Source organism: Bos javanicus, chromosome 19 (genome assembly GCF_032452875.1).
Source record: "Bos javanicus breed banteng chromosome 19, ARS-OSU_banteng_1.0, whole genome shotgun sequence".
Classification (NCBI taxonomy): Eukaryota; Metazoa; Chordata; class Mammalia; order Artiodactyla; family Bovidae; genus Bos; species Bos javanicus.
The window spans coordinates 56940858-57050506 of NC_083886.1; the positions used below are offsets into that span (position 1 = coordinate 56940858).

General features: G+C 49.1%; 2 protein-coding genes and 1 long non-coding RNA gene across 5 annotated transcripts; all 3 read left to right on the top strand.

Moving 5' to 3' along the window:
- The first annotated feature begins 16154 nt into the window (after window positions 1-16154).
- Window positions 16155-91125, top strand: RNF157 (ring finger protein 157). Of its 2 annotated transcripts, XM_061392783.1 has the most exons (20): window positions 16155-16452; window positions 33810-33928; window positions 64222-64310; window positions 66241-66387; window positions 67461-67578; window positions 68137-68203; window positions 68491-68534; window positions 68955-69002; window positions 71460-71531; window positions 72395-72554; window positions 72680-72792; window positions 74869-75128; window positions 76079-76187; window positions 77561-77672; window positions 78273-78460; window positions 78768-78833; window positions 79661-79709; window positions 81992-82102; window positions 86081-86121; window positions 88136-88197. In XM_061392783.1, exons 1-19 carry the CDS (start codon window positions 16365-16367, stop codon window positions 86119-86121), a joined length of 2001 nt encoding a protein of 666 aa, XP_061248767.1. In that variant the 5' UTR covers window positions 16155-16364; the 3' UTR covers window positions 88136-88197. The 2 variants fall into 2 exon arrangements, with proteins under 2 accessions (XP_061248767.1, XP_061248766.1); XM_061392782.1 differs by lacking the exon at window positions 86081-86121 and having other exon boundaries at window positions 16156-16452; window positions 88136-91125.
- A 1033-nt stretch (window positions 91126-92158) lies between these two features.
- On the top strand, window positions 92159-97089 carry FOXJ1 (forkhead box J1). Its single transcript, XM_061392785.1, has 3 exons — window positions 92159-92444; window positions 92967-93632; window positions 95316-97089. The coding sequence occupies exons 2-3, from the start codon at window positions 93135-93137 to the stop codon at window positions 96081-96083; spliced, it is 1266 nt and encodes a 421-aa protein (XP_061248769.1). The 5' UTR covers window positions 92159-92444; window positions 92967-93134; the 3' UTR covers window positions 96084-97089.
- A 1555-nt stretch (window positions 97090-98644) lies between these two features.
- LOC133232853 (uncharacterized) lies at window positions 98645-105560 on the top strand. Of its 2 annotated transcripts, none has more exons than XR_009731492.1 (2): window positions 98645-100516; window positions 101377-105560. It is a non-coding gene; the product is annotated as an uncharacterized LOC133232853 (long non-coding RNA). The 2 variants fall into 2 exon arrangements; XR_009731493.1 differs by lacking the exon at window positions 98645-100516 and adding an exon at window positions 100550-100848.
- The last annotated feature ends 4089 nt before the right edge of the window (window positions 105561-109649 follow it).

Sequence of the window (109649 nt, forward strand, 5' to 3'; positions counted from 1 at the left end):
GCCTCCTTCCAGTCCAACCCACCCCAAAAGCCCAACAGCCTTTCCCTACGTTTTTAGGCCAAAAACTTGGCTTTCTGAAGATGTAAACTAATGTTAATGTACATTAAATATAATCGAAAGGAGAAAATGAGACTTTCTCAGACACCAATATTGAAAACTAAAAAAAAAAAAAAATGTTTTTCCATAAATTGATTGACCTAACTGAAACTTTGTTTCTATACAGGTACTGGCTCTCAACTCTAGATATTTAAAAACAAAGTTTATTTATATACACTGAGCTTCCATCTTCTGAATTAGATTTAACCTTCAAGTTTTGTGCTTGGGAATTGTCAGGATGGGAGAAGAACTAGGAGTTTAAGCAGACTGAAGACAGGCCAGAGAATTTAGAACGGTAAATAAACATTGCTAGGAATTCACTGTGAGAATTTCTGTTTCTGAAAAACTTTGTAAGTTCTGGATCTAAAATACCAATCAAAGAGAACATTATAATTAATTATGAGTCTTCAGAACAGGAGGCTAAAAGAAAGGAAGCCATGATTCTATTTTGACTTTGCCTGAAGTGGATTTAACTCTCCATCTAAGAAAACCTAACCATATTAAAAAAAAAAAAAGAATATAAATAAGGAAAAAGTTACACCCAATGTTTATGTACTGATGAAAACCAGCTTCAGGCACTATAATGAGTTTGTCCCATTTAGTTAGTCCCTTTGTTTGTTTGTTTGTTTTGAAGGAGCAGGAGTCAGCTTTTTGCCTGCCCAGACCCATTTCTGTTGCCGTAATTGTACTTCGCTCCCTCCAAGTTTGCATGGGCTGAGACCTGGAGTGTGGCTGAAGAGTCAAGTACAGCTTGCAGCCCTTCCCTTCCAGTAATTGCAAGGTGAAAACAAAAGTGAGCAGCCAGCAGTTACGATTTGCCAGGGAGCCTGGGCCACAAGCAGCCTCAGAACAAGGAAGTACTGTGACTGTGCGGCTCCAGTTTTCGCAAGTACATACAGGTGTCCAGCATGCCAGGGCCATGAGTAGTAGGACCGAACTGGGCAGAGGCATTGCAGGCTGCAGGAACCCTTATGTCTGTTTGTTTGTTTTGACTACGCCTTGCAGCATGTGGGACCTTAGTTCCCCGACCAGGGATCAAACCTGTGCCCCTTGCAGTGGAAACGCAGAGTCTTAACCACTGGACCACCAGGGAAATTCCAGGAGCCCTTTTGTTTTGTTCTGTTTAGTACCTAAGTTGTGTCTGACTCTTTGTGACCCCATGGACTGTAGCCCTCTAGGTTCTTCTGTCCATGGGATTTTCCAGGCTAGAATACTGGAGTCGGTTGCCATTTCCAGGAAGACACAGGTCCTGAAAACACCAAAATTGCCAAAGCTATTTTTTCTTGGGTATCAATGTGGTCTGTTCTGAAGCTTTCTTTAATGTTTACCATTTGCAGGGCACAGCTGTAGACGCCCAGCAGAGGCATGGAAGACCAGGCCCCCGAGCCGTTCTGGTTATCTGCTGTGGACATAAAGTCAACTTGGGCAGAGAAAGCAACAGAATTCTGCCTCTGATTTGTAGCTGTGAGTAGTGGAGATGCTTAATCAATACTTTGGCTTCTGAGAATCTGTTTGGCAATGAATAGGAGTAGGGCTTCCCCTTCTCAGGCTGGGAAACAGGAGTGCCCCCCTCCTGGGAGCACAGGGAAAATGAATGAGGTCATGTTTGTAGAGGGCTTTGAGCTGTTGGGACGAAAGCAGCTCCCCAAGTGCAAGGTGTTATTAACCGAAGGTATTATTATTTTCATCCGAGAGGACAGAGCGCAGCAGGCAAAACAGAGCAATAAAAGCATGCCCATTAATAGCGAATAAAGTACAGTAGTAGTCTCGGAAGGAACAAAATCCTTGTTACATCAATGGTCTAGGCTACAGAAAGAGCCAAGATACAACAACTAGGAGAAACAGTCTTAGCTAGTATTTCCTCGGGGGCAGGGGAGGTGGGACGGGGGTCCAGATAACAAGGATGTTGGGAATGCAAGTCCTGAATTGGTGGAGAGACAGGCAACAATAAATCGCTGGATCGTCACCAACAGTTGCAATTAACCAAGCATTTCTGGTGAGCCAGGCATCTCTTGAAGAGTTTATTGTTGTTTAGTCGCTCAGTGGTGTGCGACTCTTTGCAACCCAGTGGACTAGCCCACCATATTCCTCGATCCATGGGATTTCCCAGGCTAGAATAGTGGAGCGAGTTGCCATTTCCTTTTCCAGGAGATCTTCCTGACCCAGGGATCAAACCCAAGTCTCCTGCCTGGCAGGCAGATTCTTTACCGCTGAGCCACCAAGGAAGTCTTTCAAAGAGTTTACTGTCTGTTAACTCATTTCAATCCACGACAATCCAGAATTCCATTTCACAAGCGAAGCAATTAAGGCACAGAGGAGGGGAGGAGCTTACCTAAGGTCACAGTAGTAAATGCTGGAGTGAAGCATCAGCCGGTGTAGTTCCAGAACCTTGTGGTTAACCATTACACCACACTACCTTCCTTAATGCTGTACTGTCACCTCAGTGGGGCTCACAAAGAGCCATCAAGGGCACTGGGACTTGCACAGGGGTTGCTTGGAAAGAAATGAGCCGCAGATGAGGAAAAGGAGGCATCTGCTCTCTTGGGCAATCATGGGGGAGGGGTGGAGAACTGACATTCCCAGGCATCTCTGATGTACATTCCATTCCTATTTCTTTCTTCTTCCTCTCTACTTCTTATTCTCTGACCCAAACAGATCCAACAGAACTGAGAGAAGGACTTCCTTGGCGGTCCAGTGGTTAAAACTCTACACTTGCAATGCAGTGGGGCGCGGGTTTGACCCCTGGTCAGAGAACTGAGATCCCACATGCTGTGTAGAACAGCCAAAAAGTTAAAAAACAAAACAACAACCGAGAGGGGGAACTTGAGGACTCTTGGTATGTAAGACCCACCATATGCAGTCCCCTTGCTGAAATTTTGTACCCCCTGAACATCTTCTATGGTTTGAAACTTCCAATAGGCTTTGAGGCTCAGAGAGGGTGAGGAACTTATTCAAAGTCACTGCTTGACTTATGGGAACACTAGGATTAGATCTTTCCTTCTTTCCTTCCTTCCCTCCCTCCTCAAATTCTTATTTCTTGTTTCCCTACTGTTGCTTCAAGATACCGAGACAATAGGACAAGGTGGCCGGGAGAAGCAGAAAGATGTTGAGAGGAAAGAATCATGGGAGGGGATGTAGTGTCAGGGAAGGGGGTCGAATGCAGACAGAGTTCGAGGGGCAGCTGGATTAGGCTGGAGGTTAGGCCTGCCTCTCCTTTTATGGACTTCTAAAGCAATTGCCAACTCTTGCTTGTTTGACACAACCTATTTTTTTTTAACTTTTTTTTTCTGTTGCGGTGGGTCTCAGTTGCAGTGTTTGGGCTTCTCTCTAGCTGCAGCCCGTGGGCTCTAGAGCGCTCAGCAGTTGCGACACAGGGGCTCAGTAGCCCTGTGGCATGTGGGGTCTTATTTCCCTGACCAGGGATCGAACCCGAGTTCCCTGTATTGCAAGGCTATTTCTACTATATGATGGTTAAGGTAAACTTGGCCCCTTGTTTTTCTAGTCTTTTTCCTTAAAGAAAGGGCTTCTGTAATGGCTCAGATGGCAAAAAATCTGTCTACAATGCAGGAGACCCAAGTTTCATCCCTGGGTCGGGAAGATCTCCTGGAGAAGGAAATGGCAACCCACTCACTCCAGTATTCTTGCCTGGAGAATTCAATGGACAGAGGAGTCCATGGAGTTGCAAAGAGTTGGACACAACTGAGCGACTAACTTTCCTTAATGGAGATGGGGGCTTGGTGCAGTAACACGTCTACTCCAGGCAAATCCCAGTCCCCCTCTGTGGTCACTGAGATTTACGTCTGTCGAGAATGTTCCCTGAACCCAGCTCTGTGCTATTCTTTATTTGGATTACCTTTTTTAATACAACAACCCAGTGAGGTGAGGCCTGTGCTTATCCCCAATTAACAAAGAAGAAAAGCGGGGTCAGAGAGGTAATAATTGGCCAAGTCACCAGTTCGCTCAGGGTGCAGTTGAGGTCTGAACCCAGGTCCACGTGTTTGCTCCCAGAGCTTATGCTCTTCAATATCGCCGGCTCCTTTCTAGCTCTGTCCACCCGCTGGAATCCACCTTCAGTGATACAAAAACTGGTCTGTATTGTTGGAAGTAGTGGGAAGGTCAAAGCCAGACCTCAGGGATGAGTTCATACTGGTTTATACCAGATTACGTTTTCACTAGATGTCACATGTCCACAAGGGACAAAGTTCATACCACTCCCAGCAGAGTTAATGGCATTTCCCAGAAGCACCACTGGTGGTCTGTACTCTGAGTCCTGCACCTGCCAGCCCCGTGACAAGCCGGCCCCACCTCCCGTTGCCAGGTGTGTCTTATGGTAGGTAGGTCTCTGGCAACCCTTTCGAAGGGACAACATCAGAGGGGGGCCTTGGCCAGAGGGCAGGAGACAGCCTTCTTAGGAAGGTCTTCCTTCTCTGGGGTCCTCAGCTGTCCTCTTGGACTCGGGCACCAGCCTCTTTCTATGGGACAGAAATCGATGAGCCTGGCACTGGGCCTTTCTAGCCCCACCCATGCTTCTAAAACACAGGAGGAGGCCGGTTGTTATGACTGCCACTGACTTTAAGGTTTGAGACAGGCTTCCAACCTGGCACACCTTTTTTTTTTTTTTTGAGAACTATATCCTGCATTAGGTTTGTGTGTAACCTATGCACAGTTTGAAGCAGAATGAACTATCACCCACGCACCCAGCACAGAACTCAAGACTACTACCTCTGCAAGCCATGCCTCTCCTCAAATGCATATTCCTTTCCTCCCCAGACACATAATCCTCAAACTTGCATTACGCATTCCCTTGTTTGGTTATTTTTTGTCATTTAATTTTATGTGTATGTATTTCCAGACAAAGGTGATTATGAGTCTAAGAGATTGATTCCAGGGCACAAATGACTCACCTTTGCCCGGGCCCAGTCCCTCTCTCCCCTAACTCTGTTGGGTGAGCCCAACGGAGCCCCCGAGCAATACAAATCCCTGGCTCTTTTTCGTGACCTCAGACAGAGACACTGATCCAAACTAGCAATCATAGGAGATAGTCCAAGAGAGTTCCTTGGAGGAGGGAAATCTAAGTTGGGAAGGATTTGGGTAGATAGAAAGGAGAAAGAAGAGAATTTTGGTTTTGTGGGTTTTTGGCTGTGCTTGGTCTTTGTTGCTGTGCGAGGGCTTTCTCTAGTTGTGGTGAATAGGGGGGCTACTCTGTAGTTGCAGGGCTCTAGGCATGAGGGTTTCAGTAGTTGCAGCCCACAGGCCCAGTTGCCCCTTGGCATGTGAAATCTTCCCAGACCAGGGATCGAACCCCATGTCCCCCGCACTAGCAGTGGATTCTTAACCACTGGACTACCAGGGAAGTCCAGAAAGGGACTTGAAGAGTTACCTTGAAAGCAAGTTCATAGCAAGACCCATTGGAGCTTCTGTTGGGAAGCTCCAGCTTCTGCTGGGAAGTGGAGGGGGGAATGTTAAGTTTGGAGAGGCAAGGGTTGGAGTGGATCTGTGCTGGGCAGCGGGGGAGAAGGGGGCTAAAGTATCACTTCCTTTATCCATGAAAAATGGTACATCCTTCCTCAAGTTGCTGCCAAGACTCTTCAAATTAGGTTAAGCTAAGCTATGCTGGGGTAACTACAATCCTTACTTGTCACCCATGCGAAGTTCGCTGTGGTTTGGTGACTTTCAAGAAAAACTGACCTCTGGGCAGTGATATAACGATCCAGCCTATGGGAGCTTCCACTGTCTTGTAAACTACAGCCCTTAGGCTGCCTCCTGTTTTTGTAAATAAAGTTTTATTGGAACACAGCTACACTTATTTGCTTATGATTCATCTATGAGTACTTTTGAACTATAGTGGTTGCCGAATGAACAACAAAGCCTACAACGTTTCCTGTCTGACCCTGTGCGCCAGCCAGAACTTGGCAATGAGAGGGCTGGAGGGTGGCAAGTAAGTGCTTTAGCGCAGAAGTAGTACACCTCTGCTCAAGGTTCATTGTCCAGAAAAGTCACATGGCTACTCCTAACTTCCAGGGAGCAGCCAAGTCCATCCACCACACACCCAGAAGTAGAGAAGGAGGGACTGGTGAACATCAACAGTGTCTAAACGACCTCTGTGAGGCCCTTCCACAGGTACCAGGCTGTCAGGCAGTGAGGATGGATTTATTTTTCCTTGCTTTTCTGTAAATCACAGAGTCATAGAGGGAATATAAATGGACCAGGGCTCAGCAAAATGGAGAGAAATATTGGAGTGGTCTGGAGTTTATAAGGAGATGCTACTTGAGGTTGCAGAAATTTTCAGAAACACAGGAAGCCAGGGTATGTTGAGGAAGGAGAAAAAAAAGGGAAAGCAAGTCCTGGAGGGGAAGTGTTTGTTTAAAGTCCCTGGTTGGTTTTGTTTTGTTTTTTGTTTTTTGTCTCAAGTTTTGTGGTAACAGGTACCTTCTCCTTTGGGAACACAGGGCACCTTGGGGCAGATGATGGACATTTGCTATTTCCTGACCCCAAGAGCTCACGCCACATAGATCACTCTCTGGACCAAGCAGGGTACTGTTAATAAACACAGGGCAGCTTTCCACATAAAGAGGAAGGAAGTTTCTACCGAGAACGAGAACTCTGGGTTGTACACAACAACTGGGAAACTACCAGAACGCGCCTTTGTCACCAGCAATACCCATGTCCATCAAGCCTTGAGAGCAGCCAGAGGAAATCCTATGACCTGTCCTTGGGGAGCTGCCAGACCAGAGCCGTGCTACTGACCAGGCTGTGCACAGAGCCCAGTCATCAAACAGGATTGTGCAAGGAGTCAGGATTTCTGTCTAGACCTGAAGGCTCTTAAAGAGCACAGGCGTCACCAAAGTGTCTATAGGAGAGAAGTTCAAGGCCAAGAAAGACCTAGGAGGGGTATCAAAGGGCTTGTTGAAAACGGTCCTAATTCAGATAAGGAGAAGAGGTAGAAGGAAGTGGGATGAGGAAGGTAGGTTAAACTTACAGGGACTTCCCTGGTGGTCCAGTGGCTAAGACTCCATGCTCCCAATGCAGGGGGCACCGGTTCAGCCCCTGGTCAGGAAGCTAGATCCGACATGCTGTGACTAAAGATCCCACGTGCCACAATTATGACCTGGCACAGCCAAATCAATCAATAAATATTAAAAAAAACCGTGGAGAGGCGTTGCCCTTTTCACTGGTGGCCCTACAGAAAGAACTACTCTGCTGGCTGGGTGACCAGCAGGCCTGGCCGAGGGACAGGTTTTCCTCATGGAAGCTGGTAGGACTGGTAATCTGTGGGTAAGACCTGGGGCTTTAGGCTCGGGTGAACCTCAGGCAGGTTCCTGCTCCCTCACCTGGTTGAGTGAGTTTCAGGTTCTTCATCTGGGAAATGGGAACAATAACCATACGTATCGCTTCAGGGTTGTTTTGAAGATTAAATGAGATAACGCATTCAAAACTGCTTGGATGGCGTCATTGTTCAAAATCGATTATTCTTTGTAAGTATTTAGCAAGTCATTTATTGAATGACTCACATACAGGAAACAGGCTTCCCAGGTGGCTCAGTAGTATAGAATCTGCCTGCCAATGCAGGAGAAGCAAGAGATTCAGATTCAATCCTTGAGTCTGGAAGATACCTTTGAGTAGGAATTGGCAACTCACTCCAGTATTCTTGCTTAGAAAATTCCATGGATAGAGGAGCCTGGCGGGCTACAGTCCGTGGGGTTGCAGAGTCAGACACGACTGAGCAGGAACGCACATATGGGAAACAATGCGCCCAGTCCTTCTGAGGGATTCAAAGAAATCTAAGACTGGGGTTGTGCTGGCAAACCAGCTCTGGGGTGTGGGGCAAGCCCTGGTTTGCAGCTTTTGGTGGTTTCTGTGGTTTAAATAGTTCCATCACGGCCAATTTCAAGCTACTGGCAGTTTAGCAATTGGCTGGCAAAATCCCAAATAATCTGCTCTAGAAAGCAGGCCCCCAACCCAATGGGCTTTCTCTGTACTTAGCCGATGACACACCAGTGAGAAATTAACAGTAGTGGCCGACAGATACACAGCCCAGTCCATAGACGGCCAATCTAGAGGGCCTTTGAGGGCCCTGTTTTCAGGGTACAAGCAGGGATTACTGAGATGCAGAGGGAGAAAAGGGCTCAGGGATAAAATATCCATCTTGTGTACGGTAACAGGGAGCCACTGGAGGTACGTGGGCAAGAGTATATGATGATGATGGCTGATATCAGGCAAGTTAAGCTGGGAGTGCTTTTTAGAATGGATGAGAAGAGAGAGGATTGAGAGGCAGGAAAACCAGAGGGGAAGCTAATGAAATCGCTAGATCTCTTTTCATACACAGATTGCATCTTGGACTAGGAAAGGTAACAGTACACAACGAAGCAATATAACAAACATACACTTCGTGGAACATAATAGCAATCTGAGGCTTCCAGCAGTTTACCCTGAGAACCACGGTGGTGAGTAGCATCTCTGTTTATTACTCTGTCAGGCTCAACACACAATCTTTGAAGAACCCCTGGTGAAGATAGTAGGTGTCACTTAAATGAATAAGCAATTAGCTCAGGAGTAAATGTGTCTTGTAAATGGAGTCAGGCTTCCCAGGTGGCTCGTTGGTAAAGAAGCCACCTGCCAGTGAAGGAGATGGGGGTTCAATCCAAAGTTGAGAAGATCCCCTGGAGAAGGAAATGGCAACCCACTCCAGTATTCTTACCTGGGAAACTCCATGGACAGAGGAGCCTGGTGGGCTACAATTCAGGGCGCTGCAAAGAGTCAGACATGACTGAGCATACACACACACACACACAAAGTCACGGAACTGGTCGGTGATCAAACTTTAGCGAAGAGCTGACTCACTGGAAAAGACCCTGATGCTGGGAAAGATTGAGGGCAAAAGGAGAAGGGGGCGACAGAGTATGAGATGGTTGGATGGTATCACCGATTCAATGGACATGAGTTTGAGCAAACTCCAGGAGATAGTGAAGAACAGGGAAGCCTGGTGTGCTGCAGTTCATGAGGTTGCAAGGGGTCAGAATGACTTAGCACCTGAACAGCAGCAACAGACTTTAGCAGGGAAGCACCTTGAATGTGTATGTGACACTTTTAACCTATTTGCTTAGAATCTGATCTAGCCCTCAGGGGTGATCCTCAACCCTCTTTTCTCATCTGCCCTTTGGTTTCCATGCCTGGGAGGAGATGAATGACCCATCTGACCTCAGCTCCAGTTTCAGGGGGATAGAGGGAGGGTGTAGGAAGACTGCTGCTCCCTGCTTGAGCTCGAGCTCAGTACTGGGTAACTTCCGTGGGAGGGTGGTGTACAGTGTGTGGGGCCTGGCATCCCAACAGGTGAACATGTATTCACGCTGCTTTGTCCTCTTCTCCTGGCACTAGAAGTCAACCTACCCTGTAAATAAACACACCAAACCAGCAATTCGGGTTTCCCACAGCGAGGCCCGGAGCACGGAGCCTGGGATCCCTGAGTTCTGAGCCAGGCAGCCACTGGCCTGACCTTGGGCAAGTCCCTTGCCTTCCCCAGGCTAGAGCTATGTCCAACCTGTCAGGTGAGGGGCCCTGGATTACATATCCTTCCGCCTTCTTCTAGACCTGACGCTCCAGCCAGCACTCGGTGTTGTCAAGAAACCCCGGGAGAAGGAAGAGAATTTGTTCTCAGCTTCTTCCTTTGATTTTCTAAGTAACCGCAGTTGAGCATAGAGGTGTGGAGGCTGTCGGCTCTGCCTCTTCCACATTCTGGTTTATCTGGCTAGCAGGTGACAGATGCTGGGCTTTTTGCCTGCCTGGAGTGTTTCCCCCGGAGGAGGCATAGCGGGCAGCGGATCCAAAGTGGGCTGAAACGTTAGTGGCACCTCCTTTAGCACAGATTTCATCACGTAGCATGTGCAGCCCCAGATGGGGCTGAGCTCAAAACCAAAAGAAGGACACGGAAGTGAAGGCAGAAGCGAATGTACCGAAATGAGCTTAAGGGCTCTAGTGTTTGACAGAAACAATCTGGGACTAAACTAAAGCAAAATAGAAGGAACTCTCCTGATTTCTTTAAATGAGTGCTTAAATGGGATTAATGTCCCAGGTCTCTCCTTTCTCCAGAGGCCCCGGGGAAGCAGGGCTGGAGGCAGGGTGAGGTGCCTTGTGGGACACTGAGTGCCAACTTCAAGGTCACACCCCAGGCACCTCACTCTCCCCACCCAAGCCACACTGGGCAAGTGTAAACATTGTCTTTCATTTCAATCTTAACTTGAAAAATAGATTAAGAAGCTACAAACCCAACTGGAGTCTAAACAGTTGCCCTTTGTTAGAGGCACGCAGCTGAGCAGGAAATTAACAATGAGGAATTCACACTTGGCAAGACGCAAAAATATGAAAGGCCAATGGCTGATTTCCTAGTGGGCAAGGTTATTTTCCTCAACAGAGAGCTTTCGGTTGTCGGAGGAACAGTTTGCTGGGTCCCAAAACATTTAGGATCAGGCCCCTGTGTCCGCCATCAGCCTAGCGTGCCCATCTGGAGCAGGATGTGAAATTCTCTGCTTGTGGTTTTAGCTTGAATCCACTGAAGCCAAGGGCCAAGGACTGAGAGAGAGAGATGAGGGGCTATGCATTGAGACTGGGGCCCTTGTGTGTTTGTTTTTTAATTTGGCTGCTCTAGAACTTCATTTCGGCACACAGGATCTTCCATCTTCGCTGTGGTACAGGTTCGGGGCGGGGGACGGGGGGCAGGGGTCTTTGCTTTAGTTGTTGCATGAGAACCCTTTAGTTGTGACATGTGAGATCTTAGCCCCCTGACGATGGAACCCGAGCCCCCTGCTTTGGGAGCATGGAGTCTTAGCCACTGGACCACCAGGGTAGTCCCTGGGGCCCATGTTTTGGATACTCAGGATAGCCAGAGTTCTAACTTTCCTGTCACCCAGCCCAGGCAGAAGGGTAAGGCAAACAGGCAAGAAGGAGCCTGTCATAGCTCCTTCAGGTCCCTGAGGCATGCCCCCGACACCCCGGCTCTGCTGCCTTGGGAACTCTGTGCTACCATTAGGACAGCATCTATGAGCTCTTCACCGGCAAGTTCTCTCTCCCCCTCCTGATACGGGCATCTGTGCGAATCTTTGAAATTAGTGGATGTGTCACAAAAGGTGGAAAATGCACGACGGGGCTGAAACCAGGACAGCCAAAACGAATAAAATTAAAGGCTCAAGGGGACTAGCTGACCTAGAAATTCCTCATCCCTCTGTTCTCCTCCCCGCAGGCTTCTCCTTTCTCCCTTAGACCCAAGGTGGAGAAGAAGGGCTAAGACCTGATAAAAATACACAGGCTTGTTACCTCCCTGCCTTCCTTGGATGATTAGAGGGAACCCCTGAGACCCTTAAGCGCTGGCTTCTCTCCTAGGGTTCTCCCAAGGGCTGCATCCTAGGCTTGGAAATGGTTAGAATGCCTTGAGGCTATTTATACAAAGGATGTGTGGTATTTGCATGTAATTTCCCTCTGCGACCTGCGCCTTCTCTCCCCAGACCATTTGTTCAAGTTAAAAGTATTTTTATGACTCTCTTGATGGCTCTCGCTTCTGGATTTTTCCTTTTGTCTGTGCCATCTTTTCCCTCAGGACCTCTCCTTGGCCCACATCTCTGGCAAGGGGAGTCCGGAGGCACCAAGGAAGGACCCGGGAGGAATGCAGTGACGGCTCTTTCAAGGGTTTGCTTATCTCGCCTGCACCCTGAGCACCGGGGGAGGTTCTTTCTTCCAAAACGGTAACACTGTGTGATTGCACTGTAGACCGTGGGACTCTAACCTAATTCACAGAAAAATCTCTTTGATCTGGAACTTTCTCTGAACTACTGGCATCCCTTTCTCTTCTGCCTCCTGACCCTAGTCAGCCCCTTCCCATTATCACTTCTTCTTCTTTTTTTTTTTTTTAAGTCTTAACTCTTTTTTTTTTCGGTTCTGCTGGGTCTTGGTTGCTTTGAACGTGCTTTCTCTGATTGCGGTGGGGGGGGGGGTGGCTACTCTCTAGTTGAGATGCTTGGGCTTCTCATTGCAGTGGCTTCTCTTACTGTGGAACATAGGCTCTAGGCGTATAGGTTTCAGTAGCTGTGGCATATAGGCTCAGTGGTCGTGGCTTGGGGGTGGACTTAGTTGCTCTGGGATCTGCCCAGACTAGGGATCAAACCCACGTCCCCTGCATTGGCAGGCGGATTCTTATTCACTGTACCACCAGGGAAGTCCCGATCACTTCTTTTTTTAAACTGAGTCTTGATTCACTAATGGCTTCTTTGTAATAGCCAGTAAGGACTGGAGGAAGAACAAAGTTATAGGCTTGGGGAGTGTTATCCAAGATAGGGAACAGGGCTTCCCTGGGGGCTCAGTGGTAAAAAAAAAAAAAATCTGCTTGCCAATGCAGGAGACATGGTTTCCATCCCCGATCCAGGAAGATCCCACATGCCTCAGAACATCTAAGCCCATGCGCCAGTTATTCAGCCTGTGCTCTAGAGCCAGGGAGCTGCAACCACTGAGCCCACGTGCCCTAATGAACCACGTGCCCTAAAGCCTGTGCTCCACAGCAAGAAAAGCCGGGCCTCGCCGGCTGGGTGCGCACTGCTGCAGCAGCCCGAGGCGGGCCCCTGGGGACGTGGGGGCGACTATTGTCGTGGCCGTCTCCCCCGCCTCCCTCTCCCGGGCGCTGAAGGCCCCCGCCCTCCACTAGTCGCTAAGGCGGGGGCCGGGGGAAATCCAGTTTGCGAACGACCCTCTCGGCCTCTGCTGGGTCGCTGGAAAAGCAGCCTCCATCCCTCCATCCTCAGGCCTCCTCTCTCGGCCTTCAGCCAAGCGCATCCTCCCTTGTGCCCAGCGCAGAAATGAGTGACAAGAAACCCAAGCATGGCGACCCGTCTTTATTTTATTTGGAAGAAAACCACGAGCACCCCGGGGCTCCTGCCGGGTACTCCCGACAGGAACAGGTCCCAAACCCCGTGATCACACCCAGCCCACCTGCCATGGAGGTCCCTTCCTTCTTAGGCCAAAGGAATAAACCCCAGTGTACGCCTTATTGTTAGCACATCACCAAAAAATAAAACAATAACGCCAGCTAAGCGGGACAGACAAATAGTACTTCCACACTCCCCCCAAACTCAGGGAATGGAACAGCTCCTGGCTGCTACAAGGAACCCCATAGAGCCTGGGAAGGGAGGACTGGCTACACAAAAGCACTATCAACAGCAAGGAGCAAAAGTGGAGAAATGAGAATAAATAAGGAGAAGCGGGGTGGATTTTGTAGAACTAACGGCCCCTACCTTTATAATGATCAAGCCTGGGAGATCTGTCTACTGTCTATGCAGAAATATATACACCTTGTGGAGAGAGATGTGGTGGGGAGTGGACAGCCCAGGGAAGACCCTCGGCAGGCTGAACAGGTAGCCTGACAAGCTAGGGGGAGCCAGGGAAAAAAAAAAAAAAAAAAAAAGAAAAGCCACTGCGCCTTGAGAGCCCATGCACTGCAACGAGAGAGTAGCCCCTGCTTGCCGCAACTAGAAAAAAGCCTTATGCAGCAGTGAAGACCCAGCACAGCCAAAAATAAATAAAAAAAAATAATAAAATTATATTTACATATAAAAAGAGAGGGAACAAACCCACTTCCCAAGATCAGAGGCTGAGATGGGAGAAAAACAGATCGTTGCAAAAAACAGGAACAGAGCCGCCTGACTGAGCTACATCCTGCCTGATTCTGGCCGCAGATGTGGGTAAATCCACTCAGGGATGGTGCCCCCTTTACCAATGGCCAAAGGCAGGAAGGACAAAGACTTCTTTGATAATAAGATTATAAGGCATTTTACTCTGTGATGTGCTAAAGGCTTTCTGCTTTGAGGCCATACTGATTCTTCATGACTTGTATTTTATCTTTACCCAGTAATTACAAGGTAGGCCCTGTGTGTGATGAAAAGGGTAGCTGGTAGTCATTGGTTCCCTTCCAAAGATACGTCTAAAAGCCTTCTAGTGGTGAGGGTCAAGGGTTGGAGGGAGGGCTCTGAACTCTGCCACGGAGCCCTGGTGCTTGGGAGAAGCTTCCATCTGCTGGCCTGGGCCAGGGACTTGCCTGCTCCTCAGCATCAGTCAAAAAAAAAAAAAGACAAGTATGTGTTCCTGCCATCCTGGGGACCCTGAAGACAACCAAGGCAATTGAGTGATGGTATCTTTGTCACCAGGTCTGCAACTGAGAAGAAGACAATTAAAAGTACAAAAGAGGAAACTCCCTGGCAGTCCAGTGGTTGGGAATCCACCTTCCAGTGTTGGGGGATGCTGGATTCTATCCCTCATCAGGGAACTAGGATCCCACGTGCCCACCAGTCAACTTAAGTCCCCTCTAGGCAACTGCTGAGCCCGTGCACAGCACAACTGAGACTCCAGACAGCCAAGTAAATAAATAAATGGATAAAAAAAACTAGTATAAAAGGTAATCAGGACAGAGACTTTGTGAAATGGCTTTTACAAATCTAATCAAGGGAACCCAAGGGCCCAACAGTACACTGGATGTTGTTGAAACACTGCTGACATCGTGTTCTAGCAGTTGAAGTTTTTGCTAATCAGTCTACCCTCTCACCAGACCCACACAATAAAGAAAAGGTTTAAAACACACGTCTGTAATTAAGCTCTAGAGTGGTGTCTTCTGTCTGTCCCAGTGACCCACTGTGGGTGTATGTTCTCATTCAGAGAAGCCTTCTCCACCTGTCATCCCGCCTTGACTCTCCTTGCTCCCAAAGTTTCCAAAAGGCATGATCTGAGCTTCACTGTCTTGATCTACTCTGAGTTGAGGGTCTCCTAACTTCAGGGCTACATGAGCTGCAGAAGGGACCCATAAACAGAGAATTGTGTATAGAATTCTGCTCTTTGAAAGGAGCTAAATGAGAGGGTTAGAAGTAGGAGTGGAAGTAGTGTCAGATTTTGTTTTCTTGGGCTCCAAAATCGCTGCAGATGGTGACTGCAGCCATGAAATTAAAAAGATGCTTGCTCCTTGGAAGGAAAGCTATGACTAACCCAGACAGTGTCTTAAAAAGCAGAGACATCACTTGGCAGACAAAGGTCTGTCTAGGCAAAGCTATGGTTTTTCCCGTAGTTAGGTATGGATGTGATAGTTGGGCCATAAAGAAGGCTGAGCGCAGAAGAATGGATGCTTTTGCACTGTGGTGTTGGAGAAGACTCTTGAGAGTCCCTTGGACTGCAAGGAGATCAAACCAGTCAATCCCAAAGGAAATCAACCCTGAATATTCATTGGAAGGACTGTTGCTAAAGCTGAAGCTCCAACACTTTGGCCACCTGATGCGAAGAGCCGACTCATCAGAAAAGACCCTGGTCCTGGGAAAGATAGAAGGCAAAAGGAAGAACGGGCGATAGAGAATGGGATGGTTGGATGGCATCACCAACTCAATGGACATGAGTCTGAGCAAACTCTGGGAGATAGTGGAGGACAGAGGATCCGGGTGTGCTGCAGTCCATGGGGTCGGACACGACTTAGAGACTGAGGAACAAAGTGAGACGGATGTCGGCGGTGACGTCTTCTGAGCAGGTCACCAGCACTGATCAATCTCCCTGACCCCGGGGAGTCCCTTTGAGGCTACGGCGCTGGGGTTGGGGGGAACCCACACGAAGTTCCTCGGCTGGGGCGGGAGGGCTAGGGGCACCCCTCTGCAGGGTTTCTGACCATTGGCTTTGGGATGCTGAGGGGTGGGGCTGGAGAAGGCATCCTCCCCGCCGGGAAGCCGGGTGCGCCCTTCGGATGCTGGGGATAATGGTGAGCGAACTCCTGGGCCTCGACCTGGCGCGCGCGGCGGGACGGCGGCTCCCGCGCAGTCACCTGAGCGGGGTCAGCTGGCTCCACGGGGGCGACGCGTCCCCGGCCCCTCCAGCCGGCGCTGGGCCGCGAGCCCGGAGCCGGCAGGGCGCGCCCGGCGGCCGCTCCGCCGAGTGCCGCCGCCCATTGGCTGGCACCGCGCGGCCCGCTCCCGCCCCGCCCCGCCATTGGCCGCGGCCGCCGCGGGCCCCGCGCGCTAGCCGCGGCTGACATCACGAGGCCTGAGGCGGCGGCGGCGCCCCCGGCCCAGCCCGCAGCCCCCCTCGGCACAGGCGCCGCCGCGGGGCCCGGCGGAGGATGGTGCGCGGCGCGCCCGGGGCTCCCCGCCGCCGAAGCCGCAGCGCCGAGGCAGGAGCGGGCCGCGGCGCGCAGCCGACCCCCGCACCGGACGCGGGGCGAGCGGCCGCCGCGGTGAGGCGCCCAGGGCGGCGCGGGCGCAGCGGCCATGGGGGCCCTGACCAGCCGGCAGCACGCGGGCGTGGAGGAGGTGGACATCCCGTCCAATTCCGTGTACCGCTACCCGCCCAAGTCCGGTGAGCGCGACCCGGGGCTGCGAGGAGGTCGCGATGCCCCCGCGCGGGGGGTTCCCCGGTGGCTCAGGGGACCCAGAGGCCGACGGCGCTGCAGAGCCATCTCGGAGGGTGGGAGGTGTTGGACCAGGTCTGGGAGGGGCTGCTTTAGGGCCCTTGGCGGGGGTCGCCGGGGTGGGCAGCCCCTCCGCCGGGGGCTGGGAGCGGCCTGCGCGCCATCGGGTCCTGTGACGGAGACGTGCGCTCTGGGGACTGCGGCTCCGAGGGGCGGGGTGTCCACGGCGCAGGCCGGGTCCCTTCTTCCCGCCCGATGCCCGGGCCCCCTCAGGAGCTGAGGGTGAGGTGGAACGGGTTGGCATCCGAAGCGGGCACCTGTGCTAGGTGCTGGCCCTGGTGGCCTCCGGAGAGGGAGGCACAGGTTTGAATTAGGTTCTCCTGGTTGCGGGGTTGGGGGGCGAGGGGGAAGCTGCTGGAGGATGGCGGCCGAAAATGCGTTTGCTGTTGCGGGTGCTTTTTCGAGAGGCTGTCAGAAGAAAGGAGTTTAACAGAAATGTATCAGAGTCATTCGGGTTGTCGCTTTGCCAGAGTAGTGGCAAGCCTGGCATTTGGAATGAGAATAGCCCTGGGATAGGGCACAGGTATTGACAGTGTCTAGAAGTATTATGTTTGTTTTCAGAATCATTAAAACGATAAATGTCTCCAGCCTCTGGCTTGTAGCATAAATATTGGAAGTGGAGGAGAATTTTGACAGCACAGAGAGGCTTACAAGTGGATTGAGCACCAGCCAATTCAAAACTGCTGGCCCAAGACCTAACTCCTGGCTCTTTGTTTTTCAATACTTTTCTCAAGACTTGTGGGGACCCATGGCTACCATCTTCCCTTCGCTTTGGACCTGATGAGGATTTTCATGATCTTGGAGAGATGTCAGAATTACAGCAGTAGAATAAAGACATGCTAATGAGATGAGCTGGTTTCTCAGCAGTCGATCCAGTTTGTGCCAGGTGAAGGCTGGGACCAGACAATGAACCTGCCCCCTGCCGTGTGTCTGCCAGGGCCGTGTCGCACACTGCTTTTGTGCCAAAGAATGAATCGTCGCAGACATGAATATGCTTTTGAGCTGCTTTAGTACAGTCTGAGATCAAGGGAGGCATCATTAGTGTTTTAATAAAGCTCTGGCTAATTACGACGTATGAACCCAGTGCTAAAGGAGGCATGCATTTTCCTTTTTAGTCGACAAAAATATACACAATTATTTGTGGACTTTTCTGAAATCACTTAGCTTTTATTGATTCGCATATGGAGCGTGTTTTGCTGAAGTTGGAGTTCACTGCCTCAGAAGAGTATTCATCCATCCTTCACTTATCAGAATAAGCATAGGTCGATCAAAGTCCCCAAAGGATACTGATGCAACTGTGGATCTTGGATGATGATAATAAAAGGGTAATGGACCAAAATGAAACTTTCCCTAACCATCACCCTCCATACTTACAGTCTTCAATCATCATCTCTGCTCTACCAATCTTTTTTAAAAGTTTCACCTAATGGTAACTCATTTTTAATCAGAGCTTTCGCACGAGAGAAATCTTTGTAGCAGGTGGACCAAATTTTGTATGTTGAACATAAAACACAGAAAATAGGAATCAGAACATTCATGTCCCAGTCAGCAGACCTCTGTGTACTTGAAACTTTATGTACTTGGCGTATATGTGCTAGTCTAGAGGCATCTGCTATCTTTCACGTGATCTTTATCAGTATTATTGTTTTATTTATTTGGCTGTGTCGCCTCTTTTCGGCACACAGGGATCTTTCTCTGCAGAGAACGGACTCTCTCTAAGACTCTCTAGTTGTGGCTCGAGGGTTCAGTAGTTATAGCACAGAGGCTTAGTTGTTCCATGGCATGTGGGATCTTGGTTCCCTGACCAGGGATCGAATCTTCGTCCCTTGCATTGCAAGGCAGATACAAGTCCCTCATGTGGTCTTTAAATTTACCTGACTATTGGATTATAATATTTTTTGTTTCTTTGGCCGGGCAGTGCAGCATACAGAGTCCCTACCAGAAATCGGACTGATGCCCCCTGCATTGGAAGCTTGGAGTCTTAACTGCTGGACCATCAGGGCAGTCCCTGGATTATAGTATTTGAGCCCCAAAGGAACCTTGCAGAGAATCTGGCCCCTGATCCATTCGTTTGGCGGGTAAGAAAATGGAGACTCAGAGAAGTGAGTTGGTAAAGGCCAAGGTTACCCAGCAAGTTAGTGCTCTTCTTACTAAACCGTCAGCCTCTGCCTTTCTTAAGGAATTGGATTTTGAACTCATCCTTGACGATTTGTGGAATGGAGGCTATTCTGCATCAGTATTGGTACAAAACTCAGAGGCCTGTCTCCCTGTTGAAGGATCAGACTGGGTTGATCTTGAGGTCTCCCTATCTTTGGTACCGAGAGTGAAACAAAGCAAACAGCAGAATCAGCTTTCTCCAGGTGACCAACCTGGCTGAGCTGGGACCGCCCTCTGGCTCACCAGGAAGTCTCTATAACTCCACAGCAAGCACAAGGTCATCTGTCCCTGTAATGATGGTCACAGAGCCCAGCAGAGATTGGTTTTTCTGCTTTTTGTATTTTTAAAGGAACCCCTTAATTTGGGGTTCCTTTAAAAGGTGTCTTTGTCCTTTAAAAGGTGTCTCCATATTGATAAGAAAGGCAGAGGCATGTTGACCTGGAAACATTTAAAAGATATTGAGAACAGCTGATTTCATGTTGGCACTTGGGTTTATAGCTTTTTTTTTTTTCTTCACTAGAGATAGGCGAAAATAAAATAGCCTAAAATTGTTTAGAATTAATTATTTGTTCGAGTTAGTCATATAGTCACATAGTTCAAAGTTGAAAAGAATGAAAAGGCATACAGTGAGAGTCTAGTTTGCACAGTGCTGTTCATCCACCCAGTTCCTCCCTGTATGCCGCCCTTACCTACGTAACCACTTTCTGGAATTCTTCCAGAGTTTCTTGTGTAAATACAAGTGTAACTACTTAGACTGCTCTGCACCTTGTTTTGTTTTGTTTTTTTTACTTGCAAAGATACTGGAGATCTTTTTCTATTATCTCCATATTAGGGTTTTTTTGTTGTTGTTGCTGTTATTGTTGTTCTTTTAAAAAATAAAACAACTATATAACATTCCTTGGTGTGTACACGCTATTGGGTTTTCGCAGTCTCCTGCTGGTGAACATTTGGAAGTGTCTTCCCGCCCCAGCCTTTTACTGTTACACACAATGCAGCAATGATTAACCTTATGCATATGTTCTCAGGCAGTTTTTAGCTTTGTTAATAAATACACAAATATTAATCATTTAAATAACAGGAGGTATGATGGGAATTTGTTGCTGTAGAGTGTTTCTACATTAGCATAGAAAGCTGTTTTTAACACTCTTCTGCACAGTGCTAAAAGGCACAGGGTTGTGCCTTTGTAATTTTTGAGTTGGAAGCCATTCTGTGCTTTTAAATCCTCCTCTGAGATCTTTGTTTCTTTCAAAGCCCACGATCATTTGTTCAGCAAAGGTATGGTTTTGCTGACGTGTTGTTTTTATGCGCGCAGGCCCAACTTTTGAAAGGTGTCTCCATATTGATAAGAGTCATTGGTTCTGTTTTTCTCTGTCCAGGAAGAAATAGCATACCGTAAAGACATTCATTTTAATTCAGTACCTGATAAATCAAGTTCATTTCCCTCTTACATATTTGAGCAAATTGGAAAATAGGAGTAATTCATTTTGCTCAGGTGTTAAGAGGGAAACCTCTTATTATAAAAATTTAAGATGGGGAAGGGATAGTTAGGGGGTTTGGGATGGACATGTATACACGGCTGTATTTAAAATGGATAACCAACAGGGATGTACTCTGTAGCACATGGAATTCTGCTCGATGTCACTGGGCAGCCTGGATGGAAGGGGAGTTGGGGGAGAATGGTTACGTGTATATGTGTGGCTGAGTCCCTTCGCTGTTCACCTGAAACTCTTCACAGCATTGTTAATTGGCTATACTTCAATACAAAATGTTAAAAACATAAAATTAAAAAATTAAAAATGGTGAAACTTCCCTAGTGGTCCAGTGGGTAAGAACATGCTTTGCAATGCAGGGGATTAGATCCCTGGTCGGGAAACTAAGATCCCACATGCCCCGGGGCAGCTAAACCCCCAGCCAAACACCGCAACCACTGAGCACCACAACTGGAGATCCCACGTGAGGGGACAAAGATCCTGCGTGCTGCATCTCAGGCCTGATGCAGCCAAATAAGTAAATAATTTTTTAAAAAGTAAATAAAATTCAGAATGGTAATCAGAGTCCTGGGCAGCTAACATCATCATTCTCCAAATTTTTTGTTGTATTGGAGTACGTATATGCTTGTCAAGTGGGTCTGTCCTAGGGCAAGAGCAGTTTCTAAAGTGTGGGTACTAAGTCTTTGCTGGTCATACAGTTATAAAAGTTTCTCTTAGCTTTGTTGTTGTTCAGTTGATAAGTCATGTCTGGCTCTTTTGCAACCCTGTGGACTGTAGCCCGCCAGGCTCCTCTGTCCATGGGATCTCCCAGGCAAGAATACTGGAGTGGGTTGCCATTTCCTTCTCCAGGGGTCTTCCCAACCCAGGGATTGAACCCTCATCTCCTGCATTGGCAGGTGGATTCTTTACCACTGAGCCACCAGGGAAACCTACTGCACAGTAAAGAAGTATTTGGTTTTGTCAAATTTTGACTGATGCATTAACCAAAATTAAGCAGGTCTCTTGGGACTTCCCTGGTAGTCCAAAGTTTAAGACTTAGCCTTCTCAGGAAGGGGGTGCAGGTTCAATCCATGGTCAGGGGGCTGGGATCCCACATGCCTTGAGGTCGAAAAAACCAAAACATAAAACAGAAACAATGTTGCAACAAATTCAATAAAAACTTTAAAAATAGTCCACACATAAAAAAATATTTTAAAAACATAAAAAATAAAATTAAGTAGGTTTCTAAAAATTTTAGTATGTACATTTAATACCGTAATAAGGCTAATGGCTGTTCTATTTAATGATGGAGTCATAAAGATCAAGAGTTCAAATGCTGGTATTATTTTTGAATGCTTAAAAGGTGGTAATTCTACTTTCGAAACCTCCAGTATTGTTGCTTTACTTGTACCTTACTTCATTGAGAGCAGACTGACTTCTTTCACTTTTCGATGCTGTCTTATGATTGAGGGCCTTTGATTTCCTTATATGATGGTGGTTATGTGCTTTGTTTCCTAGCAACCCTTTTCTCATTCTGTTTATTACCGTCAGTGCACATTATCGGGCACTGATGCACTGAGCTGTGTGCTAGTGTGTAGATTCTGATCCTGGGATTTTGATGCCTATGGCAAGCATCAGGACAGAAGCCCTCAAATCAGCTTTGTAGTTCATGATGAGGGTCACAGAAGGGAGGATTAACAATACAGGCTCTATGGTGGCTGTATCACCAGGGTTCTCCAGAGAAAGAGAACCCATGGGAGACGGACACATATAATTGGCTTCCATTATTGTGAGGCTGGCAAGTCTGAAAGTTGTAGGGCTGGCCGGCAAGCTGGATTCTCAGGAACTGATGTTGTATTCGTCAGTCTGAAATCTGTAGGAGAGGCTGCCAGACGAGAAGCTCAGGCAGGATTTCTGTGTTACTTTTTTTTTCCCCCCATACTTTAAACTGTTTATTTTGCATTGGGGTATAGCCACTTATAAAGAAATGGCAACCCACTCCAGTGTTCTTGCCTGGAGAATCCCAGGGACGGGGAGCCCGGTGGGCTGCCGTCTGTGGGCTCACACAGAGTCGGACACGACTGAGCAACTTAGCAGCATAGCCAGTTAACAATGTTGTGGTAGTTTCAGGTGAACAGCAAGGGGACTCAGCTGTACATTTGTATGTAAGTCTTACAGCGGAATTCTTTTTCCTCTGAGAAACCTCAGTTTTGGCTTTTAAAGCCTTCAACTGATTGGATGAAGCCCATCCACATTCAGTTCAGTTCAGTTCAGTTCAGTTCAGTCGCTCAGTCGTGTCTGACTCTTTGCGACCCCATGAATCGCAGCATGCCAGGCCTCCCTGTCCATCACCAACTCCCGGAGTTCACTCAAACTCATGTCCATCGAGTCCGTGATGCCATCCAGCCATCTCATCCTCTGTCGTCCCCTTCTCCTCCTGCCCCCAATCCCTCCCAGCATCAGGGTCTTTTCCAATGAGTCAACTCTTCGCATGAGGTGGCCAAAGTACTGGAGTTTCAGCTTCAGCATCATTCCCTCCAAAGAACACCCAGGGCTGATCTCCTTCAGAATGGACTGGTTGGATCTCCTTGCAGTCCAGGGAACTGTCAAGAGTCTTCTCCAACACCACAGTTGAAAAGCATCAATTCTTTGGAGCTCAGCTTTCTTCACAGTCCAACTCTCACATCCATACATGACCACTGGAAAAACCATAGCCTTGACTAGACGGACCTTTGTTGGCAAAGTAATGTCTCTGCTTTTGAATATGCTATCTAGGTTGGTCATAACTTTCCTATTGGCCTTTAGGGGAATGCAAATCAAAACTACAGGTAGATTACCACTTCACAGCCACTAGGATGGCAATAATTTTTAAAAACAAATAGTAAGAGCTGGTGAGAATGTGGAGAAACTGAAATCCTGGTCTGCCACTGATAGGAATGTAAAAAGGCACAGCTGCTATGGAAAACAGTTTAACAGTTCCTCAAATGCTTTGTTACTTTATAACTCAGCAGTTACAGTCCTAGGGGTGTGTGTGTATGTGTATGTGTGCCCAAGAAAAATGAAAATAAAAATATTCCATACCAAAACATGTACATGAATGTTCATAGCAGCGTTAGTCATAGTAGCTAAGAGGTGGGAATAACCCTAATGTTCAACAACTGGTGACTGGAACATCTGATAAAATGTGGTAAATCCGTGCAGCAGAGTGTTATTCGTCAATGAAAAGGAATGACATATTGATATGTGCTATAGCTTAGCTGAAACCGGAGAGACACTACATGAAGTGAAAGAAGCCAGAGGCAAAAGGCCATATACTGTATAATCCCGTTTATATGACATGTCCAGAAGAGGCAAATCCATAGAGACAGAAAGGAGATTAGTGACTGCCAGTGGCTGGGGGAGGGGGAGATGAGAAGTGATTGCTAACAGGGTTTCTTTCTGGGATTATGAAAATATTCTAAAATTAGATAATGAATAGTTGCATAACTTGTGAATATACTAAAAAACCATCTAACTGTATGTTTTAAATAGATGGCTTGTATGGTATGTGAATTATCTCTCAATAAAGCTGTTTTTAAAAGGGACCTAGGACTTCCCCAGGGCTTCCTTGGTGCCTCAGATGTGAAGAATCTGCCTGCAAGTGCAGGAGACTCAGGTTCTATCCTTGGGTCAGAAAGATCCCCTGGAGAAGGAAATGGCAACCTTCTCCTGTGTTCTTATCTGGAAAATTCCATGGACAGAGAAGCCTGGTGAGCTATAGCCCATGGGGGTCACAAAAAAAGTCGGACACGTCTTAGTGACTAAATGACAGCAAAGAGGACTTCCCTGGTGGTCCAGTGGTTAACACTCTGTCTTCCAATGCAGGGGGTGAGAGTTCAAACCCTGGTTGAGGATCCCACATGCTCTGTGATGGGGCCAAAAATTAAAAAAAAAAAAAAAAAGGACTTAGATTCAAGAGTTAGAACTATAAAACCCCTAAAAGAAGACATAGGAGAAGCTATGTATTTGTTTCAGATTGGGCAGAGTTCTTTGATACAATGCCAAAAGCTAAATCCATAAGGGAAAAAACTGATAAATTGGATTTCTTCCAAATTAAAAATGTTTTTACTTCAACCAACATTAAGGAGATGAAAAGACAAGCCACCTTCTGAATGAAAATATTTGCAAAACACATAGAAGATTTACATCCAGAATATTTTGACAACTCTTACAATTCAATATTAAGACGACAACTCAATTTAAAAATGGACAAAAGAGTTGAATAGACATTTCACCAAAGAAGATACAGGAATAGCCAATAAACACATGGAAAGATGCTCAGCATCAGTAGTTATTAGGGAAATACAATTAAAACCACAATGAGATAGCACTTCAAAACTGCTAGGAAAGCAACGGTAAAAAAGACAACATCAGGTGTTGGTGAGAATGCAGAGAAATTGGGATCCTTGTAACTTATGGATGGGAATGCAAAATGGTAATGGCCAATTTGGAAAAGAGTTTGAGAGTATCTTAAAAAGTTAAACATAAGTTTACCTTATGATCTAGCGTTGCACTCCTCTTGTTGTTCAGTGGCTCAGTCGTGTCTGACTCTTTGCGACCCCATGAACTGCAGCACACCAGGTCCCTGTCCTTCACCATCTCCTGGAGCCTGCTCAAACTCATGTCCATCGAGACAATAATGGCATCCAACCATCTCATCCTCTGTCGTCCCCTTCTCCTCCTGCCTTCAGTCTTTCCCAGCATCAAGGTCTTTTCCAATGAGTAAATCTATTCAAAAGAAATGAAGACATAGATACCCACCAAGACATGTGTTCAATTGTTCATAACAGCATTGCTCATAATGATCAAAAAACTGAAAGTAATCCAAATGTCCATCAACTGGTGAATGGATTAACAAAATAAGGTATATTCATACATTACAATACTATTCAGCAATTTAAAGAAAACAGCTATTGATATATGCTACACAATGCAGATTAACCCCGAAAGCATTGTGGTAAGTGAAAGTAGCCAGAAACAAGATGATGTACTATTGTAAGTGTCCATTTATGTGGACTAGAAACATCAAATACAAAGAAATAGAAAGCAGAGCAGGGTTTGCTTAAGGCTGGGGGTGGGAGGGGAGTTAGTTGTAAATGGACATGAGGGAGCAGTTTGTGGTGGTGATGTTTTCAACTGGATTGTGGTGATACTTGCCAAAGTCATTGAATTGTAACAGGGATGAATTTTATGCTGTGTATGTTATACCTCAATAAAAACTGTTTTTAAAAATAACAGTAAAGAGACTTCCCTGGTGGTCCAGTGGTTAAGACTCTGAGCTCCCAATGCAGGGGGCTCGGGTTCGATCCCTGGTCAGGGAACTAGATCCCACACGCAGCAAAGATGGACGATCCCGAATGCTGCATCTAATTTCCGGCACAGCCAAATACATAAATAAATATGAACAAAGGCAGTACCGAGTGTTTTATGCCAGTTGAATAAAATCAAGAGAAGAGCTTGAGGACACCCCTGGTGGTCCGTGGTTAAGAATCCGTTGGCCAGTGTGGGGGACACAGGTTTGATCCCTGGTCGGGGAAGATTCCACATGCCTCAGGACAACTAAGCCCGCACACCACAGCTACTGAGCTCGTGCTGTAGAGCCAGCGAGCTGCAACCACTGAGCCCAAGGGCAGCAGCTCCTGAAGCCCTCAAGCTCTAGAGCCCTTGCTCCGAGACAGGGGAATCCACCACGGTGAAAAGCCCCCTCGCTGCAACGAGCAAGCAGCTCCTGCTCACCACCACTAGAGGAAGCCCGCCCCGTGCCACAACTAAGGCCCAGAGCAGTCAAATAAAGAAGTAAATGCTGAAAAGAATGACATAGTGTTGAAGTCTTCTGAGCGTTCATGAGGTGAATGAAGAGTGAGAAAAGACAGTTGGCCTGGTTGGTGTTCCAGAGAAGAGCTTCAGTGCAGTGGTAGAAACTGCTGTAAAGATTGGAGGGGGTGTTGGATGTGGGGGTGGGAGCAGACAGAGGATGGAGGAATGGATGGATGGAGGAATGGGTTGGTGGATGGATGGGCTGGTGGGTGGATGGGTTGGTGGGTGGATGGGTTGGTGGGTGGATGAGTGGGTGGGTGGATGGATGGGTGAGTGGTTGGGTCTTAAGGCATTTGTTTTTGTATTTGTTTTTAAGCCAGGGAGAGAATATGTTTGTAGAGGCAAACAAAAAGCCAGTGGAGAATGAGGAATGGAAGTCTTGAGTAAGAAGGATGGTTGCTGGTGAGGTCTGGAGGAGGTAGAGTTAGTTGGGAATGAGAACCTAGGTGAAAAATAATGCTTGCGATGGGGAAAATAGGAACATCTTCTTGAGATGGGAAGAAAGTATGAATACAAATATAGGGAAGTTGAAGGTATTGAAACTTTGGTAACTGAAAAGCGTTTTTAAGGAGTGCCACAAAGTAGAAGGAAAACAGGTAGAAGGGTCAAGGCTGGGGACTTGAGAAGGTTGGAAAGGTTTGGGTCCGTTGACTGTGCCTTGCTGTATATACTGTGAAGCTACAGTTGTTAAAACCATATTGTGGGACTTCCCTGGTGGTCTAGTGGCTAAGACAACCACACTTCCAGTGCAGGGGCCCTGGGTTTGATCCCAGGTCAGGGAACTAGATCCCACATGCTGCAACTAAGGGTTCACATGGCACAGCTAAAAGCTCCTGCACAGCACAGCTGAGACCCTGGGGCGTGCCCCCCCCCCAAAAAAAAACCCTATATTATACTTGTTCAGAATAGAATAGGACCCAGATCTAGATTATATATATATATATAGCATGATAAAAATCAAATTTCAATTAGTGGAGGAACCCATGGGCCACAACTTTTGAGCCTGTGCTCACAGTTAAGGAAGCCTAGACATCTAGAGCCTGACTGAGCAACAAGAGAAGCCACTGCAATGAGAGGCCCAGGCCCCGCAAGTAGAGAAGAAGCCCCACTTGCCGCAACTGGAGAAAGCCCAGCAGCAATGAAGACCCAGCACAACCATAAATAAATAAGAAAGTAAAATAATTAGTGGGGGAAATGGAATAGTCAAGAAATTATGTTAGTGATGTTTCCGATTTGGAAAAAAAAAAAATTAAACCCTTATCTCACACAGTTCACAAGGACAAATTCCAGATGTAAAAACAATTAAAAAAAAAAAAACAAAACAGGCAAGCAACATAAACTAGAAGTAGAGAGCGTTTATCAGGAGGGAAACAGTTAATTCAATCTGGACACTCAATGGGATTACAGTATAATAATAGTTAAGAGCACACACAGGCTCTGGAATAAAAATAGCTGGATTTGGGGCATGGCACTGCCTCTTCTTAACTGTGTGACCTTGGACAAAGTCCTTAACCTCTCTGGGCATTCAATTCCTCTTTGGTAAAATAAGGAAAAAAAAATAGTTAACACCCACCTTATAGGGTTGTAAGGAATAACCTATGTAATATTTGTTAGTATAGCACTGGTATATAGAGTAAGCTTTCAAAAAGGGGTAATTATTAGATAGTCATTAAGAACAATGAGGTTGGGAATTCCCTGGTGGTTCAATGGTTAGGACCTGGCTGGGTCTGGGTTCAATCCCCTAAGGAACTAAGATTTTGTAAGCTAATTGGAGTGGGCCAGAAAAAAAAGAACAATGAAGTCAATCCATAAGTCCATAAGTACAGACATGGAAAGATGCCAGTGTTACATTAGAGAAAAAAAAGCTACATGCAGATCAATATGAGTAATATTTTAAGTAGGTTAAAAAACAAAGTAAAGCAAAACCGAAAACTTGAATGTGCTTGTATATGTATAGGAAAACCTAGAAGGCTGCAAACTGGTTTTTGTTGTTTGGGGGGAGAATCATTATCTTTTTTAAGTTAATTAATTTTGTGTTCGGCTGCTCTGGGTCTTCACGGCCGTGCACAAGCTTCCTCCGGTTGCCGCGAGCAGGGGCTACTGTTCGTGAGGGTGCGCAGGCTTCTCACTGCAGTGAGTTGCTACAGAGCACCGGTTCTAGGCACGTGGGCTCAGTAGTTGCTACGAGGTGTGTGGAACCTTCCCAGACAGGATCTAACCTGTGTCCCCTGCACGGGCAGGCAGATTCTTAACCACTGGACCGCCGGGGAAGTCCCCCCAAATTAAGAGTTTTTGTTTGTTAACATTTAGGGTATCCATTAAATACAGAGTTGAGGAAAAATGAGAAGTGTCAACTGCCCTTTATTGTGTGATGTAATAGTTCATAGTGGTTTGGTGGCAAATGTCAGAATATCTCACTGGGGCAGACATAAATTCTGGAATCCACTGGGTAACATTTACTTTCGTTATGATGTTAGGAGTATACCCCAGGAGTGTGGTTCATTGGGTAAACGATTTTAGATTGTTAATTTCGAGATATTTCTTTTTCACATGGTGACTAACAAAGAGCTGTATTCTTCTCAGCAGATAGTCGAAAAAAGAGTGTGACTAGCACCTGAAAATGTTTTTATATTGATTACATGTTGAAGTAATATTTCAGATATATTGGGTTGTTAGAATATCCAACATTGGGTTAAATAAAATATATTCAAATTAATTTTGATTATTTTTACTTAAAGATATGGCTCTTAGATAATTTAAAATTACATATGCGGCTTGCTTTTTTTTTTGATCATGCCTCAAGACATGTGAGATCTTAGTTCCCTGACCAGGGATTGAACCCTTGACTCTACAGTGGAAGACCAGAGTCAACCACTGCACCTCCAGGGAAGTCCTGTCATGGTGTATTATTACTGAACAGTGCTGATCTGGAAGAACAGTAGTAGTGTAATTTTCTTCCCTTGTAAGTAATTTTTTTTTTTAATCTGGATGCCTTTTTTTCCTCTAATACTAAAAAAAATATATATATATATATATACTGAATTGTACTAGTACTGATCATTCTGGGCCATACTTTATGGGGTTTTCCCCCTTGATGTTTTATTTTTATTGTGGTTAAAAATGCATAACATTAAACTTACCACCTTAACCATTTTCAAGTGTTAACAGTTCATTAGTGTTAAGATCTCTAGAACTTTTTCTTCTTGCAAAACTGAAACTATACCCATTAATCACTGACTCCCCCTTTTCCCTCCCACACACGCCTTGTTTTAACTACAATTTGGGGGGTGAGTGATAAGTTAGGAGTTTAGGACTAAAATGTCTGCACTACTATATGTGAAGTAGATGCCAACGAGGACCTGCTGTATAGCACAATCAGGCATACTCTTTACTCAGTATCTTGTAATAACTTGTAATGGAAAAGCATATCTATAACCGAATCACTTTGCTATACTCCTGAAACTAACACACCATTGTAAATCAACTATATTTCATAAAAACCTTTCTTAAAAGTATATAATTTTTGTGTATGATGTGGCTTCTTTTTTCCAGTTCTACTGAGATATAATTGACAACATTCTGTAAGTTTAAGGGGTACAACATGATCATTTGATCTGTGTGTATCTTGCAAAATGATTACCACAAGATACGTCTTTTTAAAAATAAGGTTTAGATTTTTTTTAATTGAATTTATTGTTGGCTGCACTGGGTCTTCATTGCTTTGCGAGGGCTTTTCTCCAGTTGCGGCGAGCTGGGGCTGCTCTCTAGGTGCACTGACTTCTCTTGTTGCAAAACATGGGCTCTGGGCACTTGAGCTCAGTAGTTGGGGCTCTTGGGCTTCGTTGTTCTTGGCATGTGGAATCTTCCCGGACCAGCGATCAAACCAACATCCTCTACATTGGCAGGTGGATTCTTAACCCTTGGACCGGGGACGTCCCAAGGTGTAGCTTCTTAAAGCCTACAAAGAATTCCAGTTATGATTTGGTTAATAAATTACAGCCAACTATGGGACTTCCCTGGAGGTCCAGTGATTAGGATTCCATACTTTCTATGCGAGGACTGCAGGTTTGATCCCTGGTCGGAGAACTAAGATCCCACATGCTACATAGGTGGCCTACAAAGTAAAATAAAAACTATAAAATAAGTAAAAATTATAGCCAATTAATAAAAACTTGCAGGTAATCTACTAGTCATGTGTGTTGTTTCCTACCCACACATAGGCAAAGACATGTTTTCGTGTAGTTCTTTTTTCCATAGCATTTCTGATCTTAGTGCACAGTTGTCACTAAGAAGCAAAAATGTGCACGAACTGTCCACGAGGCACTTTTTTTTCAGGGACTGTTGGTGTGTTTGGTGTTCCCATCTGTGGATGTGGCCGCACCGTCTAGGTCACTGCGCCCTGATCCCCACGTCTGGGCAGCCTGAGCAAACGGAATGTTTTTCTTTTATCTGATGAGGCATTCGTATTTTAAGTGTGTCAAGGGAGATCAGTGTGGCATTGACACTTCTCTCAAAATGAAAAAATCCTCCTTTTCACCTGTGGATTATTGACCTTCCTTTTAGGTCTTTGTATATGTGTGCTCTTGATTTTTAATGCCAAGCAAGGCTGGATTTCCCTGGCACTCCAGTGGTTAAGACTCTGAGTTTCCAATGCAGAGGATGTGGGTTCGATCCCTGGTTGGGGAACTAAGATCCCACATGCTGTGCAGTGCAGCCAAAAAAAATTTTTTTTTTAATAGTCATAAAATAAAATAGAGACTTCCCTGGTGGCCCAGAGGCTAAGACAGCAAGCTTCTATTCCAGGGGGCCCAAGTATGATCCCTGATCAGGAAACTAGATCCCATATTCGGCAACTGAGTTCACATGCCTCAACCAAGACCCTGTGCAGCTGAATAGATTTATTTAAAAATTAAAAATTAAAAGTTAAAAAATAAAATTAAATGCCAGACAAGGCTACAGTTAGCTCTATAAACTGCTTTCTGGGTAATTTCATTTATTATCATGGCTGTCCCCAAAAGGGCATTTCCAGTAGAACCCTGCCATCTTTAATGCTTTAACCCCGAAGCCTTTAACCCTGAAGCCATTAGTGCTTTTCTCCTGCCAGAATCAATCACTACCATGTGTAAGCTGATTATCCGTTGATTTCATTGTCCCCACATCCCTCACCTGATGGCTCCCAGGTCCTGGAACCTCAGCGTGGCCCAGATTGAACTCAGCCCTTACCACTCCAGACACCGCACCTGCTTCTCCCGATTCTTTCTTCATGATCTGGGCAAGCCACCCATTAATGTCAACATCTTTCCTAATTTCACCTAATGTATAGTAAATGTATAATGTCTAATGTGTAAAAATATATTTTCCTAATGTTCAACAGTAAATGACAAATTCTTTGAGATGGCTGCTTCTGTTTGTGACAGCTAGGCACCTCCTTCTCTATAAATTATGCACGTGGAAAATAGGGCTAGTAAGTGCTAGACATAAATAATTTATAACTAAGCTCCTAAATGATGAATCGCACTGTGTATCACTGCGGATGGCTGCCCCTGTGTGTTTTCATGTTGATGGGTAACTTTCAAGGGTTCCTCCTTGATTGCTTTGGTTTCGGCTGCTCTTACCCTCAAACAAAGGGCTTTCCAGGTGGCTCAGTAGTAAGAGAATCCACCTGCTAATGCAGAAGATGCAGGTTCAATCCTTGGGTCAGGAAGATTCCCTGGAGAGGAAAATAGCAACCCACTCCAGTATCCTTGCCTGAAAAATCCAATGGACAGAGGAGCCTGGCAGGCTACGGTCCCTGGGGTTCCAAAGAGTCAGACACCACTTAGGAATTAAAAGAACAACGACGACTCTCAATGTTTTCCTGCTTGCTGGTTAATTAAAGAATTGCCTCACTTTGTGGCAAGGGATTTTATCCATGTTGTTTGGTTTAATGTGTTTCTAGACCAAAGCAACTCCATGAGTAGAAAATCCAAAAAAATGAATGTTTGATTCCGTTTTCCTGTTAGAGCTTTCTTCTCTGCCTTTGTTGCTGCAGCTTCTTCACAGGCTGAAAGTGCTGAATCTCATTTTTTAGAGTTTTCTGTAAGCCTAAAAAATTGAAACATTTATGCTAGCCATATAACACATAAAGAAGACTTTTGCTGATTCGTAAGTTCTTTGTATTAATCCAAGAACTGGGGTATATGAGAGATTGATGAAATGTGATATGGCCGAGTCACTCACTTTTGAACCATTCACCTTTATGGGAGAGTTAGATTATAGAAATGTGAGCTAAGAAGCATGCGGGGTTTGTTGTTGTTACTGTTTTGCTTTTATTGACGTATAGTTGATTTACAGTGTGTTAATTTCTGCTGTACAGCTAAATGATTCTGTTTGTATATATACATTCTTTTTTATACTCTTTTCCATTGTGGTTTATCACAGAATGTTGAACACAGTTCCCTGTGTTATGCGGTAGGACCTGTTGTTGACCCAGTCTGTGAGAAGCATGCGTTTAATCAGATTTGGAAAGTGTTCCCAGATGGAACGGGCAGTGTTACCTAAGCCTCCCCTGGTTACTTCGTGCCATCATGTCCTGGCTCGCGTCCTCCATCTGTCTGGATAAGGCAGTTGGGGATCCTGACCCTGCCTGCAGATTGCCTCTGGTTAGTGGAGAGTTGAAAATATTCCTGCCTCCTGGCTGGTCAAGGTGGGGCCTGACTGATGTCCCTGTAACCTTGGCCATGAAGACTGCCAGTGAATTTGGGACTAGGGTGTATATGCGTGTCTGTGTCTTTCAAAATCACTAAACTTGTCCAGTTAAGCAATATAATCTGTGGTATGTGAGTGCCCAGTCGCTTAGTTGTGTCTGACTCTTTGAGACCCAGTGGACTCCGGCCCGCCAGGCTCCTCTGTCCATGGAATTTTCCAGGCAAGAGTCTGTGTGGTAGTTGATTGGTAAAGCCTGGGGCAGTATTACTTAATTTGTATTCTCCTATTAAACCATCATTTTGAAGCAAATATGGAACACAAGGAGGCTTCATTGTTGGGGGTGATGGAAGTATACACGGAACTGGCAAGGAAATGCTGAGACTACTGTGTCTGGGTATGAGCCAGCGTATGAAAAGTCCAGGCAAAGGAACGTATGTGCGTGTGTGCATGCTGCTACCTGCAGTTAAGATTCATGAGTACATGCAGAATAAGGAATAACCATTTCAAGTGTAAGGGAAAAAATTCAGGAACAAAATACATATATATATATATATATTCATTAATGTGCGTTGTGGGGCCTTCTGGTCTTTTGCTTCTTGGTGTGATAGGCAGATCATGGTAAAGATTCAATTAAGAATGTCAAAAGGGACTTCCCCAGTGATCAGGTGGTTAAGAATCTGACTGCCAATGAGGGGGATGGGGGATTCCATCCCTAGTCTGGGAAGATCCCACATCCCACAGGGCAACTAAGCCTGTGTGCTGAGACCACTGAGCCAGTATACCACCACAAGAGAGGCCCTCAGTCACCGTAACTAGAGAAACACCACGTGAAGTACAGCCAAAAAAAAGAATGTCAAAAGGAAAACAGTGATCTATTTTATATTTGATAATCTTGGGTTCTCACTGCTAGGATTTTGCGTATTTGGTGCCATTATCCCCAGTCAAGAGAAGAAAATTTCCCTAGGGTTAGAAATGGCTCTAATTGTTTGTTGAAGGGTTAACATTTTTTTTCTTTCCCCCTGAATCGGCTTGTTCACTTGGCTTAGTTTGACTGGTTTCTGTCTCTCGCCCTCTAGGAAGCTATTTTGCCAGCCACTTCATTATGGGAGGAGAGAAGTTTGATTCAACTCATCCCGAAGGCTACTTGTTTGGAGAAAACAGCGATCTGAACTTTCTGGGGAACAGACCAGTGGCGGTATGGCTATCATCCGTTTACTTCCACTCGGGGCTAAGTGGCTGAGTCAAATGGTCTTGTCAAAATAAGTTTGTAATTGCTGGTTCAGCAGTGTCTGCGGCTTGGTCTGAGTTGAGAGGAGCCAGACTGCAGCCTCTTTGGTGGGTCTCCTGGCACCAGAGGCTGCCCCGTGGAAAAGTACCCAGTCTGCCTGAGGGTGAGGACAGCTCACAAAACCCAGATCTGCCCCTCTGAAGCTCTGCCTGAACGCCGCCTCTGCAGACATCCCTTGCCCAGTCCCTAGCTTGTCCTCACCTTGCTTTTCATTCCTCTTCATAGCAACTATTTACCACGTTGCTGTTTTTCAGTCGATAAATCATGTCTAACTCTTTGCAGCCCCGTGGACTGCAGCATGCCAGGCTTCCCTGTCTTTCACTATCCTCCAGAGTTTGCTCAGATTCATGTCTGTTGAGTCAGTGATGCTATCTAACCATCTCATCCTCTGCCACCCCCTTTTCCTCCTGCCCTCAATCTTTCCCAGCATCAGGGTCTTTTCCAATGAGTCAGCTCTTTACATCAGGTGGTCAAAGTAATGGAGCTTCAGCATCAGTCCTTCCAATGAATATTCAGGGTTGATTTCCTTTAGGTGGTTTGATCTCCTTGCAGTCCGAGGGACTCTCAAGAGTCTTCTCCAGCACCACAGTTCAAAAGCATCAATTCTTCCTAATACCACATAAGCTGCTGTTGCCTTGTCACCTCTATTATCTGCCTTTTGCATCAGAATGTACATTTCCCAGGGCAAGGGGGCTGTGCCACTGTCGAAAGCCAGCACCCAGAACAAAGCCTGGAACATTGTGATAAGCCTTTCATAAAGATCTGTTGAATGAATGACTGACAAATTTCCCCTCCATATCTGAGTTGATATCAGACTGTCTCTCTCTCCATTCATTCAACTCATTCCATAAATGTTTATGGGGCATTTTCTCTGCACCCAGCATGAAGCTTTGCAAAAATAGCTGCCATGTGGCTACTGATTGGCCACTTTGTGCTAAGGAAGGCCCTAGAGATTTTTCAGACATTATTTCTAATCTTCATAAAGACCCACTTTAGGACTTCCGTGGTGAACCAGTGGTTAAGACTCCGTACTTCCAACACAGGGGCCAGGGTTCAGTCCCTAATCCAGGTACTAAGATCCCACATGACACATGGCAAGGCCCATAAATAAATAAATAAAAACAAAACTATATTTTTTTAAAAAACCCTATCAGAGAATTTGTTATCAGTATTATTTTGTAAGTGAGAGAACTGAGGTTCCGAGAGCTGAACAGTGGTAATAGCTTTTGTTGTTTAGTTGCTAAGTCGTGTCCAACTCTTTTGTGACCCCATGGACTATAGCCCGCCAGGCTCCTCTGTCCATGGGATTTTCCAGGCTAGAATACCGGAGTGGGTTTCTATTTCTTGTCCAGAGGATCTTCCCAAGCCAGGGGCTGAACGCACATCTCCTGCAATGCAGGCGAATTCTTTACCACCAAGCCACCAGAGAAGCCCAGTAGCCTTTATGAAGTGCACACCGTGTTCCAGGCCCTGTTCAAAATGCTTTCAGAAAATTTTTCCCAAAGCCACATAACTAGATCTGCCTAGCTGCAGATCAATAACCTTTCCACTGCTTCCCTCTGCTTCACAATATCCTGCCGTTCTCCAGAAACTCCGATTTTAGTGGGGCAGGCCAAACACAGGAACAAGAGATACTTCAATAGCAATCAAAGTCTGAAAGGGCTGGGATTCTGTAGGTATAGGGAGTGGGGGAGGGGAATCGCAAGGGCCGGTGCTTTGGTGCTGGTTTTGAGAAGGAGGCCTTGGAGGATGGCCGAGTCTTCATGAGGCGAGTGGGCGAGAGGCTTCCCAGGAGGGAGGCACAGGGCACAGGCATGAACACATTCACATTTCTGTCGAATCAGCAACCATTTACTGAGAAACTGCTATGTGCCAGGCACTGTGGGAGGCGCTGGGGACACAAAGCTGAAATGAGCATGGTTTGTTCCTCCCCTGGAACAAATAAGGAAGCCAGTCTGGCAGGAGTGGACCTTTTCTGGTGGAGAAGCAAGGTTGGAAAGGTAGGTGGGGGCTCCGTTCCCTCAAGATGTGTTCCACCCTCTCCCATAGGCTCTGGGGAAATACTGAAGTGTTTTAGGCAGATGAACACCCCAGAGAAATCATTTGTTTTTTGGTCTTTAAGAAGGTTAATCTGATGACAATTTTCCATCTGGAGCTTTAACTAAAAAGCATTTTGGTTGTTGTTGATGGTTTTTATTGTTTTCTTCCTTTCCATCTGGGCATGGCTCAGAAGGTAAAGAATCCGTCTGCAATGCAGGAGACCTGAGTTCGATCTCCTGGAGGCGGGAATGGCAACACAGTCCAGTATTCTTGCCTGGAAAATTCCATGGACGGAAAAGCTTAGAGGGGCAGTAGTACATGGGGTCACAAAGAGTCAGAAACAACTGAGCGACTAACAACACTTTTCTATCTGGAGTGACAACCCCCCCCACCACACCCCGGTGCTGTGTGCTCAGTCATGTCCAACTCTTTGTGATCCCATGAACTATAGCGTGCCCCCCCCACTCCAGGCTCCTCTGTCCATGGAATTTTCCAGGCAAGAATACTGGAGTGGGAAGCCATTTCCTTCTCCAGGGGATCTTCCCTACTCAGGGATCAAACCTGCATCTCCTGCATTGGTAGATGGATTTTTCACTGTGCCATCTCAGAAACCAATTCTTAGTTGAACAGTACTTTCAAAATACCAAGTACTTTCTGCTTCACAGTCAATTATGACAACTCATACTTATCAAATGACTACTATCTGATTTTTCTACTGTTACCTTAGCCGTTAGAGTGGAATGATCTTTTTTTCTGCTTGAGCCAGATAAGAACTCCCTTACTTCCTGGAAGTGGGCTCATGCTTGAAAAATACCCTTTCTTCTCACAGGGACTTGGCCATTTGCATCCGCTTCTTCCTCCCTTTTTTCTTTCCTCTGGTGTCAGAATCGTTTATATACTTTTTTAAAGTGTAGGTTTTTTTAAAAAAACTTTTTCAGGCCATAAAGGTGATTTAAAAGCAAGGGAACACTTCTTTAGGCTAATTTTGAGGTTTATGCTGGCCGACAAACCTCCCCAAAGTGTAACCGTCTTGTTTACACTTCTGTGAGCCCGGGAATGACCGAGCTCTTCCAGGAGCCCCAGACAGCAGCGTTGACCTTCACTTTCAGGCTTTCTCCCAAAGGAGCATCAACATTGGCCTTTTTGTTGTTTTTGTGGACTAATCGTTAAACATGCTTCATGTTGCACAGAGCAAATGTTTTCAAAGGAGATCATCATTTCACGTTAAGAAAGCAGATCGGGGTAACTTCAAAGAGGGAGGTGGAAGTAGAGAATGCAACACGTTTCCCTTTGCTGTTTCCCTTTCTTAGTTAATAATAGCTAACATTTAGTGAACGCTTACCATTTGCCAGGCCCGGTTGTTCCAAGTTCTCTGTATGTGTTGACTCTTTGTGCCCTTGTTGATGGAAGTTCAAGGGGGATGCACAGTGAGGCGGAACTGAAACGTCAGAGTTTGGAGCAGAGAAAGGTTTATTGCAGGATCGCGCAAGGAGATGGGTGGCTCATGCTGTAAAAAGCCTCAACTCTACAAAGAGTTTCAGCACAGCACTTTGAAATGGCAGGCGAGGCAGGTGGGTGGTGTTGTGAGGTATGTGATCACCTTGTGCACAGTTCTCTGACTGGCTGATAAGGAGGGAGCAGGGGGTGTCACAGGGGTTCACTTTATCAGTCCTCAGGCTCCAGGAGGCCTGGGGCTGTGTGCTCGTGGTCATCAAGTAGTTCTTCTATTTGGTGGGAGTTTTTTCAGATCTGCAAAACAACTCAGGAAATTTGCATCACATACTATTATCTAGGTTCTTCAAGAGGAGCTGAAGTAGAGGATATGGGGGAAGGCCTGTCCAGGGAAGGCCCCATAGGGTCCTGCTCGGTTATATCCTCACACCCTAACAAGGAGGGTCCTGATTTGACGGATGAAAAGCAAGAGACACAAAGAATTGAAGCAAAGATTGCAAAGCCTGGAAGTGACTGACTCAGGATTTGAACCCAGCAGTCCAGCTCTAGAGCCTGGGGGTCCTCTGCCCTTTCCTGCTGGTCAGGTTGGGGGTACTCAGGACCCCTGCCCACATCTTGTATGTGAGTGTGAGTAGATCCTCGAGGGCAGTTTGTGAAATGTGGAGAGAGTAGCCAGCATGGCCGTGACACGTTCTCACAAGTGTCTCTTGAGAGAGTTTGTATTTGGTGTGTAATTCCACCGGCTGACCTGACCTTGGCCGCCTGCTGTTACCGCACGTCAGCTTGTTTAGGGGAAGGCCCAGCGGCTGAAGGCTGACTGGTCACTTGAGTTCTCCAGAGCTGACCTCTACTCTCTGCTAACATATCTCAGTGTCGGTAGACGGGCATTGGGTTGCAGAGGAAAGAAAACAGCCTTATAAAGCCATCCAGCAGCCCCAGGCAGAAATGGCTCCTCTTTCCAAAGAGATGGGGGCAGAATATGTTGAAATAAATGGTTAGATTAAGTTATAAAGGCCATAGACTTCATGGCTTCTGGGACTTGTCGTTTTTCCTGTCATCTTTTGACTGATCAGACTCAGATGAGTACCATTCAGCTATGGCTCGGCCTGTAGTTTTTACGGAAGCTCGTCTCCCACTTAGGATAATCCATCCATTAAAGTCAGATGTATTATCAAGCCTTCAGGTCAGATATAAAGAAGCAGAGTGTGTGTGTATATGGAAGGACGGTTGAAAGAGAGGTCGGAATCAAGATTGCAAATTTTACATACATATTGCAACCCTGGCAGTGAAGATTGCAACCCAAACTCTTTGCAACCCTGGCAAGGGTCCATCACTCAGGCTCTCAAATTACCCGCTTATAACAGGGAGGCTGTTCTGACTTTGTAGGAATGTCATGCTTGAAAAATGCGTTGGAATTGCTGGAGGAAGAGAAGTATGCAACAATGTTAGCTGCACTCGCTAGCCTTTCAGGTTGGTTATTTCTGCAATTACAGTTCTGGGTGGAGCACGTACTCACTTTTTTTTTTTAAGTTAATTGTGAGTTTTTTATTATTTTATTTCAATTTTTTATTTTCTTGGCCAAGCCACGTGGCAGGTGGGATCTTAGTTCCCAGACTAGGGATCAAACTCATGCCCCTTGCATTGGAAGCACAGAGTCTTAACCACTGGACCACCAGACAAATCCCCTCACTGGTTGTTAACTATCTTAAGTAGTGAACAGGGCTTCTACAGGTCCTTCTGCTCTGGTCTCTGTATAGAGGAGGTGAGATGGTGGTGTTTGTACATCACAGTTGAGGCCTCCCCTTCCCTAGGTGGCAGAGAACTGATGCTGGTTTTTTGGTCCTTTATTGCATTAGATCTTTTTTTTTTCTCTAAGAGTTTTTTCCTTTTCTTTTTTTACGGCTGCACTGGATCTTGTTTGCTTTGCTTGGGCTTTCTCTAATTGCCACGAGCAGGGGACTGCTCTTCCTTGTGGTGCGTGGGTTTCTCATTGTGGAGGCTTCTCTTATGGTGGAGATCTAGGCACACAGTCTCTGTAATTGTGGCTCCCAGGCTCCAGAGCTCAGGCTTCAGTAGTTGTGGCACACAGGCTGAGTATGCTCCATGGCATGTGGAATCCTTCCTGACCAGGGATTGAACCCGTGTCCCCTGCATTGGCAGGTGGATTCCTATCCACTGCAGCAAACTGGGAAGATCTGGGAAGTCCTAGATCTTTTTTTATTGCACTACATTACTGCTAAAACTCTAAATCATTTGGAGGTTTAGTGACCTTAGGATTGTCAGTTATGGAGAGAGATCTTGATTCCAGAGGCATTTAAAAAAATATCCATCTTGCTGGAATATTTTAAGAATTCGAACAGTGACAACTATCGTGCTTTGATTTCCATTTTAGAAAGTTAATTCTTTAAATCAACTCAGAGTATAGAGTGAATCAGAAAGAGAGGAAGAGACCAGTTAGGAAGTCATAGTTTATCTGACTTTTCAGATAAAAAGTGCATTTATCTCGAGAGAAACACTCCATAGACAGAGTGTGGGCCATCTCAGAAGGCAAAATGGCCCAGAAGTCATAGTTTATGTTAGTTAAGAATGAAAAGTACCTGAACTAGGATATCGACATAAAAAAAAAAAAAAAAAAAAAAGAGGATCCAAGAGTTCTGGGCAGTTCAAGTTGAGGGAAGGGGAAAAGTCAAGACAGAGGACACGGAGGAGCAGAGCCCCTGGGGGCAGCTACCATTTAAACAGGGCACTCTGCAGGTGTTTAGTCTGAAGGTTGGTTTGTGCCCGGGCCCCAGTGTAACCAGGCAGGTTGGTCACAGGTACAGTGATACCTACGGCCTTAGAGCCTCTATTCATCTGCACAGGCTGCCATAACAAAATACCATAGACTGGGTGGCTTAAACGACAGATACTCATTTTTCATGGTTCTGGAGGCTGAGAAGTCCAGGATCAAGGTGCCAGCAGACCAGGCTGCCAGTAAAGGCCCTCTCTCTTCTTTACTTGCCATGACTGCCTTTTACTGGGTCTTCACACGGCAGAAAGAGCCTGGGAGTTCCCTGGTTAGGATTCTGGGCTTTCACTGCCAAGCGTCGGGTTTCAGTCCCTGGTTGGGGAATTGAGGTTCTGCAAGCCTCTCAGTGCAGCCAAAAAGGAAAGAGAGAGAGAATGATAGCTCTTTTTCTGTCCCCATCTTGAGGGGCCCACCCTTATGACTTTATCTAACCGTATGTTGTTGTTTAGTCACTAAGTTGTGTCCGACTCTGTGCGACCCTATGGGCTGTAGCCCCCCAGGCTCCTCTGTCCATGGAATTTCCCAGGAAAGAACACTGGAGTGGGTTGCCATTTCCTTCTCCAATGCATGAAAGTGAAAAGTGAAAGGGAAGTTGCTCAGCCATGTCCAACTCTTAGCGACCCCATGGACTGCAGCCCACCAGGCTCCTCTGCCCATGGGATTCTCCAGGCAAGAGTACTGGAGTGGGGTTGCCATCACCTTCTCTGAAGGAAACCCTGTCTAACCTAATTACCTTTCAAAAGCCCCATCTCCAAATACAGTCACTTTGGAAGTTGGGCTTCAACGTAGGAACGGGGGCGGGGGCATAGTTGAGTCCATTGTTGTTCAGTCGCTACGTCCTGTCTGACTGTCTGCGACCCCATGAACTGAGCGTGTCAATCCTCCCTGTTCTTCACTATCTCCTGGAGTTTGCTCAAACTCATGTCCACTGAGTCAGTGATGCCATGAGTTCATGGCACAATGTAAAGTCCATGGAAGGAGTGTGTGGGTGTGTGTTTGAATTAAATTGGATTTTTTGCCGTTTGTCTATCTTCTTTCCCTCTTCCTTCCTTTTACTACAGCTGTTTTTTATTTTTTTGGACATTCAGTTTGCAGTACATATTTAATTTTCATCTATGGCCCAGCTATTTCTCATCTCCAAATGTCCATGTAAAGGAAGAACATACTTCCGTGTGTCTCCTCTGCTCTCAGTATTCTCCTGCAGCCCTGATTCCCTTTGACACCAGATACGTGTGAGTTTTCCACACATTAGGCAGGAATCATCAGGTAAATTATAGCGTGTCTATACTATGAACTAGTATTCAGCCAAAGATAAGGTAGAGCTGTATTTACTGAGATGAAAATGTATCCATGACCACGTCATTTATCAAGAAAAGCAAGTTGCTGTATATAATGTAGAGTCTGGCTTGACTTCTGATAAAAGTATTAGTAACAGTGTATAAAATATTTGTGCATACATTTATGTTGATATTTACAGGTGCATAAAAATACATGAGCACACAGCATTTGAACCTGTGACAGGGGTAACTCTTGGGGCTACATCAGTGACAGGAGGTACTTTCTTCATATCCTTCTGTGTTGTTTGAATTTTCCCCAGTGGACATGTTTTTATTTTTTAATTGAAAGCATTTATATTTTCTCTAAAAATAGAAAAAGGATTATCGCTAAGCACAGGAAGGAAATAGGCCTAGGAGAGTATATAAAAGTAGGAAAATGAAGGAAGTTCATAGAATAATACTTTTTTTTAGTGAACTGCAGGAAGGGTGTGGTCTGCTGAGTGGGGTTGCATGCTGAATCAATCAGTCCTGTCTGACTTTTTGTGACCCCACGGACTGTAGTCCACTAGGCTCCTCTGTCTATGGGATTCCCAGGCAAGAGTACTGGACAGGGTTACCATTTTCTCCTCCAGGGAATCTTCCTGACCCAGGGCTTGAACCTGCATCTCCCAGGTCTCCTGCTCTGCAGGTCCATTCTTTACCACCGAGCACCAGGTTGCGATGTGCTAAGAAGTGGTTGCGGGCTTGTAGAGAAAGACAAAGACATCAGAATCAGCATGGGGAGGAGTGGAGCTGGGAGCTTCAGCCTCTGGGTGTCAAGGTGCAATGATTCACCTTTAGAAATGTCAGATTCAGTGTGACTGGGTCCTGTTTTTAACAACCTGAGAGTCCGAGAAAATCCAGACTATGAAAAAGCTAAACTATGAATATTTATACTTTTAAAATGCGAATAGGGCTTTACAGACCTTTATGTAAGGGTTTTTTTAAAAACAACACTTTTATAATACCTGTCTCCCTACTCCTGGACTCTCCCCAGAGGTGACTACCCTGCCCAGTTCAATATGTTATCTTCTCAATCTTACTTTCATTTTTTAAAACTGTGACAAAACACGCATAACATAAAAGGTATCATCTTAGCGACTTTAAGTATGCCAATGTCAGTACATTCACACTGTTTTACACCCAAGCTCCAGAACTCTTTTCATCTTGCAAAACTGAAACTCTGTCCCCATTAAATACGAACTCGCCCTTTTCCTTTTCTAAGAATTTGACTTCTAGAGAAGTCTGTATCATGGAGTCTTACAGTATTTGTCTTTTTGTGACTTATTTCATTGAGCATAATGTTTTCAAGGTTCATCCAGGTTGTAGCCTATATCAGAATTTCCTTCTTTTTTTTAAAAAAAAAGTATCAATGGCTGTACCAGATGGTAGTTGTGGCATTAAGGAAATTTTAGTTGAGGCATGTGGGAGTCTTGTCTTGCAAACTCTTAGTTGCAGCATATGAGATCTAGTTCCCTGACTAGGGATCGAACCCAGGCCCCATTTTTTGGGAGCTTGGAGTCTTGGCCACTGGGCTACCAGAATTCTGGCAGTCCCAGAATCTCCTTCCTTTTTAAGGCTGAGCAATATTCCAGTATATAGATAGACCACATTTTGTTTATCCTTTCATCTGTCAATAGACACTTGGGTTGCTTCCTCCTCTTGGCTGTTGTGAATAATACTGCTAAGAACACGAGTGTTACATTCCATCTTTAAAGCACACATGCCAGTACTGGCCTAGGGAAGAGGACCATTCACTTTTAGAAATTAGTAAATAAAATTATTGTATGTCCTCAGTTTTGAAATGTAACTCCTTTTTTGTCGTTACCCCTTGGCTTTGGGTTAAGATGTGTGCTAGTCACTCAGTCGTGTTGGGCTCTCTGCGAAGCCATGGACTGTATAGCCTGCCAGTCTCTGTCCACAGGATTTCCCAGGCAAGAATACTGGAGTGGGTAGCCTTTCCTTTCTCCAGGGGATTTTTCCAACCTAGGGATTGAACCCAGGTCTCCTGCATTGCAGGCAGATTCTTTACCATCTGAGTGACCTATTCTATTTATGTTAGCTTGTAATTCTTAATAAAGATGAAGAAATCATTTCAATTGCATTCTTTTAGGAAAAGTTGCTTCCTACCGCTTTAGTTCAGTTCAATTCAGTCGCTCAGTCGTGTCCGACTCTTTGCGACCCCATGAATCGCAGCATGCCAGGCCTCCCTGTCCATCACCAACTCCCGGAGTTCACTCAGACTCACATCCATCAAGTCCGTGATGCCATCCAGCCATCTCATCCTCTGTTGTCCCCTTTTCCTCCTGCCCCCAATCCCTTCCAGCATCAGGGTCTTTTCCAATGAGTCAGCTCTTCGCATGAGGTGGCCAAAGTACTGGAGTTTCAGCTTTAGCATCATTCCTTCCAAAGAACACCCAGGACTGATCTCCTTTAGGATGGACTGGTTAGATCTGCTTGCAGTCCAGGGGACTCTCAAGAGTCTTCTCCAACACCACAGTTCAAAAGCATCAATTCTTCGGTGCTCAGCTTTCTTCACAGTCCAACTCTCACATCCATACATGACCACAGGAAAAACCATAGCCTTGACTAGACGAACCTTTGTTGGCAAAGTAATGTCTCTGCTTTTGACTATGCTATCTAGGTGGGTCATAACTTTCCTTCCAAGGAGTAAGCATCTTTTAGTTTCATGGCTGCAATCCTACCACTTAGTGAATAAATATTGAATGTGTAAACAAAGACTGTTTTGCAGTGTGCAGATGCCATCCTATCGTATTTCCAAATACTGAAGGACTATAACCAAACTGTAGATTTTATTCAAGAGTTAGCTTCAACTGTCTCTTGATTCCAGAGATAACATTAAAAACCTGGTACTTTTATTTTAAAATGTATTTATTTATTTGATGGTATTGGGTCTTAGTTGAGACACACGGGATCTTCATTACATCGTACAGGATCTTGCATTGCTGTGCACAAGCTCTCTAGTTGTGGCACTCAGGCTCAGTAGCTGTGGCCTGTGGCTTAGTTGCTCCACTGCATGTGGGGTTTTAGTTCCCTACTCAGGGATCAAACCTGTGCCCCCGGCTTTGAAAGGTGAATTCTTAACCACTGGACCCCCAGGGAAGTCCCATGCTGGTTACTTTTACATACAGTGTAGGATAGATTATGTTTTAGGTAAATAAAAGCATAAAAAATAAGAGTGCGTGTAATGTTAGCTCCACCTTAGGAAAATAAATTATAACATAAAAAAGACAGCTTTGAAAGCTAATCGGTTGAGTCCAAGCGTTTGCTATAATACTTGGCACTAAGAAGGGATTTTTAATGTGACTTCTGTGCTGGTTTTCCACCCTGAGACCTCTGTTTTATGGAGCTGAGTTTCTGTAGGTGACGGGTCGTGGGATGGGAAAGCATTCACTGGTGTGACAGGGCAGGAGAGTGGCGGGGGCCCTGAGCCACCCTGTCAGGTTCACTGTGAGGTCCCAGTGATGAGGAGGAGCGTCCCAAAGATGTCAGGTCAGCTGATAATGACTGTTCCTGCCACCTGCTCCTTTTTTTTTTTTTTAAGCTTTCTTTTCTGGAAACAAAAACCATCTGCTTTTAATTTACTTTCTTTTTTTTTTTTATTTTAACTTTTGTATTGGGAGTTGTGAAATATTTGTATGAAAGTATATAAACCACATATCTACTGTTAAAGAAACTATAAACAAACACCCTTGGATTCGCCACCCAGATCAAGAAATGAAGCATTACCAGCACCTTTGCAGTCCGCCCTGTGCCGGACCCTGGTCACAGCTTTATCGAGATATAATTCACTGTGGATTTCTCCTCAGAAGCATTACCATCTTTCCCATGGTAGTTAATAAGTATCTTGGGGAAGTTAGTTGGAAACTACTGTCTAGATGTCTTCTCTTTTTAATGCGAAAACCACTCACCAGGTTTACTCCTTTCTTCACATAAAGGTGCTGCACTGGCTGAGGTTAGTGAACTAGGCCTTTGCTTATATTAGATCTAGTGCCTTGCTGAAAGATTCAAGACAGAGACTGTGATTCTATCTGTCTGGTATGTCGGGTTCAAGGTATAGTCTTATGGAATTAGAGGTGTAGAAAGGAGTGGCAAGGTAACCTGAAATTACGAGAAAAAGGAAAAAAGAAAATTCCCTAGAGAAGAAACGTTGCTGGAGATGAACAAGGAACAGGAACAGTGTTTAGGGACTTTCCTGGTGGGCCAGTGGCTAAGACTCCGCACTCCTAGTGCAGAGGAGCCTGAGTTGGATCCCTGATCAGGGAACTAGATCCCACATGCCACAACTCAGAGTTCGCATGCTGCAACTAAGACCTGGTGCAGCCAAATAAATAAATAAGTAAATAAAAAAAAAAAGCGGGGGGTGGGGGTGCTTCCCTGGTGGCTCAGTGTAACGAATCTGCCTGCCAATGCAGGAGATACAGATTTGATCCCTGGTCTGGGAAGATCCCACATGCCATGGAACAAGTCAGCCCCTGTGCCCCAACTACTGAGCTTGTGCTCTGGAGCTGGAGAGCCGCAACCACTGAGCCCTCGTGTGGCAGTTACTAAAGCCCTTGCACCCTAGAGCCCGCGCTCCACTGCAAGAGCAGCTATCACAGTGAGAAGCCCGTGCATCACGACTAGAGAGTAGCCCCCACTCACCGCAACTAGAGAAAAAGCCCGAGCAGCAGGGAAGAGCCAGCGTGGCCCAAACTAAAATCTAAAAAAGAAGAAGAAGAGGGCTGGATCTGTGAGGCAGAATCAGTGTAGTCTCTAGGCTTTGGTACTCAGACTGTGTGTCCCCGGCCCTCTCAAAGGACACAGCTGGCTCATGGCTTTTCCTGCTGTATGTGGCAGACCCTTTCTAGTATGCCAGCTCCTCTAGGTCCCATGCCGGTTACTTTTATATGCAGTGTAGGATAGATTATGTTTTAGGTAAGTAAAAGCCTAAAATAAAGAGACTTAACAGTATGTGTAATGTTAGCTCCACCTTTGGAAAATAAAAAGACAGCTTTGAAAGCTAGTTGGTTGAGTCCAAGCGTTTGCTACAGTACTTGGCACTAAGAAGGGATTTTTAATGTGACTTCTGTGCTGGTTTTCCACCCTGAGACCTCTGTTTTATGGAGCTGAGTTTCTGTAGGTGATGGGTTGTGGGATGGGAAAGGGTTCCACTGGTGTGACAGGGCAGGAGAGTGGCGGGGGCCCTGAGCCACACCGTTGGGTTCACTCTGAGGTCCCAGTGACCTCAAGGTCTGTTTTTCCAAAGACTGCTGTGCCAGTTCTGGAATCATTTAGTGTGGTCCGTTGCTCTTCCGGGGTTCCCTGGTGGCTCAGAGGGAAAAGAATCTGCCTGCAGTGCAGGAGACCTGGGTTCAATCCCTGGGTTGGGAAGATCCTCTGGAGAAGGGAACGGCTACCCACTCCAGTATTTTGTTTGGCCTGGAGGATTCCATGGACAGAGGAGCCTGGCAGGCTGTAGTCCATGGGGTCGCAAAGAGTCGGACACGACTGAGTGACCTTCACTTTCACTTCACTGTTGCTCTTCCAGGCTCCTAAGAGGGCCCCCACCCCAGCACATGAGACCCTGACATTTGCCAGGGTGTTCATGGGAGGATATCCTCAGCGGCTCTTCCCCATCCTGCTTTATATTCCGCACCCCTGACTGATACCACAGGACCCACGCATCCTTTCAGCTCCTGCCTCTGTGCACGTTAGCCCGATCCCCTGGGGTGTTTGGAATGATGATCCCAGAAACCCCATTGGGTGATGCTGAGATTTCACCCTCATTATGGTCTAGTGGCCAGGAGGGAGGTGGGGGCAGTCCTGAGTAGGGCAGGCACTGTCTTGTAAGAGGCTTGTCTTATTTGAGACTGCCACTGTAGTCTTCAAGCAAAGGGGATTCCTCTGTTTTCCAAGGAGAGGGAGTCAGCCGCTTTGCGGGCCCAGGTAATCTGGGGTTTGAGGTTCTCAAGTAAATAGACACAGACACCCCCATCGTGAGGCTTCCCAGGTGACTCAGTGGTAAAACAACCTACCTGCCAATGCAGGGGATGCAAGGAGAAGGAAATGGTAACCCACCCCAGTATTCTTGCCTGGAAAATTTCATGGACAGAGGAGCCTGGCAGGCTACAGTCCATGGGGTCGCAAAGAGTCAAACACAATTGAGTGACCGAGCACGACACACATCCCCATCTCAAGCCTTAGAGTTCACGTCTTTCCATCAGGGCCTTGACTTTGATGTAACAGACTTGCCTGGACTGAGTTCACCCTTCTTAGTTTTGGGTTTTTTTTTGGGGTCTACGTTGCCTTGCAGGCTTTCTCTAGTTGCAGGGAGCGGGGGCTACTCTCTAGTTGCAGTGCTTGGCCTTCTCATTGCAGTGGCTTCTCTTGTGGAGCTTAGGCTTTAGGGTGCGCAGGCTCAGTAGTTGTGGAGCACCGGCTTAGTGCTCCAGGGCAACCTACTGGACCAGGGATTGAACCCGTGTCCCCTGCATTGGCAGGCAGACTCTCAGTCACTGGACCGCCAGGGAAGTTCTTCTTCTTGGTTCTGCCACTCCTTAATATAAGGTGCTGTGCCTGCGGGGGGTGAGTGCTTTTAGGCCGTCTGTCACACTTGGCTTCACATCGTCATATCTGAGATTGTCTTTTTCCGTTTTCATTGGACAGATGATTTTTAATATCACCACCCAGTCCCACGGTCCTTCTTGTGGCTGTTTCTTCTGCATCTCCTGTACCAGAGACATGAAACTGGTCAGTGTGCGCCCCCCACCCCCGCCACAGGTCATAGGACCTCAGGGACCTTCACCCCACTGATGGGTCCACGTCACCATCTGGCAGGTGAACGACCCACCACCCCCAGAATCCCACCTGCCGAGTCCACTTCCGTAGGCAACTTCTGATGCCACCTGTTCTAAGGCAGACTCTCTGGAAGCAAACCTGCATTGGAGATCTTTATGAAAACTGTTTATTGAAGGAATGCTCTTTGGAGAAGAGAGAAAACGGAAGCCAGATGGTGCAAGGGAGCAAAATCAGCAACAGTGTGGTCTTGGCAGAGACTTGCTCCAGCCTGGTCCCTCGGAAAAGCTCTGGAGTGCAGCTTGCACCACAGAATCCCCCCATCTCGAGGACAGGGGGCTGGCCTTTTGTACCCCCTGCCATGCTGCTGTGAACCTTCTATTGTATGAATTTTGTTCAGCATGAAAGTGAAAGTGTTAGTTGCTTAGTCACAGGACTCTTTTGCAGCCCCATGGACTGTAGCCCACCAGGTTCCTCTGTCCCTGGGATTCTCCACGCAAGAATACTAGAGTAGGTGGCCATTCCCTTCTTCAGGCAATCCGCCCGACCCAGGGATTGAACTCAGGTCTCCAGCATTGCAGGCAGATTCTTTACCATCTGAGGCACCAGGGAAGCCTTTGTTCAACATATGCATGTATATTTGTTAGGTATATGCTCATGGTTGGCATTGCTGGGGCACCCAGCATGCTGTAGAAGACTCTGCCAGACAGTTTTCCAAAGCAACTCTGCCAATTTTACTCCTACCAGGAGTGTTTGGGGTCCCTGGCACCTCGTTATTTTCTATCTTTTTCATCTTAGCTATTCTGGTGGGAATGCACAATTAATTTCCATTATGCACAATTAATTTCCATTTTCTGGATGACGCAAGAGGTTGAGTACTTTTTTTTTTTCTTAGTTTTTTTTTTTTTTGAAGTGAACCATTTTTAAAGTCTTTTCTTGAATTTGTTACAATATTGCTTCTGCTTTATTTTTATTTTTTTGGCCATGAAGCATGTGGGACCTTAGTCCCCCAACCAGGGATCCAGCCCACAGCCCCATCATTGGGAGGTGAAGTCTTAACCGCTGAACCACCAGGGAAGTCCCACTGAGGCTGAGCCCCTTTACATGTGTTCAGTGGCCATTTGGATCCATCCTTGGAAAAGTGTCAGTTTCAAACCTTTTCTCTTAGCGCAGCTGCTTTTTCTTCCTTAGTAAGGAAATAACAGGGCGGCATGAGTGTTTGCTCAGATAAATACATTGCAAATATCTTCTAGTCTCTGCTTGCTTTTAATACTCTCTCTTTTAAAAAATTATTTATGAGAGTTTCCTGGTAGCCTGGTGGTTAGGATTTGGTGCTTTCACTGCTGTGGCCCAGATTCAATCCCTGGTCAGGGAACCAAGATCCCACAAGCCATGCAGCCAAAAATAAAATAAACAAATACACTTTATTGAGACACAACTGACAGGTAACTATTGTGTTAGTGTGAGGTGAACAACCTGTTGACTTGGCACATTTTTATATTGCAATATGATTACCACCAAACGTGCTTGCTAATACCCACCTGAGGGCATGCCGTTTTTATTTCTTTTCTGTGGTGAGAAAACGTTTAAGACCGAGTCTCTTAGCAGCTTTGAAGTTCAATGCCTTTTTCATTCTTTTCATGGTATTTTTAGTTGAACAGAAGTTCTAAAGGTTAATGTAGTCCAGTTTATCCATTTTTTTCTCATATGGTAGAACGTTTTTGTATCCTATTTAAGAAATGTTTCAAATACCAAAATCATGAAGATGTTTTGGTTTTCCTCTAACAACTTTGTTTGACCTTTCACATTTAGGCCTGTCATCCACCTGGAATTGACCTGGGGGTGTGCTGTGAAGTAGGGGCCAAGGTTCTTTTTTGGGTTTTTTTTTGGTACTTATTTATTTGGCTACTCTGGTCTTAGTTGTGGCAAGCAGGATCTTAGTTGCAGCATAGTTACCTGCTGCTGCTGCTGCTAAGTCGCTTCAGTCGTGTCCGACTCTGTGCGACCCCATGGACGGCAGCCCACCAGGCTCCCCCGTTCCTGGGATTCTCCAGGCAAGAACACTGGAGTGGGTTGCCATTTCCTTCTCCAATGCATGAAAGTGAAAAGTGAAAGTGAAGTCGCTCAGTCGTGTCCGACTCTTAGCCACCCCATGGACTGTAGCCCACCAGGCTCCTCTATCCATGGGATTTTCCAGGCAAGAGTACTGGAGTGGGGTGCCAGGGATCAAACCCGGGCCCCCTGCACTGGGAGCTTGGGAGCTCAGAGTCAGCCACTGGACCACCAGGGAAGTCCCAGGGCCTACCTTCTTTTCCTTTTTTTTTTTTTTGTTTAAATTGACCCAACACCGACTGTGGAACAGGCTGTCCATCCGTTTCTCATGGCGCTGCAAATCAGGTGACCGTATCCAGTTTCTGCAGTGAAGAATCCACTCACGTCCAGCCTGAGGGCAGCAGGGGTGGAGAGGGGAGCGAGCCTGGTGGCCAGTTTCTGGGAGATCCTCGGGGAAGGGGCTGACTGGTCTCAGCAAGCTTCCTTTCGAAGCCCTTTGATTTAGCTGTCAGTTTTCACAGAGCTCCCTCGCCTCAGCCGTACCCCATGTCCCCGGGTCCCCGGGACTGTCAGATCCTCTGATGTATTCTCTGAGAAACCTGACTTTAAGAAAAAGCAGGAATGTCTTAAAAAGGAGGAGGAGTTCACAGACGTGCCAGCGCTCTCTGCAGCCTGGCCTCCACGTGGTCCGGGAGCCCCTGTGTGTGGATGTGTAACAAGGAGTCCCCCAGACACCGCGTGCACGCGCTGGTGGGAGCAGGGACAGGTCGGCTCCGCTGCTCCATGAGCAGCCCTCAGCCAGAGGGGTTGGGCCCAGCTCCCCACCAGCGGGTGCCTGGGTCTCCCTGCAGAATGCAAGCAGATTGTCTCAGACCTGAGCTTTGTGTTCTCCACTGGTTCATGGTTGCTTTGAATCGAGTGCAGAGGTCACGCTTGTGCGCTAGACCACCAGGGTCACAGCAGACAAGAGACAAGTTTGCTCAGCTCTCATTTTACCTTAGACCGTGTCTCCCATGTCCTTCTAATCATAAACTGAGGATCTCAGAGAGCCTTCCAGTCACTGTGGTAAGAATTTTTATGCCTACGAGGGGAGGGTGGGTGCTGTTCCCAGGAGGTTCAGTTCCAATAGCCTATGTGGAAGATATGCAGTCATTCTCCCAGGTAAAAGTGAGATGTGTCCTTAACTGTATTTACTCCAAGTGTTTTGGGATTCATGGATAAGAGATACTTATCTAATTGCTGATAATTTGTGCATTCTTTTTTCCAAGAATTCAAAATGGCATTAACAGGTAGAATTTTTTTTTAAAGAAAATAATATTGTCACAAATAATCATCACTAATGATCACTTCAGTTCAGTTCAGTTCAGTTGCTCAGTCCTGTCCGACTCTTTGCAATCCCGTGAATCGCAGCACGCCAGGCCTCCCTGTCCATCACCAACTCCCGGAGTTCACTCAAACTCATGTGCATCAAGTCGGTGATGCTATCCAGCTATCTCATCCTCGGTCGTCCCCTTCTCCTCCTGCCCCCAATCCCTCCCAGCATCAGGGTCTTTTCCAATAAGTCAACTCTTCGCATGAGGTGGCCATAGTATTGGAGTTTCAGCCTCAGCATCAGTCCTTCCAATGAACACCCAGGACCGATCTCCTTTAGGATGGACTGGTTGGACCTCCTTGCAGTCCAAGGGACTCTATATTTTCATAGCACGGTGTGATTTTTAGAACATTTTCTATTTGCTCTTAATCTAGTATTCTGGCCTGGAGAATTCCATGGACTGTTATGGGGTCCATAACATGGGGTCGCAGATAGTCAGGCACCACTGAGTGACTTTCATTATCTTCTTACTACTTACCCCACCTGATTGACAAGGGCTGTAAATCCCATTTTATAGATAAGGAAACTGATGCCATAGATGTTAAATTTCTCACCCAAGAATAGAAGCAAGAACTTGGATCTTCACTCCTAGTGTCGTATCAAACCGTTTCACTTGTATTCTTTCGTTTCGTGCTTGCGCACAGCTCACTGGCTGGACCAGAGGATCCTAGCTCCTGGTTGAACTTAAAAAATATTGTTCCATAAAGCCTGTATTAAAAAGCACGTGGCAGGAACTTCCCGGGCAATCTAATGGTTAAGATTCCATACTTTCAATGCAGGGGACGTGGGTTTGATCCTTGGCTGGGACACTAAGATGCCACATGCCACGTGGTGCCGGCAAAACCAAAACACAAAAAGCACGTGGCAAGGAATTCCCTCATCGCCTGGTGGTTAGGGCTTGGTGCTTTTACTGCTCTGCCCTGGGTTCAGTCCCTGCTCCAGGAACTGAGATCCTTCAAGCCAAGCAGTGCTGCCAAAAAGAAAATAAAAGAATGTGGTGGGAGCGGGGTTCAGGATGGGGAACACATGTACACCCATGGTTGATTCATGTGAATGTATGGCAAAAACCACCACAATATTGTAAAGTAATTAGCCTCCAATTAAAAAAAAAAAAAGTGTGTATATAGGTAACTGAATCACTTTGCCATACAGCAGAGACTGGCACAACATTGCAAATCAACTATACTTCAATTAAGAGTAAATAAAATAAAAAACACGGCAGTCTGTTTTTTAGGTATTTTGTGAGTATTAATTGTGTCAACCTGCTATTTAGGGCAAATATTCAAACTCCAGGTGCTCACCATGGGCACACTGCTTCTCTGAAGACTTTATTCGTGTCTTCATTCTACAGATACCCATTTTAATCATTTACGTGTGCTGGTCTGGTCACTCTGGGTGATACAACAATGTCTCTAGCATAGACTTTGCCCTTGAGTTTATCATCTTGCAGGAAGCTCAGACGCATACACACAAAAGGGGAAGTGATAAATGAAGTGTAGACTGAGCTTCCAGAAGTTCTAAGAAACTTTACTTTGTGACATAAGTTTTGCTGACTTGGAAAGTGCTGCTAAACGTGGGAGCTTTGGGTTTGTTGTTTAAGGCTGTGTCTCTTAACAAACCAGGGCACAGAACTGCTGCGGTTTTCAGCAGTGAAACTAAATCTTCTGTGTTGTAGGAATTTCCTCGAAATTTCTTTGAAACATACTGAAACCAAGTACACACTCTCACCTCTTGCTTCCTGTTGTCAGGGTCCACCCCAGCTTACGGGAAACTACAGGTATCCGTGTTACATTTCAAAGAAAAATTTGGTTAATTTTTTTCAGCTTTTAAAGAGATCCAAAATGACCTTATATTGTAAGAAAAGTTTTTTTTTTTTTTTTTTTTACAAAAGTCTATAAAAGTCAAAGACTTCTGGGTCAAATAATGTGGTTATATGTAGATAGCATCCCTGAATGGCACACTTATTTCACTCAACTAAAATAGTAGCTCTGATTATTACAGAAATGAATCAGACATGTGCTTTATCTTTAGAAGACAGCTCTGACAAAGCAGGCTTTGCAGTAAAGGTTGCTATAATTATAGAATAGAATGTAGTCCCATAGTTTCCATTTATTAAAAATGTAAATGCTTTTAATACCAAAGGTGCATGTCCTCTGCTAACCCAGACTGTTAAATGGTTTCTTAAAGAACGAGAGGGAGATGACTTCCCTGTCAGTCCAGTGGTTAAGACTCTGAGCTTCTACCGCAGGGAGCAGGGGGTTCCTCCCCTGGTGAGGAACTGAGATCCCACAGCCGTGAGGTACAGCCAAAAAAAAAGTTAGCCCAGGCATTTAATAGAAATGATGATAGTAATAGGTGCGTGCCATTTACAGTCTACACAGTTATTTCACTGTTAACAGTCCAGCTGTTTTCTCCCAGCCCCAAATCACCCTCTAAGGTGAGCAGGGATAATGTTGGGGAAGTCTTCTCCCAGGTCTCTCCACTTCCAGGCTCTGCCAAGAGAGTCTGCAGGCCTGGAGGAGGAGGAAGGGTGGTACCCAGAGGTGCCAGCTTCTGGGAGCCTCTAAGATCTGATAGCCCCAACCTCTCCCTCTGGTCCCCTCAGCACTGGGGACTCCCCGAGGTGACTGTGTCAGCTCAGTGTCCCCTTTTTTGTGTTTGGGTTCTCCAGTGCCCGTTTAACCAGTTCCTTCTATTAAATTCTCTGTTAAAATACCTGGTGTGGTTTGTTTTCCTGACTGGACCTTGATTAATATAACCTTTACTCTCTCAAATTATAAGGCAGCTATTATCAGGCATGTTTTACTGATGAGGAAGTGGAGACTTAGGGTACAGCGGTTTGTGTAAAGTTGCACAGCTGCTAGTACAAGAGCCAAGACAGGTCCACCTTCCATTTTGAGATCCTCTGCTTTCCATTCCTTTTCGTCCTTTCTCTTGCTTAACTTCCTCCCTTCCTTTTTTTTTTTTTTAAATAATTTTATACCAAAAGGAAAAGGACTTCTCTGGCAGTCCAGTGGTTAAGACTTTGCACTTCCACTGTAGAAGATATAGGTTCAACCCCTGGTCGGGGGACTAAGATCCCACATGCCCCTCTGCACAGCCCAAATAATAACAATAATAATTTTATCCTTAACAGAAGAACTGCAAAGGTAGTGGGAAATTCTGGTATACCCTTCACCCAGCTTTCTCTGATGTTAACGTCTTATACAACCATGAAGCATTTATCCAAACTAAAAATTAGCATAGGAACATTACTATTTTTCAAAGCTACAGATTTTATTAGGACTACACCAGTGTTTCCATTACTGTCTTTTTTTTAGTTCCAGATTACCTTTGGTTGTTATGTCTCCTTTATCTCGTCCAATGTTTCTGTTTTTCCTTGTTTTTCATGACTGTGACAATTTTGAGATGCACTAGTTAGATATTTTGTAGATCTCCCATCAGTTTGGGTTTTCTTGTGATTAGATTAGAATTACGGTTTTGGAGGAAGAACACCACAGAGCTAAGCGCCCTTCTTATTACATCAGGTCAGAGGCACACAATAGTTCACGCTACTCCCAGTGACGGCAACCTTGATCGCTTAGTCAAGGTGGGTGTCAGGCTTACCCACTGTAAGTCTTTCCTTTTCCGTAATTTATTTGTTTAGAAGCTAGTTACTAAATCCTCTTGCTGAACTTTTGACTTCCCACTTAATCCTCGGGCTCTGCTTTCTTGGCAGATTATTAACTAGTGCTTAAAGAATCTTTGTATTAATTGACTAGGCTGAGAATTATAAGCCTAGGAGCCAGACTAACCATGCTAAGATTTATGGCTGTGTATTACTTCTTGGAAAATTATTAGCTGTTGCACCATTTTTGCCTTGCACTATGTTTAAACATGGAACTTGGCTATTTTTAGTCTCAGAAAGCTTATGGTTAATGCTAGGACACCTTCTTTTACTTGATGAACTGGAAACACCTCTGACAAGCCCAGAAAGATGATCAGAAGCCCAGGGTCTTAATAGCATGCAGGAAATCAGTAAAAAGCATAAGAGACAGAGAAGTGGTTGCTGAGAAAATTGGAAGGGCTGAAGGATGCGGTTCAAGGAGTGGAGATTTACAAGGATGAATGAGAGGTGACAGGTAACAGATGGATGGACACAGAGATCTCAGGTAGGAGGTCAAAGAAAGGTTAAGGATGGAACACAGGATGAGAGAAAAGCCTGTGACGTGAATCAGCCTTGAGGCTGGACTCTAGACTTGATATATTATAAATATTTGTAGTTTATCCTGAGATTCACCATCTAGGATATAAGATTTATACTTCTAGCTCTAGATTTCATTATGGACAGACTTTAAGTGACCTTAGGCCTCAATATCAGAGAAGGCAATGGCACCCCACTCCAGTACTCTTGCCTGGAAAATCCCATGGACAGAGGAGCCTGGTAGTCTGCAGTCCATGGGGTCACTAAGAATCGGACACGACTGAGAGACTTCCCTTTCACTTTTCACTTTCATGCATTGGAGAAGGAAATGGCAACCCACTCCAGTATTCTTGCTTGGAGAATCCCAGGGACAGGGGAGCCTGGTGGGCTGCCGTCTATGGGGTTGCACAGAGTCGGACACGACTAAAGTGACTTAGCAGCAGCAGCAGCAGCAGGCCTCAATATAATATATTTAATATATAAACCAGAGAAAGTAGTTCAGTTGGTTTATATAGCGTTGGCTAATCACTGTTATTAAGGAGTGACTGAAGAATAATCAGAGGTCTCAAAACTTTTGGAGGCTTAGCAAGACAAAATGAAGCAGATGGTGCCTTGTTAAATTAGCTACAAATTACAGATCTTAATATTAACAATTTAGAAATGAAAACTATCAGACATATGCTATAGGTTTTTATTTTATGCTATTTTTGTTCTAATTATATGGGATTTCCATATCTCATGATTGACTAAACAAAATAAAATCTCATTAGAGATTTTGAGTCACTAATGGCCTTCTTCCTAAGCCTGAGGCTGTATCTGCAAATATGTAGTTTAGCCAAGATAACAGACCTCACCTGGGCTTAGAATTCTGTATTTGATTGGCTTGGTAGTGATTTAGTCACTAAGTCTGACTCTTGCAACCCCATGGACTGCAGCCCACCAGGCTCCTCTGTCCATGGGATTCTCCAGGCAAGAATATTGGAGTGGGTTGCCATTTCCTTCTCCAGAGGATCTTCCCAACCCAGGGATCAAACCTGGACTCCTGCATTGCAAGCAGAATCTTTACTGACTGAGCTACCAGGGAATTGGCTTAGAAATCTGTATAAACTTAACTGTTTCTATATTTCATACTATTATTCTTCTTCTGAAGCCAAGATTCCTTTTTTTTTTTTTTTCAAGATTTTTAAAAATGTGGACCATTCTTTTTAAAGTCTTTTGAATTGGTTGCAATATTGCTTCTGTTTCATGTTTTGGTTTTTTGGCCACGAGGCATGTGGGATCTTAGCTTCCTGACAAGGGATCAAACCCCCACCTCCTGCAATGGAAGGCCAAGTCTTAACTGCTGGACCACCAGGGAAGTCCCTGAAAAGCTGAGATTTCTAACACAGCAGACTTCAGATGTGATCAAGTGCATTCAGGGTGGTATGGCCGTACACAATAGCAGACCTCAGAGCATATTTCCCTTCTAGCAAATTGAGAGATGGAGACTTGAAACTTTTGTAATTGATCTTAAATCTTACATAGGTCATTTACAGTCAGTATACTTCAGGAGGGGCACAGGTGGGCAGCTTGGAGTTTTTCAACTTGAACATCAACTTAGTTTTTAGTTTAGGTTTTTAAATATTTATTTACTTGTCTGTAAGTTGGCTTAAAGCTCAACATTCAGAAAACGAAGATCATGGCATCCGGTCCCACCACTTCATGGGAAACAGATGGGGAAACAGTGGAAACAGTGTCAGACTTTATTTTTCTGGGCTCCAAAATCACTACAGATGGTGACTGCAGCCATGAAATTAAAAGACGCTTACTCTTTGGAAGGAAAGTTATGACCAACCTAGATAGCATATTGAAAAGCAGAGACATTACTTTGCCAACAGAGGTTCGTCTAGTCAAGGCTATGGTTTTTCCTGTGGTCGTGTGTGGATGTGAGAGTTGGACTGTGAAGAAGGCTGAGCGCCGAAGAATTGATGCTTTTGAACTGTGGTGCTGGAGAAGACTCTTGAGAGTCCCTTGGACTGCAAGGAGATCCAACCAGGCCATTCTGAAGGAGATCAGCCCTGGGATTTCTTTGGAAGGAATGATGCTAAAGCTGAAACTCCAGTCCTTTGGCCACCTCATGCGAAGAGTTGACTCATTGGAAAAGACTGATGCTGGGAGGGATTGGGGGCAGGAGGAGAAGGGGACGACAGAGGATGAGATGGCTGGATGGCATCACTGACTCGATGGACGTGAGTCTGAGTGAACTCCGGGAGTTGGTGAGCAACAGGGAGGCCTGGTGTGCTGCGATTCATGGGGTTGCAAGGAGTTGGACACGACTGAGCGACTGATCTGATCTGATCTGATCTGACCAGGTCTTAGTTGCAGCATGTGGGATCTTCTATCTTCATTGCAGCATGTGGGATGTAGTTCCCTGACTAGGGATTGAACCCAGGCCCCCTGCATTGGGAATGCGGAGTCTTAGCCACTGGACCCCTAGGGAAGTCCCAGTTTTTAGTTTTGAAATATAGACTGGGGAAGACTTTAGTCCACTTGGCCTTCTTAATAATTGGCCTGTTGAAAATGCCTCTGTGTTAGGAAAAAAAAAAAAAAGACTGGAAAACTAACGCTTGGTGGCATTAGAACATTCATGTAAAAAAAAATTCATATGCTTCTTTGGGAAAAAAATATGTTGTGTATTTTAAAATGCCTATTTTGGCTGATGCTGGTGCTTATCCTTCTGGGCACATTTTTTACATACAGGATTAGGCATCTTGAAATCTCTTACTTAAAAGTGAATTCTTATTTGTAGGCTAGGTTACCAGTCTCCTGACCAGATGAAATCTGAAAGTCAGGCATCTAGAATAGAATGATGGTCTGAAGGGAGTCATTTCTCTGATGATTAGTCATTATTTACCAACTTAACTGGAGGGAAAAGATGATGGTGTCTGCTTTACTAAAAGCCCTTTTTTTCCCCTTTTAATGCTCCTTAAAATTAGCTGGTGTTAGGCAGAACCCTCTGTATCTAAAAGTCAGGAACCGGAAGTCAAGTAGGTTTCACTTGTGATCAAAACCATGTATTTGATGCACTTGATGTCAGAGTGCACAGAACGAATTGCCTGGTCTGAGTACTCCTGAGCAATGTGAGTCAAGACCAAAATCATCATAGAGGGAGAAAATGGGTCCGTGATGGTTGTTAATGGAGACCTGGGCGATTTTGTGATGGGTGCTTTTCTCTGCAGTGGATCTTTCATGCTCTGTCATCACCTGTCAAGAGAGAACTAGGTTATTGGGCATACCCATAGAAGGGCCTAAGTATTTTGGAAAGGTCAACCTGAGAGGCGATATCATGTAGCCAGGACATTGGTCCTGTGTGCCCCTTGCCAGGGGGCCTGGCTGAAGAGTTAACAGATTATAAATAGATTGCCCTCTTGGAGGGATTCCTTTGGTAACCAGACCTGAACACAGAGCATCTTTGAGTCAAGGTCATCTTGTGACCCCCTCTCGGTGTCTCCCTCACATCTTCAATTTGAGTGGAAAGGATGTCTTTTCACATCTTGTCAGCTTTGTGGTTACCAGTTTCTACACAAGTGATTGATTCCTCACGAGGATTGGATGGAAAATAAATGTAAAGGGGTTTTACTGCTGTAAATATAGCTCATTGACGTTTTGGTGGACAGCAGGCACAATACAGCCTGTCCCAGGGCTACAGCTAGTTAAATAGGGAAATTTGTATTCATTTCACAGCTTTCAACCAGAGTAAACTGTTCTCCCCAATGCGGATCTTAAGAAAATGTTCTGAAATATCACCAGTCTAAAAATACCCACTGGTAAAGTTTTAGACACACTGTGTAACTGAGAAGAGGGGAAGTAGAGAAGGCTGAGAAAATAACCAAACATCAAATAAAAAGGAACTGAAATTTAAATAGAAAAGCCCTACAATCTATAAAAGCAAGCACTTATGTAAAAGAGTGCTCTAAATGAGCTATTCATATGACCCCAGATGTTGATTTCCATATTAACTATTATTTGTTTCTCTGACACAAGCGTTACATGTCTGCTATGTATAAAATCAGTACTTTTCTATTTTCATCATAGTTTGTCTAAAAATAATTTCCTTTCTCTTCAGAAGCAGATTTTTGGCATTCGGGGCTTTTTGCTTCGTAAATAAAAAACTGCGTTAGGTTGTATTCATTTGTTTTTCTTTTATGTCCCTCTCCCTTTTTTCCTATTAAGTTTCCTTTCAGGGAATGTGTATTGCATGATTGTTTGTAAGAGTGAAAACTGGAGATAGAGCAGGTGTTCCATCAATAAAAGATTAGTGAATGCATGATGGTCTGAGATAGACTTCTCTAGAAAGGAACCAGGGCTCCTTGGAGACATGATGGGTTCGAGGAAGGGGACAGAAAAGCAGAAGGTGAACCTGGAGCGTCTTTCTGTGCCAGAAAGTAAGCAAGTGCTTCAACAAGTGATTGGGGCGGGTACCCCCCGGTGGTCCTGTGGTTAAGACCCCGCTTGCCAATGGAAGGGATTCAGGTTCGATCCCTGGTCTGGGAACTAAGATCCCACATGCCACAGGGCAACTAAGCCCATGCACCAAAACTCCTAGGGGCTGCAACGAAGACCCAGCGCAGCCAAAAATAAATTAATAGGCAGTTTTTTAAAAGTGATGGGGGCAAGTCTAAAGGACCCAGGAGCCACTGAGTGAGCTCCTGCAGGCCATATCCAGGCTGCTCTGTGGGCGTGTGGTCAGGCCCGAAGTTAATGGCAAATGTCAGCAAATTGTGTACCTTTGAAAACCCTTTTAATTGAAATTAATTATTCATTTTTATGACTGGATTATAGTCCCTTTTACAGACCACTGGGAATCACCCAATAATTTACAACTGAAGTAAAGATGTTCTGTAATCTCATATGCACTGGGACCATATTTTTTTACAAGAAAAATGTGCAAAAGTAGGGGGTAGTTTAACAAAATATTTGAAATTAGGATGGCTAGAAAATTTAGGATACATGGCTGGTACACACATACACATATGTGTGTATAAATATATACATATGTGTTGTTGTTGTTCAGTTGCTTAGTCGTGTCTGACTCTCTGTGACCCCATGAACTGCAGCACACACCAGGCTTCCGTGTCCTTCACTGTCTCCCTGAGGTTGCTCAAATTCATGTCTATTGAGTCGGTGATGCCATCTAACCATCTCATTCCCTGTCACCCCCTTCTCCTCCTTCCCTGTCTTTCCCAGCATCAGGGTCTTTTCCAAAGAGTCAGCTCTTGGCATCAGGTGGCCACAGTATTGGAGCCTCAGCTTCAGCATCAGTCCTTCCAGTGAATATTCAGGGATGAACATCATATCCATATCAGATCTCTGTAAACTGGCAATTCCACATTTGGTCACCAGGTGGCGCCTGGCTGGTGTAAGAAAAATGTACAAGGAAACTGAACACCAGGATAAAAGGCCAATGAGGTTTGTGCTCACACAAAGTCATCTTCAGCAACCCCTGGGAACTCATTGAAAGAGTTCCTGTGGCTGAGTGCTATACCACCTCCTCCGTGAAGCCTTCCAGATTACCTCAGCCAGAAACAGTCACTTCCTTATAGTTGCCCTTTGGTTTGGCTTTTTTCTGCTTAATGTTCCGTTTTTTGTGTGTAGCAGTATCATCTTCCTTATAATGCTGCTTCCTGAAAGAGCAGGACGTTGTCTTTTCCACTTGAAGTCTCTCTTTACACCCAGCACTGAGGGTTGTGGATAAGACTCTGATTGGGTTAATGAAAGGCTGCTAAGGCAGAAGCTTTGGTAGGTAGGAGCCTACAAACCAGGTTAGTTTCTCCTAAAGAGATTTTCAATGGTTTTCTTTTGTGGTGGGGGAGAGAGGTAAAGAGCTAAAATGTAAGCATGGATTTAATTATACTATAAAGGCTGTATGCTTAGTCACTTAGTCATGTCCAACTCCTTGCGACCCCATGGGCTTTTGCCTGCCAGGCTCCTCTGTCCATGGGATTCTTCAGGCAAGAATGTTGGATTGGATAGCCATTCCCTTCTCTAGGGAATCTTCCCGACTCAGGGATTGAACCTGAGTCTCCTGCATCGGCAAGCAGGTTCTTTACCACTGAGCTACCAGGGAAGCCCACTACAAAGGATAGTTTTGTCTATATAAACAGTTGATCCCGGGATGTATTTCCTTGAACGCTGAATAATTTACATCCCATTGCCAGTTATCATCAAAAGTTATATTCTAAGTGGGAGATGAGGAACACTAGCTTTCCCCCGACCCTTTCCTTTTGTTTTTCTTCTTTGCGGGGAGGATGTGGAGAAGGGGCAAAGAGTGAAGGGAGAACCTCTATTTTTTTTTTTTTAATTCAGGTAGAAGTTATGGATAACTCTCAAATACCCGTGCAAATAAATATGATTAACTTCGCTACTCCAGAAAAAAATTTTAATCCCAAAGTCATTTATTTTGGCTTTAGAATAGACAAGCATTTGTGTCGGGATTTCCTGCCTAATTACTTTTTGCTTAAGCTTATTTAAGAATTGTTTTAAATTCCTTTAGTGTGACAGCCCAGCAAAATGGTCGGGGGTGGGGTGGAGAAATGGGCCACAGATGGGGTCTGAACCAGGATTTCAGCTTTCCTATATAAAAGCCTCCTGATACACTGCATGCAGGAGAGCAATGTTGAAATTAGCTTTCTGGAGAACAATTTGGCAACGTAGTTTTAAGAGTCTTAAAAATATGCTTACTCTTTGATCCAGTAATTCCACTTCTAGGAATTTGTCCTAAGGAAATAATCAAGCAGGCACGCAGAAATGTAGGGACAAGGCATTCACCGTGACATTTAAGGGGAAAAAAAGTAAAACCCCAACTGGAAACATTGAATAATGTGGAATTGATTAAAGTAGGCCCCGTCTTCATTTTGGCATGCTGGATCTTTAGTTGCGGTATGTGGGATATAGTTCCGTGACCAGGGATCGAACTGCAGTGGGAGCATGGAGTCTTAGCCAGTAGACCACCAGAAAGTGTTAGTTGCTCAGTCATGTCCAACTCTTTGCAACCCCATGGACTGGGGCCCGCCAGGATCCTCTGTCCATGGGATTCTTCAGGCAAGAATACTGGAGTGGGTAGCCATTCCCTTCTCCAGGGGATCTTCCCGACCCAGGGATCGAACCCGGGTCTCCTGGATTGTAGGCAGATTCTTTACCATCTGAGCCACCAGGGAGGCCCAGACCACCAGGGAAGTCCCTCAATGTATTCTCTTAAGGGTCACATTCATATACATGAAGTATCAGCGATCACACTGAATACACAAAATCAGATGTATAATACCATAGATTCAATTATATTTCCCAAGTAAAACAGTTATAGTCAGCAAAAATCCATGAAAGCATAGAGTTTCATGTGGATGTTCAGTTTTCTGAAAGCAGCAGAAGGGACCAGACTCTTCAGAGCTAGGAGGACCACGTTTTTGCAAAGCTTCAAACACTAGTAGGTTTTCGGGAAACTGTATGTAAAAAATGTTTACTGCCCAAGTGGCATTATAAGAATACCAGGAGCATTGTAGATCACCCTGATTGATCTTCTCCAAGCAATTCCCAATTAAATGTTTTACCGTGTCCCCCTTTTCTTATTTCCTCATTGTCATCACCTCACAACTCCAAACCCAGATGTCTAAACGGGGGGAGAGCGTGAAAGTGTAAGGTAAACGATGGACAATTGAAAACCTTTGATGACCCTAGAAGAGCTCTTGGCTCATGGTTTTTTTTGTTTGTTTGTTTGTTTTCTAAAAACCCTCTGCTTTATATGATCAGCTGTGGAGGAAATTTGTTTTTCACTGTTTGTGGGCCTTCAGTGTACACACGTTGGGGTTCTCTTGTGTTTGCAGTTCCTAAATTCTTCAGACACCGTGCGGCTTCGCCAAAGGACCTTGCAGGTCCGGCTCCGCGTGGTGTAAGGTCAGGCGGAAAAGCCTTTTGTGATTAACTCGGCCACCGTGTGTTGCATGGTATTTGGAGCTGCACCGGGAGCTTTTATTAGTTGTCCACATTTTGAATGCTGACTCACATAAGCTTCATCTAATGGGAAAGGCAGATAAATGTAGCATTCTGGACGCCAGAACGCTCCCACCCTGCCCTCCCAGCAGCTGTGACCTTGAGCAGGTTCACTTACTATGGTGATCGGTCTATCTAAACACACTGTCTTCTCCCACTTTGTCTCTGACACAGTTTCCTTATGCAGCCCCTCCTCCCCAAGAACCAGTGAAGACTCTGAGGAGCCTGATCAACATCCGAAAGGACACACTGAGACTCGTCAAGTAAGTTCAGGTTCCCAGCTGGGGCCAGGTTCCAGGGGCCCCTCTTCAGGCAGGGGCAGCCGACTCCCCAGGGGACCCACAGAACTGTTTCTGCCAGACCCAGAGCCCGGCCTCCAGGCCGTGGACTGCTTGCATGAGATGCGCCTGGATCGTTCAGAACTTTCTGAGACAGTCAGTGTTGGTAAGGAGGCTTCTCTTTTCTGAAAGCCATCGTGGTTATCCCAACCTGATGAACTGTCCAAGACAAAGAGTTGTTGGGGGAGAAAGTGAATTATGCAGATACCTGGACAAACCTGTGTGAAAATGGGATATTTGAACTTGGCACAGGAAGTCCTTATTTTCCTGCTTATATTTACTTTTTGGTTTATTCTTAATCTCGTGTGCCTTTCCTCTGGCACCCTGGGTTTGCTGTTTAATCACCATTGTCAGCATTAGTTATCATCATCTGCCTTCTTTGTGCTATCTCTGAGATAGTGTGTGTGTGTGTGTTTGGCTGTGCTATGTGGCTTGTGGGATCTTAGTTCCCCTACCAGGAATTGAACTTACACCCCCTGCAGCGGAAGCTCAGAGTCTTACTGCTGTACCACCAGTGAAGTCCCGGAGATCATATGATTTTTAAACCGATGCTGCCCTCCAGATAGCAAGTCTGTCTACCAAGAGTTTGGGTTCGAATTAGTGGTTAATGCATAGAGAACTAAGCAGCTGGGGGAGAAAAAAAAAGAGCACAAACTCTAATAAAAGCTTATGCAGGAAAAGGAAAATGATTAGAGATTACTCTGTGGCTGAACTGTGAGTAATGTTGATAGACTCACATTAGTATAGAGGAAGATGTACTGAGCTAACAAAATCATGATGCACTTTGTTAGGGAGCACCCCTGTGTGGAGCAGAGGGAAGGAAGGGAAAGAATGTCTTGGGACTTCCCTGGTGGCTCAGTGTTAAGAATCTGCCTGCCAACACAGGGGACACTGGTTCAGTCCCTGGTCCAGAAAGATCCCGCCTGCCACAGGGCGACTAAGCCCGTGCGCCACAAGTACCGAGTCCACGCTCTAGAGCCTGGGCTCTGCAGCAAGAGAAGTCACCGCGACTGGAAGAACCCGCACGCAGCACGGATGTGAATAAATAATAATTTTTAAAGAACTTTAAAAAGAAAGCCTTGTTCCCATAGGAGAAAGTCAATAGACAACGCCTAAAGCTGAAAAAGTAACCTGAGCCTGTTATTTCAAAACATGCAGGTAAATGCCAAAAACAGTCAGCTGCGGAGGGAAAGGCGGTTTTCTGTGAAGAAGCGGAAAACGGGCAGAAAGAGACCTGCTGCGTTTTTGTCACAAGCCTTGTGGAAACTATTTAAACAATGGCATGAGTAACTTTGATTAAAGTAAAAGCTATTTTTTTAAAAAGTCTGGCAAACGCACAAGGCGCTTAATGGTGGCACCATGAAGTATCAGAAATTGCCTAAATCCCCCCCATAGGACCAACAGGGTGCTCTGCCGTCATTCAAAATGAGGGTAGAGGCCTAAGTGTGTGATCACGGAGGGTAGCCCACAGTAGATTCAATTAAAAAAAGAAGAGAAGGGACTTCCTTGGTGCTCCAGTGGGTAAGACTCAGGTATCCAACGGAGGGGGCCCGAGTTCCATCCCTGCTCAGGGAACTAGATCCCATATGCCAAAACTCAGAGTCTGCATGCTGCAACTAGATTCAGCACAGCCATTAAAATAAACAAACAAATAAATAAATTTGTATAACATAGAAAAAGAAGGGAATTCCCTGGCGGTTCAGTGGTTAGGACTCCTTGCTTCCACTGCAGGGGCCGTGGGTTCAATCTCTGATCAGGGAGCTAGGATCCCACCAAAAGAAAAGGAAAAGAAAAAAGATCACCATAAACATGTTAACGGGCTACCCCCGAATGCCGAGTCTTTGTGGTTTTCTAGATGTGCCGAGGAAGTGAAGACCCCCGGGGAAGAGGCGGGCAGAGCCAAAGTCCACTACAACGTGGAGTTCACCTTCGACACGGACGCTCGGGTGGCCATCACCATCTATTATCAGGCCACCGAAGAGTTCCAGAATGGCATCGCCAGGTAAGAAAAAGGGGCCAGGGGAGCCACGTCCTTCCCACACAGGCCAGGGTCCATGCCTGATGCGCTCCCCTGCAGAGGAAAACATTCTTTTTCTACACTCAGGTTGAGAACTGTTCCTGAATTCGGATTTTCTTACTCACGCAGTCTTGTTCACTTTTTCTCTTCAAACTATGCTGTCTTGGTACAGTGACAAGTACCAGCATATTCCTTCAGGTCATCACGATGCTGTTAGAAATCAATTAGGCTGGGTCGACTTCCTGGTCTAGTGGCTAAGACTCCACATTCTCAATGCAGGGGGCCTGGGGTTCAATCCCTGGGCAGGGAATCTAGATCTCACATACCCCAATTAAGACATAGCACAGCCAAATAAATAAATATTTAAAAAAATCTTTTAAGCTACATTTCTGTGGATATGTGGGTTGAATAGATACCTTTTAAAAATTACTTATTTACTTATTTATTTTTGGCTGTGTTAGGTCTTAGCTGTGGCAGGATCTTCACTGCAACATACAGGATCTTTTCATTGCAGCAGGAGGATTCATTTTCCCAAAGCAGGTGGGATCTTTGTTCCCTGACCAGGGATCAAACCTGCGTCTCCTGCATTGGAAGGTGGATTCTTAATCACTGAACCACCAACGCTCAGTCACTCGTTCATGTTCGACTCTTTGCGGCCTCATGGACTGTAGCCCACCAGGCTCCTCTATCCACGGGATTCTCCAGGCAAGAATGCTGGAGTGGGTTGCCATTTCCTCCTCCAGGGGATCTTCCTGACCTGGAGATCAAACCCTGGGATCAAACCCAAGTCTCTTGCATCACCTGCATTGGCAGGCAGATTCTTTACCACTAGCGCCACCTGGGAAGCCCTCATAGGGAAGTCCCTAAATAGGTAACTTCAATAGCATCACCAAGCAAGGGCAAAGAAAAGAAATTATAAGGAGATCTTTTTTCTTTTTTCTGTTCCACTCTATACTGAGAGCCTGTTGATAATTGACAGCAGACACAGAACAGAGGAAACCATCAGATCTTCTGGGCCAGACGGTAACTTGTGCTTTGCTTCCCACTTTGACCAACAGCTACATCCCCAAAGACAACAGCCTGCAGTCGGAGACGGTGCACTACAAGCGTGGGGTATGCCAGCAGTTCTGCCTGCCCTCGCACACCGTGGACCCCTCCGAGTGGGCGGAAGAGGAGGTGAGCAGCCGGCGGCCGCCAGGAGAAAGCACAGGGCAGGTTCCACGCACAGACCCGCAGGGCGCGGGAGCTCCTCGGGACCCCGGCCGGCAGCACAGGACCGGCCCCGGTGCTCAAAGGCGTGCTCCCCTTCAGCCTTCTAATGCCTTCGTGCCCTGGGAAGGACACATCTAATTTTTCTATCCCAGAGCAGCCCCATTAACCTAGGATATTTTGAGGAAGCCGTGCCCAAAGGAAAGACCTATAGGTTAGCAACCTTTACATCTATGAGGTTTCTTAGAGACTGGTAGCCTTCAACTCAATGGACTTGGGTAGTTGGAAATGGCAACCCACTCCAGGATGCTTGCCTGGAAAATCCCAGGGACAGAGGAGCCTGGTGGGCTAAAGTCCATGCTGTTGCAAGAGTGGGACACGATGTAGAGGCTAAACTACCAGGTAGTCACCAGGTTGACCGGTGAGGAGCTACGACGAAGTTAAGGCCTCCCTGTCTGGTGGATAACTGTGCCCTTTGGATGTAAGGCCCCCTCCTCCCTCGCTTTTTCTTTTCTTTCCCTTCAGCTTGGCTTCGACCTAGACAGAGAGGTTTACCCGTTGGTGGTCCACGCCGTGGTGGATGAAGGCGATGGTACGGTGCTTCCCGTCTTCTGGGCTGCACGTGGGCCTGTTTGTGGCAGGCAGGCTGGCAGCAACTGCGGCCTCAGATCCACAAGGCTCCTCCGTGGGCATCAGTTTCCACATCCCAGCACATCCCTCCTGCTCCCAGCCTCCTCGGGCACCGACAGTCCTACTGGGTGACTTAACCTGCCCCTTGCTGTGAAGCCAGAGGGTCACAGGGGCTCGGGGAAGGTGGGTGGGGTCAAGCTGTATCATTAGCAGTCTTCTTCCCCATCCGTGTGCCTTTCTTTCTTTCAGAGTATTTTGGCCATTGCCACGTCCTGCTGGGCACTTTTGAAAAGGTCAGTGGGTGACGTTATGGGCCTTGCTTTGGTACACACTGCTCTGTCTCTCCTCCGAGAACACGTGGAGGCCCCTTCTCTGGCTGCCTGGGCTTGGCAGAGCGGGTCTGACTGGGAGGCTGTGGGAAGCCGGGGGGAGCACCCCCTTGCACACCCAGGGCCACAGAGGGCCAAGTTCCAGCTCAGCCACCAGCTTGCTGATGCCCCTCGACTCCTTAGGCCTCGTTTTGTCTTCTTAAATCGGAAGGGTTAGACTACATGCTTGAGGACCCTTCTAGAATGAGGAGTCTGTCGTTCCACTCTCCGGGGGATGGGGCTGGGGGGATCCAAGAATGTGCCTAATTGAGAGAAGTAACAGGAGAACAGCTGGTCTCCCTTCTTCCTTGTCATAACTGTCGTGTTTTTGTGTTTTCCCTCCAGCACTCAGATGGCACTTTCTGTGTCAAGCCCCTCAAACAGAAACAAGTGGTAAGTATTCGAGGGCCGGGGACTGTTGGTGTTTCCCGACTTTGCTCTCTGTTTCTCTCTCTCTCTCCCCACTCTTCTGCTAAGCGCTCTTTTTCCCACCTCCCTGCCTTTTTTTTTTTTTTTTAATCAAAGAAGAAAAGCAGAAAGGGATGCTTTTCTGTGTTAGAAACGACTTGGGTGGCCTGAAAGGACGAGATTTGTCTCCTGACATTAGGTTTAGGGAGAACTCTTTTCATTGAAAAGGCCAGGCTGAGAAACTAACATTTCCAGCTAAAAGAATAAAACTATCAGGGTCTGATTCAGGGCCAGTTAGAGCTCTTGGCTTAACGTGTCCCAACATTTCTTTTCTCAAATTCAAAGTCTGCTGGCCATCTGCCCCCTTTCAGGGTGACGGGCAAGTTATGCAGGTGTCTGCTGGAAGCCCTGACCCCTGAGGCTGGGGGAGAGCCGTGGAGGGCAGGAGGGGAGAGTGGAGTCAGCGGCATCACCCAGCGAGGGTGGCTCATTATGTGGAGGGTGAGGGGCGGTCGAGTGTGGGGCGGGGTACGCCTCAGTTGAGATTCGAAGAAAGCCTCCCTCCCCCACGATGGCCGACAAATATCTGAAATTCTTTTTTTTTTTTTAATTTCATTTGTTAAAAAAATGTTTTTAAGTGGAGGAAAATCACTTTACAATGTTGTGTTGGTTTCTGCCATACAACGCAGATCAGCCATAATCATACATGTATCCCCTCCGTCTTGCGCCTCCCTCCCCTGCCCCCACCCTACATCGCTAGGCTGGGCTCCCTGTGTTACAGAGCAGCTTGTCACCAGCTCTCTGTTTGACACACGATAGTGTATATATGTTGATGTTACTTTCTCCATTCATACCACTCTTCCCTTCCCCTCCTGGGTCCGCAAGTCCATTCTCTACATCTGCGTCTCCATTCCTTTCCTACAAATAGGTTCATCCATGTCATTCTTCTAGATTCCATATACATGAGTTAATATATTTGTTTTCTCTTTCTGACTTACTTCTCTGTGTAAAACAGGCTGTAGGTTCATGAAATTCTAGTTCTTCATTCTTTGAGGTACTAAGCGCTCTCCGCCCTTGGTGAGGTCAGTAGTCGTCAGTAATACCTTAGTATGAATTTGTTGATAATGTCCTTTCCGGAATCATCACTACCTTAAAGCAAGTTTTAAGAGAGGCAGAGGAGATGACAGAGCCTGAGCCCCGGGGTGCTGCCTGGAAAGGCCGGGCCTCGTGAGTTGCCTCAGGGGGAGGCCTAGTTCTCCAGGACGCCTGCATGGGGTGGAAAGGCTCGGGTACTGCAAGGGAGTTGGTTCATCCCTTCTCCTGTTGCTCAACTGGCATCAGCAATAGGCTTAGTCTAACTGGAGACTAGAATGTGCAATCGATAATGGACTGGGCCTTCGGGGAGGGGATCACTGGGGGTAGGGGGAGCGAGGAATGAACTGGCATGAGGAAAGCATGAGGAAACGAGGGAGGGGCCAGCTTTGGCAGACGTGGCTCAGGCTGCTGAGTCGAACTGGGCCTTGAAGTTGGGGTTTTAATTTTTGGCCAAGCTGCACAGCGTTCAAGATCTTAGTTCCCTGACCAGGGATTGAACCTGGGCCCCAGAAGTGAGAGCGCTGAGCCCTAACTACTGGACCACGAGGAAAGCCCTGAAGTTGGGGTTTTAAGAGGCAGGACTTGTTTTTCAGTTGCCAAGTTCGTATCCAACTCTTTGCGACCCCGTGGACTACAGCACGCCAGGCTTCCCTATCTTTCACCGCCTCCCAGAGTTTGCTCAAACTTATGTCCATTGAGTCAGTGATGCCATCCAACCATCTCATCCTCTGTCGTGTCCTTTTCCTCCTACCCTCAGTCTTTCCCAGCATCAGGGTCTTTTCCAATGAGTCAGCTGTTCGAAGGACTAACGGGTAATTTTGCCCACCTGTCGGTGATGGGGGTGGCTCAGTAGAGGGGGAGGGGTGCAATCAGACCTCCTTCCAGAGCCTGCTCTCTCTCAGCGTCTGCATTTTCCCTTCCCCCCTTTTCCTTGCCCATTTCTTCTTTCTCATTTCCATTCCTTCCTTTGTATACGGTCTAAGCTCAGCTTTCATTCCACAGCTAGCTAATGCGTCTATTTTGACCTGTGGTCCTCCACCCTTTGCCTAGTCTCTGGGCTCTGTCATAGTGACCTACAGTACAAGGATTTCTGTTGTATTTATGAATGTTCGTGTTCCCTGTTGGACAAAAGAGTGGGTGAATTAAGCATCAGATTTTCTTTCCCCTCCCAAAGAGAACATGTAAGTAAATAAGGGCATCCTGTGCTTGTCCAGGCCTTTGATTGTTTCCATTGTGAATCTGTAGTCCTCGGTTACCGAAGGAGGTTCACGGTGGAGGTGTGTAAGTTCCCGCTTTTATCTTTCACTAGAACCAGCCTGCCCTTGCACTTTTCCATTTGTTCTTTAGGTGGATGGGGTCAGCTACCTCCTTCAGGAGATCTATGGGATTGAAAACAAGTACAACACGCAAGAGTCTAAGGCAAGTTCCATCCATGGTTCTTTTTTTTTTTTTGGGCCTTTCCCTGCAGGATATGGGCTCTTAGTTCCCCTACCAGGGATCAAACCCTGACCCGCTGCAATGGAAGCACAGTCTTAACTACTGGACCACCAGGGAAGTCCCCCATCCACAGTTCTGAATGTCCTCTTCCCAGGAGGCAGGGTGAGGATCCTGATCCAGCCAGGATCTAGGAATTTAGCACACCAAACTCTGAAATTTGTCTGGTCCTAGAAGGGTATTTCTTCTTCCTCATTTCAGATGATTATAATTATATTTAAATTTGGAAATGAAAAAATGGGCTGGTTTGGATGGGTTCTTCTACGGGGCTCTGCTCACCTAGTTCCCTGGACCCTCAGTTTGTCGCTGCCCCCTCCCCTGTGTGGCCTTCTGGGCTCCTTTAGCTCTGACTGATGGAGAGGACCAGATCTCAGCTCCAGAGGAGGAGCTTGGCACACACAGTTGCCGAAAGTGAAACTGGGCGTGCACACGCACTTGGTAAACCATGAAGTTCAATGCAGGTGCAAGATTCTGTTCACAGGACTTGTCTCAGCTCTGCAGGCGAGCTGCCTTCTAAACCATGGGGGATTTCCCTGGGGGTCCAGCGGTTGAGACTTTGCCTACCAACACAGGGGTTGCAGGTTCAATCCCTGGTCAGGAGGTTAAGATCCCACATGCCTTGCAGTGAAAAAACCAGAATATAAAAATAAAAAAACAGAGGCACTATTGTAACAGATTCAGTGAAGACTTTAAAACTGATGCGCATGAAACAAACAGATGAATAATAAAATAAACCATGGGTCATGAGAGTCTTTGTGACACTGGCTGTCTGCCCGCCCCCCGGCCAGGTGGCTGAGGACGAGGTTAGCGATAACAGTGCCGAGTGCGTGGTGTGTCTCTCCGACGTGCGGGACACGCTGATCCTGCCCTGTCGCCACCTCTGCCTGTGTAACACCTGCGCCGACACCCTTCGCTACCAAGCCAACAACTGCCCCATCTGCCGACTGCGTAAGCCCCCCGAGGCCCCGCTGGGCCCCCCAGGTCACCCCGCCCCCCAGCCGGGCTGGCTTCCATGGAGGCTCTAGTCCCTCCTGACTCCCCCATGTCCTGACGACCTGTTTCCCTCTTCACAGCCTTCCGGGCACTGCTCCAAATCCGAGCCATGAGGAAAAAACTGGGCCCCCTGTCCCCAGCCAGCTTCAACCCTATCCTCTCATCCCAGACGTCCGACTCAGAAGAGCATTCTGTAAGTTGGGCCTTTTTTTTTTTTTTTCCCCACCTTCTGTCCTTCATGTGGCTTGGCAGCAAGTAAGTGAATCTTGGCACTCTGAAGTATTGAGTAAGCTGGCCGAGATCGCATTGTGTTAGAACCAGCCTATAGTGCAGTGGAAAATGATGTTCTGATCATTAAAACCTCTCCTTGCCACCTTGGGAGCTCAGTGTCCAGTTAATATTTACCATCCCTAGAGCCAGCGGCTTGCTGTTTCACTCCGGAGGTGGGGTCAGTTCTGGAACGCCCCCAGGCAGAAACAAGAGGATGATTGTTTGAGGTTTAGATTCAACTTACTATTTTTATCTGAATCCTCAGAGGTGACTCTTTTTCTTTACTCCGTTTTATGGCTTCAGATAGTAGGAGCCAAGTAGATGAAATAATTCACCTTGGTCTCATAGTGTAAGTGATGGTGCAAAGCTTCCGAGCTTTGTAGTTACAGACTAGAAGGTCTTCTCTTTAGGTTAATATGTGAGTGGAAGAGATTAATTATTAATTATTCAATAAGTGGTACTGGAATGATTAGGTAGCTATTTAGGGAAGAAAAATCAGTTAGTTTAGCACTTCACGCCTAATCAGATCATGAATTCCAGGTGGAGGAACTAGTTAACTACCCTAAAAGCAAAGCAAACCAAGCCTTAAAAACCCAGAATACTTTACAGATGAGTCTTCAGTTGACTATGGATGGGGGTTCTCTAAGCCTGAAAACAACCCAAAAAAAGAACATGTAGATTTTATCACATAAGAAACTTTAAACTTTAGATATGTAAAAGATGGCCCAAATTAAAACGCAATCAATAAATCCTATAAAGAAAAAAATGTAGGCACAACAAAATGTAGTCAGAGGAAAGGCTAGGATCTCTAGAATAACTCACCTGAATGAAACAATAGATAAATGGGCAAAGATATTATAAAAAAATTTCTCAAAACAGGAAACATAGCTGGTTAATGATCAAACACATTAAAATTTTAAGTCAACCACATTAAAAATCAACAACATGCTGGTTAAAATGAGAGACCATTTTTCACCTTTCAAATTAAGAAACTTCCTTTTTTAAAGATAACCTCATGCTGTCCAAGAAGCAATTAAAATAGGTATTCTGTCCTGCTTATAGGAGTATACCTAGAAAGTTCACTGTAAAAAAACAAACAGCTATATATATCAAGAGCCTTGAAAAACATTTGTACTTGGGGATTTCCCTGGTGGTCCAGTTGTTAGGACTCCGTGCTTCCAGTGCAGCGGCCGCTGGTTTGATCTGGCTGTGGAACTAAGATCCTGCCTGCTGCACGTCACAGCCAAAAAATAATAATACAAATAAAATTAAATGTTAAAATGGCTTTATAAAAATAAAAAAGGTGTGTGATAGAGTGAAGATTTAATAAAATTAATAATTGACGGGAAAAAAAAAAAGAACCTTTGGACTTGGTAATCTAAGGTCTTAGAATTTAATACCCAGAAAATGATGTGAAAAAAAGAGATGTGTGCATAATAAATGAACAGATGTGCATCAACATGCTGCTTACAACGGGAAATGGATGCAATTAACTAGCCACCACCAGTGGAAGAATTAGGAAAGGTATGGTATCTATGAAAAGGGACACAGGTGAATGAAAATATTATGTTCTGTGAAATAAGCTTGGTATAAAATTATTATTTACAGATTGATCACAACTGTGTAAACAGTACAGAGGAAAAAAAATTAGAAGAAAATACACTAGAAGGCTGACGAAAGCTATCAGTTGGGTGACTCAGTTATTTTTTTTCTTTCCATTTTTAGATGTTTTCCAAATTTCCTGTAAAGAACACATATTTCTATTATAATCAAAAAATAAACATTATTAAGAAGCAGCTCATGTATGAGTAGAGTCTCGGCACATGTGGTTCTCTGATATTTTCTCTTTCTTCTGCCTCTAATAGAGACGCTTTTCTTGGCAGAACCCCCAGACTAGATATAAAAGAAAGCATTTTTCCACCACAGAGGAAGAAACACACTCCTCCCATAAAATGAAAAGTATCTAATCAATTTGTCAACCTGTCTCTGATTCCCCTAGTCCTCAGAGAACATTCCGCCAGGCTATGAGGTGGTGTCTCTTCTGGAGGCCCTCAATGGGCCCCTCACCCCATCCCCAGCGGTCCCCCCACTCCACGTGCTCGGAGACCGACACCTCTCAGGAATGCTGCCTTCCTACGGCAGCGACGGCCACCTGCCTCCCAGCGACGGCCACCTGCCTCCCGTCCGCACCTTCTCCCCCCTCGACCGCCTCTCCGACTGCGGCAGCCAGGGACTCAAGCTCAAAAAGAGTCTCTCCAAGTGAGTAGGCAGCGAGCGACAGCGTTGGCCCTGGAGTCCTTGACCTGATGCTTTCGGTCCCTCCTTCCGCTCCTCCGTGCTCCACTCCAAACCTGGGCCCCAGGGGCGGCCTAGACCCTCTGGGCTGTAGCCAGAGCTGCTCGTTTCACTGGAGACCTGGGCTAACAACGCCTGAGGGGGAGTTATCCCATCTCTTAGGAGAGGAAAATAAGATGGTACATGGGTCCTTAGGCGGATCCAGATGGATAAAACTTACAAGTTCTGTTTTGGGAGGATGGTATAAGGTATAGGGAAGATGACATCGTTAGGGTCATCTATGGGAGCCTCCCTGGGGAGCGTCACTTAGTCTGAGGACTGAAGGAGCCTTGTGATCTGTATTTCTTAAGTATTTACATCCACCTTGGCACAAGTCATGGAGCTTCCCAGCTGGCATGGTGGTAAAGAATATGCCTGCAGTGCAGGAGACATGGGTTCAATCCCTGAGTGGGGAAGATTCCCTGGAGGAGGAAATAGCAACCCACTCCAGTATTCTTGCCTAGAAAATTCCAGGGACAGAGGAGCCGGGCGGGCTTACAGTCCATGGCGTGGCAGAGTCAGCCATGACTGAGCGTGCGTGCACTGGCACAAATCATAATATAAGTTTCCCTGAAAGAAGAAAGGAGGGTATTTTACAGATGAAAATACTGAAACCCTAAAAATGTCAGTGGTTTCCCCCAAGTTCAGACACAACTATTTGAAGGAGCAAAAGGGAAAACTCAGATTTTTCTGACACCCAGAAGAGGTCTCAGACCCCTCAGTGCCTTTTCCCACGTCTCTATTCCTTCCTACGAGGTGAGTTCCCTGCAGTTCCCCCCATGGCCCTCTGACTTCTAGTTGATGGGGGTGCAGGCGAGTTCCATTCTTTTAAGTGGGCATTGGCTGCAGCTGTTTCTCCCTCCGGCCTCACGCAGGTCCATCTCCCAGAATTCTTCCGTGCTGCCCGAAGAGGACGATGAGCGTTCCTGCAGTGAATCTGAAACGCAGCTGTCTCAGAGACCGTCAGGCCAGCATCTCAGAGAGGTAATATATGGGCCATCCTTGTTGGGTTTTGGACTCTGGGTCCTTTCCTTCTTGCCTGCTGGCCTCTTCCAGTCCATCTGCTCTCATTCACTCATCAGACACCTTCTGAACACCCTCTGAGACGCAGCAAAGGTGTCAGTAGACTCATTCTTTCAACAAAGTATGGGGCCTGTGTATCTGACCAGTTGTGATCCTCTGTGCTAAGAAGAGCAGCAGTGGAGAGACACTAAAGTCCTGCCCTCGTGGTGCTTATTATAGGCTTGGCAGTCGGGGTGGGGTGGACACGCAGGACAGTCAAAGACAGTCAAAGTGTATGTGGCAGGTGGTACCACTGATCAGGTAAGGGAGGGTTGAGGCTAGTAGCGGGGATGCTCACTTTAAAAAGTGGTCCATGGTGGGACCTCCCTGGCAGTCCAGTGGTTATGACTTTGCCTTCCAATGCAGGGGGTGCAGGTTCGATCTCTGGTCAGGGAGCTAAGATTCCACCTGCCTTGTGGCCCAAAACCCAAAACATAAAACAGAAACAATATCGTAACAAATTCAATAAAGACTTTTAAAATGGGCCACATGCACAAAAAAGTGGTCCGTGGAGAATTCCCGGGCTGTCAGGTGGTTAGGACTCTGCACCTCCACTGCAGGGGCAGAATTTCTCAGACATTGAAGAGAAAGGCGAGAGAAACATTCCTGGTCGCAGGGACGGTACACGTGGAGCACGGAGCAGAAATGGGGGCCCTGAGAAGGCCAGTGGTACAGCGGGAACTTGGCCCCACCAGTTCCCCCCGGCAGAGGTGTGCAAACAGGATCAGGCAGGAGACAGACAGAGCTAGGCAGGGGGGATGCCTGAACTACAGTTTAAGAAAAGAATACCGGGAGGAGAGAGTACCAACAGACCTTTGCATCTGCCCGGGGTGGACTGAGGTTACCAGCCCAGGTGACGGATGGCAGGGTCGGGGTGGGGGGCCGGTGCGGGCTGGGGAGGGAGATGGTGTTTATGTTAGATCCATCAAGCTGGAACCAACCCCCCCATCCCAGAGGAGAAGCCCAGGGGGGCTCCAGGGCCTCGACTGGTTTTGTGTTCTTCCCCTTTAGAAGGAAAGCTGTTTGTAATCCTGGGGAAGCCTGGGGTGTTCCCGTGTCACAGCTGCTAGCTGACCTGGGTCATCTGAGCTGCTGTCTTTGTGTGGCTCCAGCAGGTGCTGGGCCTCGGGCAGGAGGCGCTCCCACCTCCCCGGGGAGACAGCCAGCCAGCCCAGATCAGGGCTGCAGAGAGTGATGACAGAGGAGAAACCGGCTCTGCCTCGCATGTCACCCCCCACCATCCTCGCCCGGGTCCCCTGCCCTGACCCCTTCCCTCCAACTCTGCCTCTCCCCAGGAATGTGGTGTCACCCCAGAAAGTGAGAACCTGACCCTGTCATCGTCAGGAGCTATTGACCAGTCGTCCTGCACGGGAACCCCACTCTCCTCCACGATTTCCTCCCCAGAAGGTACCTGAGGAGGGCGGGAGTCCACGGCACTTCTAGTATTTCCTCTGGGATGGACTGGGGAAGCAGCCAAGTGATACCTCAGCGGCCACACCAAGTAGGGCCCAACTTGAGAGGGAAGCGGGACTCAGTGTCTTGAAATGAGAGGGTGGTCTTGCCACCCAGCTAGGGGGAAGGCAGGTATCTTGCTCCCAGTCCTGCTGTGGTAAGGTTTCTTTTAACATCATAACAGGGAAAAGCAAATCCCTCACTCCTGAGATTGAGTTCAGAGCTCTAAAATGTAAAGGATAAGGACTTCCCTGGGGTCCAGTGATTCAGACTCCGAGCTTCCAATGCCGGGGGCTCAGGTTTGATCCCTGGTCGGGGACCTAGGATCCTGCGTGGCCCACAGCGTGGCCAAAAAGAAAAAATTTAAACTTAAAGCGTAAAGGAGCCAAACCTTGGCAAACCTTAAATCTAAACCCTGTTTGGTGAGGGCAAGGCCAGGCTGCCATGGTCCTCATGGCCCCCGGGTGCGGGGAGAGAACCCTGCTCCCAGTCGGCTCATGGCAGCTATGTCTGACCTCCATCTCCTCCCCTCCTCCCCAACTCCTGTCTCCAAAGACCCTGCCAGCAGCAGCCTGGCCCAGTCGGTCATGTCCATGGTGTCCTCCCAGAGCCAGCACTCCCAGATCAGCACCGACACCGTCTCCTCCATGTCCGGCTCCTACATCGCCCCTGGCACGGAAGAGGAGGGGGAGGCCCTCCCCTCCCCCCGGGCCGCCAGCAGGACCCCCTCAGATGAAGAAGAGGTAAGCGGGGGGGTGCGGGATGGCCCTTGCCATCTGCAGAGCTCTGGTTCTGCAGGCTCATCCCAAGCAGCTCAGTCCAGGGTCTGCCAGGGAGATCAGAAAGCCTCCCCAGTGCTCGGGAAGGGAGCCCAGAAAACAGGGTACCGCGTCCTTAAGTCGAAGACACCCTCATATCTGATCTTTGGTTTGGCACCACTTCTGTCCTGAGGATTGGTTTGGGCTTGCTGCCAGGCAAGCTGGGGAGGTAAGCTTGCCTGGCAGCTTACAAGGTGGTGTCTGCACCTTGATTTTTGCCGCTCTTCTGCAGGTGACGCCCGCGGCATCTCCAGACTGCAACTTCATGGGCCTAGCCGCCGAGGAGCAGGACGCAGAGGTAACAGCCAGGCGGAGGACGGTGGTGGTGCGGGGAAGTCTAGGGGCCTTCGGTGCTGGCAGAGGGTGCGAATGGGATGGGAGCTGTTCCGGAAGAAGCCTGTTAAGAGGCAGGTGCAGAGCCGAAGGACTGCCCAATTAGCGAGGGCACTAGTCTCAATGTAACAGACGTGGAGAGAGTTCTAGAGGGAAGTCTTCCAGGCCAGACCCTCGAGAGGATGTTTGTCCTCCTTTCACTTAGTATTCACCTGGGACAGCCGGCTCACGGGTGCTTCCTGGCACTTGGGGGACACCGACCACGTGACGTGGCTTTTGCCTGCCTGTCACCCACTCCACCCATCCAGGAGCTCCATCCGGTGGAGGAGTCAGGATTGTAATTTAGCATGAGAAGTGCTCAGACCCAGCTGTGGGGCCATATAGGAGCACCTGGCTCACAGTGAGGCCGCCAGAACTTTTTTTTGAGCCACAAGTTCTCAAAGACATATCTGGACAAGGTTTGGGATCCTAAGGAATTTCTGAAAGTGCTTTGATCTCACAGTTTGCTTTTTCAATTCACAACTTTGACATACACCTTAGAGAGACAGTGTGAGCTTAACTATTACCTAGGCTATTCTTGAGTCCTAGGATCTGTCTGTAATGTGCCTCAGACCTGGTCCCTACAGGCTGATCCTGTCTTGCCAGGCAAAATCTGCCTCTGCTGGGCCTCCGAGCCGTCTCACATGGATGGGAAACGCACAGAGACCAGGAGGGTGGTTAGCGCTGTTTTCAGCCACTCGGTACACTCATGTCACTGCTTTCTGGACTCATAGCGCCTTCCTTCCGTCCTAGGGGAACGATGTTCTAGAGGAAGAGGACGCATCGCCCACACAGGAAGATGGTAAAAGGCCTGGTCTTTGGCTCCCTGTTACCACATTTCTTTCCTGGGTATTCGCTAAACGGTACAGAAAGGGGCACTGGTGTGACTGGGTGGAACAGCAAAAATTTGCTTGATGAAACAGCAGAAATCCAGCAGGGTATCCGAGGACCTCAGGGGCCTTCCCAGCTTTTTCCAGGCCCCCGAGCCAAGGCTGCAGAAGATATCATTCAGGTGGTTCTCTGTCTATGTGGAGTAGATTCTGAAGCTTCTTGGGCAGCTCCCTTCACCTTCCTTCCTGCTTCAGCTTCTCAGCCGAGTCTCATGGAGCTGGTCGGGCAGCCCTGGAGCTGAGCTGTAGCAGCAGCAGAGGGCAGTTTCCATCGCTTGGTGGGAAGGACTGCAGGCAGTAGGTCTGGTTTTGCTTTAGTGAAGGAAAGGGCTGTTGTTACAGTAGCAGCGGGGCCTTGGCAGCAGCGGGCACAGTGAAGGCTGCAGCAGAGACTTCGGCAGCTCAGGGCAGGCCAGTGTTCGTAGGCTATTGGGCAGACTCTCTTTACTGTCATTTAGGCCTCAATTATACCTGGTTTGTTTTTTTTTTTCTCAGTTGGAGTAGTTTACAATGTGTTGGTTTCTGCTATATGGCAAAATGAATCCATTATATATATATACATTATATAATATTGTAAGTATTATGTATAATGTTTTATTATATACATACATCCTAGGTACAACCACTCTTTTTTAGATTCTTTTCCCACATAGATCATTACCTAGTATTGAGTAGAGTGCCCTGCCCTATACAGCAGGCCCTTATTAGCTGTTTTACATATAGCAGTGTGTATATGTCAATCCCAAACTCGCAATTTAGCCCTCCTCCTCTTCCCCCTCCCAACCATAAGTTTGCTTTCTACATCTGTGACTCTTTCTGTTTAGTAAATAAGGTCAATCATATCTTCAGGGGGAAGAATTTTGTTTCTAGTAAGCCTAGAGAGGACCTACAGGCAGAGCAGGGAAGCAGGATCCGACGGGGCTGGGACTCCCACCTGGGAGGGGAGGACCTGGCGCCCCAGGGAGCAGTGTCTCTTCCCTCCACTGCTCTGAGGCGCCTCCTCAGAAGGGCGACCTCCAAAGCAGACCTGGATCCCAGCCTGGACGCAGGTGTCACGCTAGTCGCTTCTGCTTTGGTGCTGGCCGTTGCCGGGGGTGGGGTGCCGTCGGGGAGGTGCAGGCACACCGGACCGCTCCCACCTGGCCAGGGAGCCGGGGAGGAGCAGTGTGGTGAACCAGACTGCGCCTCCGCGCGCCAGCCGAGTGGGGTTTGGGCGCTGCAGTTGATGTCTTGAGGGTTGAGTTCCCCATTGTGATTGTCGCCCTGGCAGTTAATATTAGCTTCTGGAAAGTGCAGGGCAGCAAGTGGTTTCTGCCTGACATTCCAGAGCCCAGCACGGTAGCTGTATGTTTCTTCCTGTCCCTTCCACCAAGAAAAAAAAAGAGGGGAGAGTCTTGAAAAAAAATAACATCTAAAACTGTCCCTGTCTTACATGACTGTAGGTTTCCAGTCAGTCCCTTAGAACAGGGGTCCCCAACTTCCAGCGTCTAATGCCTGATGATCTGAGGTGCAGCTGATGTAATCATAATAGAAATAAAGTGCACGATAAATGTAATGAGCTGGAATCATCCTGAAACCATCCCCCACCACCCTCTGGTATGTGGAAAAACTGTCTTCTGGGAAACCAGTCCCTGGTGGTGAAAAGGTTGGGGACTGCTGCCTTAAAACATACTCAGAACAACAAATTAAGCCTCATCAGAAATAAATTGTAATTTTGTGAACTAAGCAGTTCTTTGATTTGACGGGCAAAATTGTGGAACCGAAGAGCTTTAATTGCTGTTTTATGTATTAGTCATTTCGCAGAGCCTTGTGGTCATAAACACACCCTATACAAACCCACAGTCACGGGCCAGAGGCAGAATCGCTTCCCCGGTGGCTCCCCCCAGCTCTTCCCAGCCTGACTTAGTCCTGCTCTGGGCTTGGGCCCACATCCTGCAGCCCTCCCCAGGGTCTGACTTCCCAGGAACAAAGGCTGGAAAGGAGCCTGTTAAAGAAACAGCAGGACAGGAGAACACAAACAATTTAATTCCTTTTTTGTCCACTCTTTACCCACTTAATTACTGTCTTTTTTTTTAACATATGATATGGTTTTTTTTTTTTTTTTGTCTCCATCTTTAAGATTTTTATTTTAAGGACAGCAAAGCAGAGAAAAAACACAGCCAGCCCCTCTCTAACTGCCTTAACTCCGTTACAGGCCAGAGGACATGCGCATTTCTAGGTATGGAGTGTGACAATAACAATGACTTTGACATCGCCAGCGTGAAAGCACTGGACAATAAGCTGTGCTCTGAGGTCTGCTTACCCGGTGAGTGGCAGTCTGCTGAACATGAACTTGGTGGGAGACGCTCCCTCCCCTGCTCGCACCCCTGCTCTCACCCTGGGACACCCACCTCCTGCCCTGGAGTTCCTGCAAGAAGGCACGGGCTTTGCTAAGATGCTGGAAGCCAGTTGCTGAAAGGAAAGTCCTTGAGCAAAGAGAGACCCCTGCTCTGAGCGAGACTGTTAAGGCACGAAGAAAAGGGGCAAAAATCCCTTCCATTTCTTCCGATTTGTCCTGACGGGGCGCATGCATCACAATCTTACAGATCCCGTGGCAGGGGGCCACGTCTTGCTTCTATCAGCAGCGTGGGAGGCAGACATCACCTCTGTGAGAAAGTCTCAGAGAGCCCTGAGCCCTTGAAAAGGGAACTTACAACTCCCCAGAGGAGCGTGGATCGTTAGGATCAGAGAGGAATTTGAGAGTCAGCGTTTCATAGATGAGCGAGTGGCTCTGGTTTCATAGATGAGCGAGTGGCTCTGTGACCCAGAGCCTGGGTGACCACCAGTTGCCTTATGCTCACTGGACGTGGATCCCAGAGGAGAGATCAGGGGTGGAGGGTGCCTCCTCTCCCCGGAGCCTTAACTCAATTGGCCCTCTCCCAGGGCCATCAGGGTGCCCCTGACGTGTTCCCACGACGCTAAACTGAATCTGTGATACATTCTCACAGAGAAGCCCACCTGTCAGTCACACTCCAGGCACTGAGGTCCCTCTGGTCCTTGCTTACCAAGGGCTCCACCAGCAGGCCTCTAAAGCCACATCTTGCCCAGTGAACTAGGTTGAAATTGCCTCTCCTGGGTTCACGGCAGAGATTGCCTTCACATTGCGTGGTTCTGTAATCTTTTAAAGTGCCCTGAAACGAAGACTTCCTTTGCTTCAGGACAGCCACGTCTTTGTCGTGGGTCCAGTGCTTTACTAGCTCGGTGACGTGGCTAGGGGCTGGAGGGACAGCCTCCTGTGGTTGCCACTCTCCATCAGCCTGCAGAAGACCCAGGTCCTCACCCCTCTGGCCCTGTGCAGGCTTGTGGCAGGGGAAGCCATAATTCCCAGAGACGCCTCCCCACTTAGCGCTGACCCTGCCAAGTCTGTGCCGGGAGCAGCTGGGGCCCAGGGTCCACTTCATTCCTGCCTTCCCGCTCCTTACCTGACTTCTGTCTGTCCATGTGTTTCTCATGTCTTTTTACCAAATTTGTAAGTCTGTCTGTCCGGTTTGTTTATTTTGAAACTCATTTATGTTATCCAGACTCTGTGAAAGTTCATGTTCACTCGTGCCCCGAGCTTGCTGGGCGTGCGCACACCCAAGGGGCTCCCACTGGGGCTTCCATTCTTAACTGGCAAGGGCCTATATTCCACATGCTGGGATTTTTTCAAGAAAAAAAAAATTGTGAGAATAGATGAATCCCTGTTCCACAAAAGTGTGGATGCGTCCGGGGCAAGGGTTACAGGAAGAATTTGTTTTGGTCAGTAGCTGGGGAAGATGACCAGGGGTTCCCTGGTGGCTCAGATGGTAAAGAATCTGCCCAGAATGCAGGAGACCCAGGTGCGATCCCTGGGTTGGGAAGATCCCCTGGAGAAGGGCATGGCTTACCCACTCCAGTATTATTGCCTGGAGAATCCCATGGACAGAGCCTGGAGAGTCCATGGGATCACAAACAGTCAAACATGACTGAGTGATTTAACACTTTCACTCTGGGGAAGATGACATCCCCTCACTCTGCCCTGTGTCTGTAGCAGCTGTGCCCACTGGGCTTTAAGAGAAATCTAGGTTCTTGCTTCCCCCCGGGGACCCCCCTTCCCACCCTCATTTTTTCGCAGAGGGTGGGGATTGTTTCAGCCGACCGTGCTGGTGGAAACTGATCCCATTCTGTCTGCTTCTTCCTCTCCCTACCTCCCTGTGGCCAGCCTGCTGGTGGATCTTTATTCCACTCTGGGCTTGCAGGATGGGGATGGGACCTGGGATTCCTTATGGTGATCTCAGGAGCCAGCCATTCTCAGATTAAACCGAGTTTACCGTTCAGGCCAGATGTGAAAGCACATGCCTGGGATGGCTGCTCTGGTCCCAGGCATGTGCTCGAGGGGGTCCCTACGCAGCCTCACCCGGAGGTCTCAAAGGCTCTCGTGGGAGAGGGCAAGTACATCTGCTCTCTCAGTAAGTGTTTCTACAGTTCCACTGTTAGCATCACACTGGTACCAAAGTGCTGGGGAACTCTCTGGAAGGATCTGTCGGGTTAATGACAGAAGTACGCACTTTGGTAGGTCCCATGGAATAGACAGGCTTCGTCACACTCAGCTGGAAGTTCGGAGTTCCATCCTATGGCTGAGGTACTGCAGGCTGGCTTAGCCGCCAGGACAGCTTCTCAGGCACTCTGTCTCCCTCTCTACAAGGATGTCAGTCCCTTCACGGAGGGCCCACGAGCAGCAGAGCCCGGGGAACATCCCATGGCCCACTGCCCCCAGCCACACACGTGCTCTGCCAGGATCCCCAGCTGGTGGTGAGGACCACTCATGTCCCTGTCCTCCCCACTCTCATCACCCATGTGGAAATGGTGCTCAGAGAGCACCTGTGTCAATCCAGCCCCTCTTTCTCTAAGAAGCTTCTGGATCTTCTTGGACCCTAAAACTAAAGCAGAGTGTGAGAATATTGGTATATTCTGAGGTTGTTCTGAAAGATTCCCAAAGGGAGGAAATCTGAGTTGAGAGGGGTAGGTGGTGAGCAGATTAGAATGCGTGCTAGGCAGATGTGATTGCAAGGAACATGATGGCGTATCACACAGGTGGCAGGATAGTAGTCAGGGGACTGGTGACAGTTCTGTGCAAAGGCCATGGGGAGTGATGGGGGAAAGCAAGGATAATTTGGTTTAGTGGAAATACAAATGTTTTTAAATGACTGCATTGTACAGGAGTGGGCATCACCAAGGAAATGTAAAATACTTATGGAGGGAATCCCCTGGCGGTCCAGTAGTTAGGACTTGGCACTTTTACTGCCATGGCCCAGGTTCGATCCCTGACTAGGGAACGAAGACCCCCAAACCATGCAGCATGACCAGAAAAAAAGAAAACAAGTACTTATGGAGACCTGAAATAACCCAAGACTAAGACAATACTAGCAAGGGTTACACTTCCCAGATACTAAGGAAAAATTGAAATGAACATCCTCTTTTCCTGGAGAGACTCTACAGGATGGTCGGAGCTGTTACAGCCCTCGCATTTAATTAGTGGCTGGGCAGAGACAGGAAGATGGCTCAGACAGTAAGGAATCTGCCTACAATGCAGGAGACTGGAGTTCGATCCCTGGGTTGGGAAGATCCCCCGGAGAAGGGAATGTCAACCCACTTCAGTATCCTTGCCCGGAGAATGCCATGGACAGAGGAGCCTGGTGGGCTACAGTCCATGGGATCGAAAAGAGTTGGGCATGACTGAGTGACTAACACTTTCAGAGACAGGAAGGGGTGTGCAAAAGCACCCTGGATGTGCTTCTCAAATCTGCCTCTAGAGGTCTCTCCACTCTCCCATTTCTGAGTCCCCAGGATGGAATTGCGCGAGAAGCACCTTTTTCTACCCCTGCTGAAAGATCCTGAATCTCCAGGCTCCCTTTTCTGGCTGAGGGCTGGACAGAATGGCTTACCTGCTGCACCCAGGCTCTCCCTCTGAACAGGAGGAGCCGAGCAGCAGCAGGGTTTGGCCATGGGTCCAGCAGGGGCCCTTTTGAGAAGAAAGGGTACTGTCACGAAGCCCAGGAGCACAGAGGCTTCAGGTCTGAGTCTTGAGGTGGTTTCAGAAGGAGCCACGTGTGCGCCCTGGCTCAGGAACTGGACCGGTGGCATTGGTAGCAAGGACTCAGGCATTCAGACCTGGCAGCCGGTGGTGGTAGCCGCGTAGTGGAGGCGTTTGACTTTGTACATGCGTGTGTGTCTCTGTGTCTTCTCTCTCGTTTACCATTTGCTTTTGGTCTTTCCCACCAAACAGCCACCGTTCCGGAGTCCTGCCCCCTAAACATTGAGGAATAGGTATGAGTTCTACCAAATTATATACTTGAACAAACAACTCACTCTCTCTGGGGGTTCTTAACTTAGAAGGGCGATCTGGCTTACTTGTCATGCCATCACACTTAGAGGGCCATCCTTAGAGGGGTACCAGACTGTGGTGCCCCCAGGGAATAGGGACTCCCACATTCTGTCTGGCTGCGAGAGATACCTAACAGTTCTCTGTCCCACGGACTCCTCTGGCCCGGGGTCCACCTCTGCAGGGTAGTATAAGAGGTTTAGGATGGATGATTGCAACTGGACATTTATGCGAAATACTCAGTTTTTACCCACTTAATCCTAGTGTTTCTGCCATTAAAGGGTTTCGTGTCTTGGGCTGGCCTAAACGAAGGCTGACCCCAGACCCTCATGAGTGGCCTCCGTCGACAGGAGAATATACTGAGCCTCAGGCCCCCAGTCCAGGGTCACGGGCTCTGTCCTCGGAATGAGCCCCCTGCTGGGCCGGGTGTGCCTCTTGGCTCCGCCCAGGAGAAGGTCGCAGTGCAATGGAGGAATTCAAGGATTCAGCGATTTTCACGGCATGAGGAGGGGGGCAGTGGTACAGGCCCTGGGGGAGCAAGTCGGCACATGCTGGACCCTCTTTGGCTGGGGGGCCGTGTGGGACAGGCTGGGAGAGATGGCTCAAAGGTTCTCAGACCAGAGGTTGGACGACTTTCCCCAACCCCAGGGGGTTAGGGCTTCCTCCTCTCCACTGAAAGGAGTTTCTTGCTGCACTGGAGGGAATGAATAGATGGAGCCAGTTTGTGGGCTGGAGGACTGCTGGGGGGAGATGAACCTGAACAAGGCTGGGGGCGGGCCTGGTTGTCGAGCACATTCTAAGAGTCAGGCACCCTGCTCAGCACTCTGCCGTGTCACCTCGCTTACCTCTCCCAGCAACTCTGGGGGCTAAGTACTCACTTCCATCTGATAGACAGGAAAACTGGAACTCCAAGTACAATGACCTGCCCAGGGTCACACAGTCAGTATGTTACAAGTTGGGGGTGTACCCAGTTTTACAGATTTAGACATGACTAGAGAGTGAACAGCACTTGCTTGGTGGCTCAGCGGTAAAGAATCCTTCCTGCCAAGTGGGAGACCTGGGTTTGATGATCCCTGGGTTGGAAAGATCCCTTGGAGAGGGAAATGGCAACCTGCCCCGATATTCTTGTCTGAAAATTCCATGTACAGAGGAGCCTGGCGGCTACAGTGTCTGGGGTCGCAACGACTGGGACATGATTTCGCGACTAAATAGCAGCAGAGGGTGAACAAGCCAGAGGTCGTGACTGGATACACAGCACAAAGGAGAGAGAAGCCCCAGTCCAGGGGTGTGGACGTTCCCAGCGTGGGCAGCTTCTCAAGCAGGAGCCGTGGACTGGGGACAGAATGATGAGTTTAGAGGATGGTACTCGCGAGACCCCATGGCTCTGGGGTTGATACCTCCTGGGCTTGATGGCACCAGCTGATAGCAGACCTCAGCGGGCTGTTTGCAGAAAGAGAGGAATGGCTATTGCACTGTTCTCCCCCATGCCATTCAGTCCCTGGCACCCTCTGGGCAGCCAAGCACTTCCTGCTCCACCCTGGCCCCCACAGCAAACATCAACTCTGGGCCCAAATTAACACATTCTTCTCCCTCCCGTCCACTTCCTCCTGCCTCACGAAAATCTCAGCTAGACCCAGTTTCTTTTCCTTGTCTGCGGTAACACTGAAGCAAAGTTTAAGACCAAATAAAGATACAAATGTGGGTCCTAGGGCAAGGTCCCACAAAACAGGGACCATCCATGTGTCCCGCCATTGCGGGCCCCAGTGTCCGTGACTGTCCCTGGCCCAGTGGGCACCACTGCTCCTGATTCCTCATGTGCTGTGGTTGGCACACCGTGGGAGCTCCAAGTCATGGGCAGCCTGCCAGTTTTCGTGCTGAACTCCCAGGCTGCCCTGCTGGGGACACCATCTGGACCGATTTGGAGGTCCAGCTCGAGTAACCTTGCTTTTCTCTTCTCAGGTGCCTGGCAGGCCGATGACAACGTGGTGAGTCGTCGGAACACGCAGCGCCGGCGCTTGTCCTCTGGAAGCCTGGAGGACCCCGAGGACAGGCCCTGCGTGTGGGGGCCTCTGGCCGTCTGAGAACCGTGGCCTGTGTGCCAGGGCCCCCCTCCTGTCCTCGCATCCCTTCCTGGCCTCGCTGCACCGCTGACCTGCTGGGCATCCTCAGCAAGACACGTGGAGACTCTTTAGACCCACGTGGAAGCTGGATGCTTGAGGGCTCCTGCTCCTTCTCCCAGCCTTCTTCCGCAGTCATGATCCTTCCCCTCTCAGAAGGGACCAGAAGCCTCCTTGCTCCTTGAGGGCTAAAGCCACGGGATGAACTGCAGCTCCTGAGACCTCTGCAGAGACTTTTTGCAAACGTTTCCACCAAATCTTGACCTTCAGGTGGAGCTGAGGCCCGTGGACCACTTGTCTCTCGTGCATCTTTGTCTCCTTAGGCGGGTAGACCAGGAGGACTCGGAGTTTGCGTGACTTCCTTACAAACACCTGGCGTTTTCTGGTCTCTGGGACATCATGACCAATCTGAAACCTCCAGTTTGGGGTAGGGGGTTGGGGGATGACTCCTGCGAAAAGGGAAAGCCATATTGCACTAGAAGTGGAGTTCCCCCTCAGAAAGCGTTAGGAGCTCCTTTCTCCAGGACAGGAAACAGTGGCAACCACTGGAAGGTTGGTTGGGAAAACAGTTCTTTCTTCTTTCTGGTGGCAGAGGCAGTGCCTCATGTGTCTGTCTGCTTAGGAAGGAGGCTAAATCGTGCTTGAATCTGAGAATCCCTTAGTTACATGGCTCCCTTCCGGAGGGTTATTTATGATCAGGTGCACTCAAGAAGGCCTGGGACTCCATCCTAAGGTGACACCGCAAAAACAGTTTGACCCCTTCTCTGTGCCAGGCATGTGTTAGGAGCTGTCGTGTGGTATCACATTTCATCACTACCGCCCTGTCAAGTGGCCTTCTTATCCCCACTGTAGCCATCTCCACCCCCTTTTCTTAAATAGTTGAAGAAACAGATTGCGAGAGGGGTGGAGCGGTAATTCTCAACTGGTGCCCAGGAGCCCCAAAGGAGGTTGGGGAAAGGGCTGAGCTGGGGCCAGGGGGAGTCCAGGGGGCTTCCCCCCCACCCATTGTCCTCCCCTGCCTCCCCCCCAGGTCTGCTGAGCCTGATGGGGGAGGTACTACCTTCCATAGGCTCATGAGAGATTTAGAGGTATTGTTCAAATCATGTGTCCACCCCACCCCAGTCCTGTGTAGGACATACAACTGACACGCTGAAACAGCAAGACCAGACCGTAAGCTGTTGGCTGTTCCTGTCTCAACACTGGTGTCGGCAGTGGATTCCTCCAGCCCTCAGATAGATGTGCTGTCTGCCGGGTTTTGGAAGAGGTCGTTGTTCAGTGGAGCCTGAGACTGGGAAGCAAAGCTGGATCCAACAGTTTGTGAGGCAGAGGTGTGATTGACAGAGCCCTAGGATGCGTCCACCGCGATGACCTGAATTAATAGTTGGTATTGTGGCCCTTGAAGAACTTTTCAGGTCCTCCCCAAGGCCTTGAGGCGAGCTCAGTGCCCAGAGGACCTTTCAAAGCTTCTGTGTAGTTTCCTGGCGCTGCCAGGCGGGTGGTGACCCGCACACTGGTGGCTGTGGGTCACATCCTGCTCTGGGGGATGGGGAGGCCTGTAGTCCCAACAGACACTACACAAGCCAAGCCTGAATCTCTGCCTCTGTCTTGAGTTTCTCACGTTCACCTTCTCTGAAATCCTGCAGCAGACTCTGCTGTTTCAGGCCCCACTTCATGTCCTTTCTTTCCTCAAAACATTCGTATGGCCCCTATCTTATTTAAGATATGAGCAATAACCCCACTTACTGATTTCCCTGAAGTTTGAGCCCCAGAAACATTAGGGAATGGGACCTCCCTGAGCCTGGGGTGGTGGCATTCAGACCCACCTGCTCTCCCAGCAGGTAGTATTCACAATGTGCTGTTACTTGAGATGAAAGAGAGGCAGGTAAACAGTAGCCACAGTGGCCAGGAACCCTAAGAGGAAGCCATTGTCTTCACCCCTTCTGGAGGGTCTGCCTTCTCCAAGGAAGAAGCTCAGAGAGATTCCTCAAGGCCTTGGCTCCATAACCAAGACTGACCTGGGTGAGAAATGGCTCTTCATGCCTGTTCTCAGACAGTTCCTGCTCTCTCCCCAAGCCCCCCACCTCTCGGCTCTCATTTAGCTCTTTGGCAAGTAAAACTTTCCCTGGTGCTCTAGTGGTTAAGACTCTGCACTTCCACTGCAGGGGGTGCAGGTTCGATCCTTGGTCTGGGAACTAAGACCCTGCATGCCACATGGTCCGACCAAAGTGGGGGATAAAAAGATTCCTAGAAATAGCTCATCCAGACAGGCTGGTCTTCAGCCTGGTCAGGGAACAGGGCAAATGCCCCAGCCATCATCTGGAGACCATCATGTTGTAAGCAGGTGACCCAGAGAACCTGTGACAGGGCCTGGCTTCTCCCACGAAGCCACAGACTCCCCTGAGTTTGCGGTTCCTTCCTGCCATGCTCGGGTCTGAACTCACCTGTGAGCTCACTTCTGAGTGGTGCCATGACCCTGGCCTCCTCATGGAGTCCTTTTTCCTTCTCCTACCCAGTCCCATCCCCCCAGGGGTCATGCCCACGCTGGGGCATCGCCTGGGCACAGATCCACACACTGTAAGCCATCTCACCTGGGAAGAGTTTGTGTCCTGTCCACCTGATCTCGGCATGCTGGTTTCTCACTTTGCTTTAGGATCTGCACACCTAGTATGTGGGAGTCTGCGTGTCCTGTCGTGCCATCTGTGTTCCCCTCACCCCCCCGGAGTACACTTGTGGGCACACTACAGTGGGGACGTCAAGGATGCAACATTTATGGATTGCTGCATGATTCTTAAAAATGAATAAAACTGTTGACGGGGGAAGGAGAGCCGTTAACTGCGCAGCTGGCTTATTTGTGAAAGTTTCTGTCTCACTTTCTCCAGCACTCTTATTTTTCCTCAAGACAAGCTGGATATGAAGGAGTGAACTAGGACAAGGGATAGGGAAAGACATGTTTCTGGATGGGAGTTGACTGCTGGCCTGGTCACAGCTCCTCTGCAAAGGCGTGATAAGGAGCCCTCCCCCCAACCCCCACCCCCTCCCCCCGCCCTTAAACCGGAGAACTTCCAGCTGCAGCTGCTCAATAATTGAAGAGCAGGAAAGCTGGTGACTGGAGGGAGGCTGGGAGAAGGGAGGAGAACGGACTACAGTCCGCTGTTGGTCCTCATCACTTAAAGGCTAGTGAAATTAACGGAGCAAATGATCCTGGTAGGAGAATTTGGCAAGGGCATGGCTTTTCTGGGTACCACTCAGTGACTCAGCTTCCTCGACTATCTGGAAGGGAGGGAGGGACACTTGGAAGAAGCTCCTGGGATGTCCACTTCTGGGAACCTTGCTGAGGATGGGGTTGGGAGGGAGCGCTTACCAGGAAGAATGATTACCCTACCTGCCATGGGGGTGTCTGCGGACCTAAGCGGCAGGTGGCATCGGAGAGTCAGACCTGCCTGCGGGCACCACTCGACAATCAGGGTCGGGAGACCGGGATAGGCCGCAGAAACGTGCGTAAGTGCCACTCACAACCCAGAGAGGAAAGGAAAACCCCAAGCACGCGGTCCCCGAGTCTAAGCCGCTCCCAGCCTTGGCCTCCGCGCGCCCAGGCTGCGTCCCAGGAGCCGTCTACACCTCAGAGCAGCCTAGACGGGAAGGTGGGAGGGTAGGGGGGTAGGGCGGGAGTGAGGTTCCCGCAGCGGACGGCTCACCCGGGGCTCCCGGGGCGCCGGCTGGAGCGCCGAACCGCGCGCCTCTCAGAACCCTGCGCGGGGCCCTTGCGCGGGAATGTTTGGAGCCGGGACCGGGTGGCGGGTAGGGGGCTGCGTGGCGCGGGAGAAGGCGGCAGGAGGAGGGAGTTCGAAGAGAGTTACCGCCAGAGAGAGTGTTAAGAACCCGCGGTCCCCTTGGAGACACACTGACCAATGGCAGAAGCGGAAGCTGTTTATAGGGGCGGAGCGTCGCCATAGCAGCAGGAGAAGCCTTCGGAGCTGCTACTTAATGCCGGTCCCCCGGCCTCTGGCGTTCAGAGAGGCGCCGTCGGGCGTGGGGGCGACAAGGACTGCTGGCTGGGCCATCGAGCTGGGGGTGGGGTGTCAGAGAGCCGCAGGGAGTGGGAGGAACTTCTTCCAGAACATTCCTTTGGCCCGTGCTGCGCTCTGAGCCAGGTAAGGGACGGGGTGGTCTGCCGGCCGCGGAAAGGGAGGGCGTCTGTAAGTGGCGGGCCCGGGGGACGACATCAGAGAAGTTTGGGGGACACTCACTTCCCGCGTCCCTACAACTCTCTATCCTGTTTCCTTCCTTCCTTCCCCTTGCTCCCTCATCCTAACAGCCCTTTTCAAAGATACTGCCCTCCTGGGCTTCCTCGCCCCGTTTCCATTTGTTATGGAGGGAGGGGAGAGGGGTTGATTTCCCACTCTTGGGGAGAAGAGAATGGCTTCGGATGTCCCTTACACTCTTCCCTCGTTTGGCTAATTAAGTCTCCTCTAAAACATCAAAGAGGAAGAGCCAGGCAGACCCTGCGGAGGCTGGACCACCGGGCACAGCTTCTGTTTCCCAGACTAAGGCAGTACAAGATCCTCCCCAGCTGCGGGGACAATTTTAGAGGAGCCCCCCCCCCCAACTCCTTGCGCACACTCTCTCGTCGGGGATAGGGGAAGAGGGCTCAGTTCCCGCTATGGTCCCCGCAGGCACCTCATTCAATTCGGAGGAAGCGACCCCCGGGTCGCGGGATGGAAGCGCTCTTCCGGGAGACTGTGTAACTCGAGCCGCGGGCGTCAGCGGGCCAGAGAGCTCGGCCGGCCACCCTCGGCTCGGCTCGTGGATGTTGACCGCCCCCTCGGAGAGTCCCCGCAGATATGGCGGAGAGCTGGCTACGCCTCTCGGGGGCAGGGGCGGCGGAGGAGCCCGGGCCGGAGGGCGGCCTGGAGGAGCCCGACGCTCTGGATGACAGCCTGACCAGCCTGCAGTGGCTGCAGGAATTCTCTATTCTCAACGCCAAGGCTCCAGCCCTGCCCTCGGGGGGCACCGACCCCCACGGCTACCACCAGGTGCCAGGCTCGGCCGCGCCGGGGTCTCCCCTGGCGGCCGACCCCGCCTGCCTGGGGCAGCCGCACACGCCCGGCAAGCCCACGTCGTCGTGCACGTCGCGGAGCGCGCCCCCGGGGCTGCAGGCCCCGCCTCCCGACGACGTGGACTATGCCACCAACCCGCACGTGAAGCCGCCCTACTCATACGCCACGCTCATCTGCATGGCCATGCAGGCCAGCAAGGCCACCAAGATCACCCTGTCGGCCATCTACAAGTGGATCACGGACAACTTCTGCTACTTCCGCCACGCTGATCCCACTTGGCAGGTAGGGGAGGCCCTCCAGCCTGGCCCACGCTCTCGCGGGCTGGACTGGCATTGCGGATCCAGATCCGCAGGCGCCGCCATCAAGCCAGGGCCCGAGGGAGGAAGGCCGTCGAGGAAGGACCTCTAGGGAGCCCAGTGCTTGGAACTGCCCCCACTCTGACTTCAGAGAGGAAGGAGGGCGGATGTTCAGAGGGCTTTAGGGGTGTTGAATTTGAGGTTGAAGTGGAAAGAACTTGTCACCCATCCAGCAGGCCCAGTCCAAAGACCAGGGCTAAACTATGTTTGGACGCTGGCCCCCTAGAGGGAGGTTGATGGACTGAGGGACACATTTTTGTCCCAAGTCCTAGAATTCCTAGACACGACCCTGCTCCAGGCCAGTTTGTCAGGGCCGGACTGGAATCGGAAACAGGCTCTACATCCTGCCTGGTTTCAGTTGGCTGGAGGAGGACAGGGAGGCGAGAGGGGCTGTGCTCTGGGGTGTGAAGGCCAGCTGTGTCCCCATGGAAGGGCTGTGGGTCCTTCCTAAAGCTGTTGTCCCAGCCCCCACCCCAAACCCTCCCTGGTTTCCTGCCACAACTCCCCTCCCCACCCTTCTCATGAACCTCCCTGGGGGGACAATTACCTGAGCCAGGTGCTTTCCACAGGGGCTGTGCCTCCCACACTGGCTTCATGTTCCAAGTCTCCAGAACCTGGCACAGAGCAGCCAAGGGGCCCAGGCCGCCATGTAAACATCCCAGTCTTGCTAGGGGGCACTACCCACCTGCCGGCCCCACCGTCCAAGCCCCAGACCCCTGTTCCCCAACGTGGTTGGGACTGTGCACGCAGGCATGAACAAAGCAGGGTAGTGATGGGAGGCTGGGCACACCTTGCCCTGAGCATATTTGACCATCAGCATCTTTGATCATCTGCCTCTTGGAGACAGAGACCCAGGATGCGCGGATCACTCCCTGTGTCACAGGCCACAGGATCGCAGTTCCAAGATGTTCCACATTTGCTTGGGCTCTGACCCGGGGGGCAGTACCATTTGTAACCTTGGTGAGAAAGCAGAGACCCCCTGCCACCCTACCCCAAGCCTGAGAGGCCCCAGGAATGAGCGCTATGCCCTTGGCCCTCTTGGCCGGGTAATAATCAACCTCGGCCTCAGAGCCTGGAATGGGAGGAGGGGAGTGTTGGGGTGGCGGGGGAGTGAGGGCCCAGGCCAGCGGCCGGCTCTACAAACAAGGAAAATCATCAGATTCCACACCCCACACACACACACACACATACACACACTCACACCCACTCACTCACTTCACAAACAGAGAAGGCCAGCCAGGCCCAGGCAGAGAGGAGATGGCCGTCCAGGCCCTGGGGGAGCCGAGGCCTTTGGCCAGAGGCTGCAAGCAGCAGGGGAGGGGAGGGAGGGCAGGACAGGGTGGCACTGAGAGCCATCCTGCAGCTCAGGGCTCGGATGACTGAGCAGGCAGATATCCTGGCAACAGGGAACAAAAACCCCCGACAGCACTCCCGGTGCCCCGTGGCTGGTATCCCAGAGCCTCCTGGTCTGAGCAGCGCCTCTGCTGCCCTCCATCCCTCCCAGTGGCCCCCATCGGAGAGAAGCTGGTTGTGGGGACTGGCACTGGGTGCCCCCCATCTCCAACCCTGCCCACTCACCCACTCTCCTCTCCTCTCTCCCTGTGTCCAGAATTCCATCCGCCACAACTTGTCCCTGAACAAGTGCTTCATCAAGGTGCCTCGGGAGAAGGACGAGCCTGGCAAGGGGGGCTTCTGGCGCATCGACCCTCAGTACGCAGAGCGGCTGCTGAGCGGGGCCTTCAAGAAGCGGCGGCTGCCCCCGGTCCACATCCACCCAGCCTTCGCCCGCCAGGCCGTGCAAGAGCCCAGCGCCGCCCCGTGGGCCGGGCCGCTGACCGTGAACACTGAGGCCCAACAGCTGCTGCGGGAGTTCGAAGAGGCCACCGGGGAGGCGGGCTGGGGTGCAGGTGAGGGCAGGCTCGGGCATAAGCGCAAACAGCCGCTGCCCAAGCGGGTGGCCAAGGTCCCTCGGCCCCCCAGCACCCTGCTGCTCACCCAGGAGGAGCAGGGCGAGCTGGAACCCCTCAAGGGCAACTTTGACTGGGAGGCCATCTTCGACGCTGGCACTCTGGGTGGGGAGCTGGGTTCGCTGGAGGCCCTGGAGCTGAGCCCACCAATGAGCCCCGCCTCGCACGGGGACGTGGACCTCACCGTCCACGGCCACCACATCGACTGCCCAGCCACCTGGGGGGCTTCAGTGGAGCAGGCTGCCGACAGCCTGGACTTCGACGAGACCTTCCTGGCCACGTCCTTCCTGCAGCATCCTTGGGATGAGAGCAGCAGTAGCTGCCTCCCCCCGGAGCCCCTCTTTGAGGCCGGAGATGCCACCCTGGCCACCGACCTGCACGACTGGGCCAGCGTGGGTGCCTTCTTGTAAGAAACCAGGCCCCGCCCCGCCCCCTCCGGACAGCGCCCACGTCTGGGCCCAGACTGCCCCCCAGTGCAGGCCTATGGAAACCCTACTGCCCAGGCAGGGGCTGGGCCAGGTCTCCCAAGGCTGACCCCACAAGGACACAGGGCCCGCAGCCCGGGCCGTCCTCAGATTCCAGCCCAGGTGGCTGAGAACTGGGACCTAGGACCAGGATTGCTGCCTCCCCTCCCCAGCCCCCATACACAGTGTTTCATTGATCCACTTCTTCCCGGCCCCAGGGACACACTCGGGCCCCTTCACTTTGAGAGCTGCAGCTTGGAGGGTCCCTGCTCAGGCTGGAAGCCACAGTACAGGGTCCGCCCCAGAGCGTCTCAGCCTCTAGACTTCTCCCTCTCCGGCTCTCCTCCCCAGGTCTCCATCCGGAGAAAGTTCCCAGGTACAACAAGTGCTAATTAGGTGACTGCAAATTAACCCCCTAGGGGCCTCTCCCGGCCGAGCTTCCCTGGGGCCAGGCCGGCAGTACGTGGGGCGGAGCTGGGGAAGGGGGCCAGAGAGAGGAGACTGAACTGAGGTCGGGGAGCCGGGTGGAGCCAGGAGATTTTCTAAGGCCTCTGGGGCCTTCTGGCCCCATCTCTAGAGGTATAAATCCCTAATCTTTGAGCCCAACTTGAGGCTGAGAGCAGCGGGGAGTTGGTTTTATGCAGGGTTGGGGACAGGAGCAGCCAAGCTGCAGAGGGAAGGGGGGACAGAAAGACTAATTTAGTGAGTGTAGCTATAGCTGAGGCTTAACCGGGAGGGACGCGGTGCTTGCTAGAACCACTGGGACCAGGAAACGGGGGATCACCCCGAGCCCCCTGCCTGTACTTGTGCAGGGGAGTGCCTTGCTCCACCCTGAGCCCCTTGGGCTGTGTCCCACATCCACCCTCCTGCCCCGTGAGGCAACTTAACTTTTTCATGAAAAGTTATTTACAGTAAAACATTTTTAAAAATAAAGCTTTTAAAAAATTTAAAATGGACCTGCTTGCAAATTTGTTTGGGGGAAAGTGGGGGCCAGTTTTTTTGGGGGCTTCGCTGCCAAGGGGGAAGGGCTGGGAGGAAGACGGGGTGGGGGCACCAAAGGCCTGCAGAGTGCCAGCTGATGCCCTCCCCATGACCTCTGTGTCCCCAGAGACAAGGACTGAGAGGCAGCCCTGGGGAGGGGTCCCCTGCAGCCAGGCCCCAGCGCCTGTACCTGTGCAGTGTGGAGACAGTACCTGTAGTCCCCAGTGGGCAGCAGCAAAGGAGGCGCAGCTCCCTCCCTGGCCCTGGGGACTCACAAAGGCCGGGCTTGCCCAGGGCTCGGTTCACGTCCCCCAACTCCCCCACCACCCCCAACTCCCCCACCACGGGGGCCTGCCCAGGCTTGCCTTCAGTCCTCGCCTGGGCCTGTCTCCAGCTCCTCCCTTCCTCGGTCCCTTTCTGGAGGGACAGGGTGTGAGGTCAGAGGGCCCCAGCCCCAGGGCCCCTACTTCCCACCCTCGGGTGCAATCACCCCACCTGGCACCTTCCCTCCAATGCAGACTGAGGGTGAGGAAGGCCACCAGGGAAGATGAAAGACAGGGTGCCTAGACCCTACTCTCCCACCGTCAGGTTCCAGCCTGTGGGGAACCAACCTACCAGAGTTCTGATGGAGAAACTGAGGCACAGGAAATGGGTGACACTCAGCAGGCACCTTTCAACCCCCTCGCCCCAGCTTTGCCTGGAACCCATCACTCCCCACCCCCGGCCCCCACCTAGCCCTGCCAGCACAGCTCCTTCCCCCAGCACGCGTGAGCACACACACGCGCACACACACACACAGGCAGGCACAAACAGAGACACTGTCCCACACAATCCTGCCCAGCCTCCACGGACCCCTTTTTCCCCCAAGCCCCTTTCTTTCCCTGCACTCGAGGCTGGCTCCTGGCCAACCGGGCATTCCCCGGTTAACTTGCTGCTTTCACTTGCTAATTATTCCAAATATTTCAGAAGGGTGCGCACACTGCGAGGCCAGCCGGCTGGGGCCTTACTGAGCTCGGGAGCCAGCCCACTCTCTTCCCACAGCTCGCTGAGGAGGCTGCCCCGTCTTCCCTCTTGAGACACGCCCCCCTCCCCCACAGCAGTGGCTCCCTCCCTCTCCCCACCAGCCACCAGCCTTCCTCCGCACGTTCCCCAGCACTAGGGGAACACGGGGGCTCCAGGCTCTCCACTGGTCCCCAGGATCAGCCTCCAGCCCCCGCCAAAGGGGCTACAGCCTGGATTGACAGAGGGGGCCTGTCACTGTCCTTCCTCTTCATCCTCTGCCTGGGCCCATCCTGGGGGAGTGGGGCAAGGTCAGGGTGCAGGTGAGGAAAGGCTGAAGGAGCCTCTGGCTGCCAGGAAAAACCACCAGGAAGAACCACCAGGAGTTGAAAATCCCCGTGCCTGGGACAAACGTCTCTGGCGAGGCGGGGCGGGGGGGTGCAGGGTGGGGTGGCAGGCATCGGTGCTTCTAAGGATCCAAAGACACTTTCTGCTGCTGCTGCTAAGTCGCTTCAGTCGTGTCCAACTCTGTGTGACCCCATAGACGATTCTCCAGGCAAGAACACTGGAGTGGGTTGCCATTTCCTTCTCCAATGCATGAAGGTGAAAAGTGAAAGGGAAGTTGCTCAGTCGTGTCTTGACTCTTAGCGACCCCATGGACTGCAGCCTACCAGGCTTCTCCGTCCATGGGATTTTCCAGGCAAGAGTACTGGAGTGGGGTGCCATTGCCTTCTCCGAAGACACTTTCTAGGAGCAGCCAAAGCTGAGATGGGGGCTGTGAAGTCAGCCAAACACAGGGCTTCGTCGCACTGATAGGGGGAGGAAAGAGTGAAGGGTGGGAAGCATGAGTATCCGATCCTGTCCCTCCTATTCATTCCTGCCCTGACCCTTAGCTGGGTGGCTTTTTAAAAAAGATGTTCCGGGACTTCCCTGGTGGTCCAGTGGCTACGACTCTGTGCTCCCAAAGCAGGGGGACCTAGGTTCGATCCCTGGTCAGGGAAGTAGACCCCACTTGCCGCAGATAGACCTGGTGCAGTCAAATAAATAAAAATATTTGTTAAATTAAAAAAATAAAAATGACGTTCGTTTACTTCGGATTTATTTGTAGGTTCAATGTAATCCCAATCAAAATATATTTTGCACCTTTGACTAAGTTGTAGACAGGATGCTCCATTATTACTAAATACTTTAGTGTGTATTTCCTTAGAACAAGCACATGCTTCCATGATAACCCTAGTACCATCGTCACAATCAGGAAATTGACATTGACTTGGTAATCACATCTTGCTGGCCTGGTCATGCTCCTCTCCATTCCAGCATCTAAATCCAGGACCCCACGTCGCACTGAGTTGTCCTTTCTCTTTTGAGCCGTGTGGCTTTGAGCCCGTGACCCAAGCTCTCTGAGCAGGTTTCTCATTTCCTTTGATGTCTACCTCTTTTTTGGTTGTGCTGGGTCTTCACTGTTGTGTGGGCTTTCTCTGGTTGTGACGAGAAGGGGCTACTCTCTAGCTGTGGTACACGGGCTTCTCCTTACGGTAGCTTCTCTTGTGGATCACCGTCTCTAGGCAGTCTCCGGGGCTCTAGAGCACAGGCTCAATTGTCATGGCACATGGGTTTAACTGCTCTTTGCCAGGTGGATTCCTCCTGAATTAGGCATCGAACTCATGTCTCCTGCCTTGGCAGGCAGATTCTATACCACTGAGCCTCCAGAGAAGCCCTGATCTCCACTTTTGAGGTAAGAAGCCCCTGAGCCACTTCATTCTCAGGTGTTAGGAACAGTCCCTTCTCAAAGCAAGAGGCCACCCTTCTGTCTCCTAACTTGCCACCTTTTCCCCATCCTCCCTTCCCCAAGGATCCCCCAGCCAGGAAAGTGATGAAGGGGGAAAGGGCAGGAGCTCAGGCTTTGGGGGTCCTCCTCCTCTGTCCAGAGCACATCCCGTTCCACAGGACCGGCCACTCCTGGCTCCCATCACTCTCGGGATGTCTGGAAGGCCCCCAGGATGGGATCCCATGCTGTCCTGGAGCAAATGGGTCAGGCCTCCTGCAGAGCTGGCCCAGGGCAGGACACGGTCTCCTGCCATCACGCCTCCCCCACCCAGGTGTTCTGGGCACCCAGACCTGCAGAAGGAAGAGTGAGTGGAGGGTGGAAGGAAGGCCTGGGAGGGCCGGTGGGGGCCACTGGTCAGGAGTCAGGCGAGCTTCCGTCCCCATCCCTGGCTGAGGCCCAAAGGTAAACAGGTGTATTTGGACTCCCGGCAGGGGACAGGGGGTTGGCCCCGCGGGGCAGGCCTGGGCCTGTCAGAGGTGGGGATGTGGAGAGAAGCCTGCTTTCACAATGGGTGGCAGAGTGGCCCCGGGTCCTGCTGACACATTCTTGGATGGTGAAGAGGAAAACACAGGTGACAAGGGAGGGGAGGCAGTGGCACCGGGGAGGGGGCTTTGGGAGGCCACCCAGGCTGGGCCTGCATGGGCCAGTGGGAGCCAAGGAGGTGCCTGAAGCCCCGGGGGGTCACCTTCCTCCAGAGGCCCCTGTGTCCAGCCCACTCCGAGGCTCCCAGGTAGGGTCAGGTTGGCGGCATCGTGACTGGCTTGCTGGGGCCTGAACTTTCCCTGTGTCACGGGAGGGCAGGGACCAGCTGGAGGGTACTGTCCCCCAGAAGCCAACCGGACAGTATAGCAGGGCAGGGAGCGGCAGGGTACACGTTCACCAAGCCAGGAGGCTGGGCTGCAGGTCTGGCTCTCCCCCACTCCGGCCCCCAGACGCCGCTCTGAGGGCAGGACAGCAGGGTCCAAGACCCAGACCCTCTTTCCCCTGGAAGGAAGCAGCTCGCTGAGCTCCCAGGAATGCAAGCGCTCCAGGAAGTGGAGAAGCCTGGCGCCTTGCCCGTGGCCCACACCGCCCACGGCCCCAAGGCCCTTTGAAGCCACGGTGGAGTGCCGGCAGAGCTCCCAGCGCTGCTGTTTGCCCAGGGAATTAAGTTGAGGCTGAGAGGATGCCAATCTTTCTCCACCCCTCACCCAGCCACCCACCAGCTCTGTCACTGGCTCATCCCCTGCCCCCACTCTGCGCACCAAGCCCTGCCCCCAACCCTAGAGGCACCCCATTCCCTTCAACTGGCCTAAAGTGAACCGCGGACAGGGGTCGAGGGATGTGGCAGGGTGGCATACAGACCCCACCTCTGAGAGTTTTCATTCTCAGGAGTCCATGGGCCTGTAGACCCCTGCGGGCTGATAACCTGAAGCATTCCTATATCTGCAGCATCAAGGACAGGCACCAGCTTCCGAAGTACTGAAGGAATGAATGCACGAAGGAAAGAATGAACGAACGAAGGAGCTGGCTGAGCAGATGGACAAAAGGTAGAAAAACAGCCAAGTCGCTTCGACAAGATGTGACCGCAGACAGTAAACACTACCGGGGCCACGGTCACGGTCACTGGGCCCAGGGTGCTTCCTGATGCTCCCAGGGGTACAGAGCATTCTGTCCTGGGGGGCCTTTGAGGAAAGCCCCATGCTGCCCTTTGCTGATCCTGTGGGTCTGGGTGGCGTAATAAAAGAAGGAGGGGGGCCCTGATGCCCGCTGAAGCCGAGTGGGATGTGTGGCAGTGCAAGCCAGGTGAGGAGGGAGGGGAGGGGATACCGGACGAGGGACCAGAGGGAAGGGATGGAGAGAGGTGGGAGAGGCTGGGCCTTTCTCATTCTCATCTGCTCCTCCAGTCCCCAGCTCCCTGGGGGCTGAGACCCTGGGAATAAGGACACAGAGGCCCAAGCGGCAGGGCTGGTGCGGTGGAACTGACATTCGAGCCCCGTCTCTCCCATCTTTATTACCCCACCCAAATCCACAGGATCAGTAGATGGCCTTTGACCTGTCTGCACCTGGCTACAAGGTCACCAGGTCAGAGGGGTGACCAGCTCATCTGTCCCTGCGGGTCCCACCCCGAGGTGCACCAGGATGGGCCACTGAGCTTGACGGCCATGGAGCCCAGCTACCCAGAGTCTAAGCTGAGGTTGGGAGCTCTGTGAGGTGCCTGAGAGTTCCCTGTGCCTGCTGTGTGGCTAACGATTAAGCCTGGCCTGGCAGAGACTGCCTGGGAGGCTGGGCCTGCACTAACGCTGTGCCACAGGGCCGGGCGCGCTTGGGCCCGCCAGTTCAAGGCCAGTTTTGGAGAGAGGCATGGGGCGGGAGGATCTCACAGAAGGCCGGGACTCAACCCCCAGCCACATTCCCCGGGCCTCCCTAGGCTCCCTACTCCACCTGTGGGTTCTGTTGGGAGGGGGACATTGAAGGTCTCCTAAGCAAAGACGAAGAAAATCACCAACTGGCCCACAAGAGATGGCGACCCCCACCCTGGCCCCCCACCCAAATGATCAGCTCATAGGCTCTGTTATCCTTGAGCTCAGAAAGCTCTTCTCTGAAGGACAAGTCACTTCCCAGACCCCTCCACATAGATGACCCACTGCTGCTGCTGCTGCTAAGTCGCTTCAGTCGTGTCCGACTCTGTGCGACCCCATAGACGGCAGCCCACCAGACTTCCCTGTCCCTGGGATTCTCCAGGCAAGAGTACTGGAGTGGGTTGCCAGTTCCTTCTCCAATGCATGAAGGTGAAAAGTAAAAGTGAAGTCGCTCAGTCCTGTCCGACTGTGAGCGACCCCATGGACAGCAGCCTACCGGGCTCCTCCGTCCATGGGATTTTCCAGGCAAGAGTACTGGAGTGGGGTGCCATCGCCTTCTCCGAGATGACCCATGGTGACCTCCAAAGGGACTTGGGAAGAGACAGGTATGAATGACAATCCAAGATGTGGCTACACAATGAAAATGAATCCCCCCGCCCCCGGGGAAAATGAAGGATGGTTTGAAGGGGTGGAAAGTGACAGACACCTGTGGAATTCACACGGCGTGGGTAACCATGTGAATTAGGAAATGAACTAGAGCCATTTGGGAGAGGGAAGAGGTGACCCTGGCATTAGCCCTGTCCTGGGGAGGTCACCCCAAGTCCTTCAGTGGAGAGAGTGGAGTCTGTCCGTTAACCAGTATGGTGCTCCAAACCGGAAGGAGATAGAGCCAAGACTTAGGCACAGTTCCCCCGGACCTCACGAAGGTAAAAGCTGTAGCCCAGGTTCATGGACTCTTCCAGAAGAGGGATCAAAGAGGAGAGCAGAGGGTGAGGACCGAGCCTGGAGAAGGGCCACCCTTGGGGCAGGAGGGAGCCTCTTACCTCACCCCACCCGCTCCAGGCCCCCTAAACACACCTACACAGACACTCCCGTTCCTGGAGGCGGCCGCCCCACGGAGCCGCAGTGAGAGTCAACAGGTCAGAGTGGGCTCGGAAGGAAGCCAATGTTTGCCCAGGAGGGCTCCTGGCCTCCCACAGGGCATCTCATTAGCACCATGGGGGTAGAGTCCAGAATCTGAGAGCAGGCAGCAAACTCCAGAGCTCAGAACAGGGCAGAAGGGAGGAGAGGGTCAGCTGCGGTGAACACAGGGAAGCTGTTTTAAGATGAGCTGACCTGCGTGTGCCTGCAGCAGAGAAGGGGCTAGCCCGGGGGGAGAGGGTGGATTATAGGTGCTGGGTGGACAGGATGCTGGGAGAGCAAAGGATGGACCCCTCTGGTGGGAACAGGAGGAGGAAGGAAGGGTGAGCCCTGCCCCAGCCCAGCGGAGCAGTCACTCTGCAGTGCCTCTTGCTTCAAGAGGGAAGATGGTGATGGTGGGGAGTGGGGTGGAGAGTTGGGGGCGGGGGAAGGGTGCTGTGCTGGGGTGCACGAGAGGACTGTGGGGACCTTTGATTCCGGCTCGAGCTAGTGGACAGTGCAATGGGTGTAAGGAGGAAGGAGCAATCTGGAGTGACACGGTAGGGCACTCAGGAACCCGGAGACAGAAAAAAAAAGGGAACAGGAAGGACTTCCTGGTGGTCCAGAGGGTAAGACTCCATGCTCCCAATGCAGGGGGTCGGGGTTCTATCCCTGGTCAGGGAACTAGATCCCACATCCATCCCGGCGACTAAAAGTTCACATGCCCCATGCAATAAAGATCCCGGCAACTAAGACCCAGCACCGCCAAAATAACTAAGTAAATAAACAGAGAGGAACAGGTACATGGGGAAGCCAGCCTTGGCCTCCTTGAGACTCTGCAACCAACGTATCAGGCCCACAACGTCTCCTGCCTCCAGCTGGCAGGACTCGGGGCGGGGCGGGGATTTCCCACCTGCAGGGAGGACGCCCCGGTCCCAGGTGCTAGAAACCCTGGTCAGACATCACCTGGTTGCCTGGTCAATGTTTCCTTACACCTGTGGACCAGAGTCTGCATGGACATAACTATGGGCAAGACCTGGTCTTAGGGAGATTTCCTGACCCACTGAGTTGGGCAGCGGGGTGGTCTTGCCAGGGTAACTCTCCAGGTTCACTCCCAGGATCGGGCAGAGTGGTCTTCTCAGGGCTGGGAGGCCGCTGTGAGAGGCCCCTCGGTGTCCTCGAGACTGGTGGGCGGTGATGCCACTGCTGCCTGAGTGGGGAATGCAGCGTGAAAGGGAAGGGAAGGGGGAGTCAGGCTGGGGGTACAGAGAGTGTGAGGCTCACAGTTGAGGGATGGCTGAGAGGCTTCTGGGTATCGAAGGATGGTTCTAGGAGACTCAGCTTTGGAAAGGCACCCCAGTGTGTGAGCACGGCCCAGGCAAGCCCTCCTGCCCCTGCCCCCGCTCCCCAAGCAACAACCACTCATTCGATTTCCACCACCACAAGTCAGGTTTTCCTACGCTAGAATTTCCTACAGATGGTATCAAACACTTTGTACTCTGTGTTTGGCTTCTTTCCCTCAACATGTCAATTTTGAAATTTAACTACCTTGTCACATGCAGCGGCAGTTTGTCCCTTTTCACGGCTGAGTAGTATTCTACCAGACAACTATAGCCATTTGTTTGTCCATTCTCTACTTGATAGATATTTGGGCTGCTTCCAGTTTGGGGCTATTGTGACTAAAGCGGCTATGAACATCCTTGTAGAAAGCATTTTTGGTTTTTGGTCTGAACCATGCAGCATGAAGCATCTTAGTTCCCCAACCAGGGATCGACGCCAAGCTCCCTGCAGTGGAAGCCTAGAGGCTTAGCCACTGGACCACTAGGTGAGTCCTAGGGTGTTTTTTGTTTTTTTAAATCCTTTTCAGGACTTCCCTGTTGTCCTTAAATTAAGAGTCCAGCCTGCCAACGCAGGGGACATGGGTTCAATCCCTGACCTGGGAGGACTCCACGTGCCACAGGGCAACTAGGCCCGTGCACCACAAATATCGAGACCCACACGCCTAGAGCCTGTGCTCCACAACAAGAGAAGCCACCGCAACGAGAAACCCACACGCTACCACGAGAGGGTAGCCCCTGCTTGCCGAAACTAGAGAAGACCCACGCATAGCAACAAAGATCCAGTGCAGCCAAAACAAAATATAAATTTTTTTTTTTTTTAATCTTTTTCATGTGAATGGGGCTTGGGAAGAGAAGACATATCTTTCACTGGACTATGTTGAGTTGATTCTAGAAGAGTCAGCACAGGTATTCAGCAAGATGCAGAGAGGACAGGAGAGGACAGGACAGAGACAGGCAGGAGAGGAGGTGGGCAAAGGCATGCAGGGGACACCCAGCTGGCTGGCTCAGTGCTGGGGAGGAGAGGGGGCCAGCGGGACTCTTGTCAAGTGCTCTTCTGGCCATGTCACTCATCGATTGAGAACCCTGCAATGACTTCCCTCACCTACAGAAGGCTCTAAACACCATCAAGATCTTCCCCTGCTCGCCACTCACTTCCCACCTACCCCTCCTCTGTGATCAGTCACACTGATGTATTACCCAGAATTGCTATTTCCACCCCTGCCCTCTGCCCTGAGCAAACACCCTCCCACTCTCCCCCTTCACCTGGGTAACTCTTTTCAGAGTCCCCAACTGTGGGCCCCGAGCTGGAAGAACTCTACCATGCTGGTAAGACTCACCCCAACCCTTTCCACACTTCTGCTTGAGAAGGCAGTTGGTTACACACATTGAGGTTCCTATACAGTCACCCCAACCGAGGACAGCAGGGCCGCATCATCAAGGAAAGGCTGGGAAGGTTGGGGCAGTGTCTCTGGACACTCGCTCTGCCTCCAGCCAGCCAGAGTTCTGGAAAGCCCACCCGCTAAGGCCTACTCGTGACCCTGAGCCATTTCATTTGGTGAATCCAGAACCCAGTTTGGGAGAAGACCTCCATCACAACCTCTCTTCCTGCTTCATCCCAGCAGTCTGTTGCATGACTCAAGCTCAGAGGACAGGGGCTGGGGGTTCTGTCCTCTTCCTGCCTGATGCTCATGCCCTTCCCCTGCTGCCAGCACAGACTGCCCACCTAGGGGCTCCTGACTGCTGCCTGGAGTTTACATTTGTTGGGGAAGGTCGTGAGCTGAGCTCCAGGAACCCACATCAGCTGGCTGGGCCCCTGGCAGACCCCAGAATCTGCAAGCCTAGGCTTGGGGTGGGGGCACTGCCAATGCTGGTCTGTTTGCCCCCTTTGCAGGAGGGAGGGGGCACCTGGAATGGTTCTCAGTCATAGAGGCACAGATGTTTAGTCTGCAGGAAATGTTGAGAGCCTTCCAGTGTCACCTGCAGAAGAGGAAACTGAGGCACAGAGAGAGGACAGGGCTCTGAGGATGTCAGTGCAGATGGGGTTGGCTTCTCCTGGGCACTACTGGCTGGGGGACCCATCTGGACCTTTGCCACCTCTCCACTCATTACCATCCTCCAGTGCCCTTGATTTCACCATGTTGGCATTGCGGGCCTCTCCTGCTGGATGGGGAGCTCCAGGAAGGCAGAAGCAGTGCCTGGTTCTCCATGGCACCTGCCAGGAGCTGGGAGTGGCCCATGGTGTGTGCTCAACAGAGCATGGCGGAACGGATGGAGGGGGTGGGAGCGCATGCCCCATTTCTCAGTGACTTGGAGCCAGAAGCCAGCGCTCTGAGCTGGGCAGACTGTGGAGAGCCAGGGGAAAGACGGCTGGGTCAGCCCTCCTTGTCCTCAGGGACCCCGGGCCTTGCCTCCCAGCTCACCCCTCCTCCTTGGCCTTATTAAAAAAGCCGCTGTTGAAGGTGTGATTGTGTGTGTTGCCCCGTAGGTGGTATACATGGAGAACTGCATACGCTGATCACTGGTCTCTGTGCTCATTCATTCATTCAATGAATACCTGAAGGATGGGAGGACCCTTCCATGGAAGCGGCGGGCACACACACGGCAGAAGACCAAACCCACAAAGCAAGTGGGTCCCAAGAGTGCCCTGGGGGAACTTCCTGGTGGACTAGTGGTTAGGACTCCACACTGCAGTGGGGACATGGGTTTGATCCCTGGTTGCGGAATTAGGATCCCACGTCCTGAGCAGTGTGTTCAAAAAAAGAGAAGAAAAAGTCATGAATGAGCTCATTTACATATGGAATTTAGAAAAACCACCAAACTCATAGAAAAAGAGATCATATTTGTAATTACCAGAAGCAGGGGTGGGCTGAGGAGGAATTGGAGAAAGGTGGTTAAAATGGTACAAACTTCCAGTTATCAGATAAACAAGAACTAGAGATGTAATTTACAACATGAGGACTCCAGTTAACAATGCTTTGTGATAGACAGAAAAGTTGTTAACCCAGTAGATCCTAAGTTCTCATCACAAGGAGAATTATTTTTTTTTCTTTACTTTGGATTCTATTTGAGATGATGGATGACAACTAAACCTATTGTGGTAATCATTTCACAATACAGTTGACCTTTGAACAGCAGGGGTTAGAGGCACTGACCCTAGGGCAGTGGAAAATTCCCATATAACTTTACAGCTGGCCCTTTCAATCCACTGTTCTATCGTGTACTGCTGCTGCTGCTGCTGCTAAGTCGCTTCAGTCATGTCGGACTCTGTGCGACCCCATACACGACAGCCCACCAGGCTCCCGGTCCCTGGGATTCTCCAGGCAAGAACACTGGAGTGGGTTGCCATTTCTTTCTCCAATGCATGAAAGTGAAAAGTGAGAGTGAAGTCGCTCAGTTGTGCCGGACTCTTAGTGACCCCATGGACTGCAGCCCACCAGGATCCTCCGTCCATGGGATTTTCCAGGCAAAAGAGTACTGGAGTGGGGTGCCATCGCCTTCTATCCTAGTGTATATTCACTGAAAAAAATCCAGGTGGACTCCCATAGTTCAAACCCATGCTTGCTGTTCAAGGATTTGCTGTATATATAATTCAACCACCATGCTGTACACCTTATGCATTGATGTATGTCAATCACTTCTCAGTAAAACTGGAGACAATAAATAAATTTTAAAAAGCCAGCAGAAGGGCACCCTGTCTAGGCTGTGAGCCCCTTAAGGAAGGCTCCCCTCTCTCTCTCCTTGCCTACAGGAACCCTGGGCTTAATGAACAAACGATTTAACCTGCTCCCTCCCCACAATGATCCACCTGCCTGGCAGGATGGCCTGTGTGTGGGTGATTCCAGGCCCCAGCCCGCAGGCAGAAGGAGGCCATGGGTCCATCCATCCGGCTGGGGTCTCCACTCCCCCAAGCACAAGGCCTCCCGGGATGGGGACGCTCGGAGGCGCAGAGAAAGCGCTGAGTCACGTTCAGGGAACACGGCCCCCAGAGAGCCTTGCCTCTGGGGCACGAGGCTGCGGGAGCGCGCGGGCGCGCCGAGGCTGCAGGGCGCGGGGGCGCGGAGGTGGGGCTGCGGGGGCGCCCGGCTTCCCTCTTTGCCAACCGCCCGGCCGCTGGCGTCCTCGGTTGCCAAGAGTTTCGGGGCCGAAGTGCAGTGGGTGCCAGCGCCTGACGTCACCGCTGCCCGCCGGTTTGGGGAATAGGGGGAGGGGGCACCCGCAGAAAGGCCCCGAACGCCCCCCAGCCCTCGGTTTGTGCCCGTCTTCCTGCACGTTCTCTCCTCCGTGCCCTCTCGAGTTTTCCTCATTTATTTGCTGCCCGCGTTCCTCTCCTTTTCAGCGCCCCATTTGCCGCCCCCCGCCACCTCCTTTTCTGTTTCTATCCATCCATCCACCTGTCTTCAGTCTTTCTCCTCCTTTTCTGGCACCCGCTGGACATTCTCGGAGGTTCCAGGGGGCGCGGTGGAAAGGCACCAGTGGGCATCGGGCGCCCCCTCGTGTCCCACTTGGCCCAGCCTGGCCTCGGCCCTGGGGTAGGGCGGAACACTCGCCCCACCACCGTGATTCAAACCAGTTTACACGGAGGACATTCAACTTACAGTTGTGAAAATAATGTTAAAGCTCACCTGAAAAAAAATAAACAACTCATCTTTTCATTCTTTTAGTATCTACTCTTTACTAGATATGGCTGCTATAAATATAATAATGGATTCACAATTTCACAATGGATTTTCTTGAAAGTCAGATTGACAGCTTTGCATAACAGCATGCAGAAGTCCCGAGCTACCTGGCCTGGGGAGGCAGAGCACAGCAGTCTCCTGGCCAGCTGTGTTGACTCAGTGCAGCTGTGACCTCTCTGAGCCTGACCTTCCTCCTCTGCAGAAGGGAGATGAACAGCTGTGCCTGA

Bases quoted from the DNA above. Each gene is read 5' to 3' on its own strand.
- RNF157 (XM_061392782.1), top strand. From the start codon at position 16,365: ATGGGGGCCCTGACCAGCCGGCAGCACGCGGGCGTGGAGGAGGTGGAC. The intron at 69,003-71,459 runs GTAAGTATTCGA...TTTGTTCTTTAG, and splicing joins CCCTCAAACAGAAACAAGTG to GTGGATGGGGTCAGCTACCT. The intron at 77,673-78,272 runs GTACCTGAGGAG...CTGTCTCCAAAG, and splicing joins CACGATTTCCTCCCCAGAAG to ACCCTGCCAGCAGCAGCCTG.
- FOXJ1 (XM_061392785.1), top strand. From the start codon at position 93,135: ATGGCGGAGAGCTGGCTACGCCTCTCGGGGGCAGGGGCGGCGGAGGAG. The intron at 93,633-95,315 runs GTAGGGGAGGCC...CCCTGTGTCCAG, and splicing joins ACGCTGATCCCACTTGGCAG to AATTCCATCCGCCACAACTT.